This window comes from Nuphar pumila, chromosome 11, assembly GCF_984573655.1.
Source record: "Nuphar pumila chromosome 11, dmNupPumi1.hap1.1, whole genome shotgun sequence".
Lineage (NCBI taxonomy): Eukaryota > Viridiplantae > Streptophyta > Magnoliopsida > Nymphaeales > Nymphaeaceae > Nuphar > Nuphar pumila.
Window position 1 is genome coordinate 43,256,925 of NC_143259.1, and position 144,179 is coordinate 43,401,103.

The 144,179-nt window shown below is 36.6% G+C and overlaps 1 protein-coding gene across 1 annotated transcript; it reads left to right on the plus strand.

The window, feature by feature from the left end:
* The first annotated feature begins 33,799 nt into the window (after positions 1-33,799).
* On the plus strand, positions 33,800-95,575 carry LOC149822319 (chromatin remodeling ATPase BRAHMA-like). The gene is made up of 14 exons (XM_089981109.1): positions 33,800-34,352; positions 57,778-59,118; positions 59,264-60,580; positions 60,673-60,773; positions 61,004-61,091; positions 61,264-61,350; positions 72,238-72,330; positions 72,414-72,497; positions 73,110-73,313; positions 77,239-77,481; positions 77,550-79,097; positions 79,221-79,757; positions 91,929-92,177; positions 94,521-95,575. The coding sequence occupies exons 1-14, from the start codon at positions 34,185-34,187 to the stop codon at positions 95,355-95,357; spliced, it is 6,897 nt and encodes a 2,298-aa protein (XP_089837235.1). The 5' UTR covers positions 33,800-34,184; the 3' UTR covers positions 95,358-95,575.
* The last annotated feature ends 48,604 nt before the right edge of the window (positions 95,576-144,179 follow it).

The window sequence follows — 144,179 nt, forward strand, 5'->3', positions numbered from 1 at the left end:
ATGTTTGTTTTGCTTTCTCATACCTACTTTCATCGTTTCCTTTTGGGTATGGGTGTATTGATGGTTTAAATAAGTTTGAGCACTGAAACCACCTCCTTCCATTTCATGGAGTGTAAAGGGGGTTCTCGATTGCCCCATAGTAGGTTCCGGTTCAGCAATTGCATGCTAGAGTAGCTTGTGTTTCCTTTTCATTTGGGTTTCTTCTCAATGCTACGCTTTTGGGACTCTTGTTCTTCATTGTTTCGTTGAGGTTTTGACTTGTAAGTTTGGTCTGTTGAGTTGCAGCCACCACTCCCGGTGAAAGGGCTGGTAGCGACCCTACCCCTTTCCATTTGGTGAGCTCATGTGATGGTTTGGGCTCGCACATAGCCCAAACCAGTCACCCCTCTTTCAGTCCAGTTTTCCTTGGCCCTCTTCCGGCCTGTCTTAGTCTGAACCGAGTATGGTTCAGACTGGACCGGGGGTACCCTAGTCTAAGCGCATGGCTCAGTCTGGGGAGGGGTGGCCTTCGCTGCACCATGGCCAGCACCGAGTGTTGGACATGCACTCAGTTGGCCATGGGCGTTGGCGCCTTTGTGGCAGGCGCTGGTCTGCAGCGCCTGTCCCCCCTTCTCGTTTGATGCACCCCGCACTCTGGTTGGCATGGACATCCCGGTCCAGACCAATGCTTAGGGCTTGAGCAAAAGCTCAGGTTTGTACCAGACTTGAACCAGACATTGCAGCACCTGAATCGAGCCCGGTTCAGGTGGTGCATCGCGGACGCCGGTTCGGGCAAGTCTGGACCAAATGTCTAGACATGCTGCCAAAGTTTTGGGGACTCCCTGGTCCAGTTGCGTGGGTCTGGACCTCTGTCTAGACCAGTGGAATGCTATGACTGCATGTCAGCAGCACCCTACATGGGTCGGTTGGGAGGTGTCCCTTCTGAGCTGCGGCAAGTTGTGTGGCCGCATCAATTTCTTTGGTCGACGGCCTAGGTTCGTGAGGGTCATTTTCACGGCCACAACAAGGCCATAGTGCAACCCTCTGGGGTGTCATTGCTGCAGCATTTGGGGGGGGGGGGGGAGGCAGCATGCTGTCGGACCCCATCCACGCCTTTTCGTGGTTCTTCCCTTGTCGTGGCCTTAATGGCCGATTGGTTTAATTATGCATCCCAAAGCATTGCTCCTTTTTGCCTTGACGTAATTTAGCATATGTTTTCCCTTTCGTCGTGGAAACACGTATATATATACACCACTTACGTGCAACATAGTTGACATTTTACGCAATTATGTGGTTGGCGATGTACACGAAGCAAAGTAAAAAACATATGCAATATAACGATTCAAAGAAAAGCAAGGAAACCACTTGCTTAATGCTCTCGCACTTAATCAGAATTATTTGAATGCATTGGTTCGATAATTCGGACACTATGTTTCCCATTAAGTGTTCATGCCACTTGACACTTGCACATTTTCTCAATGCACATGACCTTTGGTTGCGTAGTGTATGATAATTCTCGAATGCAAGATAACTTGGGAAAATGGCATGTGGCGATGATTGAGTACATGTTAGACATGTCAATGATATTGTAGTACTTGTGTCTTTGAAGACTTATGGGATGGTAGAACTCCGTGGCGAGTTAGTGTGGGCGGTGGACCCACTTCGTGAGTCGAGCTCACTAATGTTAACAATGTGATGTCATACATACTTTTCCCCTTCTAAGTGCATCTCGTGCGATGTATTTTTAGAGAGGTCTCACTTTAGATAGCCAGTTGATGAAATGCTCCTTATTGCAATTAAATACTAATTTCACTACCTATACTAGTTACACTTGGTTTCTCTCTTCAGATATGCTAAACTGTATCACTACAATGCACATACACGTATGCATGCACTGTTTGAGCTATTCTACCTGCTCCAATTATAGTTAAGATTCACTGTGTTGTTACTTTGGTTTTACCCTTCGTGAGTCGAGCTCACTTGTGTTAGAGATACATAGTTTATATGCTTTTTACACATCTCGTAAAGACGCCTTACCTTGGCTAAATGTTTCTAACTGTCTCATCATGATGCTCATTGTTTTGTATTGTTACATGGCTAGTTCTCGTACTTGTCACACGATGCACACATATGCCCACTTGTACATATGCATTGGTTATGATGTTTTATTTGTTCGGTCAGGATATATTCTCTCATGTTGTTACCTTGGTTATTTATGTCATTAGATGCATATCATGTTATAAATGCTATGATTTGTGCAAATGGATTATCATGGTTATTTTCTCACCAACTCGCAAGAGTACTGACCCCGTTTTATGGGGATACAGGTGTTGTTTTTTAGGTGTGCGATGGAGCTCGATGTGCAGTGGCGGACTGAACCCACACTCTAGAACTTTGAAGATCTTGGCAGTTATCTTTTGTAAAGAGAAATGTTGTATCATTTTGTAAACAGTATTAATAAAATGTTTCTTCTTGTTGCTGACTCTGTAACTCGCCCAGAGTTTTCACTTGTTTTTCCCTTAAGTTTTTTTGCTTTGCGCAATACATTTTAAAAAAAAAAATTACCCTGAAAATATAAAGGATTTTCCAAGTTGGGATTCTAAGGCGTCACAGTTTTGGTATCAGTGATGTGTTTTAGAAGTGTGGTTCAAGTCTTTGCACGCATCGACTATCACACTGTTTGTATGCTTAATTTAGTAGAATTGAGTTTCAGTTGCTTTATTGCTTTTTATACATGTTTAGATAAATTTGTATGATATTGCGGTTGTCGTCTGATGCGAGACACGATTTTATGTTTAAAGCCTTACATGATTTGGTTCAAGGTATCGAGTGTCAGAACTAAGAGGATTTTCCAAGTTGGAATTTTGGGGAGTCACAATTATGCTTAATTACTGTATTTTGACTTGTAAGATATTAAGTATTTTTTAGTATCTATTAAGGTTAAAAGAGAGTGTTATAGAAATCTAAGTAAAAGTCATGATAATGAGAATTTGGAAAAGTATATGATAGCAAAGAAGGAGGCTAAGAAAGTAATTCGAAACGCGAGAGATAAGGTATATAAGGAGGTTTATGACAAGTTGGATATCAAAGAGGGAGAGAAAGATATTTATAGGCTTGCAAAGATGAGAGATAGGAAATCGAGGGATCTGGGTATGGTTAGATGCATCAAAGATGAAACTCAAAGGGTTTTAGTCAAAGATGAGGAGATTAAGAAGAGATAGAAAGATTATTTTGATAAGCTTTTTAATGGAAGTCATGCTCAGGATCTTGGAGACTTCCCCATTCATTCTCATGAGATGAATCGTGACTTCATGCGCAAGATTCAAAAGAAAGAAATTGCAGAGTCTTTAAAGAAAATGAAATCAAGAAAGTCAATTGGACCAGATGGTATACCTATCGAGGCTTGGAAATGCTTGGGTGAGGATGGTTTACAATGGTTGGCAAATCTTTTTAACAAGATTTGGCGGACAAATAAGATGCCTAAAGGGTGGAGGAAGAGTACTTTGGTGCCTCTATATAAGCATAAGGGTGACATACAAGATTGCACAAACTATCGTGGTATAAAACTCATGAGTCATACTATGAAACTTTCGGAGAGGGTTATTGAACATAGGTTTAGGAAGGTGGTCATGATATCGGAGAATCAATTTGGTTTTATACTTGGAAGATCAACTATGGAAGCTATACATCTTCTTAGACAAATTATTGAGAGATATAGAGAGAGGAACAAAGATTTGCATATGTTTTTTATTGATTTAGAGAAGGCATACAATAGAGTACCTAGGGATGTTCTCTGGTGGACAATGATGAAGAAAGATGTTTCTCTCAAGTACATTAGTATAATTAAAGATATGTACGAAGGAGTGGTAACCAATGTCTGCACTTATGGAGGGGTGAAAAACAATTTTTCTATAACAATTGGGTTACATCAAGGATCTACTTTAAGTCCTTTCCTATTTGCTATAGTGATTGATGAGCTTACAAAATCCATTCAAGAAAATGTGTCGTGGTGTATGTTGTTTGTTGATGATATTGTTTTGATTGACGAGTCTAGAGTTGGGGTTAATGGTAAGTTAGAATTATGGAGACAGACATTGGAAGCAAGAGGTTTTACGTTGAGTAAGAATAAGACGGAATATATGGAATGTCGATTTAGTAAGCAATGTAGTAGTGAAGCTTGGCGAGCAAGAAATATCGCTGGATGACTGTTTCAAATATTTGGGATCTATCATTCGAAATGATGGAGAAATTGATGAAGATGTAAACCATAGGATAAAGGTTGGGTGGATGAAATGGAAAAGTGCAACTGGAGTGTTGTGCGATCGTATAATGCCATTGCGGTTGAAGGGAAAGTTTTATAGGACGACAATTAGGCCCGCTTTATTATATGGTACAGAATGTTGGGCGGCCAAGAGACATCATATTCAAAAAATGAATGTAGCTGAGATGCGTATGCTTCGATGAATGTATGGAAATACATTAAAAGATAAGATTTCAAACGAGGAGATACGTAAGAGGTTAGGCATTGCATCCATTGAAAATAAGATGAGAAAAAATCGTTTACGGTGGTTTGGACATATTCGGCGAAGGCCTAATGATGATCCGGTTAGAAGGATGGACAAATGAAAAAATATATTAGTCAAAAGAGGTCGAGGTAGGCCAAAGAAGACTTGGTTGGAGATGATAGGAAAGGATATTAATGCTTTGAACCTCACCAAGGACATGGCATTGAATAGAAATGATTGGAGAAGAAGGATTCATGTGGAGGACCCAAAATGATTTTCTTTTTTGGTTCATATCGCCGACCCTAATTGTTTTGGGATGAAGGCGTAGTTGTTGTTGTTGTGTCAATTTTTATGATATTTATAGTATGATTTTCATTGTGGAATTACAACAAAGAATTAGAACATTACAACAAAGAATTATCGATTTACAACAAAGAATTATAGAATTACAACAAAGAATTATCGATTTATAACAAAAAAATCTAGAATTACAACAAAGAATTATCGATTTACAACAAAGAATTATAGAACTACAACAAAGAATTATAGAATGCTAAACATTACAACGATTTGTAAGATATGAAATTTAAATGCTACAACTATTTTATAGTTGAAGAATCCACACCCGATTCCTGTGTTGCATTGTTCACTTTTGAATTGAACTGAGCATTTCATGAAATAGAACAATATCAGACACTACATTAAGTTCAATAAGAAATGAAATATCCTCCCAAAATTGTTACATACCACATAACTTGTGAAACTCATGTCATCGTTCCACTCAAACAGGTCGGGTGGATTGCAGGTTCCAACATTATAATGCACGTCTGTATGGTATTGCTGCATGTTGGAAATTACACAAGTTAGATATTGATAGGTTGCACGTAATACAATTTACACTTAAAACAATATACTATATTACATACCTGTTCAGGCGAAGGTCTTGGTTGCTTAGGGGTTGGTTGTTTCTTAGACATTTTTTTGCCAACCAATTCCAGTGCACCCTTTGTCCTCCGACGACTGCGATCAAAGGCAGGTTTTCTTTTGATACCCTTCGCTAGGTGAATATTTTCATCATAATCTACAACGTTTACTCCTGACTTGTCAAAGATGATGTTTATGTTTCGACACAACTTCTCACATGGGTCAGGGGAAGCATGATTTTCACCTACGTTGTTCGATCTCGTTTTTTTAGATTGGTCTTCACGAGCTGCAACAGACTCATGGTGAATTAACTTCACTTTTTAAAGTAATTCTCTTGACACTTTTCCCATATATACATAGACTTCTTCGCTTTTTGATGCCAAATCTGCAACATACATATGTGACCTACATAGTTGTTGGTAACGGGAGGCTATGTGATACTTCTCATCAACACTAGATGGTCTGACATTATTTGTATTTAGCAGTTCAATCTTTTCTTGTCTCGTCCATCTTTGCATTATATATGACTCAGGTATTTCTTACATCGTCTCTTGATTAAGTGCCTTTAATGTATAATGACAAAAAATACTTTTGAATTTAAACATTTTGCATGTACATTCAATTGTTCTGTTGTCAACATTGTACGTAACATGTGCTTCTTGCCATTTTACATGCTTTTCGCCCTCCCATACAACATGGTATTTGTGCATATTCTTATATTGCATAAATCCTTCTATGTTGCAATTCATGATCTGTATAACCTCCTTCTTAGTCCATTCAAATACAATTAGTGTATACAGATCTGCTAGTCACATCAATATTTTCATGCCCAAAGTTACAGGGCGGGTGTTGAAGCATTTTACATCTTGTTCAAGTTCATTCTGTCTAAGACCGTCTATAAATAATTCATATTGTTTCATGAAGCGAAACATTGTTAAACATGAATACAAGTTTTTTTTTCAGTGTGACATGCATAGATTCCGCTCTTTGTGTGCTTATCATACCTACACAAAAGTATTGTCTTCCATATGCCAATGCCCACTTCTCTTTGTCTGCATATAAATGTTGTAACCACACACAGTTTTCAAGGTTGTATATCTGAATCATTTTGCTCCCAATCAAACATAAAGGTGACCTCGTCTATGCTCTCCAATACACAATGTTTAAACTTTTTATCAAACCATGTCTTTTAATTAAAAATATGTTCAGTGTTCTTTGCTGCATTTTGAAAGATATGTGTAAGACCCGCAATTTTTCAGAAAATATCTGAATAAAATTCATGAGGCATTTACCGGTAAAAATAGCATTTCTTCTCAGAATGCGAAACGAATCAATTCCTGCGAGCCAGTTATACTTAGGATATTCGTCGAATTGCGAATATATGCTCAAACACTCTGGAAGCCATAACTTCCTAACTAAACGAAATCAATAGATTCGTACGAGCCAACTTTCTTAGTTACGTCAATACGAAGAAAATGGCATACTCAGAATTTTTCGGAAAAAAAATCGCCGGAAACCCGAAATTCTTGCGGGACCCACAGAAATATTGGTGGGACCCACAGAAATATTCCTCAGAAAATATCTTGTGGGACCCACAAAATATCCTATGGAAATATCTTGTGGGCCCCACCTCAAAAGGAACCTCCAGGAATTTAAAAGAAGCCAAGGGGTAAAAGGGGCATGGAAAAACCCAAGAGGAGGTGGGCTTGGGCTATAAATAGCCCTCCCCACTCTCTCTCTTCTCATAAAAATCGACCCCCCCTCTCTCTCTTGCCTTCTCTCTCTCTCCTAAACCTCCCCTACCTAGCCTAGCCCACCTGACCTGGTCTGAGCCTGCCTGACTTAGCCTGAGCCTGCCTGACATGGTCCTAACCCACCTGACCTGGGTCTGAACCCACTTGACCTGGTCCAAACCCAGTTGACTTGACTTGAACCTAGTTGGGTTTAAAGTCAAAGTCAAAGTCCTTTTTAGTCCTGATTCCGGTTTGGGTTTCTGAACCCAGACTTAGCCTACTTGAGCTGAGTTCGAACCTGCTGAACCCAGTTGACTTGGATTGAACCCTGTTTGGTTCAAACCACTTAGGTTGAGTAGCTTGACCTGCTCTACCTCTTTCTCAACTAAGTCAGCTTCATCTGACTTAGTCTGACCTCTCGAAGGAAGGCTCGAAGCCAAAGAAGCAACCCGGAGCCGTTTCTTCCACGATTTGAAGTAAGTTCGCTTCGTTGATTCATCTCTCTCAAGTATTTGACTGTTTGAATATAGAATATACTTTCTGAAGTAGTATCTTGCTTTAGTTCTTGGTTGAGCCCTCTAGGACGCTTCGGTGTCCATGCGCTCGCCTCGTAACTATCGTCGGATATATATGTTCGAATGCGCAGTATATGCGTTCTTCAAAAATAGTATCTCACCCTAGTTCTTGGTTGAGCCCTCTAGGACACTTCGGTGTTCACTCGCTCGCCTCGTAACTATCGTTGGATACAGATCTAGGTGTATATCTGTTGATTCTGCCGACGCGTCTTATATCGCACAGGCTATGTAATTTACCTTTGCCGTCGCGTCGTATGATGCCAAGGCTCCCTGTTTTCTGTACTTCCGATTACTGCACTTCCGATTATGCATTTACTTACGCCGTCGCGTCGAACGATGCCAAGGCTCCTGCTTTCTGCAATGTATTTACTTACGTCGTCGCGTCGAACGATGCCAAGGCTTCTGCTTTGTTATATATGTAGAATATTTCGTTCAGTTACACACCCTGAACAATAGTATATGCATTTCTTTACGCCGCCGCTGTATAAAGCACAGGCTTCTGCTTATACTACATATATAGCGCATAAATGAGCGTTCAAATGGAGATCAACTCCAAATCGCCCATGCGATTCCTTGACCGCTCCTCGTTCAAGATTCTGCTTGACGAATGAAGCCCCTATTGGAAAGGCTTCGCTTTTTGGCAAAATGCTCTTTACGTAAAGACTAAGTTAATTACGTATGGCCTGGCTATGGCCCAGGGTTCCTGCAACCTTGATGGATGCAAAGTACGCACAACGGTGCGCATCCATTTCCCCGAATTAAGCGTGGCGATTTCCTACCAAAGAGGGGAGATGCCGCTGAAATGGATAAAAGAAACGCACGCTTTCTCCGTAAAAGAGAGGAAGTGCTGCTGAAATTTCTGAAGAAGCTAAGAATAGCTCAGAAAGAACGTAGCAGGATACTCTGACATATAGCAGAGTGCTACCCAGTTCATGGTTTGCCCTCTACAACGTAGAAGGGTTCGTCGCACCACTTCCGGTAGAGCAGGGGAGGTGCTGACGAAATGGTCGGCAGAAGAGCTGCCGGAACCAATGGAACGGCATAATGATGTCCGTTGATGGAACGATGCCAGATCGGCTCGTATCCTTGTGCCTGCAAGGGCACCTTGCTCGTAAGGGCCGCTGAGCCGGAGTAGAGGTTGCGCCTTGGCTAGGTTTGGACTCGTTCCGTAAAAATACGCCGAGTAGCCGATCTATCTAGATCGAGTCATATGCATGCTCATTGAGAACGGTTACACAACCAGACTCGTAAGGGCCGAAGAGCCAGAGTGTGTTGTTTCCACCCAAAGAGGTGTGATGCTCGTGGTGGCCGAAGTGCCAAAGAGCGGTGTTCTGCATGCATATGAATAAGACTTAAGGTCGCACATACCCCGCGGTTGAAGATCGTGTTAGGGGTACCCCCTCAGTAATGACTGTGTTGGGGAAGACTGAATGGGGTCGGGTACATACTCCCGTAGTGCTGAAAACACGGGCTGCCTAAATGGCATGCAGATTCTGTCCAAGTAATTGTAAGACTGGCAGACCCCTTCAGGAATTATGCTCACTGTGGAATGACAGTGATGGTACAGCCTTGAGTGACATGTATTTTACTTTGGACCTGATAGAGTCCACGATGGCCTCAGTCACTCATGGGTTTTGGGGTCGTGGTTATCCTTAAGATCTAAGGATTGAACCCAACTACTGCAAGTAGAGGATGCATCCGAATATGGGCCTAGTAGGATTCTCCCAGTTGAAACACACTGCCCTACTATGGATAGGGTCAACAGGCCTCTGGGGTATCTAAAATACATAGAATAATCAACCCCCAGAACGTCGCGTTGATGCCCGGACAATAGCTCTACCTGCGTACCAAAGGCGGGAGCGGTTAATTATCAAACAATGCATTAGTTCTAGGTACAGCGATGCTTTGAATGTATGAGTGGATGACGTGTTGAGTCAGTCCTGCATAACCTTTGTGAAGGTGTCATGTTCGGTATACTACTGGACCGACTGGGCAAAGACCCGTGTTGTATCCGCACGACTAAGCGAAACTCGAGGAGTTGTCCTTAGATGCGTGGGATACGGATGTGCCAAGTATGAAGACTTGAGCTAGACATCACTTTGAGACCCGAAAGAGGTCATGGCTAAGTCGTGGAGACTTATGCGGCTATTCAAATCACAGCCCTGAAAAGGCTTGCTCTAAGTCATGAAGACTCGAGCGGATGTTCAACTCATAGCCCTGAGGAGGCTCTTGCGATATACGCTAAGTCTTGGAGGCTTGAGCGTCGTTATTGCGCATTGCGACCCTGAGTGGTCATTATCGTACTTGAGTTGAATGGTTACATGATTGCATGCTTACCAGACCATCAGTGGTTCTGACCCCGTTTTATGGGGATTTCAGGTGTTGGACCTGCGTGGCGATATGCGGAGCAAGGCGGCATCGAGTTCCAGGGTTTCTCTAGACAGAGTTGTACTGCTTCTTTTTATTGAACCTACACTGCTTTTCTAAACAGTAGTGTTGTAATAAACATGAGTTTTCGATAAAATGGAACACCTTGGTGGTCAATGAATTGCTTGGCCACATACCTGCAACGTGCTCGGAGTTTTCTAAAACCGACGACTCATTATCGTCTTATTCCGCTGCTAAAAGTTTTTTTAAGTTCCGCTGCAAAGAAAAAAAAAAGAAATTCATGAAAATTTTAACTTAGCTTTGTTTTGGAAATCCGGGGCGTTACAATATGCCACAAACATAGGCGATGATGTGCATATGGCCATACATTAGACACTGCAGCCACAATTGCATGATCACCATCTATAAATACAGTTCCAGGGTGCTTCCCATTCATTGCCTGTGTAAATATTCTGAACAACCACTCAAAGGTTTCCTTGGTCTGGTCATACAAAAAAGCGTCGCCTAATATACAACTTTGTGAGTGATGGTTCACTCCGACAAACTGCGCAAATAGCCACAATTTCGTATTAATCTTCATTGTCGTATAAAAAACAAGCACATTATTGAAGCATTCATATTCTACTCTTGACTTTGAATCTGCTCAAAATATATTCACAGCATACCCATCTTCATCCAGTTGCATTGCACTAAAGAAACTAGGGTCAATGTTTGATTTCTTCAATAGATAATCAACCAAAGAACGTATTCCTCCATTCATCATGTTTTCTGACCTCTTCCTTCTCAAGTGGTTTTTTAGATCTATAGGTGTGAATTATACATTCTCGCGACCACCATCTATATGCACGTATAAATTGTATGTCTTTCTTGATGCAATGTCGGCGCTATTAGCTATTTCAGCAATTGCAGCATGCGCTTTAGTTACTTTACAATATGACCTTAACATAGGTGTCATAAATGAAGTGGCTAATTCATGGTTATGATCATTGATTAAAGTGCAATCTACATATTTTCCATTTGAAAGTCTTCTTAACACCATTCTCGTTGGACAGCTGCATCTTGAATTTTGGCTTGCTTCTTGTTGGATTTTCACTTGACTTCTTCCAAGCTTTCTTAAAACAAACATATGCCTTTTTCACCACGGCACCCTGTGCATTTTTGCCCAAGAATACCTTCTAACACTGAAGCCAAGTTTTAAGGTATAATCATTGTAAAATTTGTATGCAGCTTCCTTATTATTAAACTGCATTCCCTCTATGGGAACATAGTAAAGTGTACTATCATGTAGACTTGAGGTGCCTGCACCTTTGTTAAGTGGACTGCAATGATCGTCTACCACATTATCGAATTGCATTTCGTATGCTGGAATATTCAAGTCAAGAGTAAATTCAATGCTTGCACCCTTCTTATCATGTGCATCATTAGTGCACATATTCAATTCTTCAGGTGCGTAGATAGTACAAATGTTCGTTGCTCTATGACTTCCCAATGATTGAAATATATCATCTTCACTGCAACTAGTTGATATGCTCAACACTGTTTGAGCAAAATATCAATTTGCGTTAGCCAACATATACGTTTACTACTATTTATTCAAGATGCATATAACAATGGCTACTGATTAATTAAGCAAGTCAAAGAAATGATTGAATGAATCACAGTATCAAAGATTAAACATAATAACTTACAAATCGATATTAACAAACAAAACCATATCTCACAAATCGACACTAGAAAACACATAATATCTTACAAATTGATATATGACAATTCAGCATAATATATTATAAATTTGTGTATGGCAATTCAGCATAATATCTTACAAATCGATATGGCAATTCAACAAAATATATTACAAATCGACATTAACAAACAAAACAATATCTCACAAATTGATACAAGAAAACACATAATATCTTACAAATCGATATACGACAATTCAGCATAATATATTACAAATCGATATTAACAACCAAAACAATATCTCACATATCCACACTAGAAAATACATAATATCTTACAAATTGATATACGAGAATTCAGCATAATATATTACAAATCGATAATAACAGACAAAAAAATAACTCACAAATTGACACTAGAAAACACATAATACCTTACAAATCGATATACAACAATTCAGCATAATATATTACAAATCGGTATCAACAAATAAAACAATATCTTATAAATCGACACTAGAAAACACATAATATCTTATAAATTAATATATGACAATTCAACATAATATATTACAGATCGATATTAACAAACAAAACAATATCTCACAAATCGATATACATGTTACTACAACCACGATTTGGTTACATTGCATATACTAAGTGAATGAACAATACCAGAACGATAAAATCTACCTGCAATAACAAAACAACGCCTTAATGACACTCACGATGACATATGTTCTTCAACAATAGAATGATGACATGGAAAGGTACTCACCACGCTTTAATGGCACTTGTTGGAATGTTTTTGCATCATTGTTTTTTTCCATACTGCCTAACAAAAATGAAGAAGAAGAGAAGACTGTAAAAAGAGATGGCCGACAAATCCCCCATTGACGCCCACCAATGATCGAACCAGTCGTTTGATTTATAGTTATCTCCACGAGGTAGGAACGAACCAGGAGAAGTTTTCTATCTAACACAAGACAGTAACGAAAAGGCAGTCATGTGTTGCAGCACAAGCTAAAAACAAAGGCGGAACATGCAAATCTATATACGGGGAGCGGGAGGACATTTTCGTCCAACACATATCTATCTTACGAGAGGACCTTTTCGACAAAAGCATATCTACCATTTTTATATGTTATTTTATTATAAAGTCATCATGGGTAACATTGGCATATGAATTATCATGGGTCCCAAGATATTCCTCCGTACACACCAGAACACGTGAATTTGTGTTCCAGAGAGAACACACAACACCCTCTTTGGCCTAAGAGAAGGATCATCCTCCACACACCTCAAGGCAACAGAAGCAACCAATTCCATGCTCCTCACATTACACCCAAGTTTTATACTTTCATCCACAATCATGAACTCCCCATCTTTAAAGTTACATCTGGCCTGCATTTTAAATTAGTGCACATGAGTGTGCTTGAGCGTGCATATATATGTGTGTTTACATGCACATACCACCGAGGTGGTATCCCAAGTGGTAAGCAGGGTCCTATGTCAAGATGAAGGCCTTTGCTCGGTGGTGAAAAAATTGATGCCATTTCATCGACGATGAGTTTTTTTGATAAAAGCATCGGTGGTGAGATCTTATGATATGGGTGAGATAGAAAAACCAAAAGTCTGTGAGTTGCTTATAAGTGTTGCAGTTGATCACTTGAAAATTTGTTATCATCATAAAGAACGTGAAGGATAATGATGCATAAGGTCCTTGCTCTAATAAACTATGATAGCAAAAAAGATATGTTGGACGATGATAACGTAGAGTCGATGTATCTCATAGTCAATATTCATTCAATCACATGGTATGGGTGGGATAGGAAAAATCAAGAGAACACACTGTAGGATCAACAATGATATTCTGTGTATTGTCTTCATCAAAGATGCAGTGAAATATAGCATTCTTTAGGCCAAAGAGATTGAGGTACCTCTTCGCATACTCTATTTTCTTTCCATCAAAGAGGTTGTGAGAAGCAACATTTTCGTGAAAGATAAAAATGAATGCAATATATGAGAGATTTCATTATGTAAAAAAATAAGAAATCCACACTTATACATGTAAGTTTCCTTCAAAGATGTGTTGGATGATGATGATGTAGTGACATATCTCAAAGTCAACGTTCGATTACATGCTATGGGTGGGATAAGAAAAATAATTTTGTGAAAGAAAATAATGAATGCAAAATGTATGAGTGACTTTATTTTGTAAAATAATAGAGTAAATGAAATGTATGAGCGACTTTATTTTGTGAAAGAATATAATGAATGTAATATATGAGCAACTTCATTCTGTGAAAAACTGGAATGAATGCAAAATGTATGAGTGATTTTATTTTGTAAAAGAATAGAATGAATGCAAAATGTATAAGCGACTTTATTTTGTGAGAGAATGAAATAAATGTAATGTATGAGCCACTTTATTTTATAAAAGAATGAAACAATTATAAAACTTATGAGTCATTTCATTTTGTGAAAGAATGTAATGAATGCAAAAATATATGCATGACTTTATTTTGTACAATAATGAAATGAATGCAAAATGTATGAATGACTTTATTTTATGAAAGAATGTAATGAATGCAAAATGTATGAGCTACTTCATTTTGTAAAAAGAATGAAATAAATACAATGTATGAGCGACTTTATTTTGTGAATGAAATGAATACAATGTATAAGCAACTTCATTTTGTGAAAGAACAGGTCACACATATACATGCAAAATTTTTATACAAATTTGCATGTATATATGCAAATTTCTTTCAAAATATGTGAATTTCTTATGCGATATTTTTGCTTTAAATTTTACTCTTACATAACAGATCTGTCTGCTCAACAATTTAACAATATATATAAATAAAACAGAAATTTACTACTAAAATTCATCTACAAGCATAACGGAACAACTACAAATTATGTCAACCTTACATGCAAAATTACAACCAAGTTTTTAAATACAATCATGAATGAACTTTACATCCAAATGACATCTAAGTTTTTATTTATTATGCCAAAATTATATCTATATTTTTAATTGTCAAAATAGAATATATGGGATACAGTAAATGGTCTTTGGCAGATTATGTTCTACTTGCATTTGCTTAATGTGATACTTTTGGAGTCTCTCTATGAATCTTTCTAGATGTTGCATCATCAAAACAAGTGATACATTCATTTTAGATTTAAATGAGTCCAAACAAACATAACAAAAAACAACCAAACATGCATCAAATAGGTAAATACACTCATGTTATTTTTAAAAGAATTTACATATGATCATAACAAACAAATACACCTTAAAAAACTTGTAATATACTTCACTGACCAACAAAGTTTCTTTAAAAAAAAGTATCACTTCATTATATTTTGGTTTAATCGGAACAACCACTTCTGTTCCAGCCATCACAATTGTGTCGGGTGACTGGTTGTTGACTCCTTGACTTGCATCTCGTTTAGACATCATGAGCTACCTATGATTTAAATAACAAACATCATACTTTGCAGACAATAGAAAATAAAGCATTTAATTAAAAAAACATTATATAAACTACAAAAAAATATGTCATTGACTACTTTTAAAATGCATTGAATACTCACACATTACTTCTTAATCGTGTTTTTGCCTGTTGTAGCCAAACTGGTGACATACACTGCACTTATATGACATCACCTTCTTGTGTTTCGTTCCCTGTCTCTTCACTTTAAGTCGCCCTGTTTTTTTAATTGACATTGGTAGTAAGTCAAGAATAAGAGTCGAATAAGCAATATGTGAGACATTATCAGTCATCGGATGAAATAAATAAGTACCATATAACTATATAAAGATTAGATGTATAATCCTAAATAAATGTTGGATATATATAGGGTCCTATATAGTATCCCACTTTATGAGTGCTCTAGAGACAACCTTAATCTCATAAAAGGCAACCCATACCTTCATACTTATATAGGTGAGTGTTAAAAGTAAAAAACCTATTTAAACCACTTTAGCCAATCCGGCCTACAAATATCATTAAGAGTCATGAGACTCATCATTATATCACAAGTTTTCAAGCAGTTACATCATAATAAGACATGAAAATACTCTTTATTTTCATATAAAACTCCAATGACTTGTTTTTTTTATTGAACCAAGAACTCAATTCACCTGAGTTACTTGTTTGGGTTTTCATAGTTGGTAATTTCTTTAGGGGTTTTAATATATTCTTTCATGCATTTTTAATGATTTTATGTGAAAGGCCTTTCGTAAGTGGATCTATCACATTTTGGCAAGATTTTACATATTCTATTGAAATTACTCCTTGCATGAGTAAATTATTCATAGTATTGTGCATTGGACTTATGTGTCTAGATTTTTCATTGTATATATTGTTTCATACTTTATATATAGCAACTTGGATATCACAATGAATTGCTATAAGTGACAAGTGTTTGCTACCCAAGGGAATCTAAATCAAGAGATTCTTTACCCATTTGGATTTCATAGTGGCAAATGCTAGTGCTATAAACTCAGCCTCCATAGTGGATTTGGTTATTATAGTTTGCTTCTCCGATGTGCAGAATATTGCCTTGGATCTAAGGTTAAAGACTCATCCGCTTGTGGATATGGAATCATCTCTATCCAAATTCTAATTTACATAAGTGTATCTCTCAAGGTTAGTGGGTTTCCTCTGTAGAATAACCCATAATCCAATGTCCTTTTAACGTACTTCAGGACCCTTAAGATTGCATCCCAATGCTCAAGTCCTAGATTGCTAGTATATATGCTTAGTTTGCTCATACAAAATGTTAAGTATGGTTTGATTTCATTCATAGCATACATAAGACTTCTAATAATACTAGCATACTTAAGCTAAGAAATATCGCTTATGATATATTTAGATAATTTAACATTGAGATCAAATAGAATGTCAACAACCTTGCTATAAAAACAATTAAATTTTCTAAGAAATTTTCAATGTAATATAATTGGGTTAAATCATATTCATGCTCATGTGTAATAAGTTTGATTCCAAGAATCACATCAGCATGACCCATATATTTCATATCAAAATTAAATGATAAATTTTTTAATGTCATTTATGCATTCTATACTATTTCTAAGTATTAACATATCATCTACATATAAGTAAATTATGACAATGTTTTCATGATCAACCATAGTAAATGCATTTTTTAGATTCAAGAGTGTTAAATTAAAAATTACTTGATTAAAATTTTCATGCTATTGTTTTAGAGCTTGTTTTAATCTGTATAAGGACTTAAGCAGTTTGCAAACTTTATTTTCTTGATCAGAAACTACAAAACCTTCAGGTTGTTTCATGTAAATCCCTTCTTCTAAGTTGCTATTTTGAAAAATAATTTTAGCATCTATTTGATGAATTTTGAGTTTGAAAATTAAAGCTAAGGATATAAGAACTGTAATTAAAGTGATTCTAGAGAATGGAGTATATGTGTCAAAATAATCAATTTCAAATTTTTGTTTAAAGTGTTTTTGTAACTCCCTAAATATTTAACTCAATTTTTTTTGAGAAATTATTATTATTTTTAAGTCACAGTGGAATCATTTGTTAACACAATATGTTGGGCGAGTTAGAGGCAATAACATAGAATTTCATATCATTTAAATATCATTCCAATAAAATAATTTGTCTAACATTACTACATGAAAAATTAAAAGTCATGTAAAACAAAATTCATTAGAGATCTGCATGACTACAAAAGATTTGTTCTCATGGCTCCGCTCGCAATGATACCCGCAATATGCTCCGTGCAAATCATTCATTACCTAGAAAATGAGAAAGGTCGAATGGTCAGACTACAACCAATATGAGTAAGCAACATTTTATCAATATATGTGTGTGTAGTGCCATGTGTACAAGTAAGCATGCAACGATCAAAATATGAATATACAAAATTGCATAATTCATACAAATCAAATTAAATGTTCTCAATAGCCCAATTTCCTTTTTTTCATCTGGCTAAAGAATTTATCATTAAGAGATAGACTCCATAAAATTCAATCTAAATCATTGTACCATAATTTTAATTCTAGTAGACATGTATCACTATAAATTAAAAGCAAAGATCTAGGTTTTTTTTATTAACTCGCTATGTGGGTACACACAGGCTCGACATCGTAGCAGATCGAGACCACTCTGGGGTCTGTTATGATTCTATTAGGTAACTCAAGTGACTAGCCATACGAGTACCCAAAAGAGACGGTTCGTGACCGAGAGAGTATTCCTCAATGACAGGAACTAGAAATAGGATGCATTCCGAAGCTTCTACAGAAAACATGGATCTACCACCTAGGATATATTGTTAGTCCTGACTCTCTAACTCCGAAGATGGGGGACCGGGTGAGATGCCTAGCTCTCATGAACACAAAGAGTGTCTCACAAAGTTTGTACCATCTACTTTCTCCAAGTAGACAACAAGTCTAGTAACATACACCATCTTTCAGGTGTACCTAGAACCCAAGGAATCCAGTAACATATACTATATTTCAGGTATATCCAGAATCTCGAATTTTAATTAATAGTACTTATATTAGTTTATATGTTACTTTGTGTGTGTCACAACACCTTATAGGAATATCGTCATTCCAACCCGCACTTGAGTGAAACCAAATGTAAACACACTCGACTTAGTGCAAATAAGATGCTCAGACAATTATCCACAAACTATAAGCTCGTATTCAAGCCAAACACTCTTGTATTAAATGTTGTCATTCTGACAATCCAAATATACGTGACCATGACATGTCTTTTATAAATTTTGCCAGAGCTCCTATGGCACCATACAATTTTAGCAAAACCACAATTTCATTTATCAGCTTTAGAAATGCTTTGAATTCCCCTTCAGGGTACAATTGATTTAAACATTGACATTAGTTGGTATTCGGAGTGTGAACATCTCATGTGTACTTGAGATGCGATTAGAGAATCCATTCAATTTTTCTCCTTCAAATTGCATATCTCAGCATATACAAATATATGTACCATATTCACACATATATAAATAATTGTGTGACTTACGTGGACTGGGCTACACATACCTCCTTCGGTCTATTCCTGTACCTATCCTGAATGGGAGTTAGGTTGTCCATCGTAGCAAATTTATCTATTTGGTAACTTATTTATTATTATTATTTTTTCTTGTTACAACCTTATTGTAGCAAGTCCATGACAGACTGCAACCCAACTAAGAATATCAGACGGTCACTCATTTACTAAAGGTGAGTATCGACAGTGGCAATGACAACCAAACTCGTTGGCCATATTTATTTATTTATTTATATATATTATGATCTAACTTTGTTTAGATTTATTTATGTTATACTGGATGATAGTCTAGGGTTTGGCAGACCCCCATGTGTTATTGATTTAATTCTGGCTTGATCCTGCAACGTATCACTCTACCAAGACTTGTGCAAGCATATATATCAATTTTAATAATCTGGTGCACATGCAGTACTGGTTACCAGATGCACCCATGTGGTGTGCAGCTGGAATGAACTCTGCTCCTCATTGCAACACAGGTCTGTTGTGAGCAACAGAGCTCACCTATAATGTGTGAGGGTGCAGGAGCTGGCCGGACAGACCCAGCCTGTCAGCCCAAATATATATATATATATATCACAATAGTTTTACAAATCATGTATAGGGTGTGTTAAAACATTAGTTTTACAGATCATACAAATGAGAAAACAATACACTAAAGTACATCACAATACATAAAATGACAATAATACATATATGCATTGTTTTAGATCTTATTAGGGCAATACGTGATTCTGAAAATGGTTGGTATATCTACCCTGACATGAAATAATAGTCACACATAGTTGTACATACAGGTATGTCGAAACAACAGATTCATGGTTCATATGCATGCAAAAATCTATATATCAACAAATCTCATAGTGCCAAGAAACAATAGTCATACACGGTTCCAAATCATATTAGAGACAAATCAATGGCATAGCGTGAATGATATATATATTGAACATGACATTGTACTTCTGCACAATAAACATTCATGAACATTAGATCTTTAGCGTCCTAACTTTTGCAACATATATTTTTTTCCTTTTTTGTGGTGTCATCATTCACACCACATCTAGGTGGATCAATGCATGGCTGATGGCATCCAACATAACCCTATATTCTGGCTGTCATATACAACTAAAGTGTAGAAACATTGCATGGCAGGGTCTAACTTGTATATATATGAAAGAATAACAACGAGTGAGTCATGGTATATACGTATCCATGGCTATTATTTTTTTTGTTTTGAATAATAACCAACATACCCTACTGCTCAGCAACACCTTATGATATATTTAGATCTATGCATATACTTTTTTTTCTAGAGAAATCACATATTCGATTCCCCTTTCGAAGCATAACATATGCATTCCTAATTTTTTTTGTTTGTTTAACCATCAATGATCCATATGTGTTTTGAACAAATCTAGTCCTTAATCCATCATAAGGTACCCGTATATTGGGATAATCAAATATATGATTTATGCTATCAAACCTACTTTTTAGTGTGGATTGATGCACAACCCACCAGTATCTATAAGTTGTACCTTAATCACCTAAAACTGATTTGCTCGATTTTTATTCCGCCATGGCTAAAACCCCACAACTGAGTATATGCATGTTCATACATATATTCAGACAATAGGATGATTACGTATACTACACATCCCTAAGCACACACATAGGGATAGTATGCCCTTACCTCTCTCCAACAAATTGAGTCACTGAACAACTCCCAGAGTATGGCCGGATCAATGGTTCATAGTCCTTCCTCCAATCAGCCCGTCGTCCAACACCTTCAAGGTGAGTAGTTGCACAACAAGGGCTGAGGAAGAAGAGAAGTGAGAGAGGAGAAGAGTAGTAACTTGGGAGAGGCTAGATGTGAGGTAGGGTTTCAAAAAAAAAATCTTATTATCTTAAAACTTTCGATTCTGATTAATTACTTAATTTGTTGCAAAAAAACTATTTTCTTGAAACCGTCCCCTCCCCTACATTTGTGCGTATGAGAGGCTGGCCTCTCATACCCAAGATATCTTTTTTTTTCAAAACTCTCTCAAAGTTTTCCTTATTTATTTTTTTCTCTTTTAATACCTACCTTTTCCTTCCAGCCATGCCTATATGGTAGCCCTCTTGAACAAGAAAAAACGTGTATGGCGAGAAGTATTTACTTACCATAATATGATTTTCTAACTTCCTCTTTTATTAAAATTCTATCTTAATCATCCATAATGGAAAACATGTACTATATGAGGAATGTCCTCATGTCTTAAAACAAAAATTTTGAATTATAAAACATTAGTCGTGTATCTCATTTTTTTATTGACTTATTTTTTTTGTTTTTTGTTTTACATTATCTCTATTAGAGAAAACTTATATTTTAAAATAGCTAAAGTTTGTCAAAAATAAAATATAGCACATCAACTAAATAAACCGTGTGTGGTGGGATTTGAACCCAAGTCATCTCCCAAAGAGCCAACAAACCCCTCCACAATACTATTACACTTTTTATTATAATTTATGTTTACATAAATTTATTTGTATGTATATTGGTTTTCTAATGGATTTCAGATCTTGGTTGGTTCACATAATATTTTGGATCTTCCAAAAATCCAATCAAATCCCCAACTGAATTTTGGATCCATCTAGAATCTCGATCCACTTGCAATATCTAAATCCAAATACTGGATTTCATATGAACTTATTCGGATCCAAGATTCATTTGGATCAAATTCATTCAAAATAATATCATATTATCATATCTATTATAAAGAAATTTCACTTTTATTTATTTCAATAATTATCAAAATTTTACAGATTTTTTCTTCCTTCTCCCTTAAAAGAAATTTCGTCCTCAAACTTCATTACACATACTAATCAAATAGATGTGGGTACTTGTCTCGCATTGCCACCTCAGGTTCCCAAATACATTCTTCAAGGCTTTGATGTTGCCATCTCACCTTGGGCAATGAAACGGTCATGTTTCGCCACATTCGTTCTCTACGATTTACAATTTTGACTAGTCTTTCCTTTACTGTCAGTTCTTCTTGCACATTTACGTCTTCAAACTAAATCATATGAGAGGGGTCCTGTATGTATTTTCTTAACATCGACACATGAAAAAATATTATGAATCTTTGCAAACTAAATAGGCAACTCCACTCGGTAAGCCATTTCATCGATCCGCTCTAATATAACAAATGGTCCCATATATCTGGACTCAAATTTCCATTCTTATCGAATCTGAATACACTTTTAGTCGGTGACACTTTTATAAATACAGAATCCTCCAAATCAAATGTGAGTTCTCTGCACCGTTGATCAACGTAACTTTTCTGCCAACTCTGAGCTGTGCACAATCGATCTTGTATCATCTTGATCTGCTCGATATAATATTGGATTACCATCAGTGACTCCATTGTTTTCATGAACTTCAAAGTAATATTTGTATTGCATGTCAACAAGGCAAAAGTCATTCTTTGCACTTCCCATTATCTTTGCACATAGATTTTACACCACCTAAACTTATATACTCTAATGTTTGAGCTTTGTGCCATCTACATGATAGCATGAAAATCATATGTTGAAAAAGTTTTTTGAATGTTCAAAGTGAGTGTTAACAATGTTTTTAACAGAAAATCATTTTTTTGTAAACTAATGGAGATAGAGAATATCAGGCATTGGATCATTTTCTTCATGAATGTGGCATTAGACATCGAGTGTCGTGTCCCTACCCAATACTAAACTTATGCCTTTAGTACAATCGTGTATTTAATCAAGAGGATTTCTATTTCAGTAAATAACTAAAAAATCTCCTTTCCAAATTCTTCAAACAAAACCCTGACTATTCTTTTCTTCAAGTTTTTTGTCGTGCTTGTTTTCCTTGTCTCATACCCTACCAAGATCACAAGCTACACAATAAATCTCAACATCATATTTTGTGAGATATAATTCTATGCATCAAGAATATCAATGTCTAAACCCTTCTACAGGGACAATATATTTATCTATCACAATGTTATTTTTATGATTCAAAGTTCCCATTTCAAAACCATAATATACTCAAAGAAAATGACAATGCCAATCTCACCATTCAAATTCCCATTTTTTATTCTCAGCAATCTATCCAAGGCCCAAACCATGGTGACAATGTCTCTCTCAATTCTCCTAACTAGGGTTCTATAACAACCACACAATTCAACTTAGAGCAAATTCAGTGATCCTCAAACCTTAGCCAAGTCATCAAACCTGGCTCTCCTGAATCTCTTGAACTAACTCCACAAGCTTCTCTAACTATTTGTACAATTTGCTCTTTACCCTATGCTCTTATTGTTAGTTTAACCTTGTGAAAAATGGATTTCAGAAAAGAGATCTCAAGCCTAGAGGCATGTTCTTAAGATTGCTATCTTTAGAACTTCAATCACCCTACTCCGGAAATTCTGAAGATGCGAAAAAGGGTTTTGTTACGACTGAGTTCCCAAGATACAACTAGGCTTGAACCTCAAGAGAGACACTGCTTCGCAAGAATAGATGACCTCTCCCACACATGAACTCTGCAAGCCAAAACCAAGAAAAAAGAAATGGAGAAAACTAAAGAGTTAGAAATTCCGATTATTTAAAAGTCAAAAAATGAAGAGATTTATAGACTTGTGAGAAAAGCCAAAACATTTTGAGATAAATGAGATTAATGGCCATAAACCAGACGGTTTGAAAATAGAACGAAAAGGTCCTTGAACGGTCACCCATTTTTTATTGTCAATCAAAGGCCTTCAAAACCGTCCAACAGTCACAAAGCGCCATAAACTCAATATAAATGCTATTAAAACCATTCAAATGGCCAGATATCTCAAAATCAAAAAATCAAAACAGACATTTGCGCCTCATATGCACCTCGCATCGCTGCGAGCATGCGAAGTGCGCCATCAAAATGCCACATTGTGCCTCAAGCGCCCTTACGCACACACACGCGCGTGCGCGCTTGCGCGTGCGCGCGTCTGTTGCTGCACGATACGCAACAACGTCCGCAAGCCACCCCAAGACACATGGATTACCAAAGTAAAGAATAGATAACAAAGCTTGTATTTAAACCACTAGAAAAACTGATTTCTCTTAGATATGGGACTAAACCTTTTAAAGCACTTTTGGTGGAAAGAAATCACCAATTTTAAAACTTTCCTAACAATCCCCCACTAGTTGTAAAATATATTTGGCTTGCATAGAAACTTATGCATCAGTGAGAGTGTTTGCAAGACTTGAACCCCCACTTTTTGAAAGAAAACCTAAATTAATGAAGGTGCTAAGTGGACTTACCTTGAACTTAGCTCCTTATATTGTTAACAGAGTTTTTCAATCATATATAGGTTTCCAAAAATTCAATTGTGTGGATTTCATGTTGGCACATTTAGAGCCTTGTGCTTCTCTGAATTCATGAGTGCTCTAGAGAATTGCCAATTCTCATAAGAAACGGCTCACATTTCTACACTCATATAGGTGAGTTTGTCTAGGTGTATTGTACCACACACCCTAGCCTTAAGGCCTACAAACTCATTAAGAGCTATTAGCTCAACCCTCACATTAGTTACAGCTCATGAGCACACATCAGTAATGGGCTTACATAAATATGCTCAATATCTGTCATTCACCAATTTGTTTCCCATTAAACCTATGCATGTGGGATCTCCAACGCTCTAGGTTGGGTATCCTTAGGTGATGACTTAATTGGCTTAATTCTCATTCCCCTCGATGTTTTATTGATGACATCTCTCGAAAGGCCTTTCGTAAATGGGTCTGCCAAAATTTTGACACGACTTTACATATTTCAATGAAATAATATTGTCATCAATCATTTGTCTTATAAAACTGTGTCTTAGACTAATATGTCTAGACTTTTCATTGTATTTCATATTACCTGCTTTACATACAGCTGATTGGCTGTCACAAAAGATTGAAATAACAGGTATAGGCTTCTCACCTAGTAGAATATCCACTAGCATATTCTTAAGTCATTCAGCTTCTCTACAAGCAGATGCTAAAGCAATAAACTCAGATTCTATTGTAGAATGAGTTATACAGGTCTGTTTCTTAGATCCCCATGCAACTGCTCCTCCACCAAGGGTAAAAACCCAACCACTCGTAGACTTGGAATCTTTAAAGTCGGTATTCCAACTTACATCACTATACCCTTTAATAATAGCAGAAAACTCGGTATAGTGAATTCCATAGTCTAACGTATGCTTTAGATATCTAAGAATCATGTTCACTGCATTCCAATGTTGATGACCAGGATTATTAGTGTATCTACACACTTTACTCATTGCATAGGCAATATCAGGCCTTGTGTAGTTCATTGCATATATAAGGCTACCTACAACACTAGCATATTTTAATTGTTGAATACTTGCAACAACATTAAGAGTCAATTTCATATTTGGATCATATGGGGTGCATGTTGGTGAACTATTAAGATATCCATACTTTGTAAGAATTTTCTCAATATAATGTGATTGACATAGTGCAATGCTATTATTATTTCTTACAATTTTGATTCCTAAAATAACATCTGCCACACCCAAATCTTTCATACAAACACTGAAGATAAAAATCTTTTTGTTTGATTTATGCATTCACTATTGAAACCCAAAATAAGCATATCATCAACATATAAATAAATAATAATAATTGAGCTACTATCTACTTTACTGTAGACACATTTGTCAGCATCATAAATTTTAAAACCATTATGTACCAGAGCACTATCAAATTTTTCATGCCATTGCTTAGGGGCTTGTTTTAATCCATATAAGGATTTCTCAAGTTTGCATACTTTGCGCTCTTGCCCTAGTACTACAAAACCGTCAGGTTGCTCCATATATATATCTTCATCTAATTCTCCATTCAAAAAGGTTGTTTTCACGTCCATTTGATGAATTTGAAGCTTATATATGGTAGCCATGGTAATCAAAATTCTAATAGTAGATATTCTGGTTAGAGGAGCAAAAGTATCAAAATAATCAATACCTTCTTTTTATTTAAAACCTTTTGCAACCAAACGAGTTTTAAATTTAACGATTGTACCATCAACTTTTAATTTCTTTTTGAAAATCCATTTGCAGCCAATAGTTTTGCAACCAACAGATAAATCCACTAATTTCCAAACATTATTAGACATAATTGATTCAATTTCATCATTAATAGCTTCTCTCCAAAAGGCAGCATCTTGAGAAGACATTGCCTCTTGAAAAGACACAGGGTCATTCTTAATTAGAAATGTATAAAAGTCAAAACCAAAATTGGTTGGTTTTCTAATGCGTTTACTGTGCCTAACTTCAGTTTCTGGTTCAGCAGCACAATCATTAGAATATTCAATCATGTCATTAATAGGATGTTCATCTACTATAATACGACTACCATCAAGAAGAGAATCAAATGCATTTTTATGTTCTATGAAAGATGCATCTCTAGATTCTATAATAACATCATTAACAATGTTCAAAAATCTATATGCTTTACTATGTTCAGCATACCCAACAAAAGTACATTTAAATGTTTTAGGTCCAACCTTCTTCCTTTTATTTTCTGGAATTTTAACATATGCTAAACAACCCCAAACACGAAAATAACTAAGATTAGGTTTCTTACCAAAACACAATTCATAAGGTGATTTTTCATATTTGGAATAAGGAACTCTGTTAAGAATATAACAAGCAGAAAGTATAGCCTCTCCCCATAAGTTGGAATGCAAATCTGTATTAAGAAGCATAAGATTCATCATTTCTACAAGTGTTCTGTTTTTCCTTTCTGCTACTCCATTCTGTTCATGAGTTCTAGGAGCTGACGTTTGATGGATAATACCATTATCTTCACAAAATTTATCAAATTCTCCACCTAAGTATTCACCTCCTCTATCTGTTCTTAAATATACAATCTTTGTTTTAAACCTATTTTGTACTTCAGTTAGATAAAGAAGAAATTTGGAAAATGCTTCAGATTTATGTTTCAATAAATAAACATAACATAATTTCGAGTAATCATCTATAAAGGTAATAAAGTACCTATTGCCACAATGACTCAAAACATTATCCATCATACACACATCATAATGCATTAATTCAATTAGCTTAGTTTGAATGTATGTCTCACACTTATGTTTATGTTCTATTCTAACATGACAATGAAGAAGACCAAAGTTATTCATATTATGAATGCAACGAGAATTTATATGTCCTAATTGTGAATGCCAAAGAAAATAAGAGTCAACCATATAAACAGAAGTAGTAGCTTCATTTATGCTCATCTTGAACATACCACAAGTGGCAAACCCTTTTCCTACAAAGATTTTTCCTTTGGTCACAATTACAATCCCAGACTCAATAACAATCTTAAAACCATTTCGTGACACGAGATTTGTAGAGATTAATTTTTTTTGAACTTCTGGAGCGTAGTAGACATTCTCAAGTGTTAGGACTTTCTTGGAGGTGAACTTAATCTCCACACTCCCTTTTCCTAGCACTTTAGTTGAGGAAGAGTTTCCCATAAAGAGATTGCATCTCTGCCCCACTACTTCATACGACTTGAACAAGTTTATGTCGTTTGCCACATGAACAATGCTTCAAATATCCAGGTACCAGTCCTTATTTGCAGCCACCATAAAGATTTCAGAGATTACAACAACAAGCCTCTCTTCTAACTCATTTGGCTTAGGACCAGTCCTCTTCCGTTCTCTGCATTCTCTAGCAAAATGGCCAAACTTGCCACAAACATAGCAACTAATTTTCTTTTTATCAGTTGGTTTTTTCCCTTTCACGAAATTCTTTTTGATTATTTGGGTTTTCATGATTTTGCCACCTTTGTTACTAACAAAATTCACTTTAGGATAACCCTCTTTAGGACTCAAATTCTTTTTGTCACGAAGATGAGTCTCCTCCTCAATTTGGATGTCCTTAAGAAGACCATCTAAAGTGATTTTCTCATTTTTATGTTTTAGGTGATTCCTATATTCTTTCCAGGAATCCGATAGTTTTCCAATGATGACAGCAACTTGGAAGTCATCATCAAGATACATATCTTCTCCTTTGATCTTATAGGCCAATATTTGCATCTCATGAATTTGAGCAAGTATAGGCTTATCATCAACAATAGAAAAATTAACATACTGATCTACGATAAACCTTTTGTTACCAGCATCTTCTGCATTGTACTTGATCTCGAGAGCATTCCACAACTCTCCAGCCGACTCCAATGGTGAATACAAGTCAAAGAAAGAATCAACTTAAGTGTTTAGGATATGCCCTTTGCATCAGTAGTTGTCAGTATGCCACTTCTCTCACTCTTTCTTCTGTTCTTCTGTCTCAACTTCTCCAACAACCATAATGAGACAGGGCTTTTTGAGAACATAGTCGATATGCAGTTCGGACAGCAAGAAAGAGACCTTTGATTGCCACCGCTTGAAGTTTGATCCATCAAATCGATCGAGTTTTTCAAGGTCACGACTAAGCAGATTGATGGAGTTGGATGTTGAACTAGAGGCCATATTGAAGTTCTAAAACTGTTAGTCCAACCTTGTGAAAAATGGATTTCAGAAAAGAGATCTCAAGCCTAGAGGCACGTTCTTAAGATAACTATCTTTAGAACTTCAATCACCCCACTCCGGGAATTCCGAAGATGCAAAAAAGGGTTTTGTTACGACTGAGTTCCCAGGATACAACTAGGCTTGAACCTCAAGAGAGTCACTGCTTCGCAAGAACAGATGACCTTTCCCACACATTAACTCTGCAAGCCAAAACCAGGAAGAAAGAAATGGAGAAAACAGGAGAGTCAGAAATTCCGATTATTTAAAAGTCAAAAAATGAAGAGATTTATAGACTTGTGAGAAAGGCCAAAACGTTTTGAGATAAATGAGATTAATGGCCATAAACCAGACGGTTTGAAAATAGGACGAAAAGGTCCTTGAACGGTCACCCACCTTTGACTGTCAATCAAAGGCCTTCAAAACCGTCCAACAGTCACAAAGCGCCATAAACTCAATATAAATGCTATTAAAACCTTTCAAACGGCCAGATATCTCAAAACCGAAAAATCAAAACAGACATTTGCGCCTCATATGCACCTCGCACCACTGCGAGCGTGCGAAGTGCGCCATCAAAACACCATATTGCACCTCAAACGCCCTTGCGCGCACGCGCGTTCGTTGCTACACGATGCACAACAACGTCTGCAAGCCACCCCAAGACACATGGATTACCAAAGTAAAGAATAGATAACAAAGCCTGTATTTAAACCACTAGAAAAACTGATTTCTCTTAGATATGGGACTAAACCTTTTAAAGCACTTTTGGTGGAAAGAAATTACCAATTTTAAAACTTTCCTAACACTTATGGCTCAATTTTACTCAAGATGTTGAACCTAAGACCTTTCGTCAAGCCAATCAAATCCCTCATTGGAGTGCAGCTATGAAAAAAGAGCATGATGCTCTAATGCAAAATGACACTTGAACTTAAGAACCTTCTAGCCCATCTCGGCGTGTGATTAGTTACAAATGAAACTTTAAAGTTAAGCAAAAAGCATATGGCACCCTTGAACGTTATAAGACTCATTTAGTCAACAGAGAATACAATAAGGAAGAAGACATCAATTATTTTGAGATATTCAACCCTATGATAAAACCTATCACAGTGTGAACTGTCTTATACATTGTTGTTGGATACAAGTGGCTAATTAGTCAGCTAGACATTAACAATGTGTTTTTATATGGGAACTTAAAATGAAATGGTTTATATGTCTCAACCGTTGGGGTTCCAAGACCCAATGCATCTTGATTATTTTCCTTGTCTTTGCAAGGAAATCTATGGCCTAAAACAAGCTCCTAAATACATGGTATAACACTCGAGTAATGCTTTATTAGCAATGGCTGGATCTTGTAGCAACCAATACTTTTTATTCTCAACAAAGAAAAATGATTGATGTATGTTTTAGTATATGTTGATGACATACTTGTCATTAGAAACTTATCTAGTGAGATCCATTATCTAGTCACTCAACTTAGTTAGACCTTTGCTCTCAAAGATTTGAGTGATTGACATATTTTAGAGCATTGAAGCTGTCTATATGCTCGAAGGACTTATGCTTTCTCAAAAAAAAAAAAACATATTAGATCTCCTTCTCAGGGCAAACATAATTGGGGCAAAACAAATGGGTACTCTTCTATCTAGTTCTTTGGTTCTCAATAAGTCCATATATGGGTTTCATGACCCAACCATGTCTAGAAGCATAATTGGAGCTATGCAATACCTGACCTGACATAACATTTGCAATAATAAGGTTTGTCAATTTATACAATCTCTCATAGTGGGCCACTAGGCAGCAATCAAATGGATCCTTTGATATATCAATCTGACCACCAATTTTGGTCATCTTATTCAGCCATCATCCAATTGGACTCTTTTCACATATTTTGATGCGGGTTAGGTGGGATGTCTTGATGATCACAAAGTCTAGTGGAGGCTATGCTATCTTTTTAGGACCAAACATTCTTTTTTAAGCTTTACAAACCAAACATAGTTGCCTCTCCTAGTACTGAAGCAGAACATAGAGCAATTGTGAATGAAAGCTGTAACAAAACTTTTATGGACCCAATATATCTTAAAAGAATTGAGAATATCAAATTCATCTCCTATATTGTGGTGATCATTGAACCATGTTAAAATCTCTCTATTCTTGTTTCTATTGTGCATTAAAATATCACATACTGGTTGTTTAATCCTTTTTTTCATGATTCAACAATGTTTAAGCTAATAAACAGGCCCATTCATGTGATTTAATGAGCTAGAAACTCAAGCCTGATGGGGTTTTCTTCAACCAGACTTATTCATCTCCATCTGTTAAATGTCTATTATGTTCAATACTTCATGCCTGTGTAGGTGAAAAAAAGAGGCAGATATTTGATAGTTGATGTTTGGGTTGGTGGGAAAGGAGGACAGGGAAAGCCTGATGAAGCGAGAAAGAAAGTTGAGGGTATATTTATTAATTTACCCTTAAAACTCAACTTGGGTTAATAGTAACTAAAGTCAAAATTTCAAAAATAGTACAAAGCATGAATTTAGGTATGCATTTAAAAAAAAACCAAACTTAAGGTGTGCTTTCATCACAAAAAACTTAGGCGCGTCTAAAAATTTTGCCCAAAAAAATAAAGAGTTAAAAAAAAAGATTCTTTTTAACAATAAAGTTTCACTATTACTCTAAACATTAAAATTAGGGTTATTTATGTAAAACCATGTCCAATAGTTCTATATAATTCTACTTTATAGGTTTGATATTCAAACGCATACTTCACTTGTTTTATGGTTAAACAAACTTGCAGTTAATCTATAAGTTGGTGTCTCCTATTTTCACCAAAATTCATGATTTTACATCTAAGAGATGCTTATTTCAAGGGTGAGAATGATAACTGGGTGTCATGTTAAACTCATTTCTAATGGAAAGTTAGATAGTCTGAGACCCTTTTTCATATGAAAGAGTATTTTTGCATGTGTATTCTTTTTTTACATGAGAAAGATGAGTAAGAATCTCATAGGGGATGAAGAATGATATCATGCACCCTTTATGGTATATGAATTAACATGAACTTCACATGGTTTATGGTATATGAAATTGATATTTATATGATTTTTGGAAAAAATAGACTATTGTCCAAAAAATATTGCAGAACCTCCAATTTGTGTACCTAACAGAATCACAATATAAAAAATTCAAGTCATTTCTTCAACTAGCTTATTTGTAAAAATGAAACCAATTGAAATGAGACCGATTATGAGAGAGAGAGAGAGAGAGAGAGAGAGAGAGAGAGAGAGAGAGAGAGAGAGAGAGAGAGAGAGCAGGGATAAAGACAGGTCTAATGAAGGTAAAGTTGAAAAACTTTTAAATGTATTCAGTCTAACCATAGTTAAATCGAAGCGATTAAGGGGCACACAATTGCATGAGAAAAAAAGGCCATTGAAATGCAAAGTTTTTTCAAGGCCTGAATACAAATCTTAAAAAAGAAAAGATGTGTTTTTGTAAATAGCACTTTTAAAGAAAATTTGCATGCAAAAATAAACCTCTTATGGAAGGATAGTGTCTTAAAAAAAGGACTTGCATAAAAGGAAATATTTTACTAAGCAATAAAGTTTCACTATGGCCAGAGTTCTAAAATTAGTATTATTTCTAAAACTATATCGATATTTTTTTTTTTACTGTTTCAAATAGAAAAGTCAGTTAGTGTGAAAGCATTTTCATATAAAAGGGCATTGTCGTATCTGTTTGTTTCGAGTGGAAAAGGTGAGTAAGAACCTAGCCGTGTTTGTTTCATAACAAATTTAAAAGGTGAGTGAGAAATTCACATGGGATTAACAAAGATATCATGCATCCTTGTATGATATATGAATTAAGGCAAACCTTGCATAGTATATGGTATACAAAATGGAGATTTTCATCATTTTAAAAAGATATAAATCATCATTCAGAAAATAACATAAAACCTTCAATTCACATACCAAGCAAAGTGATGTTTTGAAAGTATAGAAGTCAGATCTTGCCCCAACTTACTAGTAAAAAAATAAAACCTACTGAAATATGGTTGGTCATGAGAACCAGAGAGAGGAGGTATTTTGCAGAGAGAGAGAGAGATTACTTGTAGGGGCAATGGTATAAGGAGGCATCCAGCTACATAGAAATGACATAAGAGGCATGAGGTGAGGATGCGATAGGGTATACATTTTTAGAGGTGGTTCTCATAAGTCATCTTCTTTGGTGAGAAATTCATTTGGAAGGGGGGGATGATAGGAAATGTATTTCTTAAGAAACCGACATTAGAAGGAAAACTGGCATCCCATTAACCATAGGCCTCAGTTAAGTGTGTCAATTCCACACAGGTGAGAACAGACACAAATAAGTTGTTTTATGTGAAAGCATGTGAAATAAAAGCATCCTTAAAAAAAAATTTGCTGATTTAACCCTTATCTTTTTTCTCTTCCTATTTTATACCTTTTTCATTTATCTCCCCTGAAATCACACGATCTCACTAGATTACACGAGCCAAATCAGTGATTCATTCAGAGTGTCTCAAATGAGAGATAAAAAGAGAGCTTTTGCATCAAGATAGGTCATTCTGAACGAGGTGGGAGAGAACATGGTGATCATGGACTTGTGTAGTAGTTGTGAGAATTTGTTTCTTGTGGAGGGGGGGATTCATGGGGGTAAAAATTGGTAAAGAGAAAAAATATTTAATGATGGTAGAACTGGTATAATCTTGAATTTGTTAACCATGGTTAAGGAAGAACAGTACTAGTGGTACAAATTAGAATAATGGAAGATAAAACTAGGTGTGGTTTTAACTTGTACATTTTGAGTATGAATTTTAATTACAAAAGGAATTTTGTATATATGAACCTACTGTTTTGGTAGGTTCATATAGGCGTGTCAAGTCCAAATTTGGATATGTTTTGAGGCATGGGTACCGGGTCTGGACAAAGTTTTTATGGGGTCTGTTATAAGAAAACCATACTCGAACCATATTAAGATTACATGAACCAAACCTGGTTCATATCTATGTATTTTTTATCTTTATATATTAAAAACTCATGGGTCTTAATTGGAACATGGGTCAGACTGACCAGTCTGGTATGAAATTTCACAAATCATACCCAGCTCCATATACTAATTGGACTCTTTAGGTTCGACCCAATGTTTAATCGTACCTTTTTTTATTACCAAATCTTAACCTTATAAGGTTTGGTACGCGTCGAGTCCGACTCAAATATGACTTATTGAGACCACTAAGTTCATATATGGGATTTTTGCTTTTTTACTAATTTATTTTCTCTCAGAGTGCGCACGTGCGAGTTAGAGGAAAAATGTAAAATAAAGGAAAAGGGAGGAAACGGAAAAAAAAAGGTAAGAAATCGAGTGTGGACGAAAAATTTGGGGGAAACAAAGGGAGACCCCGACGCGCGATCTGATGGTTTTGTCCCCAATACCACCTTTCCCCTCCGAAACCGCCCTCCCATGCCCTAAAACCCCCGCGATGGCCCCTCAAAACCGCCCCCAACGCATCGCCACGCGCCCTTCCGAAACCGGCTGGCGGTTTTGACGTTGTCGGGATCCGTGGGAAAAAATCCCCACCGGCCGAAAAAATATCTGGATTTTTCCTGGATTTCTTTTATTTTCACGGAATCAGGAAAATATCTGGTTTTTCTCTGCTCCTTTTTCATCCTCCTCCCTTTGCTCTCCCTTTTCCGTTTGTTGGCTGTTTGATTTTGTTAGGAAAAAGGGGGGTGGGGGGTGGGGTGAGGGTGTTGGCCCGTGTTTATGCAGCCGGGCTCCCAGCCGGGCGGTGGCGGCGGCGGCGCCGCTCCTCACGGACGGAATCCGCCGCCCTGCCGCTCATCCTCCGCGTCTCCGTCGCCGTCCTCGTCGTCGTCCGCCTCGCATCTGGGGTTTGATTCGCTTCAGCACCCGCAGTTCCAGCAACGCCAGGTGAGCCTCTTCAATTTCCATCCTTCATCTGTGTGTGTTTCTCTTGTTATTTGTTTGTTTGGAGTTCGATTCTGAATTGATTCTGTTTCGAAGGCGAGATTCTTCGAGTTTCTGAGTCGATTCTGGGCTTCTTATTATTCTTTTTGTAGAATTCTGCGAGCTAGGGTTTAGTGTTAAAATTGGGAATTGTGTGTTGAACGGGGTTTTGTGTTTTCTTTTCAAGATTTGTTGTTTTCTGAAATTATTTACTTTTGTCTTTTATTTCTTGTAGCTTATTTCCTTGTTGGAGTTCAGTAGCTAGTAGTGAAATTGAGCATGTGTGTGAGAACCCTCATCGAAATTTGCATCGCATTATGGGATTTTGGTAGATCAGTATGGCAGTAAAGTGGATCTTTGATTGCGAGGATAAGTGTTGACCAACGTTAATTGGGAGTCAGAGCTGAATCATAACCGTCTCAAATTAAAAGAAATTGATTTGACATGTTTACTGGAAGCTTGTAAAATGTCAGGAGGTCGTTCCAGAAGCGTGAAATCACAGGAAATTTTTATTCTTTTCTTACTTTGTGAGAAGCTCGCTTCAAGAGAATGGAAATTTTGCTTTTCTCAGTATGAAAGCGAACATACTTAATACTGGTGATGTGCTTGTCATGTTAGGAGCATTGTACTTTCTTCATAGAAAACCTATGTTTTTATTATAAAACCTGCAACACGATGGGTATTTTCAGGAAAAAAGGCTTAAAAGATGTATCTAAGTGAAAAGCCAAAGTCTTACCTACCTTTTAGTGTCACTTCCTACTTTCTCTCATTGTCACTTCTTCCCATTATCCTTCCTAAGCAATATAAGCTCTTTTGCATTAATGCATTTCTTACATGCTTGCCTCTTGCATCGCTTCGCGTATCAGACATTGCTTTTCTTTTTGAGTGCCTCATGCATGAAGCTATAGTGGCTGGAGTTTGTATTGGAGGAGTTTGGATTGTCATGGATGCATCTTGTTGACCATCTAGTTCATGCATAGAACTGTGTGAGTGTGATGGTAGATCCTTTTCACTTCTGCGGGACTCACTTCCTTGCATGTGTGTGTGATCATCGCAAAATTTTTCCTCTTGCATCCTTCTCTCTTTTCCTCCTCTTTTTCCTTTCTAACCTTTATTTCCCCTTTTTGAAGAGGAAAATAAAAGACAGAAAAGAAGAGAGAAGAGAAAAGAAAAGAAAGAAGAGAGAGAAACCCTTTTGCGAAGGTCTCACTTGACCTTAATTTTGGAAAAAGATTTTAAAATTACTCGCCTTTACCAGGGGTAATCGAACCAAGGATCAAATTTATGCCTTTTTCTTTGCTAATATATCATCTAAGAATTTATTCTAAGTCTAAACTGCACAAAGAATCATGCTTGTGTGAATGCAATGATGTATGCTCTTTTGAGAAAATAGTTTAGAGATTTTCTAAATGATTCTGAAATAAATTTGAGAAGGTAGTGGAGAAATGATTCAAAGAGCTGAAATTGATTTGAAAAGAGTTAGATTTTGAATCTAATTTAGATTTTGAAATAGATCTGGAAGAAGAGACTTGAAATTCTAAGTCTTGGAGTGATCATAATTTGAAAAGATAAGCCTTTAGATGAAGAGAAAAGGAAATTTATTCTCAATTCAGAATCAAAAGTCTTGAGAGTGATTTTGAATCTCAAAAATTCGATTTTTCCTAAGTTTTAAATTCAAATCTGGATTTCCGAAATCCAGATCCATCAATAAGTCCCATTTGGATTCTCAAAATCCAATTCCATCTGGGATTCTAGATTTAGAACCCAATTCCACCTCGGATTTAGATTTTCAAATTCAACTCCATTTTGGATCCTAGACTTCAGATCCAATTCCAGTTAGGATTCCAGATCTCGGATTCAACTCCATTTTTGGATTCTAGACTTCGGATCCAATTTCACTTAAAATGTCAGATTTCGATCAAAAGTCCATTCTAGATTTTCAAATCTAATTTCATTTCCAATTCTCATTTCCAAAGCTAATTTCAAATATGTTTTTCAAAATATGAATTCATATTCAAATTCTTGTTTCAGGTCTTGAACTCAAAATTTCTTTTTCAAAATCGATTCTTGAAAATCGATCCAAATTCAAGGTCCATTTTGTCTTTGAAAAAAAATCAAGACTCAATGAAGAATAAATGATAAACTTGATTTAAAGCATGAGTTTTTGAAATCAGAAGATGAATCAGGAACTGAACTTTGAAAATCGGATCCAAAATGCTAAATTGAATTTGAATTTGAATCTGGGAAATGAAAATGAATTTAAACTTTCAAAGTCGAATTTGAACTTTGAAATTGGATTTGGATTGGGCATTGAATTTGGAATACAAGAATGAATTTGAAATCTCAAAGTCAAATTGGACTTTGAAATTGAAATTTGAATCTTTGAAATAAGATAGAAGGATGAATTTGATTTGAGAAATGGAGAAGGTATTTAAAGAATCATCTCAAGATCACTTGGATTTTGAAAAAGAATGTTTGAAAATATGATGTAATTCTATCCTAAATGATGAATGAATTAAAAGAATTTGAAATTTGGTTTTGAAAAGCATATTTCATTCTTTAAATGAATTGAAATAAGATTGAAAATATAATACATCTCTGACTATGGTCATAAAATGTATTATATAATAATCTATATTTGAATTCAGGTGAAGAATAAAACATATTTTGGTGCTTTTATAGAGTTTAAAATGAAATTAACTCTCAATATATCCTGACTATGGCTATTGATATATATTTTGAGTTAATTTTAAGTTAAACTCTGATAAAAGAAGAAAATATTTAAAAATATAATGGTTTTTGAAGAGAGATCCAGTGTTATTCCATAAAAGATGAAAATCATAAGTTTTGTTCACACCTTGACTATGGCCATTGATGCAAATCGTCAACTTAGGATTTGATCACCTATTATTAGAATGGTGTACGTGCCATTCGTGTTCCCATTCGTGAATTTTTGAAATAAAAGAAAAAAATGATATGAGACAAGCATTTCTAGAAAATATGCATGCTCATACATTCTAATCTAGTGCGGGAAATGTAATTTCTCTTTAATACCTAGCTATTACAATTTATTAAATGAAAATTGAAATAATAAAATAAAATTCTAATTTAGAAGAGGGAATCAACATTTCTCATATATCTCTGCAAAACAAGGTTAACATAAAACAAGATACAGAAGATATATGAGAAAGTAAAGAATATTATATAAGAACTAACATGTATATGAGACGTCTTATGTCAAAATTAGAAGATATATTCAGGCAAGGTATAACAACATGATCAATTTATATACATCAAAACATAATACAAGGAGATGATTTATGCTATATGTAGTTAAATTATTACAAAAGAATCAACTTTTATAGATTGATTTCAGCATACATATACTACTTGAGGCCATGAGTGGAATCATCAAAGGAACTTTAGTGGCCTTAACTGATGTATCTTGACTAATCAACTCCAGTAAGATCCGAAAAGATGGAATTCAGCAGAATAAACAGTGAATTTCAATATCAGCAAGATGGTTTTACAGTCTTTTAAATCCTCAAATAGATGGACTCTCTTTCTGGCAGCAGGAAATTAATGTTCCCCAATCAGCAGATAACAGTGGTCTTTGCACAGCAATATCACAAAGGAAATCTTAGTGACATCAACAGTGAACATCTGCCTTGCAGCAGTATAATAAAATGGAAGATGATTATGCGCAGGTGGAGTTGTTATGCTGGTAGTGAGATGAGGTGAGTAAGAAGTCTGATAATGGGAGTGAAGCTGGAATGGAGATAATGCTAAAGAGTGGCTGAAGGTACTATAGCAGTGTGGGGAAAGGAAGGTGCTGACCCCAAGTTTTGCACCGGGTGCTATGATAAAGGGAAAGGGGAAAGGTGTGTAAATTCTTGGCATCAGTGGCATGCTTGCAGGGGCTCATAGAGGTGCATCAATAGGCATGACAAGGGATGATATAATAGTGAAGGAGATGCTGTGGTGTTGAAAGTGCAGATGATGAAAGGTGCAAGTGTCGACAGTGAGGGTGTTATAGCAGGGTAGGGGAAGGAAAGTGCTAGAGAGTATGAAGTAGAGGATGGGTGACAGTAGTGGGATGGTGCTACTGTAGGTACGTGTGTACAGGGGAGTTGAAATGAGATGTTGTGATTACACTATATAATGTTTGTATGAGAAATGTGGTTGTTGAGGGTAATGTTAGAATGTGATGGTGTATGTGTAGGTGAGTGACAAGGAGTGAGAGTGCACTGTGGGATGTAGGTGTGCTGAAGAGGTAAATTCACAAAGGGGTTTGGATATACTGTAGCAGGTGCATAAACGAATGATGAAGTGTGGCTGGAAGCATAGTGCAGGAGGGTAAATGCATACAGGTGGTGACGAAATGAGAAGATGAAAGTGCAAGTGTAGGTGAAATAAAGTGTAAATAAAATACATATAGGGAAATGAATGCCTTAGGGTGTATGCGAACGCAAATAAATCAAAACATACTGATGCACTGATGAACGTATGCAACAATTAGCTAATATTATACAGGAAATAACAGGAAATGCAAAGGTGCTATGTACAAGGTGCTGTGCAAGTATTACGGTGAGGAAGATGGTGTGCAAGTGAGGTGATTGGCAACAAATGAAGAGGTTGGGTTGATTCTCCTGTAGCTGTATCCACCAGGCAACTAACTGTTCAACTCTTGCTCATTGAATGAAACGGTATTTCCATCTAATGATGGACAAATGCAAGAAATGCACATTACTACAAATACTCTCTGGAATCATTCATTGGATTTGATCCTCCAAACATCATTGCAGCAACCGTTGGATATGGGAAGAGTGAAATCACTTTGTAGCAGGCAAGTGTGTATTGAACAAACATGAAATAGTGGGTATTCTGTGCAAGTGACAACGTACAGTAGAGAGGAGGGTGTCAAACGACTATACAGGGTATAAATGCAGTGATAGGCGCTGCACAAACTGCATTTTCTCTGAAATGAGCTGGACGTCTGCTCTTGGGTTATATATAATCTTCTGAACCATTAACTACAGACCACACTGCTGCGCAAAATGTTTTCAGATCTTGTTTCATCCTTTCCAATGAAATTGCTCCAATCAGAATGAGGCTCCGTCCATCATCTGGGATGATAGCTTCATCTAATTCATCACCAATTTCCTCTGAAATGACCTGAACTGGCTTCACTGCAAATGACTGCAAAATCTTTATAACAGCATGAAATTCATTTGAATTGGGGCTATGGTATCCACAAAATTTCTATATATGCACCCAGAAGTCCTTTTGTACATGTTACAGAAAGCAGTTCTTGTGACCCAAGAACCTTCAGGATCTTTACAAATGGCAAATATAGGGTGGGAAGCTCAAATACAATGCAATGTATACAAATGCAGAAGGTGGGAAGGTGCATGGGGGATGGAGTGGACATACAATGGTGTTATGCAAGGTAGGTTGCGTCAGTGATGATGAGTGCTATGTGCTGCCCCAAGTGATGAAGGTTGGCACAAAGGAATTCCAGCAGCATTGCTAGATGAAGAAATGGCACAAGGGCATGAATAGTGCCCTTTGCATGTGTTAAATGATGAAGCAATGTGAATGAAGAATGTTGCACCTGCTGTATGTGTGCTGTATGGTAGGGTGTAATGGTGCACAGGAAGGTGTAAAACTTACGTGCTTATGACGACATATATGCGATTTTCCTGAACATGAGCTCACAAGACGACTTCTCCTGATGGCGTTGTTCTTTCTTTAGCAGGTAAGGCAGTCAGCCTTGAAACCTACCCAATCATGTGCTTTTTGGGTCATGAGCAACCTTAGATGTCCTGAAAGAGCTGGCACCAGCGATGAAAGCTTGCCATATGCTTTGACCACTTACTGTTAACATCCTAAACAGAAAACTGGAGGGGAAATTGCAGTGAAAAGAAGGCTTTCCTAACAGAATGTGTTTACACCTTACTCTAGTACTGGCGAAACTATAGATTCTTCCTTGGCATTATACACGACTGTAAAAGAGAAAAGGGGGAAGACCCTAGCTCCCTGTTCCTTGAAGGCAACCAAGGATCCTCCACCTCCCTTTGCGAACGAATTTTCATCAGGGGCATGTATGCTTGGGACAGGCATGATGGAAACGGAATTTCAGGAATCACAAAATATAAATAAAGTGTAGAAACTGTAAAGAAAGATGATACAAGAACAAAAAAAAAACAAAATGACAACAACGATAATTTAAAGCAAGAAATCAAATAGGAATGGGTAAATTGAGCGTGATGCCTCCTCAGAAGATGAAAACGATGATGGGAAGTATTGTTGTGGGATTACTGTTAGAGGTTTGATAACATCCGACCAAAATTAACATAAAAAAAATTACAAAAATGGAAATAATAACAGAGATTGATGCAGTAAAAAAAAAATGCAAGGACCCTAACATTAATTGACCATAAAGCAATACATGAAACAAAACAGGGAATCCAAAAGTAAAAAAAATGATTGAAGACAGAAGATCAGATATAGGTAGATACTAAAAAAATGCGAGAATTAGAGAAAATTAGAAATAAGAAAAGAAAAAAAGGGAAAAAGGAAGAGAAAGAATAGCATATGGAAATACCAAATATAAAGCCAAAATGCATAAAATGATACTATGGGAAGGAATGCATTATTGAAAAGCAAAAAACATAAATCCAAGCAGCATCGAAATGGATATTACAGGTAAATGAATTGGAATGCTGAAATAAGGGATCATCCGTGAAGTAAATGTAGACATTCAAACATATAACAACAACAACAACAACTACGCCTTCATCCCAAAACATTCAAACATATAACAATCAATCAAATATAACAAAGCTCGATAAATGAAATTAAAATAAAATAGTAGACTGAAGAGAAAAAAAAATACCATCCGATGTGAAAATGCAAAAGACGGATGAAATAATAAGAGAAGAACAGAAAGAGAAAAAAAAGAAAGAAAAAAAAAGAATAATAACAATGAAAATAAGAAAACGAAACCGAAGGAAATTGTAAACGGGAAATCAATGATGAAAGAAAAGAAAGAGATGCTATAACCCGAAGCATAAAAACGATCCCGATGAAAGGCATATCTGTTCAATTAGAGCATAAATAACCCAAAACTTCAAATAAAGCAAAAGGGAAAGAGATGTTGGAGTAAAAACTCCATTGATATAGCAATGTATAGGCTGGTGATGCCATAGGCAGTCCAATGCTACAATAGGTGCGTCAATGGGGGCAAACTCAGAAAGTTAAAAGTAAAGCAGAGGAAGAAAAAGGAAAAGAGTAAAGTAAATGTGAAAATGAGACCAAAATCAGACGAATCGGCGATGCCATTGCGAGGCATCGTCGATCATCAACATATAAGGAAAGTGGTTCAACAAAATCGGAAATCCATGGAAGTAAACACTGGAAATCAAAAAAAAAAAATGCAAATGAAGAGTTACATATAACGGATCATAAAAATGAAAACAGGAAAAATCCAACTATAAACGTGCGTTAAAATCCGTGAAAACCAAAAGAATTTGTGAATAAACGGTTAAAGAGAGGGGGAATGATGACTTACCTCAGTCTTGCAGGGCTTTTGAGGAGGGAGGGGAGGTCTTCCTTCAAGAACTCTAGGAAGGATCAGAGAAATGGGATTGAGAGAAGAAGGGAAGCGTGATCGGGTGGAGGGGTGAACGACGGATGCCAAAACTCGAGCCTCTGCGGTCTCTCTTTATACTGAGAGACCGTTAGAGAAATTGCAAATCGGGTCCTTCCAATTTTTGAGAATTTTCAAGATGGAGGCCTTTTCAACAAGTTTTTCTAAAAAAGTGGTTTTCACAAACCCGATTTTCAAAAAAGGTGCTTTAAAAGGCCATTTTTTTGTATTTTCTTTTTCGATTTTCTTATTTTTTGTTTTTTTCTTGACGTTTTCTACAATTTTTTTGTATTTTTGAAAATAAAAACTCTAAAACTATGGGATTTCTAAACTATTTATAAAAAAAAAATATATTTACAAAAGAGGGGTTTTTCGAGGATTCGAGGTTAATTTCTTCAGAAAACGGGTTTGGATCCAGGTTTTGAGGAAATATTCGAGTTTTGAATATCGAATCGAGAAATGCAGAGCAGTGGATCCAAACGGACACCAGATGGACTGTCTAAGCCTTTCAGAAATTATTTTTGGTATTTTTTTGTAAAATTGGTTTAAAAATTGAATAACGAGGCTCAGATTTGGATTCTGACTGGATCCGGATCCGGATCCGAAATTGAGTCAGATATATAAAATGAATTTGGATTCCAGTGAATCCGAGAAATAACTGGAATTTAGATTGAAAATGACTCAATTTATTCAGAAAATGGGGGCCAGGGGCAAGAAGGGAATATTTACAAAATTTTGAAAAATTTGGGGTGTTCACAGTGTGCTTCATCTATCCTTTTCCTTTTGTGCTGAGATTGAGTGGGGCATGGGGTTGGGACTATAGCGAATTTGCTGACTCTGAATCATCATAAACTGAAGAACTTTATGGAAATACGAAAATTGGGTCACGAGTGATTACAATTAGAGATGGAAAGCATGGGTTTTGATGGAGAGTTGGAACGAGCCTATAAGATTAGGACAAAGAAGCCTCTGAGCGATGCATGTGACTACTGTAGCCTGCTTTGTGAATGGATATGGTCTATCATACTCAAGCTGGGTACAGATCGCGGGAGGTATTTGAGTGCATAACTAATGGACTATGGTAAGCACAATGACTAGTACAAGTGACTATTGGCTGCAGATAGGCCTTACCACTGTTCAAAATCTGTTGCTACAAAACTCACACAGTAGATTTGGGAATGGAAAAGAAGGAGCCTGCTGCAAAAGGAAGTATACAAAGAGGCTGGAAGAAATATACAATGAGACAAATTGAAAGAAGCAGGAAGCAAAAGAACATAGTTTATGGCATTGTTACTAGGTTTACAACCATTGAACTAGAAAATCGTTTGCACATAGAGGAATTGTATGTTGGCAGGAGGAAAAAAGGAAGGTTTTTGTCATGTGTGAGTCCACAGTTTTACATTTTATACTGACCCTTATCCATACTTTGTTATTCAGCACACACACACAGTTTGGGGGATACATGCCAATATGATTTGAACCCAAGGCCCTTTAATCAGTCCAGCTTTCTTATTCACCTTGTTTATAACATATAAGTAATATAGTTACTAAATAGTGATTTTCTTTATTACTTAGCTACTAAATAACTTTTAAGACTCAACCATGATATCAATATCTCTCTCTCTCTCATACACACACATGCACGTGTATGGTGTATGTATGTCTGTATTTGGTATGAATTTACCCTGCTTAGCTGCATCAACAAAAGCCTTATGACCCATGACCTTGATGACCATGGTTCAGTAAACTAATGGTTGATTTGGTCAAAGACAAACTGCTGGTGTTAAGGCATGTAATCACTGTAACTGGGAGAGAGATAGTGACTCTTTCTTAGGTTGCTTTTGAACTGATAACAATTGGCATCAACTAAATTAGCTTGGTTTTTGCTTGTATTACTTCCTGGGTTTGTCATTTTCTAGTTAAATCATCCAATTAAAAAGGATAAAATCCTTTAACTGCAATTGTTTGACAAGGGGGATAAGTTGTCTACTTGCAATATCTTGGGCTTTTGACAATGGTTTTATAGCTAGCGCTTTCATTAACAGGTTTGCCAAGGTTCATAGCGAGCAGTAGCATTGAAAAATGCATAGGCTGATCTCTGCCAGACTATCTCACAGGCATATTCCCAACTTACCAGTTACCCTTGTGTCATGCCCCCTTATACAATGAAAAATTAAACAACGATGGCATGCCATGTGTCCTTTTTGTTGTCCATGTGACCATATATAAATGTACATCCTTGACAAATGAACAAAGGTCATTAAAAGCAACTAATGCTGTAACGCCCCAAAATTTCAAACTTGCGAACCTTTCAGAAAACTGGCAAGAGACTAGAAAAAACATCTTTCCTTTCAGAGTTTGTTTATGAAATCAGTGAAAGACTATTCTTTTGTTGAATTTAGAAAGGCAAGCTGACAACTTTGAGCACGTTAGCTAAAAGAACCAAAAAGTACAAAATTCGAATATTCAAAGGAAAACCCGTGACAAAACCCAAAAATGTCCAGGAGGTGAGCTAAGAGCAGGAAAAAGAAAATCTTGAAGCCATCTTGCCATCGCGCTATCGCTCGTGGTGTACCTAATCATCACCTGTACCCATATAATGAGTTAGTTTCGCGAAAAACTAGTAGGTGCACAAGAGAGACTATAGGAAACTGAATTAAGTACATTTAATTCAGCATGCTACGCAGTTTAAAGCAGATCAACTATTAAACAGTTCAAAGCAAGTAAGCAGTTCAAAGCAAGTAAGCAGTGCAATTGTCAAAACATAGCATGGCGATTCATTTGATCGTAAGCTGTGAACTACCACACAACTAACAGTTTCCGTTCCTTGAACGGGGTCTCTGCATTTAATCATTATCAGGTCATTGTTTGTCGCTCTCACTATTTCTAACAAACTCTTTGTCCTGAACAACCTTAATTTATTTTCAATCTCTTAAGGCCTTACACGACCAACTGTCACCTGTTATGACTCGCTTAAGGCGTCATACTTTCTAAGAAAAACCCCTGCCTTCTATAGAAGGTCCAAAACATGATATAAAATCAATAAAGATCTGATTCTCACATCTGAGTTCTGCATGTAATCATGCTAAAACAGAAAGCCAAATCTATAAATTCATAATTGGCTATCAATATCAATCTCAGAAGATTATCATAGCTCACCATAACTTTTTATGGTAATCAAAATCATAAGTTTCACGTCGGATCGCTTGGTTTGGGAAATGTACGACCTCACAAGGAATTACCGCCCTAAATGGTATACCTGGTCTTGGACAATATACTTCCTCACAGGAGTTCATCGTCTTTGCGGCTACCTGCTCTTGCACAGTGCACATCCTCACAAAGAATCTACCACTCTAGTCGATTTACCAGATCTTGATCATACATACCCTCACAAAGAATCCTTTTGGGAACCCGATCCTCAACAAATGCCATATCCAATAAAAATTATTGTGATACACGCATCAACACAAATGACCGCTCTCAGGCTCGATAGCCACTACTATAATTAGCAAGATCAACGCCGGATCACCTGGTCTGGGAAATGTGCAACCTCAGAAGGAATTACCGCCCTAGATGGTATACCTGGTCTTGGACCATACACTTCCTCACAGGAGTTCACCGTCTTTACGGCTATCCGCTCGTGGACTGTGTACATCTTCATAGAGAATCTACCACCCTAGCCGGGTCACCTGGTCTTGACCATACACGTTTGGAGATCAGGTCCTCAACAGATACCATACTCAGTGATACATGCATCAATACATTCGACTGCTCCGAACAATTGACCGCTCTTGGGGTCAGTAACCACCAATATGGGCACAAGCATGAATACCAACAATATGCATCGTATCACTTCACATAGTAAAATAAATCACAAGATCACACGTTCTTCCAACAAGGTTCCATGAACTATGAACATTTATCACATGCTTTCAACATTTCTTATCATGTGACATTTCAATAACATTACACAGAAGCATATTATACTACGCATCATATTATTGCCACAAGGAACATTGCATTCCTCAAATAGGACCTCAAAGCATGCATAAACAACACACGAGAACACGCAGATTATATAATATGAATCAACTAAACATCAACATATGTAATTCCTACGTAGTTCAATAAATTCACAGGATTCAAGGTATATGTGCAAATAATCAAATCATTGCATCATCATATGCATTCACAATTCTTATCTCAAAGCACATCGCATTCGACTTTTCTAGCGTATAACTCACGCACATATCTTTAAGACATTTCAATCAAATTCAAGATACTTAACAATCATGTTATATAGGTATGCTATATTCACACAAACAATCATAATGCAATCTTCAGCAATACAACTATGTAGGCGTGACATGTCATTTACCTGCATAAGCATCATAATCATAAGAATCTCGGAGACACAAAAGTCATACGTAATTTCATCGATAAGCTTTTACTTGACAAAAAATACACATCCAAAATACACGAAAGTCTTATGACCCATCAACTAGTTTGAACAAACTTTATGTTTCGATATTACTGGCCTGTGGGTATGCGCAGACAAAACATAGAAACAACTGAGACTAGTTCGGGCATCTGTTATTTTATGTATTTTCAATAACCCGAATAGCTAGTTGAATCCGCTCCTAAGGGGACGACTTTCGGCCGAGAGAGGATTCCCTAAAGGTAGGTATTGAGCAACAGATGCATCCAACTTCTGCAGAAGTCCATGGGATCTACCACCTTGGATAATGTCTGGTAGTCCCTTCCCCTAACTTCAATGATTGGGGACGCCAGATCTTTGCCCGTGGGGTGGTTGTTAACAACCTATCCATTGCAGTTTTGTACCGCTCTGTCATCTCCCTTAAGCATCATAATCATAAGAATCTCGGAGACACAAAAGTCATACGTAATTTCATCGATAAGCTTTTACTTGACAAAAAATACGCATCCAAAACACACGAAAGTCTTATGACCCATCAACCAGTGTGAACAGACTTTATGTTTCGATATTACTGGCCTGCGGGTATGCGCAAACAAAACGTAGAAACAACTGAGACTAGTTCGGGCATCTGTTATTTTATGTATTTTCAATAACCCGAATAGCTAGTTGAGTCCGCTCCTAAGGGGACGACTTTCAGTCGAGAGAGGATTCCCCAAAGGCAGGTATTGAGCAACAGATGCATCCAACTTCTGCAGAAGTCCATGGGATCTACCACCTAGGATAATGTCTGGTAGTTCCTTCCCCTAACTTTAATGATTGGGGAGGCCAGATCTTTGCCCATGGGGTGGTTGTTAACAACCTATCCATTGCAGTTTTGTACCGCTCTGTCATCTCCCTTGATAGACAACAAGAAGCGAATGAGTGCGTTAGGGGTTGCTTAACTAACGATCCATTCTATGTTGTGGTCTTTAAACCACTCGAGCATCTTGCATGTGAAGGCAAATAGTCACCATTTTATGTGATTACAACATTGTGCATTTACCACTATTCGAGGTTGCACGACTGTCTCATTCGATCATCGCAGTACTAGCATGTAGTGCACGACTACAAGTACTCTAGGATGAAAGGGGGGTATAACTCCTCAATAAGAGCTTCAACAGAAGTGTTTCACAAAGATGTAATATTTCTGAAGCTCTACTTTTGACATTATCTATCTTTCGAAACAACCAACAACTTATGCCAACATTCGGCATGCGATTTCTAGAATCTCATCCGCTATCGTGGTATCTACATGCCTCGCATGACTCGATACCGATCTCGAGATACGAGATACGAGTTTCTCAACAGATACCCCGCTAAGAAGTTCGCTCAAGTCAACTTTACAGGACTGCTCGCTCGAAAAGCCAGGATCCCTGCTAGGGATCCCTCTCCTTAGACGAGGATGTATCGCTAAGTTCTCGACTCAACTCTTGTCGCAAGAGGGAGAACAGTAAATGCCTCTTGCATCCTCCACGAGGATGCCTTCATAGTACATGCAATGAACGAAAACCTGAGCGTTATATGCATGACAAGGCATTAACGAAACATTTGCAAAAGCAGGAGCCTGGGCGCAAAGCGCGACAAGACAGTAAAGACTGTAAGCAAGAGTGCAAATGCAAAGCCTGGGCGCAAAGCGCGACGACAAAGAAAAGTCCGAAGGCAGGAGTGCGTAAGCGAAGCCTAGGCGCAATGCACGGCGACAAAAGAAATACATGATAAAAAGTAAAGGACAAGGATCGCGAAACCGCGTTCTTGAGTTAAATGCGTACTCCTATAAATATATATATGCATATATATTTATTTATTTGTCCTTTTTAGTTAATTGAACTCAATTCAATTGTCCAAGTCCTCCGTGCAATCTTCCCCTACCTTGGAGAGTTGCGAGATTGTTGGCGTCTGCAGGTGTAAGCGATTGACGGCTCGACTTGGGTCGCAGAGTGCGAGCGGGATCCGTCGTATGAGCTGCAAAAACGACAGTCTTAGGAAGCTAACACCAAAAACAAAAGGTCGGGGGCACTGTCGCTGACCTAACGTGAAGGAAACAGAGGCAGGGGCATCATGCCCTTGCGCACCTACAATAAGCGCAAGAAGCAGGGGCAGCGTGCCCCCGACGAACTTGCTTTACGAGCAAGAAACAGGGTCAGGGGCTGCGAGCTCCTGCTGACCTGCTGTCAGCGAGAAACAGGAAGGCAGGGGGCTGCACCCCTGCCTAAAGAAGACAACGAGGGAGGCTTCGCCTTGCCTGCCGAAAGAGCAAAGAGGCAGGAGCGAGGCCCTTGCCCGCAAGCCACTAAGGGGGAGGCAGGGGGCTTCGCCCCTACCTGTCGAATATGCAAAGAGGCAGGGGCTTGGTCCCCTGCCTGACGAACACGCAAACAGGCAAGGGGTGAAGCCCCTGCCTGACGTCCTAAAAGATGGAGCAGGGAGGGGGCTCGACCCCTCCCCTGACCAAAAGAGGGAGGAAGGGGGTCTCGGCCCCTTCCCAACGAAACACGGAAGCAGGGAGGTGGTCGACCCCTTCCTTGCGCAACCAGTGTCTTAAAACTCGCCGAGTCAACTCGGTGACTCGACTCGGCTCGGCCCTCCAGCGAGTCAACCCGACAAGCTTAACTCGGGCTGCAAAAACTCGGCTGCTGACTCGGCCAGACTCGGCTTGACTCGGCCTGACTCGGGCGAGTTCTGGGATGTTTGAAATTTGTTTTTTTGGGTATTTCACACACACATATTCACTTTTGTACTGAATAATACATCTTTCCCATGGACGGTCAGGAAAGATCTTTTTGAACAAATAACTGTTATAATATATAAATCAAACAACAAAGCATTCTAGTCTATAAACCCAATTAACAAAGAATTCTATGCATCTAAAAGCAGGGATTTCTTTCAAGACACATGGAGATTGGAGAGTTAGGACCTAAGGATTCCTTATCTGAATATCACATATTACTTTACATACATGATGATACAACTTCATAAAAAAACTCTGCCTCTATAACTAACATTGCCCCATCACCACCCTTTCGTGGACCACTAGAGGTCCAAGGCAACTTCTAGTTTTCCACTTTATGTTCTTGTAAATGATAGTTTATCTTATACAGTGATACTTTTCCCCAGTCCGTAGCATTTGGTGCAGCTTCTGGGCCATTTTACCAACATCATCTATCTCTGTTTCTGCCCTTTGTCTAATTGAAATCTTTTTTATTTAAGAGCTGGGCATCATGAATCTAAGGCCTGCAACAATTTCACTTTTCCTAACCTCTAATCTTAGGCATTGAAAATTTTATTCTATCTTCTTTCGAGCTGCTAATAGCTATTTGAATTCTTTCAAGGTGATGCATGGTGCAAAAAATCTGTCCAACTCCATTATGTGTTCTTTGTTTGTCCAAAATAATGAATCTCTTAACTCGACCTGCCATTCTCTGTATATTGCATGATCCAAGTGACTGGAATCCATAATCACACAGGATACCAATGCCATTGGGATCATGTAGTTCCCAAGGGCTATGAAGGTGTTGGCGTGATGAATCACTCTTGTAATGAAGAATACATCTTTCCCATGGACTGACAATTTATATATTGTTTTTCTTTTAAAATCAAAAGTTAACAAAACCCGGTCCGAGTCACCGAGTTGACCCGCCGAGTCGCGAGTCAATAAAGAACGAGTCGAGTTCCGAGTCACGGGTTTAAAACCTTATGCGCAACAGACAAGCAGGGAGACGGCAGGGGCTGGCCCCTGCCGACCCATTCAAACATAGGGAGGTGGTAGGGGTTCGACCACTGTCGCCCTGCTGGAGGATGAGCGACAGGGGCCAGCCAAAGGATCCAAGCGGCATAGGCGAAGCCGCTGCCGAAAAACCGGAGGCAGGGAGGGGTTCGACCCCTCCCATGCAAACATAGGACGTAGGGAGGGGGCCTGGCCCCTCCATTGCGTACAAGAAAGGAAAGAGGGGCTCAGCCTCTCCCCTACAATAGAGGGCTCAGGGAGGGGCTCAGCCCCTCCCCTGCAAGAAGACCCCGAGCGAGGGAAGGGCTGCCACACCCTCCCTCCCCCCCCTAGCTGCAAACAACAGAAGGAGGAGAAGACGAGGAGAGGGCCTCGGCTCCTCCCCCCTTGGCAGACTCAGAGCCACCCACGACGGTGGCTCTCGTCCACCATCTGGAAAAAAGGAAGGGGGAAAAGGAGAGGCAGGAGGTCGACGACCTCCTGCCGGCGCCTCCAACGAGATTAGAGAGGGGAGAAAAGAAAAAGGAGAGTGGGGGGTACCTGGGAACCCAACGTTGGGATTCCGGCGAGATGCGACGCCGGACGAGGAGCGCCGATGGAGAAGCTGCCGGTATGCAGGGTCGGACGAGAGAGGGGGACAGCAGGGAGGAGGGTCGTCGATGTGCGTTGGCAGATGAGCGAGAGGAGAAGCGGCGATCACTGTCAGGTGGAGGGCAGTGGTCGACGCGTGGGGGAGGGGTCGCCGACTGTCCCTCCCCCTGCGTGTTTTATCTTTAAAACACACAGGCAATGAGCGGTGCCTGACCGCCTGTCTCCTTTTTGGATCTGGGTCGGGTCCAAATCTGGATCCGACCCGGGTCCAACAAATTTTTTCCAAAGGGTTTTACAAATGCTGTAGGAGAAAACTCTAGGATAGCCAGCTAATTAGTCTCAGAGATAAATGCAATTAAATAAAAGTAACCTATGTGACATTGATGCTCCATTTTTGCTCCTGTTCCCTATCCTGTTATATTCAAGTAATATTGGAAACTTCATGAAAATGGCTGTACCCCCGTATATGTGGCCATGTCTGTGTGACATAGATATTGCTTGATGAGCTTATGACATGGTTTGTGGATATTCTAGAAAATTCCTGTGAGAATTACTGTTGTTGACGCCAGCTCAAGATCCTGTTCATTGTGGAAGTTCTTCTTCATGTAATGAGGAGAACACAGGGATCTCCTACATCTTTTCTATGAACTGTAGTCTTGGTATTTTTTGTTAGTGTAAACAACACAGCCCAAATCATCACTCTAATTATGTGGTCATGTTTGACTTCCTAGGGAACAGTGGCACTTTCATGCAATGAAGGTGCTTCCTCCTAAGAATGAATGAATATTAGGAGCAGTTGTTTTTGGGATATCGGTGGGTTGGGTCATTGGAGGCTAACCCAACAATTCCTTGGGTTCGGTCAGGTTGGGATGAATTTAATCTGGTCTTAGAAACCAAGCCTCATGTCCGACTCAGTTGGGTTTGTCCGAACTCAGGTTTGGTCTGAGTTGGTCCAGCCCATTAAGTCATGCTATTTTACCAGTGATATGTACTTGAACTGCACAGTTAAACAGACAAATGGATGAGGACTTTCTAATTTCTTAATGAACTTGTGTATTTTACCAGTGATATGTAATTGACCAATAGATTGGTTTTTGCTTGTATTACTTCCTGGATATCATTTTAAATAAAACCAAGCTAATTTTATTTAACACCTTAATTCCTGTCTCACACCATGTTATTGACCAATAGATTGTGTGTGGAATCATAGATAGAAGACTACAAATCTTTTACCATGCATGCATTATACTTGAGTTTCCTAAGTGGGTCAGGACTGCCTAAATCCCAAATTGGGTTGAGCCCTGAAATGGCTGGGACATTAGTCCTGCATTTTAGATCTACATTTCACCCTCTACCTACCTGAATCTAGGGTAGTGAAACAGTATGAGCAGCTTGTGGCTCACCTCAGCTCTGCTCATCCAAAGCATGTTTGGGCTCGTGAAAATAAGCTTGACAAACTGAGCAATGAGCTGGTCCTGAAGCTTTACTAAGCCGAGCATGAACATGGGACAAGGATGCTTGGCTTGGCTCGACTCATGTAGGCTTGTTAACAGCAGAGATACATATTTTGGGTACCTTATATTATTATATCTTTAACGTTTAGGACATATGGTTGTCTTTCTATGCATGAGTTTTTTAAAGCATGGTTCCCTTTTTATCGATATATATATTATATCATAGTCACCTATATTTTTCAAGGTAATTTCTTGTCAAGGGTTTTTCTTTGTTTTTTCTTAGGAAAATCTCAGGAATTTAAAAAATTGCAAAAGTATAAATAATAGTAAAAGAGGACCATTCTGGATGATGTCGACTAGTCGGTGTAATCAAAGTATGCGGAATTACAAGTATAAGGTGCAAAAGCACCAAACAAGTCCAATAGTGGACAATTATAAAGGCACAATAGGCACAAAGGTGCATAAGCAAGAAGTCCAGGATGGGGCAATACACAAAGCCTTCAAAGGGCAACACTAACAAGTTAAAAGAATAAAATATAATTTTAGAGGTCTTTGGAATACAATGAGAGGAATAAGGGGAACACACTCCTATTTATATACATCAAAGGAGAAGGGAGACCATTGGGAGCTCCCCTCATAGAGTCGTTGGGGAGCTCCCAACGATCATATTTATGACTGTTAGGGCCCCAACGACTCTATGAGTGGGGCCCTAATTGAAAAAAAAGAAATAAAAAAATAAAATAACCTAAGGAAAAAGGGGAATATAGTTGTTTCTAGAAAACAACTATAATTACATGTGAAAAGACAAAAATGCCCCTATCGAGCAAACTAATACAAAATAGATTATATATATATTTTAACACTCCCCCTCAAACTTACAGGAAAATAACCCAAAGTTTGCTAAGGAGAAAAATAAATCGAGGAGGAAGAAGAGCTTTTGTGAAGAAATCCGTTAACTGGTACTCTGATATGACATACGACAATGCAATAGTTTCTCTCATATATATTCATCACGAACATAATGACAATCCATCTTGATATGTTTAGTTCGCTTATAGAAGGTGTCGTTGCTTGCGATATAAATTGCACTCTTATTATGACAACATATCTTCGAAGGAGTTGAGATGATTATCCCCGTATCACTGAGAAGACTTTGAAGCCACACTCGCTCCATGGTTGTTGTAGCCATTACACGATATTCAACTTCAGTTGAGGATAATGATACTTTATGCTGCTTCTTGCATTTTCATGAAATCATAGTCACTTAAAAATACATAAAAACCAGTAGTTGAGACTATCATTGGGATTTTCACCCCAATCAACATCAATATAGGCATGTAAATCAAATGAAGAAGATGAGGATAAAAAAACCCCTTGGTTATAATATTCTTGATGTATCTAACAATTCTCAAGACAACACTCATGTGCACAATGGTAGGATCATGCTGAAACTGACTGGCAGAGTGAATTGCATGAGATATGTCTGGCCGAGTGATGGATAAGTATCTGAGTGACCCAACAAGTTGGCAATAAGGAGTAGGATCTTCAAGTAGAGTCCCATCTTCCTGTCTCAATTTAAAATTAATTACTTCTAGGTTTTTTATCTTCTTATCATCTGTGATACCGGACTTGGTATAAATATCAACAACAAGTTTCATTTGAGAAAGGATGAACCCTCTGGGAGAGTACACAACTTCAATGCTTAAGAAGTATCTCAAAAAACCTAAATCAGACATATCAAAATTTTCTTTTAAAATATTTTTAATGTCAGTGATTCCTTGTTTGTCACTTCCACTGATAATCATATCCTCTACATAAAATAGAAGGATAACAACCATAGAACCTGTACTTTTAACAAAAAGAGCAGTGTCAGTATAACATGAATGAAAATAAGATGAGTCATTACATTACTAAATTTATCATGCCAAGCTTTAGGAGCTTGTTTTAAGTCATATAAAAGCCTTTTTAAGTTTAAGAATTTTACCCTTTTCAATACAAAACCCCGACGGAGGATCTATGTAAACCTCTTCATTTAATTCACTATTTAGAAAAGCATTTTTTACATCTAGTTGGTAGATGAGTCATTTTTTAATAGATGTAACGGCTACGAGGGTGCTGCCAGTAGTCATTCTAGCTACTGGGGCAAATATTTCTTCATAATCAATACCATACTCTTGAGAGTACCCTTTGGCCACTAACTTGGCTTTATATCATTCTAGAGACCCATCATAGTGGGTTTTAACCTTAAAAACCCATTCACATCCTATAAATTTTTTTCCTATGGGTAATGAAGTTATTTATCATATTTTAGCTTTTTCAAGAGCTTTAAGTCCTATATTCATAGCTTCAACCCTTCATGGAAATTTTTTAGCTTCATTATAGTGTGATGGTTCATGATAGGAATGTAATGCTATTAGACATGACCTATATTTTGGTGTCAATGTATCATAAGATACAAACCTACTTGGTGAGTTAGAGATGCGATTGAATCTTCTAAGTGAGGTTTCTTCTAATGAGAGATTTTGAAAATATTTTTCTAAAGCATTTCAAGGATTTCTTTGTTCACGCCCGGTATAAATTTGAATAGGTTTATCAACTATATCATTATTTATAGATGATTCATCATTCTCATTAATTGAATGCACATTATCATCACCATTTTCATTGTCATTTAAGGGATTATCCCCTATGTCATTCAAAGAATCATCACAAGAACTCAACCCTTCTTGTGGCAAGAGATCAAATAGAAAGAAATAATCGACTTCATTGTTTTCTTTGGTTCTCTCAAAACCATTTTTATTTTTCAAAAATGTTACATCTTTAGAATCATATAGTTTGTTACTCTAAGGGTCAAAACATCTATATCCTTTTTTGTTCTCTTCATAACCCATGAATATATATTTAATGGCTTTTGGAGACAATTTATCTCTTTTATGCAAAAGTACAAAGCACTTAGACAAAAAATTTGCAATCGCTTGAAATCAGACGTTCTTTCAAATAGTTTTTCATATGGAGATGTGTTTTGCAAGGATGATGAAGCCATTCTATTTATTAAATAAGTTGATGTTAGAGCAGCCTTGACCCAATTTTTTTTAGAATATCTTCAGAAATAAGTAATGGCCTAGTAGTTTCTAAAATATGTCTTTTTTTTTCCTGCTAACCCATTTTGTTGGGGAGTTCTAGGACATGACTTTTGGTGACAAATCCTGTTTAGTTCTAGATAATTTTGAAACTCATTTGATAAGTATTCACCACCCGAACCAGATCTAAGAATAGAGATGTTGCTTTGAAATTAATTTTTGACAATCATATGCAATTTAAAAAAAAAGGGAATACATCAGATTTGAAATTAAGAAAATATATCCATACATATCTACTGAAATCATCAATAAAAGTAACATAATATAAATATCCTCCTTTTGATATGATGGGAGGTCTCAGATATTCAAATGCACTAATTCAAAAGGTCTCTTAGAGATAAAGGTTCTATTAGGAAAGCATGATAAAAAATTTATGGAACAGAAAGATGGTTTAAACTTAGTTGAGGACAACCCTTAATTTTGACACAAAATTTTTTTAGAGGAATTTAAGGTTCCAACATTTTTAATTTGTAAGGATGTTCCATTGGTAGTTGAAACACAGGCCATTTTTGAATTAATGCATAAATCAAATAAACCATTCTCATGAGGTGTCATATGAAAGGAGACCCCAAAATCAAGGATCTAAGAAGACATACTTGGAGGAGAAGATGAGGTTATTGCGACACCAGATGTAGATGGAGATTTGAGTAATATTTGAAGTGCCTCCGATAATTGAGCAAGAAAAAAAACCTTTTTCTTTGAATGGGTCTTCCTTCCTTGGTGCGGTTTCTTTAATGAAAGCTGTTCACTGCTAAAGGACAAAAAACATGCAAAAAAAAATGGTGCGTCAGGCATTTCCGACCCATGTTCGACGAGAAGGGCATCCAATGCTACGCCCTTCTCTCTCTCTCTATATATATATATGTGTGTGTGTGTGTGTGTACATATGCACATATGTTTATGTATAATATAAAAGAAATTGGACTTGGTTAGGGTTAACCGAGTCCAGTTTCGGACAGAAATGTATCCCGGTGTGGTTGACTGCACCTGACATTGCAGAAGCCGTGTCCAAATATCGCACCCGTACTGATGCAGGTGCGATATGGGTGCGTTGCCCTTTTATAAGTATCCATGTTACATGGTAATGGGAAAATCTAAGAGCCGATTCCCACTAAGAAAAACATGTAGATCACATCTGTAAGGTTAGTTTCATGAAAAACAATCAAAAAAATGAAAAAAATGTAAAAAAGGTGTTGTGTACTTATACATATATACGAGAATCTTGGCTTCATAAATGACACTTGTAAAAAAGAGTTGTTTGGTCTGTTTAGTTTCTTAACAAAGAGCTACAACTTCAAGGTTTGGATTTGTCTTTTGAAGGTCAACATAAGAATATTGATTACAAAGCTAGCCTGAACAAATATGTATTTATTGCAGTTCAAGAATATAAAAGTAATAATTAGACGATAAAGGTTGGAATATGAAAATTGTTATTGTTAATGTTTATTGCTAATATAGCGATGGACATCTGGTCTCCACAGCCATATGCCACCAGGATGGGATTGTCTTGGCCCTCTTGGGCTCTTTTTCTGGTACATGGCTCAGAGGGCGATGCTTTAGCTCTGGCCCAATCCATTGTGAAACAAAAGAAACTTGTTTGAATGGAAAGGAAGATTCTCAGTTGGGTTTGCATCAAATGTCTAAGAGTTGATCTCTCTTGGATTGGTTCATATCAGGTAGGAACCAGATTCTCCTCACACCCATTTTGTAACTGTCATTTGGCATTTCTATGATTTTTAATTCTACTCTCCATGTGTGTGTAATCTTTTGTGATTGTTTATCCCTCTTTATGTTAATAATAAAATAATTTTCTTTTTGGCCTCTGATGGAAAAGAGGGAAATGTGCCTGGATTCGATACCTTCAACTGTTGAAAAAGGAACTAGAGAATCAGGTGTTCTGACCTTGGTTCTTAGTTGTTGATTGTGGACAAGGATCAGTTGTCTGGCATGACAGGCTTTATAGTACATGTTTGGAGCCCAAAAAACTGAGTCCTAGATCCACCTTGGTAGGGGAATTTGCTGTCTTTGGGCCTTGAATCTAAATCTTTTGAATCTGCAAGGTTGGGGTTGTGTTTACATGAATTAATTTGGGATGGGGCAGGCTGTGCTCAGGCCAGACTGAACCCAGTCTGTATCCCCTGCACATGCCATCTTAGTAAGAAGGTCAAATTGAACAAGGTTATTATTTGACAATCAGCCTTATATTAATTTATAAGTATTTCTAAACCACCTTTATGCTAATGTCCTTAGTGATTTCATTATATAAGTGGTAAATGCCTTCCTTGCTTGCAACACATACCTGATGTTACAGGTTCATAATACTGATGAAAGTGATGTTTCCTTTTCATGCAGCCTTTGCAACAGGCACAACTCAGAAAGCCTGAAGGCGATGACACCCTCATAGCTTATCAGGCAGGAAGTAACCATGGCGTTATGGGGGGTAGCAGCTTTCCTTCATCTAGCATAATGCCTTTTCCTCCACAAGCTAGGAAGTTCATCGATGTATCTCAACAACAAAACGTTTCTCAGGCCCGTGAAGAAAGTCAGGTCAAAGTTCAGAGCTTAGAAGAGCAGGTGCAAAGTCCAGTTCATCAAGCTTATCTCCAATATGCTTTCCAGAACTCTCATCAGAAGGCTAGTGGAAATATGCAGGCACAACAGATGAAAACTGGGATGGTTGGTCCATCTTCTAAGGATCAGGAAGTACGGATGAACAATACGAAAATGCAGGAGCTAATTTCTATTCAGGCAGCCAATCAAGTACAGGGATCTGTGTTTAAAAAGTCTAACGATCATCTTGTTCACACTGATAAGAAGTTGGATCAAGGACAGGTTAGTAGTGATCAGCGGAGTGATTTGAAGCCCCCCCAAGCTGTCATGGGACCATTAACAACAGGAAATATGATAAGGCCTGTGCAGGCATCAAATGCTCAGTCAAGTATGCAGAACATGGCAAATAACCAGTTGGCAATGCTTCAGTTACAAGCTGTCCAGGCTTGGGCTATGGAGCATAATGTTGACCTCTCCCTTCCTTCCAATGCCAACATGGTTGCTCAACTCTTACCCCTTTGGCAGTCTAAGTTTGCTGCAATTCAGAAAGTCAATGAGGGCAATGTTGCCTCACAGCAGCCACACTTACCTCTAACCAAACAACAAGCTGTGCCCCCTCTTCCTGTTAATGATCGTTCAGGTATGGTCAATGAAAACTCTGCTCATGCGAGTTCTGTGGCTGAACCGTCTCTTCAAGCTGGGTCCACAAAAACCCAGATGACATTTCCTGCAGGCTCTTTTTCAGCTTCTGGTTCTGCCAAAGTAGTGAACACCAATAACAATCAAATGCTTCAGGTTAATGCCCAAAATAGGGGGAATCATCCTGACAAGGCTGGTAGGCATACAGTTGCAATAGGGAATGGTGTGCCGATCATGCATCTGACACAGCCATCAGCACCTACTAGCCAGAGCCTGAATCAGTCCATTTCAAAGGGTGCTGTTGATTCTGAAGCGATGCAAATGCAATACATCAGGCAGTTGCAACAGTCGAGTCGCACCTCTTCACAGTCAGTGGCATCAAATGAGGGGCCACACAATTTTCCATCCCAAACTGCATCTTTGAACCAACCCCAACGATTGGGGTTTACTAAACAGCAACTCCATGTTCTTAAAGCTCAAATAATGGCCTTTAGACGTCTCAAGGTATATGGTCCTTTTCATTTTTCCTGACTGTATATTACTAATTCAAGAGTTTTGATTTTTAGGTTTTGCTGAAAAATGCCAGTTGTATATTTTTTCCCTTTAACTAATTTCTGTTTCCCTTTTTCTCCCCTTCTTGCATTCAAAGAAAGGAGATGGGGTTCTTCCTCAAGATATCCTTCAAAACATTTCACCACCTCCACTGAACTCGCAGCCAGTATATTCTGCATCAGGCACTGCACAGGAGAGAACTTCTGGGAAGGGCCAAGCAGAGCATGGAAAGAACTTGTTGGCCGGTGATAAATCACAACAGTTCGTGTCTCCTAATAGATCACAAGGTGCACTTAAGGTGGAAAGTGTAGCAGTTGAGGAGAAAACAACCATTAGCAGTCATTCACAAGGATCAATGGGTGCATTGAACCAATCTGTGCACATAGGGGTGGCCAAAGAAGTGCATAATGCAACCACCTTGACAAAACCTGATCGCGAGCAAGAGGGAGAGAGTAATAGAGCCCCTGTGAAAAGTGATTTTACTCAAGACAAGGGAAAGATTGTCCACCAACATACTGTTCCTTCTGATAATGTACAGGCTAAAAAAATCACAGTGTCAGGCACTGCACCAGCACCGAAAGATGTCAGTGTTGTGAGAAAGTACAGTGGCCCTCTTTTTGATTCTCCATATTTCACCAAGAAGCATGATTCTTTTGGATCAGCAGCCAGTCAGGCAAGCAACATAAATGCACTATCATTAGGATATGATATAAAAGATTTATTATTACAGGAGGGAGTGGAGGTGCTTAACAAGAAAAAATCAGATAATCTAAAAAAGATTGGCTGCTTGTTGTCTGTGAATTTGGAGAGGAAACGGATAAGACCTGACCTTGTCTTACGTCTACAAATTGAAGAGAGAAAGCTTCGCCTATTAGATCTTCAGGCACGTGTAAGAGATGAGGTTGACCAGCAGCAGCAGGAGATCATGGCTATGCCTGACAGGCCTTATCGAAAGTTTGTACGTCAATGTGAACGTCAATGGGTGGAGCTCATGAAGCAGGTACAACTCTCCCAAAGGGCTGCAAGAGAAAAACAATTGAAAACTGTGTTCCAATGGCGCAAAAAGCTTTTTGAAGCTCATTGGGCAATTCGTGATGCACGGAATGCTCGTAACCGTGGAGTAGCTAAACATCACGAAAGAATGCTAAAAGATTTCTCAAAGAGGAAGGATGAAGACCGAACCAAGAGAATGGAGGCTTTAAAAAACAATGATGTGGATAGGTATCGTGAGATGCTGTTAGAGCAACAAACCAATATGCCTGGGGATTCTGCTCAGCGGTATGCTGTTCTGTCATCATTCTTATCTCAGACGGAAGAGTACCTTGATAAACTGGGAGGAAAAATAAAGGATGTTAAGTATAACCAAGAAGTAGAAGAGGCTTCGCTTGCTGCCGCAGCAGCTGCAAGGGCACAGGCATGTAGCTTCTTGACTTTTGGAACCATGATTCTTTTCTCAGTAGTTTTTACTCCATCACATTTCATCAACAAATCCTTCCATTTCGGCAGGGTCTCTCTGAAGAAGAGGTAAAAGCTGCAGCTTCGTGTGCTGGAAAAAAAGTGACAATTAGAAATAGGTTTTCTGAAATGAATGCACGGAAGGATAGCAAGTAAGATATTATCAATTGCTCGTTAGTGCTCCTTTTGGATAATCAGAAACCTTACAGTTGCTTTTGCTGTTTATATTCTTTCGACTCTTTAAGTGATACAGTTTGACTTTATCTTTTTGGTAATCAATCAACAGTTGCTTCTGTCAATGTTCTTGATGGCTTCAGGACGTTTCTGATTTATTCCCTGTTCATTTTGCTTAATGAGTTGCTTATGTCATTCTGGCTGTTAGGTACTACAATCTTGCTCATGCAGTGAATGAAAGAATAATTAGGCAGCCCTCAATGCTACGGGCAGGGACTCTACGTGACTATCAACTTGTAGGTTGCATATTCTTTTTTTTTCCATCCCCTCTTCTTTTATCTGCTGTGATCTGATGCTTCCATTGATATTTGGTGTTAGTATTCTTTCTTCCTATTACTGAACCTCGGCATACTTGTTTGACTGTTTCTCTCTTTATTTTCTTTCTTGGTTTTTGTTTTCCTCATGCAGGTTGGGCTCCAGTGGATGCTTTCATTGTACAACAATAAGCTAAATGGGATCTTGGCTGACGAAATGGGTCTTGGCAAGACAGTACAGGTTGGGTATCAATCGTATTAACTGTACCTTTTCAGACATCGAGCTATGATGCTTTCTGCTTACTTGTCTGATCTCATGATCAATAACACATAAGACTAGGTTGCTTTGGTTGTCTTAATGTAGCGTCATCATTGACAAAACTATACATGCCTATGTATGTTTTACACAAGATTTTTTTTTGGTCAAGTTTACTCTGATTCAATCATGATTTCTCTTTTTGCATAGGTTTGTATCACATGATATTTTTTATGGGTACATCGCACCACAAATATGGTAATTGCTAGAACTATTTCATGTATTATTTTGACCTTTCTCAGTAAAACTTGGTGAACCTAATGGTTAAGCAATAAAAATAAACAAAAAAGAGCTAGAAATGTGGGGATAAGAGCTTGAAAACTGGTTGAGTGCAAAGATCATTCTTGCAATTGCTATGATGATTACTTAACAGAATATATGAGAGAGAAACTTGAACAAGGGGATAACAAGACATTTTCTTGGGCTATAATGATTTGTAAGTCTCAATAACATTTTGTATCATGTCACATCCTCGTCAATGTTGCACTGAATGGCAGTTTAAGCTTGAACGAGATTCAAGTGATTAGAGGTTTATACTCACTGTTATTTGGAGAAGAAAAAGATCACCCATAATAGATGATTTAACAACATAGCCTCTTCTGTGGAAGAGCCTATTGCATGCCAAATGCTTGTTGTTCTAATGGCAACAATTGGTGAATTGCTTTATGAAAAGGAGCTCAAAGAGGAAGTAGAACCAAGGACTTGGAAAACTGCTCTGCTTGGGAGCCCGTGGTTGGTGGGTGTTGGGGGGGGATTCACCGAATCCCCAACATCCACCAGTGGTTGGGAGCTTGGATATGACAAATCCCAAGAGAGATTTGGCAGCTCCAAATCCCTCCCATTTTTCCAAATCCAACTAAAACCTCTGTTAGATATAGTTGGCAACTCCAACAGGGTGTCCCTTCTCGTCTGCCTTCTCAATTCCGTTTTAGCTTACATTGGCTGTTTAAGAGCTCGTAGTTGGCAAGGAGATGCCAACCCCAGCCAGTTGTGAAAACCAGCTCCCAAACAGTGGTGGGTGTTGGCAATCCCCCAATCTATGTCACATGGGTGCGGGTGCGGGGGTGCGGCACTTTCAAAAACCTTGGGTGTGGCGGTGCGGCAAAAAAAAAAAAAAAAAAATATATATATATATATATATATATATATATATATATATATATATATATATATATATATATATATATATATATAAAAGGGGGGGTCAGGGGGTTCCCCCCGGTGCGGGTCCATATATATATAATATCATACACATGTATTAGAAAAATAAAATAAAATAATAAATAATATAACAATAAAATATATTTGGATCCACAGTTGGACCCATATGGATCCAACCTGTAGACCCAAATAGCCGTTGAGTCACGGATCCAAACCGCGGATGGATCATGGGTCAAAGACCCGGTCGATCCACGCCTCAAATTTTTGTAGCCCAGCCCAGTCCTACCCAGCCCTGACTGCAGCAAATAGTTCGATTTGTCCATATGAAATAGATTTTTATTAATAATTGTAGCCATTTTTTATTTTATGTCAAAAAAAAAAAAATCGGGGACGCTGCCCCCGAACTTGTGTTGTGAGAGGCGTACGCCTCAGAGGCGAAGCGCAGGCTCAACGCCTCGCTTCGCCTCATCGCATTTACAACCTTGCTTGAGAGTCTCACGTTGTGAGAGGCGTACGCCTCAGAGGCGAAGCGCAGGCTCAACGCCTCGCTTCGCCTCATCGCATTTAACAACCTTGCCCCGAACCCCCGACTCTCACACAAATTTTTTTTGCTACACCCCTGTTTCCCCCCCCAACACACACACACATGAATCCTAGCTACGCCACTGCTCTGAATCCCTACAACTTGCAACTCACGAAACAAACCATTCACAGAGGTATGAATATCACTATCACTTTGATGGATCAACAGTTTGAACACAAGAATGAATAGTGGCTGAGACCTCGAGCGAATCGAAAGAGAGAGGTCGTCGGACGTTAGTGGAAGAGAGAGGAACATACCTGAACAGAGACATTGCCAACGTCGATCGAGGTCTTCGGATGTCAACAAAGGAGGAGGTCGCCGATCGTCAGAGGTCGCCGATCGTCGGAGGTAGCAGATCGACAGAGGTAGCAGATCGTCGGAGGTCGCAGATCGCCGGTCGTCGATGGCAGAGAGAGAGAGAGAGAGAGAGAGAGAGAGAGAGAGAGAGAGAGAGAGAGAGAGAGAGAGAGAGAGAAGTCGGGTGAAAAAGCAAAACCCTGAGCCTTCGTTCTTAAGTTTTCACGATTTTTTTAAAATGTCTGTTTTGCCCTTATTCAGATTTTTTTTTTAGTTTCTTGTTTTTCACGTGTCAATTTCGTTTTGAAAAAGGGTAAAATTGGTATTTCGTAAACGCGTCCCCCTTTAAAGGGAAACATGTCCCCCTTTAAAGGAGGACACATCCCCCTATAAAGAGAAGCGCGTCCCTTTTTAAAGGGGGACACACTTCCCTTTAAAGGGGGACAAACTTCTTCTTTTTTACGTGCGCTTCCCTGTGCGTTTCGGAAGCGCCACGTTTCGCGCTTCCGAAGCGCGTCTCGGGGAAGCGCGCTTCCCCTTATGCATATGCATTTTCTGTAACTCTGGCGTCGGGTACCACAACCGCACCCGCATCGCGTCGACACGGGTGCGGCACCTGTCTGGCCGAATCCCTATGACATAGCCCCCAATGTTCCCAAATCTATTTGGGATATCTAGGATTTGGCATTTCGGTTCCACGGTCACCAATATTGCCAATATTTTTGAAAATATCATGATATTATCAGCATTTTCAGCTAGGCTGGTGATATTGGCAAAATATCACTATATTTTTAAAAATGTCTTATTTTTATATGTATTAAGTTCAGGTTTTCTATTTTTGGTTGCTTTTGTATTTCAAAAACTTTTAAGACTTGGTTTTCATATTTTTGCAACAAAAATAATAGAAAACCAATTATTTTCCTGTCTTATTATTATTTACATTTTTTCAAATTTTGAAGCTTCCACGATTTCTTAAAAAAAAAAATCACATTTTGAAAATATCTTCGAGAAAAACCCTTGCTAAGAAATTATCTTGAAGGACATGTGACCAATGTTGTGAAAAACGTTGAGGCGTAGCGAGGCGCTCGACCAAAAACCAAAGCGAGGCGTAAGGCTCAATTTTTTTTTTAACTTAAAAAACTTTAAAAATATCTAAAACTACAAATAAATAGAAGAAACGCTTTATTGATGAGGTAACAACCAATAATTAATAGAAAAACTCAAATAAGTATAAAAAATGTGAGATTAACATGTAAAAGTAACATTAATACAACAACTAGATCTATGTAAGTATCTAAGAAATAAAATATGAGCATTCAATAAAAAAATAAGTAATAAAATCTCTAACAATAAAATTTCTTAACAGCATGTCATCATCAGAAAATGCATATAAGCACTAAAAAAACAACCAAATGTTAATATATTTGTCCAAAAGTCTCCAAAATGAGTGTTACAACATTCACAAGTACAAATGTTATACAATCTATTATTTCTTAATTCTTATCTTTATTGTAATTTGTATTTCCCAATTACTGCCTTTATATAAATGTGCATGCAGGGACAAAAAAATTGCATTCTTATCTAAACAAAAGAGAGTACAAAAATAAAAAGGCTAACATTAAAAAAATAATGTCTAACATAAAAACAGATTGCTAAAAAAAAAGAACCAAGAGACAAAAAGATATTACATGTCGGCAGAGAGAGGGGGAGGGGGAGGGAGAGGGAGAGGGAGAGGGAGAGGGAGAGGGAGAGGAAGAGAAGAATCTTCTTCTTACTCCCTGTGTTGGCACTTGGCAGAAATAAAAAACAGTGGCTAATATTAAAAAAAATAACTAACATAAAAAATGCAAAAAAACAGAACAAGAAATAGAGACTACCTATCGGCAGAGTGGGAGAGGGCGAGACCAACCTTCCTCATCTTCTTCCTTTCGGCAGAGAGAAGAGAGAGAGAGAGAGAGAGAGAGAGAGAGAGAGAGAGAGAGAGAGAGAGAGAGAGGCCCCGACCCTAATTAGGGTTGGGGTCTCCCTGTATTTTCCCCCAAAATTGGGTCAAATGGGGGCTTTGACCCCCATTTGGCCTGATAATAAAGGGGGGCACGCCTCATAGCGTATGAGGAGTACGCCTCAGGCATTTAACACTTTTCCCTTGTTCCTCAAGTCAAAAGGGGCCTCGCCTTGGGGTGAGGCGTGCCTTTTGCGCCTTGAGGCACGTTTTTAACAACATTGCATGTGACTTTGTTACCAAATACATGCTCCTAAACAGAGCCTAAAATTATTTAGGTTGGAGTGCAAAGGGTATTTTTTTGGTGATTTCTTGCTATGATGCTTTATTGGAGTTGGTTGGATTCCTATTTTCTGAAAAGTTATTTGAATCTTGCTTGGTATGCAATTGAGTCAGTGTCCCAAACTGGGTCTGAACCTGATCCATCATCACTTCATCAGATACACAGTCCATAGATGAATCTGTGTTGGATCTGTAGCATAAGTGGTTGGTTCTTGTTGGATGTGGACCCAAAACCAGGTCCACATGTAAGATCGGATCTAGGTTGAACAACCTTAAAAAAATGATGATGGATACCAGTGTCATTGATATCACCGATATTGTGAAAATATCACGATATTATCATCATTTTGATCTAGTTCGATAATAGCGACAAAATATCACCAAAATGAAAATATCACGATATTTTTCTGGTATTTTGTAAAAATTCTTATTTTATATATTTTAGTTCAGTTTTTCTGTTTTTGGTTTCTTTTATATTTTAAAAACTCTTAAAATTTGTTTCTTTATATTTTTGCATAGAAAACCTATTATTTTTCTATGTCTCTTATTGCTATCTATATTTTTTCAATTTTTAAAGCTTCCGAGATTTTCCTGAAAAAACCACTTTTTGAAAATATCTCCAAGAAAAACCCTTACCAAAAAATTACTTTGAACGTTACAGGTGACTATGATGGATACTCACTGCAGGCTATGTCACATGGGCGGGTGTGGGGATGCGGCACTTTAAAAAACCTTGGGTGGGGGGTGCGGCAAGTCAAAAACATAAAAAATTATATATATATATTATATATATATTAAAATCAATCAATTATGCACACAATCAAGATTTATAATATTGAGTGTGAAGCATGAATCAGTATACAACAACTAAAAACAAAGATACATGAGAAATATAAAAGAGTAAAAACCACATTGAGTGCAAACTTCAAAGCAATAAAAGTCAGTTTTAACATGCATTACCAAGGCTAATATCATAAAATGTGAACCAATTGGACAAATTCACATTCATTCTGAATTTTCAATGCACATTCAAGACTGCAAGTCTACAACAATAATATAAAAACATAAAATGAAACATGCACTATTGCAGTATCTTCTAAGCATATTCACAATAAACAAACTTTCGATATTGCATTCAGATGACGGAGAATGGACGAACAAAATTTTAGATGTGTCTCAACAGGATTGAAAGAACAATAATCAGATTTTAAAAAAAAAACTATTTTTTTTTAAAATCAAACCGTTCACTAGGAAGGACATATGATCACTGTCAAACATTAGAGGACGTCAAAACTGAACTCCACAGAGAATCAGTTTGACGCCAAGTACTAGGGAAACCATAACTCTAACATGAATCTAATAAAAAATATTTTATTTCAAGGAAAACGTCTAAACAGATTGTGTATACACATTTTTTCTACTTAACGATAAATGTTAACAACCTGATAGCCAACAACAAAATCACATAAATCAGTCATAAAAAAATCAAATCACAGCATTAGCAAATGCAGAGTTTGACCTTTTTCGCGCACGTGCGATTACAGGGTATAGAATCATCAATTCATCGCGAAATTTTGGAATGCCAGAAACCCCCAAATAACATTATTGATTTTTTTTTTGGAATGCCCAAAACCCTCAAATAACATTATTGAAAATGAGAGAGAGAGAGAGAGAGAGAGAGAGAGAGAGAGAGAGAGAGAGAGAGAGTACCTCCTCTTTTTCTTCTTCTTCCTGCAACAATCAGAGAGAGAGAGAGCCTTCGTCTTTTATAAGATATGTTATATATGGATCATAATATAGTGGATCCATATCTAATCTAGACCCAGAACCAAACTCTCTCTTTAAGTAATTTTAGAGAGAGAAAGCTACTCAGGCGAGGCGATCATCTCAGCCATTTCTTAAAAGGTTAAGCATTTACACTAAATATTTGAAACCCAAGCCAGTCAAACATAATTTTGCCATATATCATGTGCCTATATGTAAATTTCCCTTAATCAAATGTCTTGACCCTCTTTTCTTCTTTGACTGGAAAACTGTAATTTATAATTGTTGATCAAATGTAAGATCAATTAGGAAAAGTAGCTGCGTGTATATATATATATAAACCATGTCCCCGTACCCACATTTTTTGAAATTGCCGTATCGTACCCTCCGTACCCGCACCGGTACTCATGTGACATAGCTAGATAGCTGATGTGAATGTTGCCTTCCAAATAGGAATGCCAATATCCATTTGTTGCTTGTTCTACAAAAGAATTTTGGCTTTGCTTCGTTGAGCAAAGGCAACTATGTATGCTAAAACTTCTAATGATACTTATGAAAATATTGAGAAACATAATGCCTGTGCGCAGCAAGCTATATCTCATGGAGACCCCAATTTGATTGTTTTTACTTTTTAACATGTCCTGCATATAATATTTTAATTGGGAAACTCCACAAGATATAATCAAGTGGAATATCCTATAACTGCATTTGTCTGGCATAACTAAGAAGGTAGGGGACCAGTTGTGGATAAAGTCAATCCTTTAGTTTCTAATTAGAGTATAACTTTTAATTGGAACATTTCTCCATACACAAGGATTGAAATTTATTTTGGAGTGGCCATCTCTGGCATTGTAGCTTTTCTAGAACTATGTAGGTTGAGAGGGATAACTAGGATGGATTTTTCATTGATAGCATCATAGGGCATGTTTGAAAGTGGAAAAGGGTACACTCAAGTTTGCAGTTTTACGCAAGGATTCATTAAATTTTCATTGAGATATGTTGGTAGCTATGTATAATGCTGAGTTTAGTTAAATCCCTTCTTCTGGCTTCATGTTTTGCGCCAAAGAGAGAAAAGTGAAACCCAATATCTCTAAAAAAAATCTAGAAGAGAATGGCCTAGAGAAGGTGGTCAAATTGAACAATATACTGTTATTCAGATGGTCATTGATATGGCATTAGTCAACTTTTATATTGCTAGTACAAAGAATAAAATGTAAAAATGATGAGAATGCCCTGACCATGTATGCAGACAGTAAAGTAAAAAAATATGAAAAGTGTCCCTGCTGCTATTTCTACATGCTCCTTCAAACTCAACCTTTTTATGAAGTTAGCTTCTATTGCATTGATCTTTATATAGGACAATGAAATATTGACATCAATGTCATGAAACTCAGGTTTTTTGGTAATGTGAATGGCACTTTGATTGTCACAATAAAAGTTTGATGGGTGATGTTAACACTACATTTATATGTATGAGGAACCAACATAGCCGTACAATCTCTGCAGTGAATTGTGCCATGAGTTCGTGACAGACATCTACAGTTAATAAAACAATCTTTTGTTGTTTCATTTTATGCTCTGATGTCAAAGAACACCAAAGAAAACAAAAAAAAAACCTCGTGATAGAGTGACAATGTCACTGGATCCTCCAAAATTTGAATGATAATCTGCTCTAAGGTCAAGATAGGATGTTGGGGAAAAGAACAAGACTTGATGCATTCTAACACAACCACAACAGATAACCTGTATTGAGAGAGAACTGATGACCGTGTTAAAACTTAAAATACATGTATTGTTTGTATATATCTAAGTATACCAAGGTGTACTTAGGTATTTTTCTTGTATTTTTATTTCTCTTGTATTTCTTTTTTTCTTGTATTCAAAGTATATCAAAGTATACTTTTTGTGTATTTAGTAGTTAGGTATTTTCTATTTGTACTTTTTAGGATTTAGGTTAAGTATACCTAAATCCTAAAAAAGATGAGAGAGAATCGTTTACGGTGGTTTGGACATATTCGGCGAAGGCCTAATGATGCTCCAATTAGAAGGATGGAGAAATGGGAAAATATATTAGTTAAAAGAGGTCGGGGTAGGCCTAGGAAGACTTGGATGGAGATGATAGGAAAGGATATGAATGCTTTGAACCTCACCGAGGACATGACATTGGATAAAAATGATTGGAGAAGAAGGATTCATGTGGAAGACCCAAAATGATTTTCTTTTTTGGTTCATATCGCCGACCCCAATTGTTTTGGGATGAAGGCGTAGTTGTTGTTGTTGTTGTTTGTTGTAGGTTAAGTATACCTAATGTATACTTTAGGTTAGATTGGGTTTTTTGGTCATTATTAAAATGACTAAATATTTTATTTTTGTATTTTCTATTTTTTGGTCATTTTTTTGAATGACCAACCAGTTGTTGGGGTTTGTAAATGCTAGTTTGACTGTTGTATAGGTGAGAGAGGATGGATGTATATAGTGTCTATGTGCATGAGTATTGTGGTAAGGTTGACTTGTTTATTTGTGTGAATATTTCTCTTTAATAAATATTTAATTTTTTATGTCTTGTTTTTCCTCATGGCTATGTATGGTTTATTGTATCTAGCCAAATGCATTATGTTTGATAAAATTATTGTTATTCTTTTGTATTTCTTGTGTCTTGGGGATTTCGTTCCATTTTGTGACATGGTATCAGAGTCAAGAAAAATTTTCTTGGTATGTTGTTTTTTTGAATTTTGGGATTCTTTGGTTCAAGTTCGTGCTTCGTGAAGGAGTTTTGATCGATGTATGGCTTGGATTCACAGAAAATCTTGATCCGGTATGCATCTTAAATCTTTATATATATAATTATTTTTGCCTGTGTTGTCTATCTCATGCTTTATGTATGAGAAAACACTTATTTATCATATCTTTGAAAAAATATTAAAACTGTTTGTTATTTTTAAAAGGTCATTTTGGAACTTTCTTGTTTCATGCTTGTTAATAAGCAAATGATTGAACTCTTTGAAATCGTTTTAGTATATATTTTCTTGGGTGTTAGTTTAAGTATTGTTTCTTTTTCAAACTTATTTGAGTATTGCTCTTTTCTTGGATTTAATTGCATTCATATTGGTGCTGATTTAAAATTTTAATTAAATATTTTGATATGATTTACAATATTTATTTGTTTTTGTTATATGATTTTGTGAGATATACATGTGTGTTTGTAGTTTTGATTCTTATGTTTTGAACTCTCTTTATTTAAGATGTACTTGAGTGATTTAGTATCCTTGAGCGTGTATTTCTTATTGCTTTTGTGGCACTTAGATTCTTGTTTGAGTACCTCATCATTATATGTGTAAAGGCATGTCTTCTTTGTGTATGACTTCAAGTTCATGGATTTTTTGTTGAGAAGCTTAAGGCTAATTCTTTGTAAGCATGAGTATTTCTTGGTATTTCTTAGAAACTTGTGGAATTTGTATGCATGCATTCTCTTAAATTATCTCTTGTGTATGAGTTCTTTAGTGGCCTTATTTGATAATGTATGATGTTATGAGATTTTATTTAAGTTTTGTATATGCATATGAATATTTTCTTGTATTCAAAGTATACTTTTGTATATTTAGTTGTTAGGTATTTTCTATTTGTACTTTTTAGGATTTAGGTTATGTATACCTAATGTATACTTTAGGTTAGATTGGTTTTTTTGGTCATTATTAAAATGGCTAAATATTTGTTTTTTGTATTTTCTATTTTTTAGTCATTTTTTTGAATGACCAATTAGCTGTTGGGGTTTGTAACGGTTAGTTTGATTAGTCAAACTAGCTGTTAGGATTTGCTTTAATGGCTAGTTTAAATAGTTAAACTAGCTGTTGGGATTTGCTCTAAAAGCTAGTTTGACTAGTCAAACTAGCCGTTAGAATTAGCTCTAGCCGTTATGTCTTCCTCTATATGTTGTCCATCCTCTATATATGTATTGTTTTTCCTCATGGCTATGTATGGTTTATTGTATCTAGCCAAATGCCTTATGAGAATGCATTTGGATTTCATTTATGTTGGATAAAATTGTAGTTATTCTTTTGTATTTCTTGCATCTCGGATTCCATGCCATTTCGAGAGAGAACGGACTAACTGTATAAGCTGCATAAGTGGTACCTAGCTTCTAAATAGTTAAATAGATCAAACTATCAACTAGTTGCTGATAGATGGTAGGATCATTCAGCAGCCCTTCATCTGTAAATCGATGCTTGCAATCAACCTTAATTGATATATCTACTTGCTTAACATATAGCTAGTCTAGCATATGCCACACAAGATTTATGGCATACTTATGCTGGAAAAATATCCTTCTTAGAATAAGCAAAATCTTTAAACCCAAATAATAGTGTAGAACTCCCATGTCTTTCATTTTAAACACCCACTAATTTTATGCTTCACAATGTCTATGTGTACAATCACCATCATATTGTTCATGTCATCCATGCAAATTAAGAGTAAACAATGTCCTGTGAAGTAGAAGAAAGAATCTATCTGTTCTTAATGGAAATATTTGCTTTGATGCATTTTCCTCCTTTTATTATGGTACCCCACAATTTTTATAAATGTCTGTTGTCATGGTTGTTACTGTTTTTTAAGATTTCCAATCCTTCTTAACAGACAGATATAAACTTGGTAAAAAAATTAAAATTTGTATTTGAGTTCCCACTAACTGGTGCCTACTGCTTTCCTGGTTTTTAATTCTAAGCAGGTTATGGCATTAATGGCTTATTTGATGGAGTTCAAGGGAAACTATGGACCACATCTTATAATTGTTCCAAATGCTGTTATGGTTAATTGGAAGGTAGCATTCTTTTGTTTAAATGCCACATAGTTAAGCAAACTCATCTTCTTAAACTTGTCTTCTGATGGCATCTGCATTGGCAGAGTGAGCTACACAATTGGCTGCCATCAGTTTCATGCATTTACTATGTTGGTACTAAAGATGAACGGATGAAGTTATATACCCAGGTAAAATTTGGGACCTTATCTGTTTTCTCTCTCCTTAATCCCCACTTAGCTATTATTAGTCTTTATTAATTGTTTCTGGATGGAGTGCTTTTAAAAGTTTGAAGGTCGGAAGAAAGCCTGGAAGTAGTGTGAGTAATAAATAATTAATTGCTTTTGTTTAATGACAAAGTATAACTTATTGAGGGTAGTGAGGTAGTCAGGAAGGGGAGAGGTGTTCATATGCGCATGTATTTTATTTGTTTTGTATTGATGTCAGACCTATCTGTTATTTTTATGATATTGTCCTTTTCCAGAGACGAAATGTAGTTTCTTTCATGAGTCAATTGACTTTTTCTTGCCTCATGATTGCATCATAAATGCGTGTGTACATAGCTGAATATAACAAACTGATTTGTTGAATCCATTTTTTAATACGAACCATAAATGTTGTCTTGTGATGCTAAGTGTGCTGCATGGAGGTAACTATAGGATTATATTAACTTTCCCAATTTATAGTACTCAAATTTGAAGTTGCTTTTATCTGTAGCATAATTTTGAAGATTCTGTATCTCTGCAATGAATTTATTCGGAATAAACTTTGGTGCTGAAATGTTCTGTTCCATCTGTTTGTAGGAAGTTTGTGCCATGAAGTTTAATGTGCTGGTCACAACTTACGAGTTTGTCATGAATGATCGTTCAAAGCTTTCCAAAGTTGATTGGAAGTATATAATAATTGATGAAGCTCAGCGCATGAAAAACAGAAATTCACGCTTGGCACGCGATCTTGATAAATATCGTTGTCAGAGACGGTTGCTTCTAACAGGGACACCACTACAGGTTTGTGACTGGTTAATTTTGTTTGAATCTGAATTGTGAGATTATTTTTGGTGCCTAACTCATTGTAGTTTTCCTAATCAAAAGTTTTAGTATCCTTTCCTCCAATTTTCCCATCCCCCCACCTTTTGACTGTTAGTGGTTTCTTGGGTGCTATTTCGCAATTCTGTCCCCATAGATGTGTTCATCATGGTTGATTTACTAGGAATCGACATCTGGACAATGGTTTTTTTATGGAAAAAATATTTGGAGCCTCATAAACTACAAAGATTTTGGGCTGTTAATTTTTCAAACATTATAAAAATGCACATGTCGGAATTAAACGCTTTAAGAGCCGATCCCTATAAAATCAAGCACGTGTATCACATCAGTATGGTCAAAATTTGAAAATAAAACAAAAGGCCTGAAAAACCCATTCAGCATGTGTCTGTGTGTGTGTGTGTGTGTATGTATGTATGTCTATATAGGGCCTCTAGAATATTAGAATTACTGTGCCAACTGGGCATTTCCAACACTTTTTTTTGCAAATCCGACCATGCAACCGTGTTCAGCATGGTGAATTTGCTAGGAATAAACTGTTGGATCGTGTATTTTCGATGAAAAAACAAGATTTTTTGATGCTTGAATATTTATGAGGATTCTGAGCCATTGATTTTAAAGCCTTAAAAAATCTTGGTAATGCATCATAATTGGATGATTCAAGAGCTGATCCCTATAAAACCATCCATGTAGATCACATCAACATGGTTGGATTAAAGAGACGAACAAAAAACCCATAAAAATCGCAGTTCACACGGTAGTTCTCATGTTCTAGTGATCCATATATATATATATATATATATATATATATATATATATATATATGCAGCTGTGTCTTTATCCTAGTTTTACACAATTCATGTTGTAACGAGTGTGTACACGTCGGGTCCCCTACTTGTGCCTGTGTCTATGTGATGTAGCCCTTCTGTCTTATTTTGGTGGTACTATTATATTTTTGTGCTCTTTTGTTTAGGAACTCTCTTGGCCACTTTTCGTTTATCCTTAATGCTGAAAGTATTGAATTTGCAATATTTCATAATTACTTTTGGTTATCGATCATTGCTCTCTTCTTGCCATGAGATAAAGCAAATTTCTTGAATTTTGAAGCATTTTCTTAAGGAGATTTTAAAAAATGCTCCTAAAGTTTTGGTAATAATAAAAAACACACCTAAGCTTTGATTATTGCAAAAACACACCTAAGTTTCTGTGCTGTTATTTAAAACCAGATTACTGTTAGTTTAACTTGGGTTATCATCTAAGTCACATGGGTGCGGGAGCGGGTGCGGGTGCGGGGATTCGGCACTTCCAAAAAACCCGGGTGCGGGGGTGCGGCAAATTTAAAAAAAAAAGTATATATATATATATATATATATATATATTTAAAAGGGGTCCGGGTTCCCCCAACGTGGGTCCTGGGCAAGGCATATTTAAAAGTCGTCCCGCGTAATTACTCGGGCTTTAAAATCACCAGTCAATATTTTATTAGTTTTGACCTCTGTTTCCGTGACCGTACCGCCTCCAGCCATCTTTTCTACTTTTACATTTTTAGATTTCTTTATGACATATAATAAGATATTTGGAGATTTTGTGTTTTGCGCTTTTTCCTTCTGGAAGTGGAGGTGAGACTAGTTGGGGGCAATTAGTTAGTGCATCACGTGAAGGAACTTTGGTTAGAGTCCCCAACCCTGGTTGGGTGCAACACTCGAGACATGTAAAGGGTTAGTGTGATGTGATTTGAAGTAATAAGGGGCAGCAGCGTTAGCTTTACTAATTTGTCCCAAAGGCCGAATGTTGGAAGCAGCAAAGGATGAAAGGGGGAGATTGGTTGCGCATCAGAGACCGGGGCAGTAGTAGTGCAGGCACAGCAGGGAGCTTTGCAGGCGCAGCAGCAGCCTTGGCCGTGAATGATTCCGGTGAAGAGAGGGAAGGTATTAGTCCGGCGCCTCAAAAGCTGTCTCGCACCGATGCGTTCCCCTTTAGGATGCCTCCCTTCTCCCGTTGTAACAACAGCCCCACCTTTTATAACAGTGAGGGCAGGTCGAGCGATTTATACGATGTCCCTGTGGTGCAGTTGCAGCAGGAGCTACTGCAACAAGGACTCTGCAACCTTTTCCTATTGCCTTCAAATCCCCAGGTATCAACTCTAAAACAACACCCCTTCCAAAACACCCTTTGCATTTTTCCGGCACCTCTGATTTGTCCAAAGAATCACCCTTGTACCATTTCATAGGGCAAAATTTTAAAAAAAAAATCAAAAAGATGTATCAAAATGACCCTGGGTGCGTTGACCGCACCCAGGGTCGTGTTGACCGCACCAGGTGCCGCACCCGCACGCACACCCGCGTCGCGTCGACGCGGGTGCGGCATCTGTTTTGCCGAGTCCCTGTGACATAGGTTATCATTAACCCAAGTTGGGTTAATAGACCAAATTTACTGGGTTATCCTTGATGCACTCTCTTTCTCTTTATTCCTACGTCCATGCTTTCCCACCCACCATTCTTTCTTACCAACTGACCTTTGTTTTATCTCTGTCTCTCTCTCTCTCATCATCCATCATCCATGGTGGTACAAGTTAAAAATCATCCTCACTTATGTTGTTACACTCTGCATCTTGAACCCCTTTTACGAGTTGGGTTTCCCTCTAAAATGACATTCTTGAGATTCCCTTCCTCAATAACCCTAACTTCTGTAAATAAGACCAGACTCAAGAACCCCACAAAAACCCACTCCACATTGACAATCTCTGTTGAAGAAACCCAACTCGAAATTTTACTCAAAACTGTGATTCAGAGGGTACCTTTCACTTCTTAAAAAAAGATTCACCAATTCGTGTAAAGCTATGTCACATGGGCGCGGGTGCGGCACTTTCAAAAAACTTGGGTGCGGGGGTGCGGCAAAAATATAAAAAATATAAAAAATATAAAAAATTATATATATATATATATATATATAAAATCCAAAAGATGGACATAAATGACCCTGGGTGCGTTGACTGCACCCAGGGTCAGGTTGATCACATCGGGTGCGGCACCTAGTTGAAGAGTCCCTGTGACATAGGTGTAAAGCTTCAAAACATCCTAATTCGTTGAGGAAGAAGCTACATAGTTTGGATTCTTTTAGATACGATTTTCCTTCACAGAATGGTAACAAATGTTTTTTTTCGTGAAAATCAAGGTGGTGGTTTTGATGATGTTAGAATTGCTGACCGTAGTGCATAAACAAGCACATCTGGATTGTTGAGGTTGTATCTGGGGCAAAGATGAGGTTCTCCACTGAAATGGTGAAGATGCTGACTGTATTGCCACCCCTAACACCGTTGTTATAGCTCTGGTAAATGGCACCAAAGGCATGAGTTATTTTGTTATTTGTTGGCAAAATGGTAATTAAAACACATTTGAGGACAATGTTTGACGGAAATCAACCATGCAAATAGTTAGGTGTGGTTTTAACAATATTGAAAACTTAAGTGTGTTGATTATTGACAAAACTTTAGGTGTGTTTTTGAAAACTTCCCTCTTAAATATTATATTTTACAATGTATGACTTGCAGTGGTGCAGCGGTTGAAATTTTTTCTTCCTTTTTTTGGATTTGAAGGCTGTTTTAAAATATTGCAGTTGAACCTTCTTGTTTCAGCAAGTTTTGTTTTGTGTATTCAAAGGACATATTTTTTGTATTTAGTGTTTTCAGCAAATTTTGTATGTAGCTTTTGTTGGTTAGATGTTTGTTTGTCCTGTCTGGTTTTACAATCTTTTAATGCTCATGTTTCGTGCAAGTGTGCTTCAGCTTAAATTTTTAAGATGCAGCTTTTGTGATAGATTTTGCTGTTAATGACATAACTGTGTCTGTGTGGTAATAATCAAGGTTAATTTTGTTTTTTGTTTGCTGCAGAATGATTTGAAGGAGCTTTGGTCCCTTTTGAACTTACTCCTGCCAGAAGTGTTTGATAATCGCAAAGCGTTTTATGACTGGTTCTCTCAGCCATTTCAAAAGGATGGACAGTCACAAACTGCAGAAGATGACTGGCTGGAAACAGAGAAAAAAGTTATTATCATTCACCGGCTTCATCAAATTTTGGAGCCTTTTATGCTCAGACGACGGGTTGAAGATGTGGAAGGGTCACTTCCACCAAAGGTATAAGCTTCCAATTTTGTTACTATCATACTGCAGCATGATCAGTACTCATATTATGTGAATTACAGGTTCCTATCGTTCTGAGGTGTAGAATGTCAGCTGTTCAAAGTGCCATCTATGACTGGATTAAAGCTACTGGAAGTAAAAAAGCTGATCCCCAGGAAGAGTTGACAAGAGTTGCTAGGAATCCAAATCGCCAAGTAAGGCAGTATGTTCCTCTTCAAAATAGATGCATGGAGTTGCACAAAGTATGCAATCATCCATTATTATGTTACCCTTATTTGACATACTATTCAAAGGATTACCTTGTAAGATCATGTGGAAAGCTTTGGATGCTGGATAGGATTCTTATAAAGCTTTACAGAACAGGGCATCGTGTGCTTCTGTTTAGTACAATGACAAAGCTTCTTGATATATTAGAGGATTATCTGCAATGGAGACGGCTAGTTTACAGGCGAATTGATGGGTCAACTAGCCTTGAGGATCGAGAGTCTGCTATTGTGGACTTCAATAGTCCTGATACAGATTGCTTTATCTTTCTGCTCAGTATTCGTGCTGCTGGTAGAGGCTTAAATCTTCAATCTGCTGATACAGTTGTCATCTATGACCCTGATGCAAATCCTAAAAATGAGGAACAAGCTGTAGCTAGGGCCCATCGCATTGGTCAGAAGAGAGAGGTGAGAGTTATATATATGGAAGCAGTTGTTGATTCTATATCTAGTTACCAGAAGGAAGATGACTTCAGAAGTGGAGCTGCAGTGGACCTAGAGGATGATCTTGCTGGTAAAGATCGATATATGGGCTCAATAGAGAGTCTTGTTCGCAACAATATCCAGCAATACAAGATTGATATGGCAGATGAGGTTATAAATGCTGGGCGTTTTGATCAGAGGACAACTCAGGAAGAAAGACGCATGACGCTAGAGCTGCTATTGCGTGATGAGGAAAGATATCAAGAAACTGTGCATGATGTACCTTCACTGCAGGTGGTAAATCGTATGATTGCTCGAAGTGAAGAAGAGATTGAGCTGTTTGATCGAATGGATGATGAATTAGATTGGACAAGAGATATGATAAAGTTTGATGAGGTTCCAAACTGGCTTCGTGCCACTTCTAGAGATGTAAGTGCTGTTATTGCCGCTCTTTCGAAAAAGGCACCAAAAAATGGCTTGATTGGAAACATGAGTATAGAACCTGAGGAAGAAGGATCTGCTTCTCCTAAGGTTGTCAGGAAAAGAGGGCGGCCGAAGGGGTCATCAAATTCTAAGAAGCTTGCTTGTAGAGAGCTGGATGATGGGGAAGACAATGATGCAAGTTCAGAGGATAAGAATGGATACGACGAGGAGGAGGAAATTGGGGGATTTGAAGATGAAGATTTCAGTCGAGAATTAGGTGATCCATTGAGTAACAAACATCAATATGAAGAGGATCTACAAACTGAATGTGATGGAGAGGAAGTCACTAGAAATGACAGGACATTGGAAGAAGCAGTTTCATCTGGTTCTTCTTCTGAAAGTTGTAAGGTGACCCAAACTATGGCTCCTGCTGTTTCTTCTCAGAAGTTTGGGTCCCTTTCTGCATTAGATGCGAGACCTGGATCACTATCTAAGTGTGTGGTATGTAGTTGTTTTTCCCTCATGAACATTTATTATTCTTAATTGTATTTCTGTGTGCATGATTTCTTTCTTCCATATCCTCTTTTTAATTTTTCTTTTCTTAAAATTGTTTCTTTATTTCAGCCTGTAGAGCTAGAGGAAGGTGAGATTGCAGCGGATTTTAACACGGATCTCCAACAATCTGGAAGTTGGATTCATGATCGAGATGATTGTGAAGACGAGCAGGTTTTACAGCCCAAGATAAAGCGGAAGCGCAGTATCCGTCTTCGCCCTCAATGCTCTTCAGAAAAACATGACGAAAAATCCTCTAGCGAGAAAGCATTCCTTCATGGAAATGCATCTAAATTATCAAACCATGCAACCCATAATTTTGAAGCACCATTAAGGACTGATCTAGAGGTTGAGGGTTTCAATGATTCAGTATCTAGCAAGAATGACCTCAATGAGTTGAACTTCAGGCAGCGACGTCAGTTTCTTTCTAAAAGAGCTGCACATTCTTCAAACTCGCAAGTGCTGTCAAGGAACACCAAGATCAATAGCTTTACAGGTTCAGTGGATGATCCTGGAGAGAACTCCAAAGAAATTTGGGACCATAAGACAGTGTGCACGAGTAGTCCTTCCTTCCTTGGCAAACAAATGTCTGATAGTAATCAAAGAAAGGTTACTCCTGAATCATTACTCTTCTTTATAGATCAGGATTTGTACAGTTCTCTGTGGACTGAAACTTTTTACTTGACCAGTGTCGTTGCCTAACCAATATTTTCATTCTAAGGGCCAGTTTCATGTCTTGGTTGTGAAACTTTTTCTGCATAGAAGGCCTGATAATTTAAATGGTTTCAATTAAATCCCATGTTTTGCTTAGAGGATTGGATTGAAATATTCATGTGGTTTGCTCATGCTTATGTTGATGATTTGAATTAAGTTTTGTTGTGCCTGTCAACAGACCCTTCTCTCCGTCTCTTTGTAGACATCTGATAAAATTGGAAAGAAATAGACACTGTCCCTATGCACCAATATTCAACTTGACATTGCTTAACTTGAGTTGACAAGTGGCTAATTTCTTGTTTGTTGTTTTATATTCTTATTTTAGACCTATCTCAAAATTCAAAGGTTTATTTATTAGATAATTTCTTATTACCAAAATATTGTGCAATTACTCTTGTTTTATATGTTATGTAAGATTTCAATATCTGCTGTAATTTCATGGGTTCAATGACTTATTCTGCATAATTATTGGACTATTTTATTGCGAACAAAAATAGCAAGTTATTGCATGGCTCTATTGACGTTTCCTCTGTAGATGTAATTTTCAAGCTAATTATATCACCTGAGAGTTTGACCTAACTTTCAATTGTTAAAAAAAAACATTTTAATTCTGGGATAGATAACAAACATATGAATTCAAATTAGTTAAGTTTAGAGCTGCACACTAGCAAATCCGAGCCCCAGCCTGGGCTGTTTGAGCTCATCTTCGTGCTTTAAGTATCAGGCTTGGGCTTGAGCTAAGACTGAACGTATGTGTTAGAGCTGAGCTTGGTTAGGCTCATGCTTGGCTCGTTAAGACCTTGAGCCGAGCTGACTGAACTTTATATATTCACAAATAGTATATTTCTTTTAGATAATAAGTGAACGGCAGAGGGATTTGAACCTATAGCCTCTCTTTTCAAAGAGAACAGGGATACTGTTATACCAACTGCTTTCTTTGTGTTAAACAAGCTCAACTGAGCTTTCTGCCGAGCCAAGCTTTTCTAACAAGCTTGATTGAGCCCAAACTCAGGGTGTTGGCTCAGCTCGTTTAAATAACAAGCCTAGAGGTAGTAGGCTTGGCTTGGTGTTTTCAAGTAAAGAAGCAAGTCCAAGCTTAGCCTTAACAGGGCAATCCTGAGCTTTTCGTGAAAGTCTTGGCTGGTTGTGTAGGGCCTAGTTAAGTTGGAGATTCATTGAAGTTTTAGTTTTGAAAATATTGCATAGCGAGGTCTATTTTAGTAAAAAAATTGTGCTTGTGGTGCGTGCTCCTATAGCAGTTGGTAACAGTGTTTCCTGATGGAGATCAGTGTGATGTATTAGCAATCAAATTGGGGTATGGGAAAGTCAGTTATGTTGTCACTAAAACTGTCTTACCAGCTAGATGATGTCATGTTTTAAATAAAGTGACCAGTTCTTATTTTTCTAGGTCCTGCAACACTTGTTTTACAAAATAGCTGTTTTTAGTGGTTTTGTTTATATTTTGGAGTTTTAAAGGGTTGTTGTAAATAGGTGATAAGTTAGGACATCTTTTGTATTTCACCTGTGTTTTTATTTTACGTAGTTTAGCAAAAGTTGCTTGCATGTTAGGTTGTTAAGAGGTTGGCTTCCTCTGACCTGTTTGATTTTTTTGTCATACTGGTAAATGATTATTTCTATTGAATATTTCCTCCTTTATTGATCTTTGAAAATTATGGTATGATTAGTTCACTGGTGTGGATCTCTTAGTCTCAGCTTTTATTGCATTCTTCAACTGTTGTCTTTTAATAGGTCTCTTTTGATTTTCAATTTCCTGAAGCCCAAAACTTCTCATAAGCTCGTTAATCTTGATATTAATGGAGGTGATATGTCACCTACGATGATAGAGGGAATGCAAAGATGGTCTCTCACATTACCCCCTGATGTGGTTTCAATCCAATCAGTGTAGTTAAGGTTGATGTTGCTTTGTTGAAGGAATTTTCGCTAATGGTGACTTTAGTTGTTTTAGAATCTGTGTGAACAGAGAGGGAGAGAAGCTAGGGTTTGTAAGAATACCAAAAAGGAGAGAAGCATTTATGCTTTCAATGTCTTCCATATTTGAGAGGGCTTGTTTCCTTTACATAAAAAAGGGTCAACCCCCCTTTGGTACAATAAAGAATGGGGAAAAGACTAAAATACCCCCTAGTATTAGGTAATGTACGGTAAGACCTAATACAAAAGTTATTACACAAATATAAAACATTATATTACAGAGTTACATAGTTCTCAATACTCCCCTTCAAACTTGGGAGGATGCAAAGGAATCATTCCAATTTTGGAAAGGAAAGTACTGAAGTGTGAGGGAGAAAGATTTTTCGTAAACACACCTGCAATCTGATTCTTTGATCTTACATGCTCCAAAGCTATAATCCCGTCTTCATAAGCCCTTCGTGTATAATGACAGTCTATTTTAATGTGCTTGGTGCACTCATGAAACTCCAGATTCTTGGCAACATGAATAGCACTCGTATTGTCACAATATTACTGAGATTTCTTTTCACATGAAATTCCCAATTCACTTAATAGCCATTGTATCCAAATAAGCTCAGCAACAACTTGAGCCATAACTCTATATTCTGCTTCTGCAGTAGACAAAGCGACCCTCTATTGTTTCTTGCTCTTCTACGAAATCAAAGAGCTTTCAAGAAAAATACATAACCCTGTAGTGGAAAGTCTATCTCTAGTAGACCCTCCAAAATCTGCATTACAAAAGGCTCTCAACTCTGTACAAAAAGAAGATGAAAAAAAACATACCATAGTTCAGTGTCTATGACATACTTGATGATTTTAAGTACAACTGCCAAGTGAACTGAAAAAACATACCATAGTGCATAGTGTCTATAACATACCTGATGATTTTGAGTACAACTGCCAAGTGAACTGATCTTTCACTCATGAATTGACTAACTACGGGAACTGAATGGGTTATATGTGGCCTGGATATAGTCAAATATACGAGGCTCCCAACTAATTGCCTGTATACTATGTGATCTCCTAGCTCATCATCATCAGTGACCTTCTTCTTCAAATTTGTTTTCACGGGGGAATTTACTCCTTTTAAGTCATTAGCTAATCTTGCTTTCACGACCAAATTTGTAGCATACTTATGTTGAGACAAGTACAATCCCCTTGTAGAGTAAGCTATTTCAAGCCCAAGAAAATACTTTAAACGCTCTTAAGTCTTTTATCTCAAACATGTTGGCCAGTTTCCTTTTGGTTTCTTCAATCTTCTTTATGTCATCTCCAGTGAGAATCATATCTACATAAAGAAGCAATATGCATATTCCATGAACAGAGGAAGATACAAACATAGCAGAATCATGGTTACTGTGCTCAAAACTGCTTAACTAAACTTCTCAAACCAAGCGAGAGGTGCTTCTTTGAGTCCATATAGTTCTTTGCGAAGTCTGCAAACTCTACCTTCTGGATCTGAGCATCCTTGTGGTAGTTTCATATACACTTCCTTTTGCAAATCTCCATTCAAGAATGCGTTTTTGACATCTAACTGCAAAAAATCCCATTTTTATGTTGTATCCCTTAGCTACTAACCTCACTTTATACCTCTCCACAGACCCATCTGTCTTTACCTTTTACACCCATTTGCTTCCAATAAAATTTTTCCTTGATCTAAAAATGGGATTTCAATTACATCTTCATGTCGCTTAGAGTAAGTCTAACCAAACCTATTTTCTCTAGCTAAGGCATGCTCCTTTTGCTCCCTTTGACACTCCATTCTCTCTCTCTCTCACCTTTTTCTTCAAAGGAAACTAAAAAGGTGAATTCAGTCTCATTTTCTGTCTTTTCTCCATATTGACTAAAATATAACATTCTCATGAAAAGCATGCCAAGATATCCACACTTTCCTTCCAATAGGATTATAACACTTATACAATTTTTGATCATTAGTGAAACCAAGAAAGCAACACTTGACAGTCTTAAGTGATAACTTCTCTGTAGGTAACAAGATAAAACATATTCAACCAAACACCTCCAACACATTATAGTTTGAAGCTTTTCCATATAATTTTTGAAAAGGGGATATGCCCTTCAGTACTCCATAAGGCATACAATTTATCTGATAAATGCTCAGTTGAACTGCATCTGCCCAGAACACTTTGGGTACTTATCCAAACAGAAGAGCTCTTATTGTCTCCAAGATATGTCTGTTATTCCTTTCATTTGCATTATTTTGTTCTGGAGTGTAGGGACAAGATTTTTGATGAACCACACATTTTTCTTGCATAAACCTTTCAAATATAGAACTGATATATTCACCACCAGAGTCAGTTTAAAGAGTTCTAATCTTGGCTGCAAATTGATTCTCAATCATGACACAAAAGCACTTAAAGATTTAAAAAAAAGTCACTTCTATTTTTCATAAAATCTATCCATGTAAATCTTGTATAATCATCTATGAAAGTTACAAAATATGATCCTCCTTTTGACACAACAGGTGAAGGACCCCACACATTTGAATGTATCAGATTAAACACTCTCTGATTCTCTATCACTAGACCCTAAGGGCAAAGTCTGACTCATAGTCAATTTACAACTCACAATCTTTGACATGATTTGTCACAACTAACTTGGATTTTCCAAAACTTCCTGAGGGCACTGGATTTTGAAACCTAGAGTTGAAAATATGCCTCATTCTTTGGTGCTACAAAATGACTCATCTATAACTGAAGCTCCTTATCCAATTCCAGCTTCCTTCTGCTTCCTCATGTCAATCCAGTCTAAGTAGTATAAATCTCCTTTTCTATGGCCAATCCCAATCTTCTTCTCTGACAACTGATCCTGCACAACACAATCGACATGAGAAAAAATGAAATTACAGTTAAGTTTGGTAATTTGACCAACAAAAATAAGATTATAGCAAAGGATGAAACATAGTAAACTTGAGGGAGATTGAGTTTACTACCAGAATAAAAATCACAAGTAATTGAACCTACTTTAGAGACAAACATAGAAGAACCATCTGCAATGAGAAATATACCACTGCAGAGTTGACAGTTGGCTAGGATAGACTCATGAGGTGTCATATGACATGAAGCCCCCAAAGTCCATTAGTCAGCCAGAAGAATGACTTAAGATACTTGAAAAAGCAGTACCACAGAGGAGGATGCAAGAGCGGCAGAGGAGGAAGAAATAATGGTTGATTGAGCAAGAAGCTGCAGTTGCTAAATCTGATACTAAACTTGTTCTAACTTTTGAAGCTGCCCACCACCTATCACTTCGATGATAGCAGGTGATAGGCTAACTGATTGCTCATCCTTGTACATTACATAATCACTCTCAGAAGGAACTACATATGCTCCACCTTTCTTTTTCTTACCTAAATTTCTTACAATAGTGACACTGAAAAGAGCTAAGGTCGCATCTTCTAACAAATCCCAAATCTCCTTATCCCTCAATCCTACCACCACCTCTTCCACCGAATCTACCACCCATTTGCCTAAATACAGCCATGACATTATCCCAGATGGATATGATCCAAGAGACTTCATATTTGTCTCTTGTGCAATTAATTGTGCAATAACTTGAGTTAAATATGGTAAGTAGGAGCGATGCAAAATGCCACTCCTCGTTTCATCAAATTCTGGTATAAGAGCTATGAGAAACTCAATAACTCTATCAGTGGGCATGATGTACAAGACACATACTTTGTACATTTCTCACATTTCTTCTAGCCCTCCATAAGTGCAAGAACGTCCCAGGTTCTCTGCATGTCTGAATAGAATTCTTCAATGGATTTGTTTCCTTGACGCATACTGTCAACTCTTGAGTGAGTTGATAATGCTTTGCCCAATTCTCTTGTCTATAGACTTCCTTGAGGTATGCCCAAGCTTCTTTTGCCTCATGAAATTTAGAAATATTCATAGCAATTCTCGGTTCTACGAACACGAGAATCCATGCTTTGACTCTTGCATTGTTCATGACCCACTCCTCTATAGACTTATCAAAACCCTCACCAGAGACCTTGGGTTTTACCTTTGAGCCATTCAAGTAGCCTCCCAAACCTTTCTCAACAACCTTTGCTTCCAAGAAATCAGCCCAATATGCATAATTAGTTCCATTCAACTTTACTGATTATTTGAATTCCTTCTCTTTCTCTATACCTCACAGAAACCCCATACTGCAATATAGTAGCTACGCACAGACACCAAAATCGCAATACCGATATCTGCAAATTCTATTTATCATCTAACCACAACAACCAACAATATAAACCAAATCCTTACTAACTTCCTTCAACAAAAAAAAACTTATAGTGCTTGTCTCAGCCAACCATAAAACGAGCACAATGCCCAACGTGCTAGTCAAAACCCACAAGGATATTCAGATCTGGATACAGACATTCAGCAAATCAAGTAATAACCCACTATACTCACCCACAAGTGAGTCACACAACCAAAAAAACAGTACCCAGACTCACACTACTTGCCAAAGCTGTATTCACCAGTAATACTGCTACCCAATACCAACTACACAATGAAACCATAAAAAAAGAGGTACCACCTGCTAGCCCATGAGCAAGATTCAACAAATCTCACAGTATACTCCAACTATTGCCAAGAGACTGGTTTCAGCAGCCTTCTAGACAAAAAACGATGCTAACAGAAACAAACCCAGTCACTAAATACCAAAAATCTGGTCAGATTCTCCTGATTTTCGAAATCTGGTCAAGTTTTCTCTGCAAACTGAGAAAATATTCCAAAAATCACAGTAAATCCGAAAGTTTACCAAATTGACTGAGCTTTGCTTTGTAGAACTCTTAAAACCTGCCTCTACCAGAACCCCAACTCAGATTAAACAAACCTGGGTTTGCTGAGACACTTTCCTCAGATGATGATGTCAGTGCAGGTACAAGACTGTGTCTTCAATCTCTCCTCTCCGATGACCAGTGCACTTCCAAGCTCTGATACCATATTAGAATATGTGTGAATAAAGAGGGAGAGAAGCTAGGGTTTGTAAGAATACCAAAAAGGAGAGAAGAAGCACATATGCTTTCGATATCTTCCATATTCGAGAGGGCTTGCCTCCTTTACATAAAAAGGGTCGACCCCTTTAGGTACAACAAATAATGGAGAAAAGACTAAAATACCCCCTAGTATTAGGTAATGTACAGTAAGACCTAATACAAAAGATATTTCACAAAAATATAAAACACTGTATTACACAGTTCTCAATAAGTTGCATGTTATCTAGTTGCGAGTTTCATACTCCACAATGTCAGCAGTTTTTCTGGGTGAAGGTGCAGAATGCTTTTTTTCATGGATATCTTAGTCAAGTGCAAGCATCTTCGAAGATGTCAGATGGTTCATGTTATGAATTCTGACTAGATAGAGCCTTCTATGATCTTAAAAGTGTACTTGGTCTGTTAGATTTCCCTAGTTTTGTATAAGGTGACTGGAGCAGTATTTGTTTGTGTTGGAACCTGATGGAATCTAGGTCAGGGAAGGGCAAGGAAAGTAAGTTATTCCTGTTTTGGCTTCTATGATCTTTCTAATCTAAATCTTGGTCTGTTAGATTTGCCTAGTTTTATATAAGGTAACTAGAGGTCGTACTTCTAGTTGGTGTTAAGTGGTAAGGAAATCCCTTTCTTGTAATACTTGTGACTTAAAAAAATGTTTTGGATCCCGGATCCGGGTTGACCCCCCCTCCCCTAAGTCTATTTAAACCCCCACAGGGTGGGGCGGGGCAGGGGGGGGGGGGTCTTTTTACAAAACCCGAACCCTCCCCCGACGTTTTCCTTGTTTCTCCCACACCGGAGCACAACTTGACCCATCCTCACCGAAGTTCCCCGATCCCCACCAGGATCCCTGCTCGGCCCTGACACAAACATTGCGAATTAGGTTCAGGTTTGATCCCTACGACACAAACATTGCTTATTTTGTTAAATTAAGTTTGTTGCATCGTTCTTTTTCGCAACATGATCAAATATCTTTTAACACACTACATCGGCGCAACGGACGAGACACGCTTAGCAAGGCACAAGCCCTTAAAAACTTACGCTCGGAATCGTCAGCAAGTTCAAACATTTTTGAGGTAGGAAAAACTTGTATACGAGAACAAATGATGCAATACTTCTAACTTATATATATATATATATATATATATGCTTTTAACTCAAAGGCGCAATTTTGCGTATTCTTGTTCATTTAAAATTATGTTATTTACTTTGCCGCCGCATTATTATGTGCACAGGTTATTGCTTACGCAATTTATTTAGCCGATGTACAGTTTGGTACATCAAGCACTGCTTACACAATTTATTTAGCCAATGTACGGTTTCATGCATTGTGCATTGCTTACTCAATTTATTTAGCCAATGTACGGTTTTGTACATCGTGCGTCTCTTACTCTGTTTATTTAGCTCGATGTGTGGTTTTGCACATCGGGCCTTGCTTTATGTCATTTACTTTGTCGATGCGCTGCAATGTGCACATGCTTACGCTTTACTATATATGTATTATATATATATATATATATATATATATATATATATGATTTTATACAGTATATGTACTCCTGCCTACTTGAGATTATGCGTATATTTAAAGATGCAGATTTGCGTATCTTCGCCAAGTCTCTATTTTTAAAAGGTTTTCACATGCGAGATTTCAAAGCTCGTATTATTCGTTGTTTCGAAAATCAAAACAAGTATTTGGGGTTTGCGTATTCACAATCGAGTCTTTCTCTCAAACCTGTATAACGAAAAAGCTACGACTACGTAGCCCTAAGTGGTACGTACGTTCGGTCATTTGTTTTGGTATAAAAAATGACTCAGATATTTCTGGCTTAAATCACGGGACTTTGAAATTTCTAAATGATGTTGAGGTTTCTTTTTGAGAAACCGATATCCCTCTCATCGTAGTGGTACTATCAGACATGCACGACATGTTAGCACTATGATAATTGGATGAGAGATTTATGGTAACCTCGTAGCGTGAAAATGCACGATGAGTAAAAAAAAAATCAGATAAATGGTGATGATCGCCTTCAAAGACAAGATGCTCGATTTGGTTTGAAAGGCCGAAGTATGTAGAATGGGTCGTCAATTAAAATAGAACGTGACATACCTATTTGTCTCTTTGGTTCTGTCAAGAGAGAGTTTATGATGGTACAAAACTTTCGATAGACAGGTTGTTAACAACTACATTCCTCGATTAGCAATGACTTAGTATCCCTGGTTATCAGAGTTAAGGGACTGGCTTACAAAAAATTATCCTAGGTGGTATATCCCAATAACTTCTGCAGAAGTATGGATGTATTTCCTTGAACAAGTGACCTCTAGGAAATTCTCTCTCGGTCATTGTCCGTCCCCTTAGGCGCGGACTTAGCTAGTTGCCCGAGGTATTAAAATACATGGAATAACAAAACCCCTGGGTAGTTTCAGTTGTTTCTACGTTTTTCCTGTGCGTACTCTCAGGACAGGTAATTATCGAAACAAGATTAAGATGCTCATTTTGCTTATTCTAAATTGCACATCGTTAAAGGAACAACATATATGTTAGTCTTGTTCTGAATTTCGATATCTATGCACCTACCAGATTTTAATAAGTCTGACCTGTTTTATTGGGGTTCAAGTGATGATTAGGTTGGTACGAGAGGCGATGGCTCGATGACGTGATGATATCACAATCCCATTCTTTCTCGTTTCATGTTTTGTAATTTTGCATAAGGGTTTCTTTTGAAAATTCTTCTTTTCTATAAACTTTAAATTATCAAAAATTTTGTTTTAAATCTATGTGGTTTCAATGCTTATATGGAGATACAAATCTATTGTGTAAAAGAAGGTTCGCCTGTAATGCGCCCAAGGTTCGTTGAGTTATTATTTCAAACACCATTTTCTGCTGAACTATCATTTTAAACTCTAAAAAAGGATTGATTTCAAAGTACTCAAATTTTTTCTAAAAAGTTACAAGTTCGGGATTTTGGGGCGTTACATTTCTCCTCAAACCTGTTCCAGCTTGCTGTGCAGGATAGGTGTACGTGTAGGCTAAGTAGCAGGGATGTACTTGTAGTGTAGGTGGGGCTGGTATATGAACCAAGATGCTTATAACTTGGCCTGATTTGGCTTGGCAGTGTACTTGTTAAGGCTTGTGTTTAGCCTGATGAAGGTAGTTTGCGAGCTTATCTTGTTTAGTAAGCTGATCTAAACTCCACTTGGCTTAGGTAAGCTCATATATTTTGATAGAATATAAGTCTCTTCTAAAGTTAAAGTACAATATCTTTGTAAGATATATATCACATGCCAATGTGTAGAGAGGTTGGTAATTATCAAGGTTGTAAGTATCATATCGTTACCCGTATCGGTCGGGCCCAAAATAAGATACATATCATATCGTAAAAAAATGTAAATCTTTAATAAAAAAATTTCAATTTTTTTAAAAAAATCATGAAAAATAAAAAAATAGCAAAAAATCTAAAAAAATCATAAGACATGAAACAATGATGAATTGAACAAAATACAATCATAAAATCACATGTAAAGAATTTATGTCTCTATGATCTGCATGAGACATCATCAAACATCAACTATCTCACAAGAACAATGCAAAATATTAAATATCTTGCGATTAAAAATATGCCACAAGACTCATACTTTCATATTACATAAATACAAATATTATGGCAATAGTTGCACTTGATTTTCTATCGGTTTCCACTCATTACTTGAGTGCCCCCATTGCCATGCTAGATCATTTGATGCCATCTTTGTTGGAATGTGGAGCCTGATTTTTACCTTGATATAAATTTCTAATTTTTGTGGATCCAACTTTGCAGTAAGTTGGCAGGGGGTTGCAAGATTTTTTTAGGATAATTTTGTAATTTTATTCATAATAGATATTTTTTACCTTAATCCACTTGAATGAAAAAATGGTGAAAATGCACTCTTACTAGTGCAAACCGCAAAAACCCTCTCTCTTGCACATGGATCGCCCCCCATATCTTTCTCACGACTCATAAGGTGCATGGATACCCCTCTAATAGCCTCTATACAAATGAGGGAGTCGACCCTCAAGAGGTCTTTAAACCCCCCCAAAAAAAATGTTTCGTTCCTTTTAAAGTGCGTTGAAGGTGTATTGTACGATAGATACGATACACAACCGTATTGCGATACAACAAGTGTATTGTATCATTATTTCCCATAGTAACAATATGTATCGTACCGTACAATATGGTACGATACTGGCAACATTGGTAATTATACATGGTTTATATGCAAGAGGTTGAAAAGTTCAATTCTTTTCTCCCTCATTGACTTTTTCTCCTTTTTTCTAGTCTGATGAGCTTGTGAGTTCTATTCTTCTCTGCCTAGATGTTGTTCCATGGACCCATTATCTGTTTTAACACGAGCACTTTTTATCTTCTTCAGCAGATTTCTCTTCAACATCTACTTATATTCAGTTTAATGATAATGCATCACAGAATAATTTAATGCTTTTTCTATAAATGTCATGATAGGAGGGAAATGAATAATGTCACAAATTGAGATGAAAAGCTTGGACTTGTATTTATGCTGGTGATCTTTGGGTTTGGGCTATTCTGATCCTCATTGGGTATCTGAAGGCCTGAGGCACATATTACTACTGTTGGTTCTTTTTTGTTAATTGCGGTTTAACTTGGAAGTGCTCTTGTTGCCGATTCTTGTTTGAGATGTCTGATCTTTAACCTTGCTACTGGTGCTACTCCACAGCATATATGAAGTTGCTCTTAATCTAGTAGATAAGCAAAACAATCCTTAAATTAGCATCATTCATGAATGCTTTGTTGTTTTAAAAATGAATAAATGGCTTAATGTCTGTCACTGGGTTCTATCTGGTTGCTTGTTGCCAAGCTGTGTGTCATGCTGTGAATGTGCAAAGATTATTTGTTATGTCTACATGATTCATTGGTGATTATGATTTAGTCTTTTTGTTACCATGTTGCTTATCCTGCCATTTTTCATTTACATATGTAAGCAACTGTTTCATCATATTTAATTATTAATCTTGCAAACGTGTTCCTTATTATTGTAGACAAGGAACCATTCAATGGCATCTTCTATGTTTCTTTTTACAGTGCAAGAGTGTTCTCAGCAAGCTACAAAGAGCAATAGATAAAGAGGGTCATTTGTTTGCACCTATATTAACTGATTTCCTGAAAAGAAGCGAAAGAACTGGTCATCTACGAGGTTCAGCCAATATCTTTGATCTGCGGAAAATTGATCAATGCTTGGACAAATTTGAATTTCGTACCGTAATGGACTTTGTAGCAGAGGTCCAGTTGATGCTTAATAATGCAGCTCAAAGTTGTGGTTACGCATATGAGGTATATTGGGTTCCTTATTATTATTGCACTTGCATTGCATTCTCTGCGAAAACACCTTTTAGCTACAACTTGCTTTTCTACTTTCAATAGTTGAAGGATTATAAGTTCTTTGTGAATGTTTAATTGAATTGTTTTCAAGTTCATTAACCACTTGATTTGACATGGGACTCTCAAAGACTCTTGAATCCACAGATATAAATAGCCTTACTAATGTGCATCAACACCTGCAAGTACTGTGAAGGGTTTGATGTCCCCAGCGGAACTTTCATTGCCATATTTTGTTGACTACCTGTGTCCCCACTTTCTAGGTTACTGACTATTTTGAAAAAGCAGAGAAAATATTCGTGGCTCTTGGTGCAGGTCTTTTCACTTCCTGAGTTCATGAATCTAAAATTAGCTTTCTTTGGTCACTCGTTTTGTCGAAGCAAGACATTTGACCGTCTTTGCATTGTGTCTTTGCATTGTGTTTATGCATCCAGTCAGTCTCCATGATAAAATCTGTTTCCTCGCATTATTACCAGTGCTTGATTCTTGTCACCCTAGTTACAGACATGGTCTGCTTGGTCCCAAGTCCTACCCAGTCTTGATCTACACCAGAGGGTGGCTTTGGATTATAGATCTGGTGCAACATTTTACCACGTTGGACTGGTTCCTGGCTCCTGGCTAATGGATCTTTTGTAACTCCTAGGTACTTGGTTGAGGTTGTTCTGTCTGTTGTGGACAAGGTTGTTTAATTGTTTCTCTCTCTCTCTCTCTATATATATATATATATATCTATATGTATATATATATATATATTGATTTGCCAGGAATCAACACTTGGACCATGTTTTTTTTAACACATAAACATGATTTTTTGATACAAATATTCATAAATAATTTTGGACCATTGATTTTCAAACCACCACATATCAAAATCAGGTGATACAAGAGTTAATTCCTATAAAATCAAACATGTAGGTTACATTTATATGGTCAGATTTGGGGGGGAAGAAAAAAAGAAAGAAACCCCTCCCAGCCCCAAATACACTGTTCTTTGTCTGTTCACACCTAAGCGTGAATGTGCTCTGATAGGATTCTAATGAAAGGCGGATAGGGAGTGGAGAAGAACTTCCAGGGTGTTTTATGCAAATCCGCCTGATATATATATATAGTGCCTAACTGTATGGACACACTTTGAGCGTTCATTGCACGCACAGGATGGACTCTCAGCACATGTGCACATTAAAAATAGCCTTTCGCAGTGCCACTAAGACTATTTTTCCGCTCAGACCTTTAGTGTTTCTTTGAAGCGCCACTAAAGGTCTTTTAACACGTGTAAATCACTTTGTAGTGGCACTTTTGAAGCGCCGCTAAAAGTGTATTTTCTGCCCAGACTTTTAGTGGCGCTTCAAAAGCGCTGCTAAAAGTTTTTTTAAAACCTGAATGTATGCTGAGTGTCCATCACACACACATGATGTATGCTCAACGTGTGTCCATTCAGTTAGGCACCTACCCCTCACTCGTTCTCTCTCTCTCTCTCTCTCTATATATATATATATATATATATATACCCGTATGTTCTAACGTGTTTTCCTTTGAACTTGGTCCAGCACGCGGCATAATGCCACACATTCTTTTGTTTTTTGAAAAAATGACAATTAGCGGCGGTTTTTGAACTACTGCTAATTCTCATTTTTCTGCCCAGAGATTTAGCGGCGGTCAAAATTAACAAAAAAATGACAAATCGTCGCTGTTTGATCACGCACAGTCAACGACGACGCTTCGTCTGATGTTTATGTGTTTGATGATACGGGTTACTCTCTCTCTTTTTCTATATATGCATATTAGGCCCTATTTCATATATATATATATATATGTATCTGGTGCAGATGTGCATTCGGTCAATAAGATGAGTATCTTATTGCTTGTGTTTTGTCAAGTGAATCATAATAACCTTACAGATATGATCTACATGGTCTATTTGCTGGTGATCGACTTTCAAATCCGGAGTCTGGTGTATGTGCAGGTTGTTTTGGTGATTCAAAAATCGATGGTCATAAATGCACTAAGTTTATGACGACTTAAAAAAGGTATTTTTTGTTGAGAAAGCACGATTGAATCTCTAGCAAATTGACTATACTGAACACATCTAGAAGCTTGGATTGAGTCAAAACAACTTGCACCTATGAGTTTCAACTCATTGATACTGTATGCACATCCACCCCAAAGACTTATCCTGTATATATATATATATATATATATATATATATATATATATATATATATATATATATATATATATATATATGGTATCTGCACTTCTTTTCGTTATAAGAAATTGTATACTTTGTAAACTTGCAGGTAAAATCTGATGTAAGAAAAGTACTTGACCTCTTCTTCGGTTCCATGAAAGCTGCTTTTCCAGACATTGATTTCAGAGAAGCAAGAAGTCTGGTTTTATTCACTGGCCCAGGGGCTTCTGCTTCTGCATCTCCTAGACAGATCAGTCAAGGCCCAGGGGCTTCTGCTTGCATGTCTCCAAGACAGATCGCCCAAGGCAGGATGCAGAAGCCTTTAGATGATGTTGATCCTGACCAGGGTTCTAGACTGGTCCATGCATCCATGCCTGCTGTTGATGACAACGTTCCAGATGGAACACCCATGCCTAAGCTTCAGAAAGATTCCAGGCTCGGCAGCAGCAGTCGAGAGAGGGGCATATCTGATGATATGGATGTGTTGACTCATCCGGGTGATCTGGTGGTTTGTAAGAAGAAGAGGAAAGACAGGGACAAGCCAGCCATCAAGGCCAGGGTGGTTCACATGGCTCCTCCACCCGATACAAGTCGTCCTGCCAGGCTTCCAGTCCAGAAGGATGTGTCACCCATGTCCCCTACTGGCAGGCTTCTAGTCCAGAAGGATGTGTCACCAATGTCCCCCACTGCCAGACTTCCAGTCCAGAAGAATGTGTCACCCATGTCCCCCATTGCCAGGTTTCCGGTCCAGAAGGATGTGTCACCCATGTCCCCCACTCCTCCCCAGCAGACACGACGGCTTCATGGGTGGCTTCAGTCTCCATCTCCTAGCGCTGGCAATGGTGGTGGGAAAAGCAGCGGATCAGGAGTGAAAGAGGCGCAGTGGGCCAGGCCTGTGAAGAGACTGAGAACAGATGCTGGTAAAAGAAGACCCAGCCACATATGATTTTGTGTATATAATGAAAGTTGCCCCTTATAGGCTTTGTAGAAGTAGGTCTAATCCATTGTAGCAGTAGTCCTTTTTTCTTCTGATTGAAGCCTCTGATGGTAGGTGGTTTCCTATTATTCATGAGTGTGCTTATTAATCCATGCATGGAGCAGGCATTTGTGTAAATTTACGTGCAGAAGTCTTCTTAGTTTAATGCTTGTGTTATCGAGCTCCAATTTCAATCTGTATATCTTCGTGCAGCTTATGACATTAAAAGAATAATATTGTCCCTTGCTCGTTCTCGGGCATGCGGGGTATATCGTGCAGGAGTTGCACACACACACACACACACACACACACACACACACACACACACACACACACACACACAGAGAGTTTTGTTAGGTGGCCTTTGAGACTTGAGGTGCACTTCTTCATAGGGGTAACTGCTGCTATATCTACTGTCAAAACTCTAGGTTCCAACTGCTGCCATGGATATGCATAAGCACCCCTTGCTTGGGGCCATTGACAGAAAGGCACAGGGGGCGGTCCCAATGTTTCAACACATTTCAAGTGAGCATGAGCACCGATGAATTTTGGGGGCAACTGTCTAACTGAAGTTGAGCTAGTTCGGGGTTGAATGACAGTTATCTGATGGTTTGGTTGTGCTATCATAACTGAGGGGTCTTGGCTTCAAATCCGACGGCAGTTATCTCCTTGCTTGCTCATGAAAAAAAAATGTTGAGCAAATCTGCTGTAGGACATGGTTCCAAGCACCACACTGGTTGTGTCTTAACCTTGTGGACTGCAGGAAGCATAGTTACAAATATCAACAAAACAGTGTCAACAAGGGCACCGTTGTCTCCCTATGATGTTTATGGGGTTATTTGCCCATTAGTTGTGGTTGCAAGGATTACCTTTCACAAGGTCAAGTGCTTTCATGGATGCTAGTGGTCCGGAGATCATGTTGGCTGCTTGTCTCGCTTATGCTCTTTGAGTGCCATCAATGTTATGGGGTGTTGTCATGGGTAAGACAGTTTGCAAAGTCCAAATTCTGATTCATCTCACATTGCGGTTTTCATGTTTGGATTGTACTGCAGTGAATTTTGACTGATTGTGTTGAATTATTTGCTTATACGGCTTTATGGCTCCTACCGGATAGCATATTGTCATACTGTATATATAAATTGGCTCAATTCACTCCCCACCCAACCGCACATTTCACTTGATGTTTGAATGTAACTGATGATCGGTTGCACACAGTATGATCTGATGCTTGAAAGCTTAAAACTTTCTGTCATTCTGTCAGAGTATGCTACTTTGAGATTCTTATACCAACACATGCATTACTACTATAAAACTTTGAAGAATTTTCCTGTTGCTTACCATCTTAATTTGTTTGCTCAATGTGAATAAATAGTAAATGTGGTTGTCATCATAAAGTGATGACTTTCTTTGATCTGTAGGTCTACATAATATAGAGATTATCTTTGCTACTGTCGGTAGTCCCACCACGTCTAATAGCCCCCATTAGTCTTCTAATGTTTGCTTTGAATGTTTTTGTGGATTTGATGACAAGATATGAACTCCATAATTTTCTATGAAATACATGCACTAAATTAAGGAAAATTGACGTCTTTTCTTTTTATAGATAATCCAAGGGAACAAAAGTATCACTGATGGCACATTGGCTGACCTCAGGTTGATAAAACCTTTGAGGTCCTCCCTGCCCACCAGCGAGTACATCCAGCTTCAACCTTGCGGCAATGATCGTGACGTGGTGACATTCACAAGCCCAACAGGTTTGAGTCTGGTTCGGGTACAATATGATTGCACAAAAAATTGTGCATTAAGCACCTGATCGCCCTCCGTCTTGGGTCCCCTGTCCCCAAGATGGTGGATGGTAATTAGGAGATTAATGCACAAATAATATTTGTGCAATCATACTGCACCTGTTCTTTTCACAACAGATTTTTGCAAGATTCTAAAAATCAATGGACCAAAAATTCCTAACAAAAACAAAATCGATTATGACATCAAATCAATTAGATACAAATCATGTTTTATTAAACAAGCTGTGGTGTATACATATGCAAGGTCAAATTGAGTAGATATTGCTTTCAACTTTAACTTTCTACTGGATAGTTGGGTAAGGAATGTCACAAGGACACGGCTAAAAAGCACACAAGGTGTGCCATCATTTTATGTATATTTATTAAAAAAATAATATAAGTGGATCCGACCACGAGGGTCAGGATATGCCATTTTTTATGCATTTTCTATTAAAATAATATGTGGATCCGATATTGAGGGTACGTTACTTGGAGTATCTCTGTGACATGAAGGATCGATATCTGCAAAGATAAGCTCCAAATATGAGCAAGGGTTCAAAATGTATCCACAATGCATAGTGACAACCAGTCCTTTAAAATATTCAATATTGTTAGAAATTAAATTCTTATATTTTATTTTTTCCTTTGTAAGTCTTCCAGCATGTTATTTAGTGCTTTTGATATTTTGCGGATAAAAATGAAAGTAAATTTTTTATTTTATTAAAATCTGAACACAATAAGAAAACTATGTTTTTTATGTATAATTTCTAATTCTAAATTTTGTATAAACGACATTTCCTTATATGTTTTCCAAAAACAAAACATTTGTTAGATTTTATGGTAGATTTCCTTTGATGACAAAATTGCCATATTGAGATTTGTGAAATTGGTTTGATCCAAGGTTGCTGATAAGTGCCTAGATTCAACCTTGACGAGTGCCAAAAATCAAGTGACATTAGTAAAACCTGCAATGCAAAGGGTTTTCTACAAAAGATATAATGAAAATAGGTAGTGGAAGCAATAGACTGCCCATTAATTGATCCGGTTCCTGGCAAGGGTTACTCGTCATAATTTTTTTTTTAAACACACCCCTAAAGTTTCGACATTAATAAAAAATACACATGTTTTGGAAAATTTTAAAAAGGCACCTTTGATTTATCAGTCTTGGATCTGAACAAGAGGAATGAATCTGGATCTGACCAACTTACTGATCAATCTAAATTCATCTTTTACCCTCACTTCTGTTCTACAGAAGGTTAAAATTGGAGGCTAAAAAGCTTTCATAGAGAAGGCAAGTTGAAGTTTAGAATCTCTTAGAGACCTAGTATTTCGATTGGATTAACACAACTCTAGGGCTGCAAAAACTCCGCTGGCGCACAAGTGTGCCAGTAGCTTTCAGAGGTGGGTCATGTAAGGCAGTGTGGTTGTGGGCACCATCCAGTGTTTTCCTCGCTTCGGCAAGGGTTCTTCATCATAAAAAAAAACTCTAGGGCTGCAAACGAGATGCAGGCCAGATCCTGCTTGACACAAATCTGAATCTGAATAAGATTGAATCTGGTTCTAAAATATATGGCGATACTGAATCTGGTCAAAGAAGACTCAAATCAAGGTTTCCTAATGTAAATGTGCAAACAAATGTAATCTGACTCTGAACATAAATATGATATAAAGCATGATCCATATCTGATCCGAGCCCGAAAATGATTTGAATGTGTAAATCTGAATATGATTTTGGATCTCACTTTAATGATCCATATCCAGAGATAAAGTATCGGATTTGGATTGGATGCCAACAAAGCCGATCCATTTGCACCCTGCACAACTTGTGACTCCACATCTAGAACGATACAGTTGTTAGTAATATTCAAAGATATGAAGCATTCACTATAATTTTGAATTTTGCCTAAGTTCCTCTGCCTACACAAAGTGGATGCTGGGGACTGATCTGCATAAAATCCTCATATATTAAATGAATGCAAAAGCTATATTTGGGCCCTAAAAAAGGAAGATACCATTTGCTGACAAACATGCTTCTTTACTCTAACAAACCCTAAAGCCTAGAGGGATCCCTCCAGGGATCTCTTAACGGGAGGGTGTTGTCTGTTCTCCACCGAAGACAATATCACGTGTTCCAATGTGTAAGGAGGAATATCTTGGGACCCGCGATAATTCATATGCCAATGTTACCCACGATGACTTTATAATAAAATAACAAATAAAAAAGGTAGATATAAGTTTGACGAAAATGTCCTATCGTAGCTATTTACGAAAATACACGTTCAGACTCTGCGAAACAAACCTGAAGCACTCTCTCTTTTTTTTTCGTTTGAACTTTCCATCGTCATCTTCTTCTTCTTCCTTCTTCGTGAAACACTGTAAAACCCGCTCTCTCTCTCTAGAGAAGAAATTAAGGGAGGCAAAGAGCCGGTGATCCGATGACGATCGTCGTCCTCTTCCTGCTAGCAGTGGTCGGAATGCTGCCATCGTCCAACGGACAATCGACTGCGGTGACCCCTTCGCCACCTTCGAGGGACACCTACAACGGAATTTTCCTCCAGTATGGCCTTCAGGTGAGCAAACTGGCGCATCTACCCCTACGTCAGCAATACTTTCGATCAGGGCTATGCCTTCCAGACCACCCTGACGTTGCTCAACACGGGCATTCGCACCCTCAAGTTCTGACAACCATTCGTTGGGTTCTGGCACCGCGAGGTCCTCATCTCGACCTCCGGTGTCGTGCTCTCCAACAAGACCCACCTCCCTGCCAACGTCGAGAATGACACGTTCCTCTCTAGTTTTCCCATCATGAACCTCAAGACTGCCATTGGGACGGCTGACGACTACAGCCTGATCACGATGAAGATCGTGCTCAAGAGGGCGGAGTTCGGCACCGCGATTTACGATTTACACATAGTAGCGATTTACGAAAATCATGTAGCAAAAAAAATGAAAAATTGCTATCGAGTAACGATTTACGAAAATCGCATAGCAAAAAAAAAACGGCAAATCGCTAAATCGAGTAGAAATTTACGAAAATCGCTTAGCGAACTAAATAAATAAATAGCAAATCGCTGCTCGATTTTCGTAAATCGCGTAGCGAAAAAAATGGAAAATTGCTAAATCGAGTAGCGATTTACGAAAATCGCGTAACGAAAAAAAAATCACAAATCGCTATCTTCGTATATCGCTAAATCGCGTTGCAAAAAAAAAGGTAAATCGCAACGCGATTTTCATAAATCGTATAGCAAAAAAAAAAGAAATTTGGTCCTTTTCTAGAATCGTCGTTTCATGACACCAATGGCAGGAGATGGTGTTACGAAAACCATGAACAAGAAACAACTGAAGGAAACAATAAACAAGAATGATCAAATAAAATACAACGACACACAAATTTACATGAAAGAACCTCCCCTCAAATCTGAGAGGGAGTAAAAAACCATGACTGCCCAAAGAAAAAACTTTATTGCTCTTTTTCGATAGTTACAAGAGGAAAAGAAAAGAAAGAATTTATACAAGGCATAAGAAAAAATTTCTTTTGGGGGGCGCTGCCCCTCAGAGACCCCGCCAGGGGCGGCCCCCCCTAACCCAGACCTGCGTCGGAGGGAACCCCCGAACCCCCCTCCTGTAAGGGAAAAAACTTTAAATCAGGCTCCATAACTCATCAATTTGAACCATGCTACAGTTAGTGTGCAGGTCAGTCGATGCTTGATGGAGCAGTGTAGGATCGTCTGCTGGATGTGCACAGAGGCAGAAAGAAAAGGGAGAGAGAAAGGGTTGATGTTTATGACCTTCTTCAGAGGGGATTCCTTTCTTGGATAATCCTGCAGTGCAGAGACTAGGTCTTAAATAACCATCTCCGGGGTACTTAAGTCTTTGCACCCGCTCCTTTTCTAGAGTCATCATTTTATGGCACAAATGGTAAAAAGGGTACTTAAGTCTTTGCAACCGCACCGGACTCTGACGCTAACTGATCCTGACAAACATGGGAATACGAGCCACACATGCTTACATACATGATGCTCATTCAGACCCACGAACACGCACCTGCCTGTTCGACGGGTGCACATATAACCTGATCATCTCTTAACTGATCCCTTATATGCCCCCAACCAAACACATGGCAGCAGACCACGGGTTCCACAGCAACAGAATGCTGGCCCCACTAAAAATGCTATCATGTGATTGGCTAAGTCCCACCGGGGATCAGTTAAGAGGTCCCTTGATCCCAAGTGCCCTAAAGCATCCCTTCTCTATAAAACAAGAGAAAATCAGAGCTTCTTTGAGGTTAGGACTGATATGTTAAAGATGTGGGATATTTAGTTGTATGTGAAATGAACTATTAATGCAAATGGCTTGGGCCTGGGAGGATCCAATTCCATGTCCATGTGGATCCTTGATTCGGATAAAGGTCAAGGTCCCTTGGGTCATTGGTTGGTTGTGGTGCTGACTGGGCCGTGATGCTAGTTTGATATGATTGATGAATTAAAAGATATGCATGTGCATCGCAGGGAGGCAGGCTCATTAAGTGTCCTGGTTCACCAACGGGAGCTACGCTTGTATGGTAGGAGCAGCTTGTGCACGTCTCCTTGTGTTGGATGTTGCAAGTTCAAAATCCAATGGTTTAGTTGTATAACTGGTAGGGATCTGCCTAACCCCAGCTAGCTTTTCAAAAAAGAAAAAAAGTGTCCTGGTTCTCTGTGAGGGTTCCTTGTGATGCAGGAGCGGGAGCAAAACACTAACGGGTCTATTTCGATTCATTTTTATTATTTGATAATTTTGTAATTATTTAGTTTAGATCTTGTTTCATATCGGATCTATCTCAGATCCGTAATAGCTATTGGGTCATCTTTGAATCATAGTTTAGGATTGAATCTATTTTAGATCCATATTAGGATCATGGTTTCTAGGGTTTACTCTCTTCAATATAGGTATTCATTGTGGAGAGTCTGAAAAAGAGAAATGGATGAATTAAGAAAGTTTTTTAGTTATTTTTCATGTTTTCTTAGTTTCGTAGTTGCCATAGGGTGCCGATTCTTGCTGGGTTCAGGAACGATCCTCTTGGTTCACTGCATTACTTTGTCATTCAAAAAAGATAAGCATGTGAATTATTCATTGAAGGCCCACATGCTCCACACACCTGGCTACCTTAAGGGGTTGATGGTGAAGGATGTGAAGAGTTTAATACTATAATTTGTTATTTTTTTGAAAAATATTTTTTATTTGTTATTTTTCATAAAAAAACAAAAGATTCACTCTATTTTTTTTCAAAAAGCCACACGTTTGAAGTTATTTTGGCCATTTTAATCAATTGAATGCTGGAAACCTTGATATAACTAGATTAAAGTTAGATCAACTCTATCTTAAATGGATGCATAGGATGAAGAAAAATTCTGAAAATAATGCTAACTTTTTATCCACATCATGCTTTTGGGTGGCACTTTCTTGTAGTCCATTGTTCATATATGAAAGTCCAATGCTCACATGTCCTTGGATTACAGGGTCTTTATTTGTTTGTCATTTCATTCACCATTCAAAGTGGGTCCTGCTGACAATGGATCTTCAGACCCAACCAAGATCCGTTTACGACTGTTCTGGGCCCCTCACTGAGTAATGTAGCTATCTAATTACTTCAGTCTATTTGGGTCCACTCAGGTTAGAACCAGGACCTTGTTTTCAGCTTAGCTGACACTGAACCTGATCTGCGCATATTTCATATTATATTTCATGCAAAAAAGTGAAGAAGCCACGTGATTTTAGGGTAGTTGATCATGATGGATCATTCTGCATAGCCCAAACTGAAACGGAACCCATATCATAGAGCATGGTCCAGTCATACAGGATCCTCTCGGTACATTCCCTGCCAGTAATTCCAAACCCATGTATGGTTTGGACCAAGGGAAGCATCTTTGAGTCCTTTACCAGTCAGACCTGGATGTATCCATGCCAATGGGGGCTCCACTTGTCTGGCAGGAGCAGTTCGCGCACATCACTTTGTGTTGGGACGTTGCAAGTTCGAACCCCAAATGGTATGGTTGTATAACTGATAGGGGTCTGCCTAACCCCAGCTTTCTCTGTCGAAAAAAAAATAAGACCCACAATAACCCATGAGGACTCTGCTAATCCGGCGTGGTCGACTTGTGGAAACATGACCAAGTTGCTGAGACATCAAGAGTTCAAAACCTACAGGTGCACATCCTTTGTTGCAAGGCCGAAGCTGACCAGTTCGGTACCATTCATCCCCTATATCATCCCCCATCTTCGTACCCCTCTTATATCTTATGATGGAAGTTGTTATGATCAAATCTGACCTTATAGATGGATTCAACATGGTCATATGGTCAATGTAGTAATAAACGACTATTGAATTGTATTTTTCAATGAAAAATATGATTTTTTAAATCACAAAATTTTGTATTTTGTGACTTTTGTCAACCATTGATTTTTGAATCGCCAAAAAGTTCTGCGCATAAATCAGATTTTGGCGATTTAAGTGTCGATCTTCACTAAATGAATGATGTAGATCACATTTGCTGAGTTTGATTTGATCAAAACAACTTGAATCAATGAAATCCCAAAAGAGAGGTATGAAGATAGGGATGACACAAGGCATGAGTGGAACCGATTTGGAAGCTGAGTGTAGTCCTGCTGGGCAAGGATGGGTTGGGACGTTGCACCAATGAACTTGTTGAGCGAGGTGCCTTTTTCTAAGTTATAAAAAAGAAGGCCTAACAATATAACACAAAATGATAGGATCCAACCATGATCCAAATCACATTTCAGATGTTTAGTTTCAACAACATTGGAAACTGATCCAGTTCTGGTTACACATTCTCATTGCAGGTGTGCAGATCCACAGGGCATGAGCTGTGTGGTGATACTCCTAGCCAATTTTGGTTGAACTTTTTTCTCCTTCAAAATCGGATCCGAACCTTGGCACCATATCCAAAAACATAAGGTTATGTCCAATTTGAACCAGAATCTGCCTAAGGGTAGTAGAGATGGGATATAGACCAACCCATTGGATCTGATATGACCTTACCCATAATCCACTTAATGCCCCCACGTGGGTCATGAGCTTCTGGTTTAATTTTCTATTGCCATCTAAGGGTTTGGACTTGCTTTGAGTTGGTAGCATCAAGTGCTTGAAGACAAAAGTACCATAGTTGGCTCTTTAGTAGTTTAATCATTTTCTTTGATTCTTGAAATGATAACTGTAAGCCCCAACCTCCACATTTTAATCTAGTTAAATTTATGTTTTGCTCCTCATGAATGAATCCAAACATAATCATCAAATTTCTCCCATAAACTACAACATAAAAAAGATAAATTATTGTTCATCACATGCTTCCCTTGTACAAAAAGTAATTAATACTTCATTACCATGTTAATTCTAGTAATTAGCAAAGGCATTTATGTATCCCATATCCAAAAACACATTGTTTGGTGTTGCCTTGTTGGTTTTCCTCCAAACTTTGCCAAGGTTGACCATCCCTCTCCTCTGCTGCCAAGCGCCCCATCATGATAGGCTGGACTTGGGCTCATCCTTCGACGACACACGTAGGATGGGTGCCACGTGTTCCTCGATAATTGAGCAGGTATTGATCCCCACTGTCAAAGTGTGGCTAGCTATTGGGCTCCATTACACCGAGCACGGATCAGAGTTTGAGTAGGCTCAAGCAACTTGACCAATGTGTATTGTGGTCCACAATGAACAGTCATAGAAAGTTGCCAAGAATGAAATTGGAACGGTGCTGAGCTTAATCCTCATTGGGCTCTCCTTTCAACCAAGAGTCACAAGTACCACCAACATTTTAAAAATATAATGATTTTATCAAGATACGAACACAATAAAAACACTGTTTTTTTGCAAAGTTTTACTGTTATTCATATTTTTATTTGAACTCATATATATTATACACGTTTTGCATTTTCTTTATATACCATTATTTTCTAGGGATTTTCTCAAAAAAAAAAAACTAGGCTTATTTTCAAAATATAGTGAGCGTTTTTCAGCACAGACATTTTCCAGATTTGTGACTATTCCCTCAAGCAGTGATAAATTTACACAAAATTAATGGTGTCAGTTATCCTTGTTGGAAAACTTAGTTAGTTAGAATCAATAAATAACCTATAGAACTTAAATATATCGATTATATTGACATATTTGAACAATATACATGTCATTAAAAATTAAATATATTTAAATAGTACATAATATTAACATTGCAAGAGATGCGAATGTCCCAACTTCATGCATTGAACCAAGACATATATAATAAAAATTTCTTTGTATGTTTTAATGAAGCCAATAGTATAAAAAAAATTAATGATATAACGACATGATAGACAATATTTTCTTTTAATTTTAACCAAAACTCAGCATGTTTCCAAATATGAATAGCAATCATAAGACAACTTGACTTTCACGTCATTCATAAGAATCAATAAAAAAAATTACTAAAACAAAATATCATGTTCCACTTATTCACATGGTGGCACATGATGCATGGATGGGTATGACATGATCGACATCCATGGGAGGATGTTGTATTCATGTCCCACATATTCACGTTAATGCATTGTAACAACTTAACAACCGTATATACAACTACAAGACAGTAACACCATGACAACATAACATTAATTATAACACCATGCCTTAGTAAAAAAAATGTTGCCATGAATATAACTATTTAAGAAAAAAAATATGATTTGGTTATTGTATGCAGGTAAAACAATTAACAAGATGCACGTGCATGTATTGCTGATAACACCAAGACCTTGAATTAGGGTGAACATATAGGTTACTCGATTATATGCATAACCAATTTACTGGCCAAACTATTTAGCCGATAATCATAGGATTAAAAAAATGGCTATTTAAAATAAATAAACTGAATAGAGATGATGAGACATACCTTTTACCTGACGAAAGCTTCACTACACACCTTGAAGAAAGAAGGAAGCACAACTTGAGCCACTATCAAAGATTGAACTGAACTAAGGTTTTGTGTCCACCCTTGGTATGGGAGCAAACCGAATGGGGGCGGACCTTGGGCATGCCTCTTGGCTCAATTGCAATAGGCTACCCAAAAGAATTTTTCAATGCTCTCCTCAAGGGTGAGACCCTTATTTATATTATTAGGGACCCCTTCTCCCATTAAGACAGGAGTTCCAGTTGGCCTTATCTCCAACTACACTTTCCTAAACCAAGAAAAAGACTCAATAATTAATTTTAATTTAATAAATTAAGACTCTTCTAAAAAAAGGTTGTAGAGATTTTAGCGGTATCAAAATAATATCCAATAATTTTAGTTTTTACAAGCATGTCCCAAAAAACTTGTTTTATGAAGACTTGTTTGGCAAATCATAATTTTGACTCAATAAACTTAATTATTATTATATATTAACACTACAAGAAAATATGTTGTTAGCGACGGACGTTAGCGACGGATTACCGAGCGACAAACATCCATCGCTATAATTAATGAAGTTTACGAACATAGCGACGGAATATAGTTCGTCGCCCAGTCCGTCGCTACTTAGCGACGGTTTTTGCGACGTAATGGTTTGTCGTTACGGGTGCACCATTTGTCGACGACGTTGGTGACCGAATCTAGTCTGTCGCTACTTAGCGACGGACTTGGCGACAGAATATAGTCTGTCGCTCGTTCCGTAAATTTGATTTACGTTGGCTTAGCGACAGAATTCATCTGTCGCTAAGCCGTCGCTAATTTTTGAATAACCCTAATCCCAGACAGCTTTTCCTTTTCTTCTTTTGTTGCTCCCGCCGTTCGCCGGTCTCACTCACGCCGTTCGCCGGTTCCACCGTTCCCTAATCCCACCGTCCGTCAGTCCCACTGTTCACCGGTCCCAACCCCCAGAGACAGGTAAAGGAAGCCCCCCCCCCCCCCCCCCCCCCCCCCCCCCCCCCCCGCGTTTTCAGGCAGGGGGGCAACCCCCTGCCGGAAAACGCGGGGGTTAACCCCCTGCTGTTCCGGCAGGGGGTTTAACCCCTACCTTTCCGGTAGGGGTCGACCCCCTGCCTTTCCGGCATGGGTTTAACCCCCTGCCAGAACAGGCAGGGGGTCGACCCTCTGCATGATCAGGCAGAGGGCGACCCCCTGCTGTTCCGGTAGAGGGTCGACTCAGTGGTGGAAAGGCTGGGGGTCGACCCTCTGCCCGAATAGGGGGTCAGTTAACCCCCTATATTCCGTAAGGGGGTCGACCCCCTGCCGGAACAACAGGGAAGTCGACCCCTTGCCGGAACAACCTCTTTTTTTTTCGTGGTGACTTTATTTTAAAACTGTGTTTTTTTGTGCAGATTTTTCAACGGAACCAGCTCGTGCTCAGCCACTTGTGGTAAGTAATTGACAAAAATAATGCAAATCGGGTAAATACCTGTGGTAAGTAAGTGATGCAAGTGTATCACATGTTATTTAATTTATTAGATGTAACACTTTATTGTTCACATACTCACTTAGTTGTTGATATTTAGGGTTGCTTTGTTGGAGTTCAGAGATTATGCTGAGCATGATTTTAATGTATGAATATTGAAGTGTTCTTATTTTTGGAGTACAGAGTCCATGCTAAGCATGGTAGTAGTTAGTGAGATATTGAAGTATGTTTGCTGCAGGTACATGTTTACCATTTGTTTGATATGAATGATTATGATGTATTGCAATGTTTGATGTAATTGTATCCATGCTTGCATGTAGTTACTTTCAATTTGATTATGACTTCCATGTGAAATTGTATAATGAATGCATGTTTCAAATGATTGTATCGTGTCATTAATAGTTTGCACATGAAAATATTAAGTTATCAATGCATGCATCAAAATTCTTGTTATTGCATGACATCATATATTACATGATAAATTTGATATTTTCTTCATCGTAGCATTCTGATTGTTCTCTTTTAATTTGTTAGGCTATTATTTGTAACATTATAAGAAAATGACTGCAAACTGTGAATGAATGTACCGTAGGATAGTGGACAATGAGTTATCGCATGAATATATGGATGATGCTGATAGTTTTATAAAATTTGCAACAACAAGTGTCATTACAGTGGATCCCACAGGTCAGATTAGGTGTCCCTGCAAGATTTGTAAGAATAATCGATTTGCAGAACCTCATAGTGTTAGACATCACCTATACAGAAAGGGTTTTGTGAGTGATTATCAGAACTGGATGTTTCATGGAGAAGAATTTAGAAACGATTTTGATGCATGGGTGAATGTGGTGCACGATAATCCATATACGGATTTGATATTTGATGCTGCAGGAACAGAACTAGGTTCTGCTATGAGTTCTAATGATGTAAGAACTGCCGTAGATGAAGAATCACCAAACAATGCAGCTAGTAGATTTTATGATTTACTTAGAGATGCTGATGAGCCACTTTGGAACGGTTGCGAGAGTCACACTATCTTGTCTGCAGTTCTTCAACTAATGAATTTGAAGTCCGAGTATAATTTGAGTCAATCATGTTTTGACCGTTTGTGCATGATTGTGAAGAGTATGTTGCCCAAAGATGAGAAATTGCCACAAAATTTCTATCATGCAAAACTTATGGTCAACGCTCTAGGTATGGGTTACAAAAAGATTGATGCATGTCCAAATCACTACATGTTGTATTTCAAGGAGCAGGAAAACAACATATCATGCCCGTCATGTGGGCATCCTCGGTTCAAGCCAAAGACAAGAGACAATGGTAGCACGAGATCAAAGGAAGTTTCATACAAGTCGCTCTGCTACTTTCCTATCACTCCTAAATTACAGCGACTGTATATGTCTTCAAGGACAGCTAAACACATGAGATGACATGCAAATAAAGTTTGACACGATGAAAACAAGATCACGCATCTTGTTGACGTTGAAGCTTGGAAGCACTTTGATCGTACTCATCAGAACTTTGCAATGGAAGTGAGAAATGTTAGACTCGGTCTATGTACAGATAGATTTAATCCATTTGGGGGTAGATCAACCCCATACTCATGTTGGCCAGTATGTGTAACTCCATACAACCTTCCACCAAGCTTGTGTATGAAACGTCCAAATCTTTTCTTGTCTCTGTTGATCCCTGGTCCGACCTCACCTGGCCAAAATCTTGATGTATATTTAAGGTCATTGATTGATGAACTAAAAGTATTGTGGGATGACGGTGTTACCACGTATGATGCCCACCAAAAACAAAATTTTAACATGAAGGTCGTTGTTCTATGGACAATCAGTGACTTCTCTGCATATGATATGCTATCTGGTTGGAGCACACATAAAAGGTTGGCATGTTCGTACTGCATGAAGGATTCCAAAGCTTTTAGATTGAGGCATGGAAGGAAGCCTTGCTGGTTTGAGTGTCATCGTCGATTTCTACCCAGCGACCATCCGTTTCGACGACAAAAGAATGCATTTAAAGTAGGCACAACTGAAACAAAAGGTCCATCCTCAAGATTGTCTGACATAAAGATTCTAAGCAGATTGCGATACTTTCAGATGTATTAACAGATGCCCGCAGTCCTACACCCTTTTGTGGATTTGAGAAGGATCACAATTGGATGAAGAAATCTATTTTTTGAGAACTATTGTATTGGCCGACCCTATTGATACGACATAATTTAGATGTGATGCATGTGGAGAAAAATATGTTTGATAATGTGTTCAATACAGTAATGAATGTTAAAGGAAAAACGAAGGATAATCTGAAGGCCCGTATGGATTTAAAATTAATATGTAAAAGACCAGAATTGGAACTCAAAGAGTATAATGGCAAAATACTGAAACCAAAGGCAAAGTACGTGCTCGGACCTGATCAAATAAAACATGTATGTCAATGGTTGAGACAATTGAGATTTCCAGATGGATATGTCTCTAACATTGCTCGGGCTGTGAAGATTGACGATGGACAATTATATGGGTTGAAGAGCCATGATTGTCATATCTTTATGCAACGATTGATACCCCTAGCATTCCATGATATGTTAGACAAACCTATATGGGGGGTACTGTCTGAGTTGAGTGGATTTTTCAGAACATTATGCGCATCGGAGGTCGTAGTATCAGATGTAAAGAATCTGGATGACGCTGTCATCACCACTGTTTGTCTGCTAGAAAAGATATTCCCGCCAACATTTTTCGATGTTATGGAACATTTGATCATACATCTACCATATGAACTAAGGGTTGGTGGCCCTGTGCAATATCGATGGATGTACACATTTGAAAGGTATATGTTTTTTTATATTTGTCTCTTTAATGAGAGATATTTAAAATTTGAAATATATATTTTTGTCAGATGCATGTTCGACCTCAAAAAAAAGGTTCGTAATAAAGCAAGAGTAGAAGGCTCTATTTGTGAGGCGTATACTTTAGAAGAGATTTCAAATTTCTCATCTATGTACTTCGAACCTCATATTTCAACACGTTACACATGCCCGCCTCATAACGATGATGGAGAACAAGTAACTGTAACGGTAGGCTTCGAATCGCTTTGCAACTACAGTGGAAGAAAATGATGCAAGGAAGGTGTGACAGAAGGTGGTTGTCAATCGATTTGCAGACATGTTGCATACTATGAAGACTGCAACAAAAAAAGCATCGGGCGTAATAGATGATCCACTACAGTGGAAGAGCCATGGCTCTATTACTATCAGGAGAGATTATTGGGATGAAATGTGCGATAAGTGGGCGGGAAATGCATTTTAAAAACGCTCTGCGAAGGCTGCACAAAATCGAGCGAAAATGCCCGAAGCCCATCTACACACAGGTGGATCTAAGACATTTGGGGGCCACCTGAAGAAAATGGTAACTCATCAATATATCATATTAATTTTATAAGTATTGTTGCAAATTTGTGAACTAAATCTTTTGTCCTTTAACTTCGCAGGAAGCAGAAAAAAGAGGCATTGTACCATATAAGGATGTGTTTGTTGAAACACATAAACGGAAAACCACGGGAGTCTTCGTATTAGAGAAGGCGAGAACGGCAACAATATGTATTTATTCTATTAATAATTATTGCAATATGCAAGTTATCATAATGTTATCATTAATTATTAATGCATACTTTAAACATTATTTTGTAGGAGGCATATGAACAACAGATGGTAGAGCGATATGGCAATGATGCTACTCAACATCCATCATTTGATCCTGCAGCATGGGTGACTGCAGCAGGTGAACCCAAAAAGGGTCGCATGTGCGGATTTGGGAGTAATCTGAACACTTCACCAGTTATTGCTTCTTTCAGTTACGGCTCACCGACTTCTTCCGTCAACATAAGCTCCAAGCAACAACATATTCTTTCTGGTGATGATGTACGTCAGATCATTAAGGACACAATGAATGACTACTTCCATGACACCGTCGCCCCCTTTCTTTGAGATGAGATCAACAATCTTGTGCTGAACAGGGGATCTTCGATTGCAGGTCCCTCTCAGGTATAATCACATATTCAGTTTTTTGTCTGTCTGCCTTAGAACACATATGAGCATAATCAAATCACATATATAACTTTTTGCCTACCTTAGAGCACATATGAGCATGATAGAATCACATATAGAGTTTTTTGCTTGCCTTAGAGCACATATGAGCATGCTATAATCACATATAAAGTTTTTTGCCTTCCTTAGAGCACATATGAGCATGATAGAATCACATATAAAGTTTTTTTGCCTGCCTTAGAGCACATATGAGCATGATAGAATCACATATAGAGTTTTTTGCCTGCCTTAGAGCACATATGAGCATGATAGAATCATATATAAAGTTTTTTTGACTGCCTTAGAACACATATGAGCATGCTATAATCACATATTCAGTTTTTTGACTGCCTGAGAACACATATGAGCATGTTATAATCACATATTTAGTTTTTTGACTGCCTGAGAACACATATAAGCATGCCAAAATCACATATAGAATTTTTTTACTTCCTTAGAACATATATCATTCATGATATATTCACATATAAAGTTTTTTGCTTTGCCTGCCTTAGAGCACATATGAGCATGATAGAATCACATATAGAGTTTTTCTGTCTGCCTTAGAACACATGTGAGCATGCTATAATCACATATTCAATTTTTTGACTGCCTTAGCACACATATGAGTATGATCGAATCACATGTATAGTTTTTTGCCTGCCTTAGAGCACATATGAGCATGATAGAATCACATATAAAGTTTTTTTATTGCCTTAGAACACATATGAGCATATGATAGAATCACATATAGTGTGTAATTTATTTCATTATATTTTGTTTATCAATACTGACTGTTCTTTTCTTGTGTAGGCTGCTAGCGATAATCAGTGTAGCGGAGCTGAAGGGACAGATAAAGGCAATGAAGAAGAAGATGCACAAAATCTTGGCAATGATTAGAGAACTATGTTGAAGTTCTATTTTTTTTTGTTTCTTAAATGTAATTATTGAATTGTAGTTAATTAAACTTGTTAATTTTAAGGTGAAACAATTAATTGTTGTAGATTCCTTTTATATGGATTTTTTTGTGTGGTTTGTTTTTTATTTACAGAAAATATAAATTGTACAGGAAATATAAATTGTACAGGAAATATAAATTGTAACGTTCTCGGTATTTAATTTTCAAATAATTTTTTTTAAATTTTTTTTCGTGTTTGCGACAGATTAGCGACGAAACCATCCGCCGCTATGCATATAAATCTAGCGACAGCTTAGCGACGGACGTAAATCCGTCGCCAAGCCGTGGTTGCCGTTTAGTACCGGTGGATTGGCGACAGAATATATCGCTCGTTATTCTGTCGCAATTAGCGACGGACCTGACGACAAATTTATTCTGTCGCCAGTTAGCGTCGAAAATTTTGCGACGTAAGCATATCGTCGCCTAGTCGTCGCTAAGCCTGTTAGCGATGGAATAACGATGGAATGTGGTCGTCGCTAATCCACGACTTTGTTGTGGTGTAATATAACTCACATTGATAGACAAACTAGAGGTTTGACTTGCATGATGTGCTCATGGTTGGTACTGTAACAAGTATTGAAAAAGTCTTGTTTATCCAGTACATAGACATGTGAATCAATAATTGGCATGTTAATTGTTCAAGACCAAAGTTCGCTTAGCCAATTCCAACTCGAAGGTCACCAATGAGTTTGGTTGTTAACCATCGTCTCTCCATAGGGCTACCTATAACATCCAATTTTTTTTTATGTTTAATCGATTCTGAAAATCAAGTCTTTATGAATACTGAACAAGTTTGGATATAATTTGAGGTCTAAAAATCCTGATTTAAATAATTATGGGATCCAAACAATGATCTCAACTCATATTTGAAATTTTGATGGATCCAAACATTTTTTTTCAAAGTCTAAAATTTGGGGACATATTCATAAATAATTAAATTGTCAAGGATAAAAGAATAGTTTGCCACTCCAGTGTTATATTTAGGTAAATTCTCCAATTATAAAGGGGTAATTTTCATGTCATAGGCATTTTTAGGGAATTAATAAAATTGTTAAGGGTAAAACAATAATTTACCATCCCAATGACAAGTTTAGTTAAATTTGTAAACCGTTGAAGGGTAAAATAATAAATTTTCATACCCAAGTGGTATTTTGGTTATATGGGATCTGAATAAAGGCAATTCAAGTATAAAATTTAGGTATTAAAATATGATTTAATATTTTATTATTATTTAATGGATACAACATGTTTTTTTGAAAACCATGGGAGAACATGGTTTTCCAAAACCATGTTCCGTGGGTGTCAATGTATTAGAGGGAGGGTGACAATTCCTCTCTCTCTTGCTGACATGTGGCAAGGGAGAGGGTGAGTCACCCTCTCTCTTCCTAAAAATGTGACACAAAGGGGGAGTGTGGGCCCCACAGGGGGTGCCTTAGAAGCCTATAAAGAGCCCCACCTCCTTCTCTCTCTACAACACTTCTCTCTCCCATTTTCTCTCTCTAGTTCTCTCTCTCCTATATCATCGCTTTCACTCTCTAACCCCAACCATTCTCTTTAGAAATTTTAACCCAAACCTCTGTCAAATTTTAAGTCTTTTTCATCAAAACCCTTTGCACCCCTTGCCTCTATTTAAGTACAGTCTTCATTTCCTCAAAGGAGTCCCGCAGGTCAGAACCGGCTTCTGGAGTCCAGGTAGTGGAAGCTTTGCTCAATTTGATAGAAATTCTAAAATTTGATTATGAAAGCACTACCAGAATTTTTATAAATAAGGTAAGTACTTGTATTTCTCATCTAGACCCTAGCATATGCTCGTAGGACCTCCTATTCTTTCCCTGAACTGTTAGGATTTCTTTTTGGATTTAAATTAAGACAATTTTCTAAAATTTAATTCAATTTTTCCTCTACACAGGAGAGTTTCTGTTAAATTTTTTATTTTTTTTAAACATTCAGAACTATTATAGGAGTAGTTCTAAAAACAAAATTATAAATATTTTTGAAAAATAGAACTATTATAGCAATAATTCTGGCAAATTTTTTATAAATATTTTTAAAATTTTAAATTATTATAACCAGAGCTCTGGCAAAAATTTTACAAATATTTTAGAAATTGTAAATTATTTTAGAAGTAGTTATGTCAAAAATTTTGTAAACATTTTAGAAAATTTGAACTTCTATAAAGAAAATTCTGTAAAAAATTCTCAAAACCTTTTTTAGACATTCGAATCATTTTTTTTTTAAAAACCTTTATCAAAATATTTATGACGTGAAGACATGTTAAAATTTTCACAACTCGAAATCAAGTTTGAAATATTTTTTGAATATTTAAGTTATTATAGAGGAAACTCTATCAAAATTTTTATAACAAATAAGGCCATTTTAAAATAGCCTTTAGATTTTTCATATAAATACAATTGAGGTCCTTAAAATGATTTTTTTAGGACAAGTGTTGCTCAAAAAATTATAGAAAAACATAATCTAATATGATAATTTTTTTTACTAAAATACTTCCAACAATGGTCATTTTACCCCACCTCGATACACCTGTTATTATGTAAAAATCAAGTAAGTTATTATACCAAAACCTTGTAATTTAAAATGTTAAATATATTCTGGATACTTGCATCAGAATTATAGGCGTGAATTTATGTTATCATGAATAGTTGCATACCCTAATCCATGTTCACATGCTTTGAACCATGTTGACGTACAATAAATCCTGTTTACATGTATCAATTTAGGATAGTATGCCTTTAATGCTTGTTATAAAGATTTTTGTTCAATAATGAAATTAGTGTTTAATAAAATCCTGCAAGGTTTAAATTAAAATGATTGAAATTGTTGTTTATAAAATGAATTATTTTGGCCAGACTATGACCAAGGTTCGAGCAACATTTGTTGCCATGAAGCATGTTGATGAATGTGTAGTATGTGATTATTGTTGAAAAGTATCATTATATTGAATTTTTTTATGTACAAGTTGTTAAATGAATCATGCTTACACATAAACTTAAAGTGATTTTCTGCCTTCATAGGCGAAGTGCTTGTATATACAAAGCAATATTAAATGTGTTAAAAAATCTAATGAAAAAATATGACATAATACAGTTGTGGCTTATCATGGGGAGGGAAGGTGGTACAAGCCTCGAGTGACATGTGAAAATATTTTTGAGAGCGATAGATTCCCATAGGTCTCTAATCAATCGCAGGTTTTGGAGACCGGGATAAGTGACCACCCCACCTTTTGTAGAAGTTTCAAGATGCATCCAAATCAACATTTTAGTGTTCCTTGGGGGGTTATTCTTTAGGTTCCAAACTATTTTCCTTGAAATCTATACACTAGTCATTTGAGGTATAATTAAAATACACATGGCATAATAAATCACCAGATGGTCTCGATTGTATGATGACTAGTAGCCCGCGAGTACCTGCAGGGTTAATAAATATCAAAACTAAATTGATAAATGGTGCTTGATTTGAAAGCTGAATTGATCGTTGCACTTGGTTGTAGTCACAACTTCTATAAAAGCCACATCCACATCCATGACCTCTTGGCAACAAAGGCCATTTGAGTAAACTAAGATGATTCAAGAGCCTCAGGATGCATAAGGCATAGTCTCTTCTCTTGACTTAGGAGAAGATCATAAATCCCATAGAAGTTATATTGCTTGTTGCAACTAAGGTAACAAAACTTGCACACTCGACAAGAAGACCACTTAAAACTGTTAGAAATATGGATTTGATCCGTATGAGTGCAAACCAAGTCCAAATGGAGCAAGCTATTGCAAGAAATATAGAATTCACTAAGGTAAAAGGAAACTTACCGAATGAGGTGAAACCAGATAAACATGTCAGTTGTATAGGTCAAGAGGACTCACCAAATGAGGATAAGCATTCATGGTGCAAAGATCAACAAAAAGATTACTCAAATAGAAAATCATGTAATTCAATACAACAAAAAGATTATCATGATCAAGACCACCTGAGAATCCATGATTTTCGGCCACCTAATATACAAACCTGTAAACAAATTTGTAACACTGATTATAAATAGAAATGGTGCTCTCATATGGTGCAAGAGGGAGAGAGAGAGTAAGAGAGCACCCATGGATATAGGTCTTTTTGGACTGAACCACGTTAAAATATCGTGTGCTATATTTGTTTTTCTTTTCTTTTATGGTATCAAAGCATCAGGCTCTCTCCATGAGTTCATCCAACTCTCAATTCAATGAATCTTCTGATATTAGCCTCAGACAAGCTTCAGGTATGTCATCATTTTTTTGTTCCATCATGTTCCCAGCAATATGCATCACTTTCTTGCGATAAGACTCACAAGCGAAATTTATCTCATGTGGGAATCACAATTCAAACCCATACTCTACACTTATGATCTGATGGGTTTAATAGATGGGAGTAAGCCAGCTCCATCTGAGTTCAAATCAGGTATGTCTGAAATCAATCCAGATTTTATAGAATGGCAAAAAGTAGATCAATTGCTACTTGGTTGGATCTTGTCATTACTATCCGAAAGCGTGCATGGCCAAGTAGTTGGCTTGAGTTCCTTATTTGATGTTTGAAACTCTCTTTAGATGTCTTATGTTGCACATTCTTGACCCAGAGTGATGCAATTGAAATCTCAACTGCAGGATTTGAAAAGGGAAACAGATCCATGGATGAATATTTTTAGAAAGCTAAGAGCATAGCTCACCAACTTGTTGTAGCATCTAAGCTGATGTTAGATGAATATCTAATACTATAAATTCTAAGAGACCTACCCTGTGAATATAATATTTTTTGAACAACTATAGAAACTCTCTCAAACCCTATTACTATCAGCGAATTGCATGGGCTTCTTCTTATTCAAAAAGCGCATATGAAAGAACTAGATAAGCGTGATGTGGATCAAGCTCTTCCCTCAGCTAATATTGTTTTCAAACAAGATTTTAAAAGTCAAAGTCATGGTTATGGTGGTAGATGCAAAGGAAATAGAGATGGCTATTATCCTCGAGGTCAAAGAAGATTTGGTGGATGTTCTAACATTGATCATCCACAGTGTACGATTTGTCAAATATGTGATAAAGCAGGTCATTTAGCAAAATAGTGTTATTAGTTGTCAAAATATGCTCAAAATAATCTTGTTACTCCCCAAGCATATTATACTGCTCCTCACAACATTCCTGCCTAGTTGTTAAGTGAAGACAACTAGTATCTTGACAGTGGTGCTACGTATCACATCACAAATGACATCAATAATTTGTCGATGTCATCAGAATATCATGGAACAAATGCCTTGAAAGTTAGTGATGGCTGAGGTTTGGCAATAAAAAACATTGGCTCTTCTAACTTCAAGAAAAAAATTGTGTTGAAAGATATTTTACATTCATAGTATTTCTATAAAATTGATTTTTGTTCAAAGATTTTCAAAAGACAATAATGTGATGTTTGAGTTTAGGCCTGACTCCTCTTTTGTGAAGGATCTCCCCACAGGGAATATCCTAATGCAAGGAACAAGCAATGACGAACTTTATCTTCTAAAAGGCGACACTAGAAAAGAAAATAAGGCAACTCATGTTGGTGATAAAGCATCCATAGAACACTGACATCAACACATGGGGCATCCAGCTTTAAATATAGTTTATCAAACAATCAATAAGTATGACTTATCATCTTTAAACTCTTCTAATTTTTTCGTGTGTGATCCATGTCAAAAGTGCAAATGCCATGGTTTGCCATTTAACGAAGCCTCTAATATTGTCAAAGAACCCTTGGATATTACTAATGAGTTCAAATACTATGCCTCTTTTATTGATAATTTTCTAAATATGTGTAAACTTATCAAGCAAAAATCGAAAGTGATAACAATTTTTTGATCCTTCAAAACTCATATTAAAATTATCAATGGACAAAAAATTTGATATCTCCATACAGATTGGGGAGGTAAATACCAAGGATTGTCTAAATTTCATGATGAATGTGGTATTGGGCATCACATATTGTGTCAATACACTCACCAACAAAATGGAGAGGCAGAATGTAAGCATAGACACATAGTGGACACAAGCCTAACCTTGATGGCCCAATCACCTATGCCTAAGAACTTCTGGTCATAAGCCTTCACTACAACAATTTCTCTAATAAACCAAACTTCCTCAAGAGTCACAAATGAGAAAACTCCCTTGGAAAAATTCTTTAGTACAAAACCAGATTATAATTTTTTAAAGGTATTTAGATGTTCTTGTTATCCGTATCTGAGAGATTATCGTTCCAACAAACTTGATTTCAAGTCCTCAGGGTGTGTATTTTTGGGTTATGCTCAACACCATCATGGATATCTTTGTATGGATATGAAATCTAGACAAATTATTACCTCTCAAAATGTTGTGTTTGATGAAACAAGTTTTTCCTTTAGAGATCAGGTGAATAAAGTCAAAAAATCTAAGCCTGAGATGATTCAAAAGTCAATCTTTATCATCCCTAATGCTACCAAAGGGCTAGAAAGACCACAGGTTAATGATGATTATCTTGAACCTAATAAAAAATAAGTCAGTCATTTCTCACACCAGGCTCAAGACCTACCGCAATATGACCTTGTCACGTCAAACATAAGTAGTCAAGATCAACATGAGCATGAATCTAGTGAATCCGATCTATCTCAGGATTTGTCTCTTATTGTTGCTCATCCCACTAAGACCCATCATATGATTACCGGATTTCAAGATGGGACCTTGAAACCAAAAGTATATCAAAGTACCAAGTATCCTATACCAATGGCTCTTCTAACTCTTCTTGCTCAGGATAATGAATCCATCTCCTTTAAAGAAGTTGTCAAGGAACCTAAGTGGCAAGCTGCCATGAAAGATGAATTTGATGCTTTTATCAAAAACCATACTTGGACCCTTGTTCCTTTCTATCAAGCTAAACATGTGATCAGATGTAAATAGATATACAAAGTTAAACGAAGGGCTAATGGGACACTTGAAAGATATAAGGCTAGACTTGTAGCAAAAAGATTAAGTCAATGGGAGGGAATATACTACTTTGAGACCTTCAGTTCAATAGTTAAACCAACCACCATCAGACTTGTTTTGTCTATAGTTGTCAGCAAAAAATGGGTCATTCGGCCATTAAACATTCATAATGCCTTCTTATATGGATATCTATACGAACAAGTGTATATGGATCAACCTTTTGGATTTTAAGATCCAAAGTTCCTTGGCTATGTGTGTAAGTTACAACGTGACCTATATGGTTTAAAACAAGCGCCTCGTGCTTAGTTTGCTCGTCTCAGCTCCTTTCTTCATATTTTGGGATTTATTGGGGTCAAAACTGACACATCACTTTTTTATTCTTAAAAACTTATCTTATACAATGTTTGCCTTAAACTGTGGATGATATGATTATCACATGAGATTCTGCAATATACATTCAAAAGTTGATTGAACAATTGGGAGCAGAATTCTCCCTAAAAGTCTTGGGCCATCTACATCACTTTTTTGGTATAGAAGCAAAACTTACCAAACAAGAATTGAACTATCTTAGCAAAAAAATATATTGGAATTGTTAAATCGAGTTAAGGTAATTGGTGTCAAGCTAGTGTCAACCCCGATGGCTCTTTCTCCTTCTCTTTCAGCAACTTCTGGATCACCCTTCAACAATCCTACTCTTTATTGGAGTATAGTTGGAGCATTATAATATACAACAATGACAAGACTTGATATTTCTTTTGTTGTGGATCAGGTCTGCCAATACATGCATGCTCCAACCGATCAACATTGGATGTCAGTCAAAAGGATTTTATGATATCTAAAGGGAACCCTACATCTCAAATTCAAGATCAATACCTTATCTAGCTTTGAAGTCAATGCCTGCATAGATGTTGACATTGACTGGGTTGGGTGTCCTGATGATAGAAGATCTACTGGAGGGTATGCAATTTTTCTAAGTATGAATCTTATATCTTGGAGCTCCAAGAAGCAAGCCACTGTATCAAGATCTAGTATAGAATCCGAGTACAAAGCCTTAGCTAACAATACTACTGAAATGACTTGAATCAAGTATCTTTTAGATGAATTGGATATACCTTCAAAATCAACACCAGTATTATGGTGTGACAACATTGGGGCATCTTATCTTGCAGGACACCCCATCCACCACAATAAAAAAAAAACATGTAGAAGTCTGCATTTACTTTGTCCAAGATAAATTAGTAAAAAAGGAACTTGCAGTGAAGTACATATCCACCAAAAGTCAAATCAAAGATATATTGATGAAACCTTTACCTGTCCCACGATACAAGTTATTAAGTAGCAAGCTCAATGTTCTTCCTAGAATGCTGAACTTGATGGGGGCTGTTAGAAATATAAATCAGACCCATATGAGTGCAAACCAAGTCCAAATGGAGCAAGCTACTGCAGAGCTGAGGTGCATTAAGCGCATGGTGGATTGTGACCCGTACAACCTTTTTAGAATGATCTATACTTCTCGAGTTGTCTGAACATGAACAATCTGACCCAACACTAGATTAGATACTATAACCTCAATCCAGCTTAAGGTCAACTAGTCTAAGCACCTCAATGATTCAGACTCAAGATTGAGTCTGGCCAGTTCTCCTTCCTTAACCATAGAAACTATTTAGGAGAGGTCAGAGATCCATCAACATATTTCAGCAAGTCCTATCTAAGGATGACGTACTCAATTTGCGACCTCCATAAATTATGTTGGTCAAGCTTGACTGAAATCAAGCTTGGAAATGCATTCAATTGGGTGATAAGTGTGGGGGATGATGATGCCATTGAGCTTGCAAGAGCATTGCACTCTAATACCATATAAAAACTTAAGCAAATACTCGATGAAAAATATCTTCTCTCACTTGTCCACTATGAGGAGAGATGATTTGAATAAATAGAAGTGTTATATTTGGATACAAGTAGTTACATAAAGATACAAACAGATTTAGGATAAGATACATGAGATCTCATTAGATACTCCCTCCTACTTTTTCTCTTATCTTTTTTTGTAAATTCTGTTTTGGACTCCTTTGGATGATGTCCATAACAACATTTGGATGAGTTGGACTCCTTGCAATCAGTTGAGTTTAGATATGATCCATACCTACATTTGGCTGAATTGGTCTCCTTGCAATTGACTGTGTTGGATTCCTTAACATTGTAGGATGTTGATTTTTAAACACTTAAAAAACTTGCTTACATGTCATAATCACATAATTTAAAATTCATTTTCTATTAAGCAAACCTTGAAAATCGCATTCATATGGTCTAATTTACAAAAACTATGAAAATAAAGTGATTTATACTCAATAGTTTTGTGATTTCAATTGAACAAAATTATAAACTCATATATAGTAATAAAACCATGCTAAATGGGTTTTTTGAGTTTTTTTTATAAATATTGTCTGTACCAATATGATCTATGTGCTTGATTTTATAAAGATCAATTCTTGAAGCATTTGATTCCAATACATGAGTAGGTTTTTATAAGGTTTGAAAAATTGATGGCTCAAAAAATGTATAATTTGTTTAGGCTTTAAATATCATTCTCATAATAAAACATGACCCAAACATCAATTTCTAGTAAATGAACCATGCCAAACACATTTATGGGATTAGAATTATGAAAATTGTACTAGAAAACCCAAAAAATATATTCAGCATGCTTTATCTATCTATATATATATAAAGAGAGAGAGAGAGAGAGAGAGAGAGAGAGAGAGAGAGAGAGAGAGAGAGAGAGAGTAATCCAATCCTTCCTACTAAAATCCTCCTTGTGGTATGAGGGTGGAACTTATCTTTTTTTTTTTTAAACATGACCGTAGAGATGTGTTACATGCTTGATTTCATCGGCGTTGATTCTTGAATGGTCTAATTAGTACATATAGGTAGATTTTTATATTTATTTGAGAAGATGCAAACAATGCTAAAAAACACATAAAGCATATATTTAGGATGTATTTGGTTATGTTTTTGAAAAATGAAAATATGTTTAAAAGAGATTCACTTTCAATACAAGTGAGATTCACTTTCTAAATCTTAGTTTTGGGTTTGGTGCTAATTCATTTTTTATGAAGCTTACTTCAATTGCTTTTGGAGTACCCTTGAAATGAGATTCACTTTTTAAAATGTATTAAGAATTGAATCTTGAACCAAAATAAATAAAACCTAAAAGTCAAGTCAACGAAAAGAAGAAGGAAATTAACGACGATGCCCTCTCCAACCATTGCTCATGGCAGTATGGGCTCATTTTACTGATACCCTTCTTATTGTTTTCCACACGGTACAACCCCATCGTCAGACTGCCAAAGTGTTCTTGGTGTAATTCAATCATAAAGACAACAACATACATTATTGTAGCTTAAAGGAGACCATCGTTATAATTGACATTGAGGCACATGGTAAATTAAGGATAAAGTTACTGTTGGTAAGACAGGCACCGTCAAAGTTCCAATCTATTAAAAATGATTGAAAATGACAGGCTAATGATGATCTTCATGGAGCATTTTTCAACATGTACTTTGGTTCCAAGCAAGTACCAAAATACATGTGCATGGGACATGGCTTAATAATGGTGATAATAATGACATACATTAGATACTGAGTTTTCATATGCACCAGTGCTTGTTAAAAATAGATTCTATATTTCATGTGGTTCAATTATTCAATTGGGCATAGTATATTGCTAATCATGATAGACTTATTGGTTTAGATAATATATGCTTTCTTCAAATGAGAAATATATTTATGAAAAAATAGGCACAAGTAAAAAAAAAAAAAATTTGAAGAAATGGATTTTTTTTTCTTTGAGAGAGAAGCAGCTTGCTGGATTTACCAAATCTTTTCTTGGAAAAATATCCAAATTCTTGGAAAATGTCCAAAAGAGCAAAAGGGTTGATTTTCTTAACAAAGCCATGAGAATCCCAACATTCTAGCACACCTCCCTTTCTATCGATCTGAACAGTTATGCAAATAGCATAGATACTGAATATTTCCACTTTGAAAAGAAGAAGAAGAACATAATGAGCATGACTGCCTTCTGCCGACAATAAAAAAGTTTTTCTTTTTCTCCTTTTATCCTCACTATTTTCGTTGTGGAGAAGGTGATTAAAAGGAAAATCTGTCATTCGATGGATTAAACAGAATAAATAATAATTAAAAGACTACGTGTTGAATTCATAATCATCCAACATGTATATAGGTCTGTCAATGGGTCAGGTCATGTATTGGGTATCCGACTTTCTTGAAATGACATATAAAATGGCCTTGATCTGAATATTATTCGGGTTGACACCAATCTGACCTGAGTAATATGCGGGCCATGCCTAGGCTTTGATTTTTACAGGATATCTCTCTCGACCCCCACTTGATTGGAGTGTTTTATATGTATTTTTAGTGAACTTAAGCTTTTTAAATCATATGGATCTGGGTTAACCCAAACCTGGTTGCTAGTTGTTTGGTGGGTTTGGGTACACTTTGATTGGTCAGATACACGACACATCCACAACCCTAGTTGCATATAGACTTTGGGTTTCTCGTCATTCCCTATAAGTATTCTCATTATAAGGATTTCTCATAGGAGGCTTGATTGATTGATATTCTAATTATTTTTTTAAATTTTTACTAAATTATGTTATTGTTTAGTTTTCATTATTCCTATTTTTGGTAGGTTAATTGCAAAGAGTGGCTAGGGTAACATTGATTTTTTTTCTTTCTCGGGATAGAGGGTATACCTAGCTTTAACCTTGCAATAAAAGACACTTAAATGGGTTTTGGATTGTTGTCATCCCAATGTGAGGTGATAAACCATGGTCACCCCTAGCCAAGAAGGGAAACCCCTTTGGTCAAAGAATTACATACTTTTACTAGTGTTCATTGAAAAAATTTGTAGTGATATTCGGTGACGCAGAGAAAAAAAAATTCAAATATCACGTTTCCATCATTTGAATCTGCCAAATGTACAAAATTCATGACCCTTTCTATAGGAGTGTGCAACGAGCTGGCTCGACCCACTAATGGACCGTGCTGATCGGGCCAACTCGTCAATTGATGGGCCAGGTCAAAAGCCCGATTCAGGCTGCCCCGCCTGTGGGCCTAATCGGGCCAGGCAGGGCCTATTATATTATATATAATATGTATATTATATTATATATAAAATATATAGTTTATGTTATATATATATACACACATGGGCCGAGGGCCAGCCTGTGTCAGCCCGGTTTGAGCTGAGCTTAGGCCTAATTTATAGGCCCATGGCATATAAATGGAAAAGGTGAAAGTGTTTTGGGATAAAACTTCAATTGTATTGCATTGCATGTGGCAAAGCATTTTATTTTTAGATTGAATTTTTCAGGAATTGATGTTGTAGACCTTGTATTATGGTTCTCAAAACTTTAATGCTTCTTTCATGACAGATTGATCCAAGAACTCAACTGCCACACCTTTATATTTAACTGTTTGTTTTTGTATATCAGATCTCTTTCTCTTTCTCGTCCTCGTCCTCATCCTCTTCTTCTTCTTCTTTTCTTCTTCTTCTTCTTCTTCTTCTTCTTCTTAGACTGTTGGTTCAAGAAATCAGCGCCCATAATAAAAATGTTGAACTTTAATGTGTTGGCAGAACTTTTTATCTTGTTTCACAATGCCCTCCATAGTTTCATCATTTTTCAAATAAACTCAAGAATTATGCTAACTTTAAGCCGATATGTTCATTTCTCTACCTTTCTTGATTTAATATTTGGCCTACCAATGTGCAGTCTGAAATTCCACTAGAGGGGGGGTGAATAGTGAAATACGATACAGATCGATAAAGTAAAAATTAAAGACAATAAGGCACAACACAATAAACACATGATTTATACTGGTTCGGTCGAGTTACTCACCTACATCCAGTCCCCAAGTAAAACACTTGAGCCTTTCACTATAAAATCCATGTTACGGGATAAATAGTACAACACCCTTTTCCTCAGAGGTCTACTTCTCTCAATATAGAAGGGAAAACACCCTCTTCCTCAGAGGTCTACTTCTCTCAACAGAGAAGGGATACAAAAGATAACAGAAAGTTACAACACTTTCCTAAAGAACCTTCAGAATGATATGCAGAGTATGAATGCATATATGAAGATTCGCAGAATGTTCTCTCTTTTGAAAATATGTAAAATAGTCTCTCAGGAGAACAAAATGTTCTTTTCTTTTTCACACACATTTGATTCTTTTTTTTCAGAGAGCTTTTCTTGTCTTTTTCTCTTTCTTCTCTCTTTCTTTTTCTAAGCTCTTTTTCAGTGTATCGAGTAAGTATTTTTCTCTTTGAAAGCTCACATATGTCTGTTCTTGAAATATTATTTTGTTTGTATATATATAGGTCTTAAGAAAATAGTCGTTGCTTTTTTAAATAATTGTCCTTTTGAGATGTGAGGTGTCAGGTCATCTCAAAACAACTTTTTTTATGAAAGAGTGCGTGAAATGATGTGTACTATATTACTTTTTCAAAAAGTCATCATTCCATAAATTTAATATTTGAGGTATACTATACGTTGTTTGTAATTAAAAATGAGATTTAATTTATAATGGTTTTTTCTCAAAATAAATGCTTTGTAGTACATTGAACGTTGAAGTGTAAATTATAACGTAATTTGTCTTTACTCAATTTAATGATTTGTAGTTCATTAATGGTTTTCTTACAAGTCGTTACTTCTTTGGGTAAATGTATGTAAGTACAATAAATGTTTGTTAAGTACTTTATTTTATAAATGGTCATTTCTCAAATGCCTTTTTGAAGTGTCATTTAATGCTTACAAAAAGAATGATGACTTTAAATATAAGTCGACATTCTTGAGTGTGGATTTTAGTATTAAATAAATAAATGGTCATTTTCTAACTTAATTGTCTTGTTAAACAATAAGTAGTTGTGTATAAAATAATATTTGTTTTCTTAAATCGTCAATTCAAGATGAACGATTGTATATTTTGAGTTAATACATTTTGTCTTTTTCTTTCATAAAAACTTTTGAAAACATGAGCTTTTATATCTTTTCAAGTTGTCTTTTTCATAAATGCTTGTAGAAAGTACAATTAATGCTTTTGAAATAATGAGCTATTATATCTTGTCAAAATGCCTTTTTCATAAATGCTTGTAGGAAGTACAATGATTTGTTTCAAAAAGGTGTTTTTGAAATACTACAATATACATAACGTATCCTTTTATGAAAGCTTAGATGACTTGTATGATATTAAAGCATATAATTTAATATGAAATATGCATGCTTCTGAAGGTTCTGTTACATATGACTCTAAAGAAGAAAAAATCTTCATTCTTGAAGTAGCCGATCTTCTTGGATAATCTTTATGAATGTATGGCCCATCAAGCTTTTTCTTTATAGTAGTATGATTGCATCAAATAGTTGCACTTGATCAGGTTGTCTCCATTCTTCTTAGGTGAAATAACCTTGCATCAAATACTCGTTAAATACATGACATATCATATCCAGTCATAATATAACATATTCAGTTTCATAAATGAAAGCATATCATATTTATCATATTGCATGAAAGCATATCATATATTTATCAAGTATCATATATATGCATCATGACAACATATCATATGTATTATGTATCATCAAAACATAGTTTCTCAACTCAGTCTGCTATGGGTGTTTGTTTTGCTTAAGTAAGATGAAGAAGTTTGGATAAATATTAGTTAAAGGTTGAAACTGAAATGGGCTTTAGGTTGTTTTTACAAGAGCTAATTTGCCATATTTCACATATAAATCTAACGGGAGTTTGTTGGCATACCATTTTAAAATTACCAATGCTTATTATAGTAACTAAAATCCATTTTTTGATTTTTAAACAACGAGGAGCTGCCTTAAGAATGGGGTCACTTAATGCCAATGACCCTGCATGAGTGCTAGGTGCATCGACGGGTTGGGTTTGGTTCAGATTCAGGTGGAAATGGACTTGGACCAGATTTTCAGGTATGGTATCGGGTCTAGACCTGGGTCTAATTGACAGTAGCAAACATTAACCCATATGTGTGTATTTGAGTGAGAGGGAGAGAGAGTATTGGCCACCCTCGCGGGTATCAATCCCAACTCATTGGGGAGAATGTTTTAATCAAATCATGGCCAAAATATAGTAGGGACCAATCACTGAATCGTACTTTTTGGACATATAAATGCAAATTTTTAAGGGTTAAGAATTCGGTATACTATAAGACGTTGATTTTTTTGACCCTTAAAAATTCTGATATGTATCGGAAAAATTTGATCCGAGGACTGGTTTCTACTAAACCAAACATCTAGATAACATCTGGAAGTTTGGATGTGCACAAAAATTAAAAATAATTAAAGTTTTTAACTAGGGGTTTGAAAACTATGAGGACAGCCAACATTTATCTCATATATACGTACATATATATGTTTGATATTTGCTACTAAGTATAGTATGTACAATCATAGATACAAGTAGTGTCCACTCAATCTGGCCTTGTAGATGGATTCCACATGTTTTGTTTGCTAGGAATATAAAAATATGATTTTTTTATTTACGAAAATTTGGCACTTTGTGGCCCGTTGTTTTTTGCAGCCCTTGCAAAACCTACTTATATGTTGCAAATACATGATCGAGACCAATTTTCTACTAAACAAAACCATACAGATCACATCTAGAAGGTTAGATCCACCAAAAAAAATTGAAAAAATGATGTTTTATACTATATTGTATATACAAATGAATGTAGCATATATATATATATATATATATATATATATATATATATATATATATATATATATATATAGAGAGAGAGAGAGAGAGAGAGAGACTATAATATGTTAACTGGAAATACGTGCGCCAGAGTGTGAACTAATAATTCTCAACACGTTTTTCACAAATTCAACCCTGCAAATGTCTTTTGGCATGGTCTATTTTGCTATGAATCTATTGTTGGAACATATATATGCTGGAATATTTTACAAATATTCTGATCTGTTATTTTCAAGCCTTAAAAGACTGCTTATGCATTCATAATCGGATGATCCGAGAACTGGTATCTGTAAAACCAAGCATGTAGATCGCATCTAGTTCATACTCCAGTTCATATATTCTAGTGGGTATACATACATAGAGAGAAGGTGGTAGTTCTCAACACGCACGACCATTAGATCATGCACGATCTGATGGTTGCACGCAAAAAAGTCACAGAAATGACCTTTTAGTAGCAGTAGTGACCACTACTAAAAGCCCGTTTTCGATAGAAAACACACACGAGGGATGTGTGTCCACTAGATGTCTTGCCCAAAACATGGTATGCATTCAGCTACCACTCTCTCTCTCTCTCTCTCTCTCTATATATATATATATATATAGAGAGAGAGAGAGAGAGAGAGAGAGAAAATAGCTTAAAATTATTTTTAATAGCATTTTAATGGAATTAACATGTGTCAAGTTATGATTGACACATAATATTTTTAAATTATTTTTCAACTGATTCCATTCAGAATGATTCACTTCAGAATGTTGGCCAAACGATACAGGTTCGATTCTTATACTGACAACATTTATTTAGACGCTATGTTTTCTCGGGTGCACGGAGGTTTTCACTAAGTTCACCAACAATCACTACTGTCAGAATCCTTTTGTGGTTTTAGCAATGTATGCCATCACCATAAACATTATGATTGGCTCTTGAATCATCCCATTGCTATGCATAGCAAGATTTTTTAAGGTTTGAAAATCAGTGTTTCAGAATTTTTTTAAATATTTAAGCATCCAAAATTCATATTTTTTTAAGTAGAAAAAGCATGATCCAATAATTGATTCCTTGTAAATGGATCATGTCCAACACATCAGGAGGGTTAGATTTTCAAAAAAATAATATCAGAAATTCTTAGAGACTCTAATTCTTATATTCTTATGGTGCTATATATATATATATATATATATATATATATATATATGTGTGTGTGTGTGTGTGTGTGTGTGTGTAGGAAAATTGGTTCCTCTTATCTATCCATATAGTGTAAACAGTGCTGATTTTCAATGTTCCAAGTCATGCTTGAAAAATCTGACCATACATTCTATTTGCTAAGAATCGACTGTGTGAAAAAAATATGATTTTACACATCTGTAAATTTTTAAAAATTTTGAGCTGTTGATTTTTGAAGCCTAATAAAAGCTTGCCCTCATATCATAATCAGAGGATCCAAAAGCCTGTCTACTAAACTTACCATGTAGATCACATATATAAAGCTTGATTCCAAAAAAAAACTCAAAGTTGAAAATTAAGACCTTCCACACCCTCTTATTGTTATTAGGGTTAATCTAGCATTAAACTAATTGTTTTTAATATTAGATGGATTCAACACTTTTAAAATAATGGCATTTTTGAAAAATATGAGGTTACTTTTTGAGATAAAAAAAGTAACTTTGATAGATTCATAAAGTTAGTTTTTTCAAAGTTACCTTTTTTTAAAAAGGTATTTTAGTTTTCAATTTTTTTTAAAAATCAAAAGATCAATAATGCCCCCAAAAAGTTACCTTGCATTTTCAAAAATATCATTATTTTAAAAATATTTTAATCATATCTAATGTTAAACACAACTAACTTAAAGTTAGATTAACCCTATATATATATATATATATATATATATATATATATATATATATATATATATATATATATATATATATATAGTTGTAGAACCCTTAGATGCACAACTAGGTGATGAACGCTCAACGTCAATTTTTACAAAAAGACCTTTATTGGCGTACTAAAAGTGTGTGCCAGTAAAGGTCTTGGACTTTTAGTATTAGTAGCGCACCTAGTGATTGCGCAGCTACGCCTCTCTCTCTCTCTCTCTCTTTAAAAAATAATCGATTCAGGTCAGTATCCAGTTTCTGGCGATATGATAGGTATTGACCGATTCCCATACTGACAACACTGGTCTAAATATCTAATATCTAATAGTATCCAGCTAAAATTTTGCATCCTTTCTGAACATGAGGTTGTTTTAGCATACAAGCTTTCACTTAACACGTCCTAATTATTTTTGGAAAAAGTAGGATGATTGTGCCGTTACCAAGTTACCTTATTACACTTAGCCCCTTTTGGCTAGGTGGGTCAGCATAAAAAGTTCATGTCGACTTGATACTTGGGATACATGTCCTTTGCTGCAAGGCTGAAGCAGTACGTAGGCTCCTTTGGTGACTGAGAAAGCCAACCTTGGGGTTTTATGCCATTGAACATGGCGATCATATCTTGATAGGACTTTCCAGTGTAGCCGGTCTCTTGACATGATGCCAATTTTCTCATGTAATAAATGAAAATGTCATTTTTTCCATGTAATAAATGAAAACAAAGGTTACTTTCTTACACTTACACTTGATTTTTTATTTTTTATTTTATATTTACACGGATAATTCATCGGGAGGAATAGAGACCTAGACATGCCTGCCGTACTTATAATCACTGTCCTGACAGCATAAAAAAAAGTTTCTTTCCTGCACTTACGCTTTATGATTTTGATTATGGTGTTTATGAGTTAGCATGTTAATTTGCACAGTCATTAAATTTAAATGCTTAGAAGAAAATAGGTCTGAATTCAATGTGGGCATAGACATCTTTTTTTTTTAAATAACATTATCATAATTTTGGTGATTTTCCCTAAGAGCTCTGCTCATCTAGCTAGGGAGTGGTTCGTGTTGTCCCAAGTTGAAGGGACGTCATGAGTTTAAAACTTAAAGTGCACATAAGGCGTGTCAACCACATAGTTGCATAGAAACTCTGTTTTGCCTTGCTTATTTTCAGAATTAATTTAAAGAGCATTGAAAATAGTTTAAAAAATGCTAATAAACTTATTCATAAATTCATATGAAATTTGTTCTTAAGAATATAAGAAATTGGTCACTTGTATAAATAAAATTAGTATCATAACTTGGTTTTATTTGTGAGAGTGACATTATATCCTTTTCAAATAAGGTAAAAACATGGGATGACAGGAACTCACAGTTCTTCTTGGACCATATATGTATATATTGTTTGATATTTTTGGTGGTCTTCCATAACTTTTGATAAAATTCATGAATATTCAATTATGACTTTAATTATGTTTATGAACTATTGTTTTGGTATTACATGTAACAATGATTTTATGTCAGTTTTGGTTGCAAGATAAGTTTGTTTTGAAACTTATATAAGTTTTATCCATTTGGACATGAAAAAAAAGAAACCCACTCTCAGAACGTTGGATACATTGCCTTTGATGTCTCACATATCAAGTTAGGAGTAAAATCAGAGTCAATTGGGGTGACACAATATATCTTTTTTTTCTACAATAGAGTTTTATGAAGATAATGCTTTCAGTAGACGGACGGACTTATAATGATTGTATAGATAAATCACTCAAGGACTTGACAAAAAACTGTAAAACATGCAACATATACAATCAACATTGTCTCTCTACCAATTATGTAATTTGATATGCACGGGAGCTGGTAGTCCTATTAAGAGGGAGCAGGTAGTCCTATTGAGAGGTAGTGGTTGAAAGTGCAGTAGAATCGAGACAACGAGCACTAGAGGGGGGGGTAAATAGTGCTTTTAAAAATTGTCTGCGGAATATTGACGAATTTTGCAATTTGAAAAGCAAACACACAAAGAACACAATAATTTATCCTGGTTCGGTCTTTCCCGACCTACATGCAGTCCCCAAACAAAACCCGCTTGAGATTTTCACTATCAACCTTGTGTAACTACAAGATCATACAGACCAAATTCGGTCCCACTTTCAGTAACACACCTACTGAAAGCAAACAACTTCTTTAAACCAATGAGTCTTTTTTTTTTACAGAAAATTGAAACAAGTAACAACTTACAATACAACCTATGAGCCCTTCTTATGAATGCAAATAAGATGCAATTGACTTTTGAGGTTGTTGAAATACTCTACTCACGAATTCACTATTTCTCAAAAGAATTTGAGTGAAAAACTGAAGTGAAAAATATCACGTGAGTGAGAAAGTGAATATGAGTAAAAAGCAAAGAGTAATTGATTCAAATTGATTGAATTGCAGTGCTTTTGAGTGTAAAATGTACTCATATTTATAGTTAAAAGTTTTCATACGTTGAGGGTATGAAAGGGTGTCAAAACAGTTCATTTTGAACGATCAAAACGTTTGGAAAAAGAAAAGACACGCCTTTTGAAGTTTCAGAAAAAACGACAAAATTAGTCGACTGGAACAGTAGTTAGTCGACTAATAGTTAGTTATTAGTAGACTGACAGTTATCGTCGGTCGACTGATCTGTTTATCGAGCCGTTTGAAAATCTGAACTTTTGAAACTTAGTCGACTAGAGATAAAATTAGTCGACTGATAATATCATCAGTAGACTGAAAAACCTTTCAGTTGACTGCTACTAAAATCTTCTGAAAAATATACATTTTGTCCGGTCAACTGATAAAAGCATTAGTCGACTGCTGCTAAATTTCCAGAAAATACATGTTCTGACCAGTCGATTGATAAAGTCATTAGTCGACTAATTTGACAAAAATGACATCTTAGAAAATATGGCGCGAAAGGATTAGTCGACTGGTGAGTCTATTAGTCGACTAATAAACACGAAAATTTAAGAAAAGAGTTTTCTAAAAAGATTTTCATGAAGGGTTCTTTTAGAAAAGTTTTTCTAAAGACATTTTAGGTAAAATGCAACCTAAATATGCACTCTAAGTAAGGCTCTTACAAGAATCTAAGACTTTTAATGAATTTAACATTTGCACACTAGTCTTCAAAGATTCTTCAGTTATTAGCTGAAATGCAGTTGATTTCACTGTCTTCATTGCCTTAGCTGAAATGCAGTTGATTTCAATGTCTTCATTGCCTTAGCTGAAATGCAGTTGATTTCACTTGCTCATCATCAAAACCTTGTACTTGAAGTATCATGTACGACTTCATTGTCGTAACAGTGGTTGATAACCACACTTGTTGGTAACTTTTGTGATATGATTGATTATGCAAATTTTAGTCTTGGACAATCAACGTGTATTATAGCAGTATCATATGTCTATGTACTGGGTGAACAAAACTTTTCTTTATGCTCATAAGAGTGAGTAGCGTGAGTACATTATATTAAGCCCAAACCTCTAGTACATATTTTATTACGGTGTGAGTTAATATGTTAATAAATATGTATGTATGGTTCAAAAATATGTTTTTACTAAACAGGTTTTATGAAAGTATTGTTTTTGAGACATGTTTGTAAGTGTTGTATTTGTTAAATTATATTTTTTCCTAAAATTCCTATACTTTTCTAGAGTTTTATTTTAATTAAAAATTTTACCTAATAAGGGATGTCTTTGTCAATAAATATAGTCTAGTTGGAGGTTGGCATCAATTTAGACTTGTTTTCTTAGTGGGAGACTGAAGTCATCATATTCTATAAATAAAAAGGTCTCACCCTAGAGATAAACAATGAGAAATCCTTCTGAGTAGCCTTGCGCCATGTAGCCAAGAGGAAAGTTTAATTCTACCTCCATTCGGTGTGCTCCTAAACTTAGGGTAAACATTGTGGTTTAAGTCAAAGTAAATTGATCTAGCCATGTGCATTGTTTTTTTTCTTTCTTTTCAATCAACATAGATTAGGCAACTTTAGCTGGTGGAAGGTATACTTTCTCTTTTTATATCTTTTAATTTTGTAACCAATTTATATATATTATTTATTACAAATTCTTGTTTAGATCCTATGTCTATATTTGGGTTGGATTATAACCTTATATCAAATACCACTTAATATAGTCAGTTTGTGAAAGCTATAACTTCACAACTGTATGTCAGAATTTTGTGATTTTTGTTGTGTTATAAAGATTATTTAATTTTTTAAATTTTGTCCTTTTAAGCTAAAAGTAGGTTTTTTTCATGTTAAAAAATGCATAACAATCAAATAATTTTTTTGGCAAATTCAATTGCTTAGTTAGATAAGATTGATTTTATTTACAATATTAATTAAAATAATATTGATAAATGTTGATTACAATTACATATTTATTTCCAATTACAAGTGCAGATTATTATAAATTTGATCCACCTAGATATACTTAGATATTTTAATTTATTATAAATGGTCTAATATATTAATTTGATTCTAGAGATTTCACTTACATATTTAAATTGACATGTCATGTAGATCATGTATAAAAGTGTAGCTTCTCTCATAAGTATGATTATTTTTTATAAATAAAAATAAAAAGAAAAGAGATGTAATTATTTTCAATAAAATAAAGTAATGAAATTCTATACTTAATTACAATCATATGTGTATATACCATACTTAACTAATAATATTTATTATAGTATTTGAATTTTATGAATTTTATAGGTTATTTATATTATCGTGACCTACCACGTTTTTCAATAGATGTGTCTTACTTCCATTGAAACAATCAATAGCCTTCTATCACTTCCATTAAGGTAGTCATGAGAGGTTATTTGTTTTTCTTTAATCTAAACCCAAAATTTATACTTTTTATATTAATCTCATGGTTGAGATTTGAGAAGACATGAAAGATATATATCATGTTCATAGTTGCATATACTTTCAAAAAAATCTTGCATTAGACAACTTTCACATCATTGACCATATTAACTTGAAATTATTTTATATTTTTTATTTGGTTATTATTTTAAACCATTTTACTTTTATATGTAACTTAGACATCAACTCATTGCAACAACTATACATGATGCAATTATGTGATATTTTGTTTTTTATAGTTAGTGATTTTGCTTTTATTCTCAACATATATAATGTCATTATTCTTACAAGGTAAATGATGAGATATAATTTTCAAATATCCATATCAATTTTATTAGAAACTCGTATTATCATCAAGAAAACTGCAAATCAAAACCTCAAACCAATGTCTATTAAAAACTCATATCCAAAATGTTAAAGATACGTTCCAATAAAATGTACCCGGAACTTTTGAGAGCATTACATACTGGTACCCATCTCTGGCAACTATGGTCAACCATGTGTAACTTTAAGCAAACAAAAAATTGGCAAATTTCTTTATAAACATCTAAAAAATCATTGTTGTCTTGGCTTATAATAGGGCACATGAATGTGAAGATTTGTTTCCATTTAGAAAGTTGCTTAGTCTATACAATGATTCGCTGATAAAATAACATGTATCAATTTTAATTAGAATGAGCTGTTTGTTATGCACATTAGGCTGCAACTCCATAAATTGATGCATTGTCTAATTTTCCTTACTCTAATAGGGTACAATTGTGATCCCATGTAATGTTCATAAATATGATAAATATCTAAATTTGAGGCCACTAACTAGGTGGATATTGCAGTCCTCTCAACCATGATATCCTTGTTTCCATGGCTTTATTAAATCTCTTTCAATTATGGTGACAAAAGTCTATTAGCCATGAAAAATTGGAGATTTTCAACATTTTCATTTTCTCAATTATAAAAAATTTTGACAAAAAAATTAAAATTTAAAAGTTTAAAAAAGAAACAAGAATTAAAATAATGAAAAATAAAAAATCATTTTCCCAAGGCTTTTCCAATAATAATGCACATCTCACAACAAAATCAAGATACTTTTGTTTAAATGCTAAGATCTCAATACTTTCAAATTAACACAAATCTATCTGCATTTTCAACTTTTATCCAAAATATTGCATTTTTCAAGATGTAAATAAATTATATATTTGTTATTATGCTTTCAGTTTTACTCGTTAGACAATTTTGAAACTCATGATAGCTACATTAACCAATTGATGCATATTCAGTCTATGAAAACAATGTTGGATAAATGCAAGTAGTAGGAAGATCCTTCATAATTACTTACAAAATGCCTAACATGCCTTCAAGGTATTGTAAATGTTTTAAGGAGCAATATATATATATATATGCAATTTTTTTCTTGTCTTGATAGTGATCACGTAATACTTAGAGACAAACAAGGAAAAAAAGATGTAAATAATGCAAAGAAGTGATTTGGTTATACCTATTCATGATCTAAATAATCATCTACCTTTTACTTTATAAGAAAACTATAAGCATTGGAATTTTCTCGATAAATTAAAACAATTTTGACAAAAAAAATATCTAAGGTCATGTTTGAAAGCAAGAAAAAGTTTCATAGGAAAGGAAAATTTTGCCTATGAGAAGTTTTGATATGATAACTTTTCCAAATGAAAAATTTTTCTTGTTGTATAGCATGAGAAAAAAGTGTAAAAATGTGAGAAAAATGATATATATATATATATATATATATATATATATATATATATATATACATATATATATATATCAAAAGAGAGAGAGAGAGAGAGATCTGAAAATAAAGGTGGGTGGGAGGAAGATAAAGATGGAGGAAGCTCTTTCTATGGCAGCCTATGGAATGGAAAGTATTGTGGGTGAATGGTTTCTCTAATGCAAAAGAAATTTATATAGGAAAAATTCTTCCAGTACCCCTCTCTAGGTGGAAACAAATTTCCTGTAAAATTTCTGACTTTTTAGAAAAACTTTCATTTCAAAAAAATTCTCTCATTTGGAATACATGTAAAAGTTATAATTTCTTCTTTCATATTATTTTCCACTTCCAAACATGCCATAAATAATACCTCAAAAATATGTCGTATCTATAAAATAGGTGATATGATTTTTTTTTATAGTCAAGTTGGGATTAGGCAAACCCTACCTATTCATTAAAACAAAACTAGTGATTTGTACACCAAAAAATCACCCTTTTGTTAATGGGTGTGGGGTGATCTTTTCAAGTCTTGGTCATTCTCTCTCTTACTAATTGTGCTAATTTTTTAACAAAAAATAAGCTTTACAATAACTATAATTAATGTTAATCCTATCAAAATTGTGTAACAATTGTATAGGCAACTCTCCTCGTAGACCCCTTCATTCCAAGTGTTATAATACTTGATGATAGACGTTGATTCAGCTTATTTCTATGATGAGCTTTTATTTCACTCACATTTTTTAGGATTATTTGTCATGCAAACCATTCTCTATCCTTCAACTTTTTATCTTGAAAAAAACACTGCTTTTACTATATGACCTCTTGGAGTGTGCATCGTATACCTCTTATACCATTTGTATTGAAAGATGCTTTGGATGTTGACTTTTACCCATCCCTTGAGAGGGGGTTTCTGTAACACCCCAAAAGTTCAACTTGAAAAAAATAAAACATTTAGTTAAATCCTTTCAAAATTCAGAGTTTGTAAAGCAAATTTTTTTATCAATAGTAGATTTTCTTTTAAAAAGAAATAAGTCGAGTCTTCTGAGCACGTTAGCACAAAATCTCAACATAACCATTTCTAACCAAAACAGGCAGTAAACAAAAGGTAGATTTTTCTAATAAACAGTTTAGTTTCTACATGATTTGGGGTCTTCCTTCCTTGGAAGCAAAAAGTACAAAACCCAAAACGAGCAGCTAGGACTCCAACAAGAAGAGTGAGGCTTTAATCATATTGCATTGCTCCACTGACTGTAAAGAGAGCCTACTCATCATCTGCACCCATAAAATGGGTTAGTCTTGCAAAAAATTGGTAGGTGCGCAAAAGAAGAAAAAGAACAACTAATATAAAGCATGCTCATAATTATGCAATCATATGAATCCATAATGAAATTGATTCTACAGGGAGAGAGCAAGTACTAGCCACAAGCAATTATATCAGAATTAATTATAAGCATTTATAACTAAACTAATCATACAATCACCACAGAGCCAACCCTGCATACCCTTAACTATCACAAGTAGTAAAGCAAAGCATGTAACCAAGCTTAAAAGCAAATTAACTATCATATCTCTACCAAAGTGCAAGTATAGCAGTGGTGTGAGTTAATCATATTTCTGTCTTGATTATTAGTTGGCCATTGTGGGTACGCACAAGGCACGAAACGTAGAAACAATCGATATCGATTTGGGGGTCTATTATGCCATGTATTTTATGCTACCCCAAATGACTGACTGAGTCCGTTCCTAAGAGGATGGCCAGTGACTAAGAGAGTAAGTCTCCAAAGGCATACAAGGCCTATAGATGCATCCAACTTCTGCAAAAGTGCCAGGCGACTACCACCTAGGATAATTATGGTAGCCCCTATCCCCTAACTCTGATGATTGGAGAAGCCGAGTCATTTGCCCGTAATAGCTATGAATAGCTTGTCCATCAAAGTTTTTGTACCATCTATCATCTCTCTTGATGAACCATCTTGAACGAGTACAACGGGGGTTTTTATAATCGTCGTCTGGTTCTACATACTTTGGTCCATTAGACCCATCCGAGCATCTTGACTATGAAGGCGCTTAGTTACCATTTTTGAGAATTCTAACAATTGTGCCATATTGCACATCATGAGGTTTAACAACCTCTCATGATACACATTGTAATATCCTATAACGTAACTACCTTAGGACGTGATTATGATGGTAGGCAAGGGTTACTCAAAAGCACCCGAAACAAGTCAAATCAAGTAAGCATTCTCGAAAAAATAGAGTCCCGATAAGGTCTATTTTCTCGAGACCAAAGCATTTGTACCTAATCTTGCATTGCCTGAAAATGCACGAACCTTGGTACACATGCACTTGCCTCTTGCGAGGTTTTATCCTGTAAGAAATCATAAGAAGCAGAATCTTCATATCTTTGAGTGGCCAAAGTCCAAAAGTAGCTGACATAAAGATTGAAATAGAAATATCCAATGAACGAAATATGTGCAACAATAATTAAGAGCATGTGCGTAAATGTAAGCAATTAAGACAAAAACAAAGCTATGACATATAAAGCGTGGGGCAAACAGAAAGAGAAGTACAGGAAAACAAATAGCCATGACGCATAAAGCGTGGGGCAAACAGAACAGTAAAGTGTGAAAAAATAAAGACGACAAGGATCACCAAACCGCGTCCTTGAGTTAAAAGACATGTAAACACCCTAAATTTTTACTCTCATTCACAAACACCTACCTCTCATCACTGAAACCCGCTCTCTAAACCCTTTAGGGAACTAGTTGATCGACATCTGAGCCAGGGCTATTTAGATCCCAAATTTTGCTTCAAATTTGAATATTTTGGACTTCAATCTCCTTTTGGCTCAATTTCACAATCATCAAGTTTTGCCTTCAGATGAGAATTCTCAATTCTTTGTCTTTGCTAGGAGTTCAGGACTTCAAATCTCTCATCCAGGGTTTGCATTTTACATATCATCGCATGCCATTTCTTATCATTTCTCATCATTTTATGGCATTTCATGGCATTGCATCTCATTTTCGAGATCCAGCACTCCTATTTTTCAAAATTTCCAATCCCGATTCGATTTTAAAACTTTTCTTTCAAGATCAATTTCACAAACTTGGGTTTTGCATCGATATTTTTCATTTGTTAACCCCCAGTATCTTATTTTCTTCAGAAAAACAATCTGGATTTGTTTTAAAATCAATTTTTAACTGATTTGAATCCTCAAACGAGACCGAGTTAGGTGGTGTTCCTTCTGGATTCCTTCATTTATCAATTTTCTCAAAATTTCAGAGACCTAGTTGGATCAGGACTCTGTCTTTTCATCTTTTTAAACCTTTTCAAAACTCAATTTTGATTTTAAACTAGATATAGTCATATCCTTTACCCATTCTTTTTATTTTGGCCAAAATTTTAGAGTCTCAGTCGAATTAGGACTCTTTCCCAGAGTCCTAATTGGATCAGGATTCTATCTCGATTTTATTTTTTACTTCTGTTCTACACTTGTTTTCGAAAATCTTCTCATCTGACTTTCAAAAGAGCTAAAATCTCAAAGTCTCAGTTGGATTAGGACTCTTTTTGAGAGTCACAGTCGGATCAGGACTCTACGTATTATTGCCATTTCTATCTGTTTTGAGAAAACTTTTTCAAACTCTTTCGTTTTAGCTAAAAAAATACAGAGTTTTAATCAGATTAAGACTCTTCTTCAGAGTTTCGGTCGGATTAGGACTCTATCTTTCGTTATAATTATTATTTGTTTTCAACCAAATCTTTCAAAATAAGCTAGAAACTCAGAGATTTAGTTGAACCAGGACTCTATTCAAGAATCCCACTTGGATTAGGACTCTGACCCTGATTTCAATTTTAAGAGAATTTTTCAAAATTTCTTCATTTATCTCTTCAGAAACCAAAATTGTTGCACTTTTATCACAGAGTTTTAAAATTTTGGGACTCTATCTCAGAGTCCTAATCGAATCAGGACTCTATCTTGAGTTCATTTTCTTACTTCATTTTCACTTGTTTTCAAAAGTTCCTTTTAAAATCTCATTATTTACCCGAAAAACAAAAAATTCTCAGAGTTCTAGTCGAATTAGGACTCTTCTTCAGAGTCTTAGTTAGATCAGAACTCTGAACCTGACTTCAATTTTCATCTTATTTTCACCTGTTTTCTAAGATCCTCTCATTTGTTTTCTTAAAAAACCCTAAATTTTAAGGGTTTTAATCAAATTTGTTGTTTGCCTACTGCCAACCTACAGGGCTTTTGAAGAGTTTTTCCCATGTTTTTCTTAAATATAGCCATACACATGTATTCTATATGCTTGATTTTATTGGAATCGACTCTTGGATCGTCCGATTACGCAAGTAAGTTTTTATGAGGTTTAAAAATTAATGATCTAAATTTTTTATAAAATATTCAAGGCTTAACAAATCATATTTTTTATTGAAAAACATGATCATCGAAGTGTCATTTCCTAGCAAATTGATCATGCCGAACACATCGGTAGTGTTAGATTTGCGAAAACAACCCAAAAATACTCATTTGCTTGTAGCAGATAAGAAAAGTGGTTGGTGTAATGAAATGAGAGAAAAACAAATGCAAGCCAACTAAGGGCATTAAATGCAATACAATGTGCACAACCACAAATCCACTTAAAGATTAACACAATAAGCCAACTAGGGCTTCCACCATAATGTAAAAAATATGCTTTATTGATAGAATGCTTAGTAAGAAGCATAAATATAAATGGGGACATTATGTCCATATTTATACACAAGAGAGGAAGCCTTAGGAGCTCCCATAGAGACGTTGGGAGCTCTCCCAATGTCTTTATGGGTAATTTCCATAGAGCCCCTTATAATATATAAAAAATACATTTATTAAAAAAACAAAAAACTATTTAACAAACCTAGTTGCATATGTAAAATGACCAAAATTCCCTTATTACGCATTATATATATTATTTTATAATTAAGAATATATATATTTAAATATTTATATTTTAACACTCTCCTCAAACTTACGGTGTATACATTGAAAGTTTGTTAAGTAAAAATATGAAACGAGGTGTTGTAAGAGTTGTGGTGAAGAAGTTGGCAAGTTGATACTTAGAAGTAACATATGAAAGCTCGATGATTCCTTTCAAATATTCATTTCGTACATAATGACAGTCCATTTTGATATGCCTGGTGTGCTCATGGGAGATGTGATTTCTGACAATGTCGATGCTACTCTTGTTGTCGTAACACATCTTCGAAGGTTTGGAGATGTCTATTCTCATATCTTTAAGAAGATTCCTTAGCCATACAAGTTCAATAGTTGTTGTAACCATAGCCCTATATTCAGTTTTAGTAGATGATAATGAAACTTTCTATTGTTTCTTGCACCACCATGAAATTAGAGAATTTTCTAAAAAAATATAAAAACTAGCAGTTGAGACCCTATCATTTGAATTTTCTCTCCAATCAGCATCAATATAAGCAAGCAAATCTAAAGATGATGAGGAGGATAAGAAAAACCCTTTATTTATAGAATTCTTTATACAGCTCACAATTCATAATGCAACACTCATGTGTATGGTGGTTGGAGGATGCTGAAATTGACTTGCAAAATGAACAACATGAGTTATGTCTAATCTGATTATTGTTAAATAAGTGACCCAATCAACTGTCTATATAGAGTAGGATCGTCTAGAAGTGTCCTATCTTTAAGTCTTAGTTGTGCATTGACAACTTCAGGTGTCTCCACTTTTTTGACATCTGTAATACTACACTTAGCACAAATATTAGCAAAAAACTTCATCTGAAAAAAAATATAGTCCCTAAGAGAGTAGGCAACTTCAATACATAAAAAATATCTTAAAAATCAAGTCAGACATATCAAAATTTTCTTTTAAAATATTTTTTATTTTAATAACTCCTTGTTCATCATTCCCTATTATTATCATGTCATTCACATATAGCAGAAAAATGTTAATATTAGTACATATACTTTTAACAAAAAGGGTAGTATCAGTATAACAAGAATCAAATCTCAAATGAATGATGACACTAATAAATCTATCATACCAGGCTTTTGGGGCCTGCTTCAGACCATATAACACTTTTTTTAATCTAAGAAATTTTTCTTTGTCAATACTAAAACCCGATAGGGGGTTCATATAAACTTTTTTATTTAATTCTCCATTAAGAAATACATTTTTGACATCTAGTTGATAGATAGACAATTTTTGTATGAAAGTTATGGCTATTAGGGTTCTAACAGTAGTCATCTTAGCTACAGGGGTAAAAGTTTCTTCATAGTCAATTTCATATTCTTGAGAATAGCCTTTGACAACTAGCCTTACTTTATATCTTTTTAGAGTTTTATTATAGTTGGTTTTAACTTTGAATACTCATCTATAACCTATGATTTTCTTTCATAATGGTAAAGTAGTTATTTTCTATGTTTTGGCTTTCTTAAGGGTATCTAATTTCACTTTCATAGCTTCATTTCAATGAGAAAAGTTTTTTACTTCATTATAATTAGATGGTTCATGATAAGAATGTAATGATATTAGGCATGCTCTATAGTGTGGGGACAAGGAGTAATATGACACAAACCTATTAGGTGGATTGGATGGACGACTAGATCTTCTAAAGTTGGATTCTTCTATAGAAGGATTATGGTCAACCTCTAAATTTCAATCTAATAATTATTCTTTGAGAGAAAAATATTTTTTTAACGTATTTTAAGGATTATTTTCCTCGTGCCGGGTATAAACGCGTATGCTTTTAGTAGATCTCTCATCTACTATACGATGATCACAAGGTTCTATACTCTCATCACTAGGATGGTTATCATCAACGTTATCACTATTTAAAGTCTCATTATCATTCCTTGGAGTGAGATTAAATAAAAAAGTATAGTTTACTTCCTCTTTTTCATTTTTTTGATTAAAGTCATTCTCATTTTTTAAGAAAATCACATCATTAGAAACATAAAATTTGTTGTTAAAATTAAAATATTTATATCCCTTTTGATTTTCAGCATATCTAATGAAGACACATTCAATGAATTTTGAGATAATTTAATTATTTTGTGTTGGAGTACAAAACATTTACAACCAAAAACCTATAATATTTTAAAGTTTGGTGTTATTTTAAATAACTTTTTACAAGGAAAAATATTTTGCAAGGATGATGATGGCATTCAATTTATTAAATATGTTGAAGTCAACACAACTTTGGCCCAAAAAAGTTTTTGGAATATTCTTAGAAATAAGGAGGATTTTAACGGTTTTCATAATATGTCGATATTTTCTTTTTGCTAGC

What these genes read in the sequence shown, in the direction of transcription:
- LOC149822319 (XM_089981109.1), top strand. Translation starts at nt 34,185, where the DNA reads ATGCAGCCGGGCTCCCAGCCGGGCGGTGGCGGCGGCGGCGCCGCTCCT. An exon ending in CGCAGTTCCAGCAACGCCAG is followed by an intron (nt 34,353 to 57,777) that starts GTGAGCCTCTTC and finishes CTTTTCATGCAG; the next exon opens with CCTTTGCAACAGGCACAACT. An exon ending in AATGCACGGAAGGATAGCAA is followed by an intron (nt 60,774 to 61,003) that starts GTAAGATATTAT and finishes TCTGGCTGTTAG; the next exon opens with GTACTACAATCTTGCTCATG.